Here is a 121,896-nt window from a genome sequence, read left to right on the forward strand (position 1 = left end):
CCTGGGCAGGCATATCCCATACGTAACGTCATTGGCGGTCGTCTTCGAATTGAAAGGGAACTAATAGCGGGCACACACATTACATATATATATATATGCGCAACTTAAATCATGCAAACGATTATAGATATATGCTATTTGAAAGAAAAAAGTCTTACATTCGTGCACAACACGACAATGTATATAAAGTAAGTCATCCATAGTTTGTTATATTAGCACAGCACAATAGCACATTATATTTGAATGGCAAGGTTCTGGAAGCAGATCTCTCTCCGATCACAATGCCTCCAAGCCTTCCAACTCGAGTTGACGTCATATTCCTGTGACAGACGAGGACCAATCAAAACGGGAGACTGTTCCATCCCAAAAAACCGGGCCTGTGTCATACCTCAATACACGTAGTGATTTATTTGAAACGTGTAGCACACGTTTTTGACCCAGATGGCCCTCCATACACTCAGGACACAGAGAAAACACGGAACAGCTTCACAAAACAATACAACACAAAACACTCAGTACAGATCGCTACAATATATCGTTTCTCTTGCGTCTCTATGGTTGATTTATCGCATTTTATTGTCACATGCCTGTTCGAGTACAAAATCCCTATACCATGCGGAAACCCAATGAATTAGTTATATTAAATTACTTATCGTGCTGAAAAGCCTATGGTGTAACTGTAAGTACAGCTACAGCGATAGCATCACATGCCTGTGCTGGTACAGAAAGCATTGACCGAGCTGAAAACACCGCGGCTCACAGTAATACAGCAGCAGGCAGAGGCTGTTTGTCACACAGGTCTGACTTCAAAGGAAATTCAATCGGTCTTGTTGATGCCGCCATGCCGTGTTCATTTTACAAACAAACTCTGGGTCTCCCGCACCCGAGCGTCGCAAACAATTAAACTTAAATTAAAAATGCAACTTACTTTTTTATTGTCAGTTCTTTTTCAGCCGGTTCATCTGATAGTTCAAAACGGACTTCTGGCGTTTGTTGTTGATTTTGAAAGAAAGACGTCACTGAAGCCCTTCTGTCAGCTGACTCTGTCACATGACAAGGTTGCGTTCCGCAGTGAAGCAGCTGTGCGCGCATGGAATCCGTCTCCTTGCTTTACATCTCTATAGACTGGAGGGGGCGCTCTTTCTTTCTCTTTGAGGGAGGGAGCCTCTTCTTTCCTAGTGCTCTGTTAGACACCATTTGAGTTGAATGTGGAGCTCACTGTGCTTGTAAAGAACTATTTCCAGACAATTCACTGTTTGGAAACTGAAGGTTTATATATACTCTCATATTTTCTCTTATTCTCTATTATTTATTTATACCAGTACCACGTCACAAAAAAAAAAAAATAATAATAATAATTGTGTGTGTGTGTGTGTCTGTTTGTCCTTGTAGAGCAGTTCATCAAGTGAGGAATGATGTTAATAAATATTTCTGTATTCGGGCATTTAAAATTTTAATTTGACTCCAATTAAACTTGCTGAAGTGTTGCAATACCCGAGCTGTGTGCTACTAGAGGGGAAGATTAACAACAGGGACTCTATACAGCGTCAAAAAACATGATAAATAAAAAAATAATTAAAAGAGATCATTTATTGTACATTGAATCATTAAAAAAAAAAAAAAAAAAGCATGATAAGTTGTGACTTCATGTTTTTTTTCACTCCCGAAGACGAACAACATACAACTCTCTGCAGATAACCATTTTCTGTCATATTTACGATTAAGATTGTCGTTGTTAGTCAGTGTTTTAGCTGATGGACAGAGAGTACTGTCGCACGACGTCACCAATACATACCTCTCTGCAATAAACAGTGTCTGTCCAGCAAAGCACAGCGCTCTGACAAACTCATTAACAGTCATTTCGGGCTTTCTTTTTTATTAAAGCGTGCGTAAAAGTCGCATCAATGGATTGCTTGTCACGTTATTACTTTAGTTTATTTATTTTTCAGTATGTTCTTTTATTGTCAGTGTGAACATGTACCTCAGTACTGCAGTATTTACAGCGCCGTACATCCTCTGCCTCATCTGACACAATTCTGCAAGTATTTTTCATACTTCGAAACATTTGTTTTCTTTTGAATATTCATAAACTGATTTCCGTTTTCTCCCCATTCCTCATCCACTAAAAATATTATATATATTTTTTTAATTTAGTTTTTGATGAAGCTAGTGGTTACTATGCCCATCAATTGCCACAAAAAATCTGACTTTGATTGGCCAATATAATCAGGTGATAGTGTGTTTGTGAAGTGACAGACAACCGCAATTTAACGTGTTGTGATCCTCTGACGTCTAAACATCTGCTGTATCCTAGGATACAGTGTAGAGCTGCTATTACAATGTCGGAGTCAAAATAAAACAGCATTTTAATCAAATTATTGTGTATTTCCCAAAAAATAGTACCGGGATAATATTGAATAGACAAAAATCTGGGATAAATCAGTAAAAACCGACTTCCAGTTAAAAAAAAATCCTGTAATTTTTCGGTAAAATTCGGAATAAACCGGAAACGCGGAACACTACATAAGGGACATCTAACAGCAAGAGCTGTAATGAGCATGCGCAGAACCAATATGTCAAATCCCTATAACTCATGAAATGAATATTGCTCAACAAACCAGAAAAAGGCACTATTCTGGGCCATTTCCTTTGTACCTGTCAAACAAACCAAAATTCAAACCGTTTTGGAGCTGGAGACTGACCAAAAAAAAAAACAAACCAGCAAAGAACCCAGATTTGATAGATAGATAGATAGATAGATAGATAGATAGATAGATAGATAGATAGATAGATAGATAGATAGATAGATAGATAGATAGATAGATAGATAGATAGATAGATAGATAGATAGATAGATAGATAGATAGATAGATAGATAGATAGATAGATAGATAGATAGCACATTTCACACAGTCTCTTTACAGTTGATACACAGCTGCTCCTTACCTTCGAATGCACTCTGTGATTTCAATGGGACTTGATCACTCTGAAGCCTGGAAGTGTCATCATTCTTTAAAGCTTCTGTTATTGCTGCAGTTAAACTCTGACCCCTCCTTGTGTGTCTCTGACATCTGTCTCAGGAAAACCTCGGATCAGCATCAGGAGCAGTCAGCAGAGGGGATTGAGCTCTCCAGCCGTGCAGCAGACTGGAGTTGAACTGGAATAGTATTGCACTGTCCTGCTAAAGACCAGTCTGACTGGAATAGTATTGCACTGTCCTGCTAAAGACTAGTCTGACTGGAATAGTATTGCACTGTCCTGCTAAAGACCAGTCTGACTGGAATAGTATTGCACTGTCCTGCTAAAGACCAGACTGACTGGAATAGTATTGCACTGTTCTGCTAAAGACCAGTCTGACTGGAATAGTATTGCACTGTCCTGCTAAAGACCAGACTGACTGGAATAGTATTGCACTGTCCTGCTAAAGACCAGACTGACTGGAATAGTATTGCACTGTCCTGCTAAAGACCAGTCTGACTGGAATAGTATTGCACTGTCCTGCTAAAGACCAGTCTGACTGGAATAGTATTGCACTGTCCTGCTAAAGACCAGACTGACTGGAATAGTATTGCACTGTCCTGCTAAAGACCAGACTGACTGGAATAGTGTTGCACTGTCCTGCTAAAGACCAGTCTGACTGGAATAGGTTTGCACTGTCCTATTAAAGACCAGTCTGACAGGAGTAGTATTGCACTGTCCTGCTAAAGACCAGTCTGATGAGAATAGTATTGCACTGTCCTGATAAAGACCAGTCTGTACCATAGACCTACAAATAATTGATTACTCATTGATTCTTTTAATGAATTATTTGATTTATTTCATGGATTGCATTGTGTAGCTCTGCGAAGCACATTACTCAACAATGTCTCTATTCATAAGCTAGTAATCAATAAAGTGCTTTACTCCACCAGTGTTGTTTTATATTATTACTGAAACCCCTTCAGCATGTATTTGAACTTTCAAAGTATTGGGAGTCTGAGGTAGCAAACAGTCACCATTACTGACTTACTGGTAATGAAATGATGTGTGTCCGATCTGTTGGAAGGGGAGTGCTGTATTAAATAAATGAAATCTGTGTTATTTAGGCACAGCATTATATTTTACAGTACCTCTGTAATCCAGCACACTGTATAATCCGGCACAATGTTCCAGTCCCAAGCAGTGCTGGAATGGACAGCTTTACTGTAATATCAATGCATTGGGGTCATGCTGAGCATTCAGTCAGACAGGGCTGGTGTATTTTTTTGCAAATATATTTTTGTCAAATTTGATTTGAAAAATGGTGAATACTTTACACTGAAATTCAAACTCAAATCACTGTCACAATACTGGAGTAATTCAATAGCTGAATAAACTCAAACTCAAATCACCATCACAATACTGCAGTAATTCATTCAAGAAAATTTGGGCTTGTATTTATTATAGTGACAGAACACACAAGAGAGTGTGGGCCTGTATTTATTATAGTGACAGAACACACAAGGGAGTTTGAACCTGTATTTATTATAGTGACAGAACACACAAGAGAGTGTGGGCTTGTATTTATTAGAGTGACAGAACACCCCCCCACCCCCACCCCCACAAGTGCTTTATTAAAAGGTTTAGCACAGTCCACAGGGTAGCACCACAACGATCTCCTCGGGCCCTCTGCTGATGTAACACTTCTAACAGAGGCTGGGGCGGAGCCCGTCAAGTACAGATCACCTACTGCGACAAACTAAACATCTCCAGTGCCTGAACCGGTTCACCTTCCCTGTGAGTGGAATGAAGAGAGAGAGAGACGTATTTTACGCTTGTTAAACAGTGGAAAGGTTCTTGTTTTTCACATTGTATCAATGAAGCTGTATAACAGAGCTCCCATGTTGGCACTCAGTTGTTGATACAATGTGAGATGCTGTTTCTCTCCATTCCTGAAGAATTTTGAGAGCTGAACGGAAGCACACAGACAGAGACAAGGTGAAAGTGAAGGCAGGTAAGCAGTCTGGTTGAACTGGGTTCTTTAAAGTGACTGTAGCTTTTAGGACTGATCTGTTGGGATTTTATAAACACAATATGAATGTGACAGTACAAATGAAATGATCATTTTAATAAAATTTGTTACTATGGGGACAGGTGGTTAAGTGTCTGTGTAGGAGGTTCAGAAAGGACGGTTCATTTGTTCCAGATTTTACACACAAATATCCTCCCCTAACCCTTGAACCAAAATAACCTTTGTTCCACTGTTCAAATTCAGTTTTATAGAAGCAGGACACACCTCTGTTGTCATGAGGGCTGAAAAAGAGAATTATTTCCATTTTAGAGAAAGGGCAAGCAGAGACACAATGACCATCTGGTGTATGTTAAAATAAAGGATAGTAATGCCACCTTGGCATCAATTATAGAAGGGTAGTGTACACCCTGGGTCTCAATACTGCTCTGTTACTGTAGGAGGGTAGTGTACACCCTGTGTCTCAATACTGCTCTGTTACTGTGGAGGGTAGTGTACACCCTGTGTCTCAATACTGCTCTGTTACTGTGGAGGGTAGTGTACACCCTGTGTCTCAATACTGCTCTGTTACTGTAGGAGGGTAGTGTACACCCTGTGTCTCAATACTGCTCTGTTACTGTAGGAGGGTAGTGTACACCCTGTGTCTCAATACTGCTCTGTTACTATAGGAGTGTGGGCCTGTATTTATTATAGTGACAGAACACACAAGGGAGTTTGGGCCTGTATTTATTATAGTGACAGAACACACAAGAGAGTTTGAGCCTGTATTTATTTCCCATGTAAAGAACCCCCTTCACAAGTGCTTTATTAAAAGGTTTAGCACAGTCCACAACGATCTCCTCGTGCCCTCTGCTGATGTAACACTTCTAACAAAGGCTGGGGCGGAGCCCGTCAAGTACAGATCACCTACTGAGACAAACTAAACAGCTTCTACAAACATATCTCCAGTGCCTGAACCAGTTCAACTTCCCTGTGACTGGAATGAAGAGAGAGACGTGTTTTACAGGTGGTGAACCTGGCAGGTAAAGGTCAAATAACAGCAGGAAATGCACTTGTTTGATCGAGTCGAGATACTCTACACTGATGGAAAGCTTGTAGCTCATGTTTGTGTAACAGGAGCAAAGGGAACTGAAATCCCCACGTGGTTTAACCCTGTACTGCATGACTTTCTGTTCCGGAGAATACAATGCTTCCCTGTTGATTCTTGCTATTTAATGAATTTTGAAATCATGGCTGTTTTAATCTATTTTGTTGCCCTGTGGCAACGCTGTGCAGTTCAGGTAGTGAAAACAAAGCGCACACTTAACTAGTTTGAATGTTTTATTTCATAACAAAATTGAGTAGCACTTTACAGTGCACAAATAACCATGTAATTACTGTGTAAGTGTATGGTAATAATCCAGTAATAACCCAGTTTTACTGGGTAAATACCAGTTGTTTTCCATTCTTTCATTGTAACTACTGTTGGAATAGACTGGAATAGTGTAACTGGAATAGTGTAACTGCTCATTTAATTGCTGCCTGTTTCTCATTGCAATCAATAACTGCATCAATGAGAATGCCACTTTAAGATGACAGGCAACAGCACAGTGTAATTATAGCAGCAAACAAGACCGTTTCCATTGAACTCTCTACTTCTTCCAACAGTAGTTACAATGAAAGAACAGAAAACAACTGGTATTTACCCAGTAGAACTGGATTATTACCATACAATTACACAGTGATTACATGGCTATTTGTGCACTGTAATCGAAAGTGCTACCAACATTCAAGCTAAGCAGTTTGTAATAACAGTTCCTTTATAGAAATCAATGGCTTCCATTAAAATATTTATAATCAACATAACTATCAAGAACTGAACAATATTATTTTGTTTGTACAGGTTAGCTAAGTTCTAACAGCTGTAGCGTGATTGTTTCTGTAAATCAAAGCTATTTACTGATACTGTAGCTCTTCGAGGGTAAATGATTCTGATCCCTCCTTATACACGTTGTTTTAGTTGGTGTGGAAGTAAGAAAGCGATTGATGCCTGGTGTGAAGAGATACAGATTGCACTTTGAGCACGTGTCTTTGCAACCTCATTTCTTCTATCGTCCCTTATTTTCTTGTGTTATATTCCTAGAAATGTCATGTCCTTTGTTATTTCCACATAATTCTTTTATTTATTATAAATCATTATGTTTAAGTGCATACTTCTTATAAAAATATTTTATCCAACAGAGAGGAAGTGAGGCGTACAAAGACTGCAGAAGGCTGCGAGACAGGAAGTAAATGAGATGGAGAATCAACAGGCAGACCCAGCATGTCATTATGATGAAGGAATTCAAGTGGTAAGACCCTTTTCTGTAGCAGTCATTACAAAAGCAATCTCCAGTTATTAGAAGATGTATAGTGGATGCTATGAGTGGTTTAGAGTCCAGATCGAGGGGGGTACTGTTAATCCCACAGCTAAAACTCCCATCTGGAGAGTTTAAACAAACTGCACAGAAGACAGAGGAGTGCATTAACTCTACAGTACATTTAAGAATTGTATTTCAGTGTGCAGTGTAACATGATTGTGGGACACTGCAGTTTAAATTGCTTATAATCAGTGGGATTTTTTGATGTTTTTATTTTCCAGAAAATGCCACTGGAAGAGCAAACCTGTCTTCTTGTAGAGCTACAAGTGAAAAGTTCCCAAACAACACCTGCTTTGAAAAGCTCTGCTTTACCCGAGGTCTGCAATGAGCTCCCTGTTCATCGTAACACACAAGGAGCAAAAACGAATAGAGACAGACCTGACCCTAAAGCTCACACAGCTCCGATAGACCGCTCCACTACAGAAAAGGAGAAGACATCGAGGCGCAAAAGTGTCAAGGAAGAGGAAGAGGAGAAACAGAAAAGACAGGTGTGGTCTCGGAGACGTACACCCGCCGAACGAGAAGAGAACAAGACTCAGCCGGGGGTGACAACGCCTCCGAGACACAAGGAAGGGAAGAACGCAAGCATCCCTTCCAGTCTCACACCCATCAAAGAGGAGTGGACCCCAGATTCCTTCCTCCTGCTGATGAAAATCTTACAGATCGACATCCCTGAAGGTGTAATCACCCACGAAGCAATTCGGCTTTCTCAGACAGGAGTCGTTCACGACGTTGCTGAGAAAATCATCGGTCTCTTGATAAATTTCGAGATTGAGTTTCAGAAGCGTCCCAGGTTGTCTGCCAGGGAGGTGAAACAAGGTTTAAAGTTGATGGAAAACAGTGAATTGCTTGAACTAACGAAGCTGCTCTTTTTCAAAACGGCTTCAGACAAAAGCCGCCTCCGGGGCCAATGGCAGAAGAACACTTCCAACACAGGCCGCGGATTCATTCTGAGCCCTGCGTTTAGGTCCACGCCGGTCTCGACGGCGGTCATGCACACCGGCCCGGTGACCAGGTCCTGGAGCAGGCTGACGGTCGGGGAAGACTTGCCTACGATAACCCCGGGAACCCGTAAAACCCTTGGGGTCATCTCGGACCACCGGTACGTCGATGAACAGTCTTTGTGGACCGGTACTCCATCCAAGAAAGGGTTTGGTATGTTTGCAACAAACAAGTACGACGAGTTGGAGTGCCTCAAATGGTTTCACGAAACAGCGAAGGAGAAGAAAGCGTTTGGCGGAGGGGCCGCAGGCTACACTTGTGGGAACCGCGTCCAATATGGGTTTCTCACTGGGAACGTGGATGTGTTTGCAGATTTCAATCAGGACAGACCTCGAGAAACTCAGTGCGACAAGCTGCTGATCGAGTGCAAAGGGACCACGGGAGACATGGTCGGGAATTTCTTCACCAAAACCAAACAGATTAAAGACGGATTCCCTTATGCCGAGGTGAAAACAAACCACAAGTACATCTTTCAGGTGCAAACCTACATGTACGTTTTCAATGCTAGAGCAACAAATACAAACTCCTCTCCCATGAAGAAAGCTGCGATGGTCCTGAGACATTACCACCCTGGCGGACGGCCCCAGCAAGACTTTTGGCTAAGTCTCATCGACATCGACACAAAAGCACAGCGAGACATTGACAAGCTACGACTGTTTTTGCAAAGAAATGTTTTGGGCTGTTATATAGCAGTGTTGCAACAGTTATTTGTGAAAGAGAGCTGATAGAGACCCGCTGCTCCAGAGCTGATAGAGACTCCTGCTCCAGCGCTGATAGAGACTCCTGCTCCAGCAGAGCTGATAGAGATCCCTACTCCAGCTCCAGAGCTGATAGAGATCCCTACTCCAGCGCTGATAGAGACTCCTACTCCAGCAGAGCTGATAGAGACTCCTGCTCCAGAGCTGATAGAGATGCCTGTTGCAGAGCTGAGAGAGATGTTTTTAGGGTTTTTTTTTCCTATTTAGTTAGTTGACCCATTTTATAAGCACAACAAGGCACTTCAGGATGTGGGATATACTCTAAAATGACTTATAACTAGGCTTGCTATTATTTGATTTCTTTTTTTTTTTTTTTTTTGCCAAATCGACGATTAATAAATGTTTATTTTTTAAAGAATTTACCTTTTTTGTCGATCTTTATTTTTCAATTCAAGCAGAGCATGGCTGAAATCGACCTTTATGCTTTAAAAAAAAAACAGACTTTTTACCATTGAGAAACATCTCATGTAGAGAAGCCCCATATTCGACATGCAACAAAACCATGGTTACAATATTCTAATTGAAATAACGTTTGGTCACAGCAAAGCTATACCTAGATATAGATTCTACACAAATTAAAAAAAAATGTCTCAAATAAACCATAGAAAACACAGCATATAAAGTGTATTGCACAGACTTTTATAGCATGCATAGAAGTAAAAACAATATGCACAGTCAGAACAAAACATTAGAGAGTTGAACAGAACTAACCTGCACTTATTCAGAGCTCCGCCCCTCTCCTTAAGCACAGCTGGACTCACTGGAGGCGAGGCAGACTGGAGGAGACTTCTGCCGTTGATCAGGGTACTGTGCACAATACTCATGAAGTGGTTTCCTCTTGAGCCCCATTTCAAATCAGAACTAGTACCGGTCACCGTATATACCTATAATAGCAAATGCTTACCTCCACCTTAACCCGCTAATTTCAAAGTAGGTGCTTTGAATGACAGGTGCATAGTCGGTCTGATGATTGACAGTCATTTAAACGAATGAGAGCATTCTACCACTGCTTCAGCCAATGAGATGTCAGGACAGGATGAAATGCCGGGCGGTGACATTACACTAGCCTATTAAGGAACCACTGATTTGACTGACAGCGACCCCTAGCCATTCAGAGCGGAACGGAGACGGGACAGACAGCAAGTATAAAAACTAAACAGACGAGATGATTTCTTAAATTATTATTTTTGGTAAAAAATAAAAATAAAAGAATAGCGAGTGGTTTTTCCCGACACTTATCCTATATAGATTTATTTCAGTCAAACTTTTTTGAGAATTCGACGTTTAATGAGCTTTACAGATTACAATAGAAAAGTAGCAGGTCCAGTTATAACGCACCCGGGGTGCGGTGATGTTAGCGTGTATCCCACACCCTGCCATGCCGTACTGCTTACATATACTGGCCTGTTTCTAGATGAATCTTCAGATTAATACGAGGAGGACCTTCATGCAGAGACGACGCAGAGAGACTTGCCAGCAGTGGAGAAAGAACAAAGCTCCCCGCTCTGTATGTAAAACTCTGAACAGGATAGAGAAAAATAAAAAGAAAAGAAAAACATGCTCTTTGTTCATTAACACACACATTGTGTTCAGGGGCTGATGTGGGTGCAGTAGATATGAATGCAGTACTAGCAGTAAGCCGTGCCATAGACTCCTCATAATATGAAGGTTTTCACTGATCCCTTAACAGAAACTAAACGTGTTAAAACCACACACTGATCAGCATTAAAACTGAACAGAAATTTAAAACAGGAGTAAAAATCGAGTTTCAGTGTCTACACAGTAGCATTTCCTCAGGATGTTATAAAAGGGGGTTGTGTCAAAACATCTTTTGCACCGGTGTTTATGTATCTATACTAAAAGGTAAAGAACTCCCTTGCAAAATCTATAGTTCATCTGGGTTGATTAGTTCTTATTAAAAATATTTAAATTGACGTCTTACCAGATTGAGGCTTTAATATGAACACACACACACACACACTAGACACAAGGAATGTTTAAATCAATAGTAGTATTTTATTAAGTACACAAATATTAAACAGAAATCAGAAAGGTCAGAAAGTATGGGCAGCAGTGTGGGGTTAGGTCTCTGGACTCTTGACCGGAGGGTCGTGGGTTCAATCCCAGGTGGGGGACACTGCTGCTGTACCCTTGAGCAAGGTACTTTACCTAGATTGCTCCAGTAAAAACCCAACTGTATAAATGGGGAATTGTATGTAAAAATAATGTGATATCTTGTAACAATTCTAAGGGCGCCTGCTAAGAAATTAATAAGTAAGCCCCTTAGTTACTAAGCACAAAACACCAGTGACAGCTTTAACTCTGCCTTCCAGACACCTAGCAGGGCTATTGAAATATGACACTGCCTATATCCTCACACACAAGGCAACAGCTCCTGAACAGCACAAGCAGGCGATGAAGCAGCTAGTAGCTTACTAACACATACACGCCCACACACACACAGCCTAAACTGAAATGATACAGACAAATTTAGAATATATCACACTAAGCTTATTAATGGTATATAGGATATAGCAAGTTTACTATTAACCATTAGGTAGGTTTACTTATAGTTATTTCATCAAGTTTCATTAAAAGTTATTTCACACGCAAAGTGTGCAAACTAAATAACTAACAGTTCAATTCTATGTGAATGTGTTACAATTAATTAATTTAGTTCCATGAAATGAAAATGCAACTGGAACACTGAACGTTTTCTTAAAACTTAGACTTTTGGTCAGCTGGTTTGGAAACTCAATCTGTTGAAGTGTCCAGTACAAAACGCTCTCCTCTCAGCAACAAAGTCTTCAATCCCCAAATCAGATCAAACTCGGCAACAAAGCTTTCAATTCTTGATAGAATCAAACAGCTGCAACAAAGTCTTCAGTCCTCGATATAGGATCCACAACAGCTCCTGTCCGCTCTGTCCTCTTCACTGAATCTTTAGCTAAGCAGGTAGCAGGGCACAGTTTCTTTAGCTTCTGTTGGATACTGTGGCTTAGAAATACAGAAGACCCAGACTTGTTTGTCTGATAGAAGTCTCTAAGTTTTACGGCAGTCCTTCAGCTGGGCCTCAGTCTCTTCACTTGTGGTTGTTCACTCGCTTGCAGCTTGCTTACTTTTCTTGGGTCCGTTTTTAGGCAGAGTCCCGGAGTTGCAGCTTCGCTTGGCAGACTGACAGCTACTTGGTTAGCATTCGATGTGGAGTGCAAAGTGTGTAGTTTTGCTTCAATATTTATAGTCTTTTCACTCTTGCTAAATAGCCACTTTCAGGAGGTCATTGGTGTATCTTGCCTCTTTATAACTCTCAGTTCTTTGATGTTTTGCTGCCCTTCTCCGAGACAACGATGCTTTAGGTCTTCCCCGCATCAAACGCTTGTTGTTGCAGTTGTGAATTATCTGTGTATAATTCACCTGTCCTGTCAGCCTAATCCAGTCCTGATGCCCACTTGTTTAACCATCCAGTTCAGTAAGTCACATAGTTCAATACGTCTGCAGGAAAGGGGCCCTTTTCTTCAGACACAGCAGTTTCATTAAGTCCAGTTTCATTTTTAATACTCATTCAGGTATTAATATCATATTCAAGGAAGATGTCTCACAAGCTTAATCCATCAATAGTCGTAGCTATGCTACATTCTAATTTGTAATCTGCCACTGAGTGTAAACTACTGCAAAAGAGCAAGACAGAGCCAGGGATAAAACCGGTCTGCCTTTCTGTACCTAAGATCCGTACACAAGCTTGCAACACTGCTATTACTCAGGGCAGTTTACAAGAGCAGCACAAATACAAGCATGGACAATGCACATTGCAAAGCGACACGTCACGCAATATTCAGCCATTCATGTCATAATACAGCCATGGGACACTATCATTTTTCATTAGTTTTAGAATCGTGATGAATTTACAAGACAAACCCTCCAGGCGGTTGTCCAGTAAGGACGGTGCAGTCTTGTCTCTGGGATGCTACATACCGGGGTCGGGATACTCGTTCCCATCAATGTATTTATTTTCAAGTCTATGCAGTTTAAATGCTAAACCCTGAAACTCATTCCCCACACTGAGTTATCAATTTCTCCTGACTCGTCCATCAGATGAGTTGCAGAATAGTTTCCTTTCTGCATATTCCCGCTCCCAGGCACTGACTGCATTGACAGCCTGAGTTAAACTGACAGCAGAGAAGCCTCTTGTGACGTGTCCGCGTCTCCGCCCACTTTCTGACACAGTCACAGTGCAAGAGAGCTGAAGTTCATTTTTACCATTTAAAATGCATGCTCACGTGATACACAAAACAGTAATTTTCACAAGGATTCATAATGCAAGGATAACGTTTTTTTCCCTCATGAGTGAATCATCCCATTTAAGGTTTCTCTCCTATGTGAGTTCGCTGGTGTATAACAAGGTGTCCGGACTGACTGAAACTCTTCCCACAGTCAGAGCAGGAATACGGTTTCTCTCCTGTGTGAGTTCGCTGGTGTAAAACAAGGTGTCCGGACTGAATGAAACTCTTCCCACAGTCTGAGCAGCGATACGGTTTCTCTCCTGTGTGAATTCGCTGGTGTTTTTTGAGGTTGCTTGACAGAGCGAAACTCTTCCCGCAGTGCGAGCAGGGATAAGGTTTCTCTCCTGTGTGAGTTCGCTGGTGTAAAACAAGGTGTCCGGACTGACTGAAACTCTTCCCACAGTTTGAGCAGCGATACGGTTTCTCTCCTGTGTGAGTTCGCTTGTGATTTTTCAAGTCTCCTAACTGACTGAAACTCTTCCCACAGTCAGAGCAGCGACATGGTTTCTGTCCTGTGTGAATTCGCTGGTGTCTTATCAGGGCTGCTGAATGACTGAATCTCTTCCCACAGTCTGAGCAGCGATACGGTTTCTCGCCTGTGTGAATTCGCTTGTGATTTTTCATGTCTCCTAACTGACTGAAACTCTTCCCACAGTCAGAGCAGCGATATGGTTTCTCTCCTGTGTGAATTCTCTGGTGTTTTCTTAAGTGTCCTGAAACATTGAAACTCTTCCCACAGTCAGAGCAGCGATACGGTTTCTGTCCTGTGTGAATTCGCAGGTGTGCTTGCAAGGTTCCTGGTTGATTGAAACTCTTCCCACAGTCAGAGCAGCAATATGGTTTCTCTCCTGTGTGAGTTCGCTGGTGTGTCTTCAGGTTTCCCGAGTGACTGAAACTCTTCCCACAGTCAGGGCAGTGACACGGTTTCACTCCTGTGTGAGTTTGCTGGTGGAAAACAAGGTGTCCGGACTGACTGAAACTCTTCCCACAGTCAGAGCAGCGATACGGTTTCACTCCTGTGTGAGTTCGCTGGTGTAAAACAAGGTGTCCGGACTGACTGAAACTCTTCCCACAGTCAGAGCAGCGATACGGTTTCTTTCCTGTGCGAGTTCGCTGGTGTGTTTTCAGGTTTCCTAACTGGATGAACCCTTTCCCACAGTCAGGATATTCTCCAGCGCCCGCCCTCGCTTTAGCTGCTGGACTGGAACCTGGAAAATATGAACAGGAAAGAAAGTAAGAGGGACTGCTTGTAGGCTTGGGGCATGTGGCTGGGTGGAGGAGTGGATTAAAGCATGTGAATTTCAGCTGTGGGGGCTTGCACTGGGTTACATCTGTTAATAAAACGTATAGCCTCTACTTTATTAGAGATGCCAACTTCTGAAAGGAGAAAATAATATTTTTTTGTTGTTTGTTTTTAGGCCAGTGGCTGCTAGCCCCTTGACATTAAAAGGTTCTTCAGCACTGGCAAGCCAATGACCTCATTTTTACCGTTCAATCTAATTTGGTTACTGTAAACACACAGCATTTAGAAAATAATTCAACACTATTTTGTTTTATCATGTTTCCAGGCCCATAGTTTGGCCGCCATATTGGATTGGAAAAAAACAATTTTGCCTAAATATAAAAATGTGTCTTATGAAAAAGACTTATTCCAGAGTGCAGAAAGTTGGTATAGTTGTTGAGGGATAGTCCAAGATGAACTGATAGGCTGTGTGGTATGGCGGCCATGCTGCATGACATCAAAATCGCACAGTACAGACGTCATAATCACAAGCTAGAAAAATCTTCTTCTCCCAAACCGCTAGTCTGATAGAACCAGAAATTGGCACAATTGATCCTAGTATGTTTGTCTTGAAGACTTGGTCAAGGGAAGTTGCTACAAGAGAAAACATGGTGGCCACGTTGGATGACATCATCAACATAAAAAACTGGAAGTGTCTGAGTGAAACAAAAATTGGCACACATGATCCTAGTGTGGCTGTCTTTAAACTAGGGATGCACCGAATTCGGGATTCGGATTCGGCCTGAATACCTACTTTTTAAACAGGGTTCGGATTTGGATTCGAATACTTAGGATTCAGTGAACCGAATCCGAACCCTATATCCACCCAGACGCACATCCATTTTAATACATGCCTTCAAAGTGTTTCAATGGGACACAAATCCGGTACTGAATGGAACTGTTGTATTTAATAACAAGAACACATTTAACAAACTCTGTCGCAGCTCTCAACTCCCTAAATTGACTTACTGGTGGGGCAGGCACTAAACACGTCACGCAGCGGCTGAATGCAAACTGCACACCCCTGCATGCAACAGCACATTCACATCACACTTTCATTTGTGTGGCTTTGTCCGAGACGTGTTCTAAAGATCATACTAAGAGAAAAAAAAAAATAATCGGTGCACAGAAATATATATTTTGTAACTTTACAACTGTCAGATGTGCAAGATGTTGCTGAACAATATGTAAATTAAATGTTATGTTACTGTAATGTGCCAATACAAGTTGAACCATTTGCTAACTGCTGTGTTTTATTGAAATAACTTTAAAACTATTTTGTAGCCTATTGTATATGTGTTACACACATGGTGCATTTAATTTTTTCCTCATTGCTCTCTGATAGGGTTGTCAACAGGCTCCAGAATCTCAGGACACTAAGGCAGGTCAGGTTTTTTAACTCTCCTCTCTAAACTGCAATGTATTCGACATGTAAAGTGAGCAGTTTAGTAGATATACTTAATTTAGGATTCGTAAGTGCTATCAAACCTGGACTGAAATAGTCAACTTCCAAAATATTAAAATAACAAGAGTTTTTTTTTTTTTTTAATACATTTGGAATCTGCAATTATTTTTCATATTTTCTCCTCAATTTGAAATGTCCAATTATTTTCATTTCAACCCGGTAACCCCCGCACTGACTCAGGCGGGACGAAGACGGACACGCGCGTCCTCCGAGACGTCAGCCGTCCGCTTCTTTTCACTCTGCAGGCCCGCTATGCAACCACGTCAAAGCTACAGCACTGGAGGACCATGCAGCTCCTGGTAGCTTACAGGCAGGCCCGCAGACGCCTGGCCAGTCTACAGGGGTCGCTGGTGCGCGGTGAGCCGAGGACATCCTGGCCAACCTAGACCCTCCCCACCCGGGCACCGCCCCCTGTGAATTCCCATCCACGGTCTGCTGTGGAATAGCCTGGACCTGAACCAGCGACCTCCAGGCTACAGGGCGCATCCTGCACTCCACGCGGAGCACCTTTACTGGATGAGTCACTCAGGAGAGCCGTCCCCCAAGAAAGATTTTACAAGGTTTTATTTATTTACATTTTTACTAGTCTGCAACTATCAAAACACAACATGCTGCGTAGCATCCAGTAATTTATATAAAAGCAATAACAAGCCTCATGCCCAGCTATCAGCAAAAAAAGGCCTACATAAAGTGTTCAGATAGGTTATCTAATTCAATTCCAAGATGCTTCCTCATTATTATTATTGATTGGTATTGAGAAAATGCATAAATTGAAAATAAAAGTTAATAGTTAGGAAATATCATGTTGTAATGAACAGGTTCCTATGACGATGTACTCGCCTATTTCAAACTCTACATGGGATTTGTATCAAATTAGCTTCATGCTGGGCTTGTCTGTATCTGAATCTCTCATAGGGAGCTCAAAGCAACCCACGAGTCTCAACGGGGCTGACGGACCACCCTGTGGTGTATGAACTATCCTTAAGAGAGCAGAATATATAAACCGTGTTCACAGCGCTGTATTGGGGCATAACCGCAGAACTGTATAAAAACAATACAGGCCATGTAATCACCGCAGACAGAGGGATGACGTTTCTCACATTTTTTATGGCAGCTCCACAATCAGGAGAATATATATTTTTCCTTCCATAATGAATCGAGAGGAACGGTCGTTCTCACGCCAAGTTACAGTGAAGCGCGAGAACTGCCAGCGACTCTCTACAGAGCACGGATAGTTTATGTGTTTTCAGGGTATTGGCGCAGCAAAAGTAAATCAGCCAAAAGCACCATTTCACTGTTAATTTGTAGATCCCAACACTGACGAAAAAAAAAGGAAATACCTGTCATACAGTAAGAGAAATAAGTCACCAAAGGAAGGTAAAAACGTCCCTCTCCTCCTCCTCTTTCTCCCCGTCGTATTTTTTGGGAGATTTTTGCAGACCCCAGGCACTTATATCCACGCATATTCATGTTACAGCACATTTGATTTTAATGACATGTTTTGTCAACATGGAAATATACTGGGGAAAGCACTTATTTGGACGGCTGTATCATTTCTATGAAATGACTTATTTCTGTTTTAAAATGGAACATTCGCCTGCAAAAAAAAAAAATCTTTATATAATAAAGAAACAAAAAGGTCCGGTATACGTGGGATTTGAACCTATAACCTTCAGTTTGCAAGTGCCTTGTGTTAACTGTTAATGCTACACGATTAGTTCAGACATGCAGTATTTTGAAAGATTAAGTCAGCCAGCTGAAAATTCTCTGAACTTTGTTACATTTTTTAGATTGTTCGAGCCATCATCTACCTTCATCATCCTCATTCTGAGATTCTGAGCTGGAGCTCTGAAAATTGTTTCCTGCGAGTGTAACGCTCATTGTGGTCCCTATTGGCACAAGGGCGTATGATTTCCTGTCTCTATACTGGTCGATGAGAGTAACGCTATTTGTGGTCCCCACTGGACAAAAAAAGGAACATCATTTCTGAGAATTAACTGTGCTGAAGGATAGCCTATATAGTTGGTAAAAGAAACAAATAAATAAATACATTAATATAAATATTGAAATAAATGAATACATAAATTAACAGATATTCATTTATCTTGATATTTATTTATTTTTCACTATCATATAAACAATGACATTTACTACTGTAAGAAACAAATCAATACTCAACAGCTCTTGTTCAATTACACATTAGTGAAGATTTTTGTACATAAAGGTGGTCATGCTTTCATATATTTTTACTTTACAATTTTAAATATATTGTAACAACCCGGACAGTTGCTTTGTTGCAGGACTTGTTGTCTGTTCAGTTTGTCTTGCCTGTCTGTGCTCCATGTATTGTAAGGGGAATGGGTCGGATCACGCTGTTAGTGAATGGGGAGAATGTGTGTTGTTGTTTACGGGGGTTGCACAGCATTTGAGAATTCAACACCGTCTCCTTTTCTTTGACAAATTATTTGTTTAAACGATTTCCACGGTCTTATTTAGTAAAATGTACTGTTTAGTACTGATCTGTACATTCTACTTTGTCCCCAGCATTTGAATAATAAACTAACTTGGCTTGTGTTTTTCAGGCACGATAAAAGCAGATCAAATGCATGAAAAACACAAGCCAAGTTAGTAGAAACAATTGGGGCAACCTTGGCCCCCACCTCTTTGAAAGTTGTGCCTGTTTGCTTGGTGCTGGCTAAGGTGTCCCCAATGGTTTCTTGAAACTTGGCTTGTGTTTTCGATCTCTCTACTTTAAATGGCTGGGCACTTTTGGTAAGGTGGCGTTTTTTCACGTTTCCAATGTGTGTTTGTTTCAGATTTAATAAACGTTCAGGGAGTACCCATCATTTATTTAATACAAGTCACAGTATTATACCCCTTTGATGTAGCGCCGTACCTCCAAAATAGTATCTGCTTCAGCCAAATCGCAGCCGTTGGCATCTCCGCTTTATATGTAAAAGCAGTCAGTAAAGACTGATGCTGGTGAAACCGAGCCCTGGGATCAAAATCTGCCTTCAGAGTTCTCCTGTAATGTTTCAGGTCTATTTCCCCCTAACACACGCTACAATTACATCTTTTTCAATAGCATTACACATTTACAATAATATCCATATATTGTTACACTGAACATGTATAATCATATATCCAGTCCTTTAGTGTTTCTCCCTCTTGGTATAATACCCCCCCAGACCAGAGCAATGGCAACATTCTATCTATATCTCAAGTAGTGAGTCCTATATTGAACTGGTTGGACTTGTCCACGGAAAACAAACAGCTAGTAATGTAACCTACATGCTCCCTCCCTCCCTCTCAACCACACTGTGGATATCACGCAATCTAGAATGACAATGTCACAGCTACTGGGAGTCACTCACCTGCTAGACTGCATTCTGAATGGGAGCGCCCGTCTTCCTTTCCATCTCCTTGCGTGCTGTTGGGAGAGCCTTCCTTTCCAGCGCCTTGCTCTCTCACGCAGATTCTCTTCAGCACCACGCTACACTCCCGCAGGCGTACACGCTCCAGCTCGGATTCTTTCTTCCCTGGTTCCATGTGGTCAAACTCTACTTCAGGAAACTCCTGTTTAATACGATCAGTTTTCAGCACCTCTTGTTTAGCAGTAAGGGGTTCTTCTGTACGAGAGATCTCCAGTTCATTGTGCTCAGCTTTAATCTCAGAGACCTCCATCAGACAGCAGTTGCATTGCACCTCACAGACCTCCTGTTTAATGGGGAGGGAAGCCAGCCCAGAGAACTCCTCTCTGGGGACAGGTTCATCAGGGAGCTCCTTTTTAATCTGGACAGATTCCATCTTCACACCGTCCATGGCAGCACACAGGACTCTGTTTAATAGCTGCCAAAAAAACAAGCATTTATTTATTTAGATACAGGGCTATTAAGGTCATTCAAGAGGCCGACAAAATCTGGCTTTAATAGCAGAGGTGGCCTTACTATTGAAAGGGAAGATAATTTCTTGCAATAATTTTGAATACCATAGGATTACACAATTTATTAATTTCATATATTATTCACTGTGGATTTCTTCTGTGCAACCTCTAATAACATTTGCTTCTGATTTGTAACAGTTATATACAGTGCCGTGAAAAAGTATTTGCCCACCGTCTGATTTTCTGCATTTTTGCATATTTGACACTGAATGTTATCAGATCTTCAACCAAAACCTAATATTAGATAAAAGGGAACCTGAATGAACAAATAACATAAAAATTTGATACGTGCCGCTACCAAGTGTGATTTATTAAATTAAACTCACTTAGAAAAAAAAACACTAAACTCATCGCCTCGCCGAGGTGCACGCAGGTTAGCAGAGTGCGGTTTGGTTTGTTTTGTGAATTGATGGCAGACAGTTACCTCAAGTATGAGAGCTCGATCTACCATCTCCTTAGATATTTTATAAAGTGACCGCTGAGCTGGTAAACCTACACATGTACCGGTTAATCTAATGATTGATCGATTTTACACAGGAACCCTCATTTATTCACGTGTGTGTATAATTTGTAATATTATATATAATTATTCACACACTCTGGTATATCGCCCGCTATTTATTTGCCTGCACATAAGACAAGGAACTCGGCCTCAACTACGTTGTCATTAAAAATAAATAAAAACACATCGTTACCTTAATTTCGATTGATATCCCGGCCCCTTTTTAGTTTAATTGTTATATTTTAAATGGACTCGGTCTTGTTGATGCCGGCTTGCCTGTTCATTTAATAAACAAAGAGCCTGACACCCCCGCGCCGATCCTGCATCGATGACATAACTGCAGGCTCCACTTCATACGTCACTGAAGCTGTTACCACGGGAACGGGTCACATGACAGGGTTGCATTCGCACCTGGCGATCCTGCCTCTATGGCCAACGCTGCTCAGAGCTGCTCTGTGATACTCATGAACTTGGCAGTTTTCAACTCGTTGTACAATTAAATACAAATCAGTTAAGCACCATCTTTCTGTATTTTGTAGAAGTATAAATACTCCGGTAAACATAAATAACATTCATCATACTCATACTTTGACGGTTTTTGTTTTATTTCCCTTTAAAAACTGCCATTTCTGAAAAAAAAAAAAACACAGTCTCAAGCACATTCAAACTGGTAGAAAATGAATAAAAACATTAAATTAAATCTAAAACACACATTTTCAGTATAATATAGTAACTTAAGAAGACATAACATGTGCAATGTAATTTATTTTTGCTCCTAGTACTTTCTCGTAGTGATCTCAAAACCGCATCACGGCCAAACCTGTTTTCCTGATAGTGCAAAATATGCATTTCGAATGTAACAAAATGTCGCAAAGTGGTCATTTGCATATTAATTAAATACTTATTTATTTTAACCATTGTTGTTTTAAACTACTCAACGGCAACAAATACCATGATACCAAATTACATATTATGCTTTAAATATATCAACTTTATAGAAATGACAAAGTTGCAATTGTGTAACAATTTACACAATTGTAAATTAGATTAACATATTAATAAATTAAAAATGCTAAACACTTTATTTATATACAAATAATCACATTACCTGCCTTTTCAGTGGCAAATGCACTCTTTACAAATTCTTAACATGTAACACATTGTTATGATGACTTTTGAACCCTAAACAAACACTATAACACATACTGCAAAACTGGAATAGTTATAATTTCTTAACAGACAAATAAAAACGCTTTTAAACAAGCTATAATATGTTATGTTGCGATACATTATAAACAAAACCCTTGCATTTAAAAATGACCCCTAACCATTTTTTTCAGTACAGATTTACATACAGACACGTGTCTGTAGGTGCCACGCCTTCTGGGCAGTCCTGACACGTGGGAGAGATGCGTTTTTAGGGGCAGGCTGTTGCATTAAAAGGAAAACTAACTTTCAATTTAAAAACACGACCAAGCTCAGCGTAAACTTTTTCTTTAATTTGTTTTTAATTTTTTAATTTTTTTAATTTTATTTTTTTTTAATTCAGAAAGCTAAAGTCAGTAGAGTGCAACACTTAAATCCAAGATGGGCGCCGAGAAGGAAAGGGTAGCAGGATTTGGTGCATAAAAAAGCATTTCTACACGTTTTAAATCATTTTTTATATATTTTAATTTTAGATATGTTTAAGTTAGGTAAAAACTGTTAATAATAACCTATTTTTTTTGTTTGTTGTTGAAATCTCTGCATCCCTTCCTGCATCATTATTATTATTATTATTATTATTATTATTATTAATGTGTTTAGCAGAGACCCTGTATTCATGTTTTGTCCTATACACAGACATGATTAGAGATATGTATGCTTTTATTTCTTAAGATTGTATCCCCCTTGTCTTTTCCCGATTTCATTTTAAATCAATTTAAACATTAGGTAAGGTAACAACGACATCTCTTCAGCAAAACTCGTGCCGCTACCAAGTGTGATTTATTAAATTAAACCCACTTAGAAAAAACCCCACTAAACTCATCGCCTCGCCGAGGTGCACGCAGGTTAGCAGAGTGCGGTTTGGTTTGGTTTTGTGAATTGATGGCAGACAGTTACCTCAAGTATGAGAGCTCGATCTACCATCTCCTTAGATATTTAATAAAGTGACCGCTGAGCTGGTAAACCTACACATGTACCGGTTAATCTAATGATTGATCGATTTTACACAGGAACCCTCATTTATTCACGTGTGTGTATAATTTGTAATATTATATATAATTATTCACACACTCTGGTATATCGCCCGCTATTTATTTGCCTGCACATAAAACAAGGAACTCGGCCTCAACTACGTTGTCATTAAAAATAAATAAAAACACATCGTTACCTTAATTTCGATTGATATCCCGGCCCCTTTTTAGTTTAATTGTTATATTTTAAATGGACTCGGTCTTGTTGATGCCGTCTTGCCTGTTCATTTAATAAACAAAGAGCCTGACACCCCCGCGCCGATCCTGCATCGATGACATAACTGCAGGCTCCACTTCATACGTCACTGAAGCTGTTACCACGGGAACGGGTCACATGACAGGGTTGCATTCGCACCTGGCGATCCTGCCTCTATGGCCAACGCTGCTCAGAGCTGCTCTGTGATACTCATGAACTTGGCAGTTTTCAACTCGTTGTACAATTAAATACAAATCAGTTAAGCACCATCTTTCTGTATTTTGTAGAAGTATAAATACTCCGGTAAACATAAATAACATTCATCATACTCATACTTTGACGGTTTTTGTTTTATTTCCCTTTAAAAACTGCCATTTCTGAAAAAAAAAAACACGGCCTCAAGCACATTCAAACTGGTAGAAAATGAATAAAAACATTAAATTAAATCTAAAACACACATTTTCAGTATAATATAGTAACTTAAGAAGACAGAACATGTGCAATGTACTTTATTTTTTGCTCCTAGTACTTTCTCGTAGTGATCTCAAAACCGCATCACGGCCAAACCTGTTTTCCTGATAGTGCAAAATATGCATTTCGAATGTAACAAAATGTCGCAAAGTGGTCATTTGCATATTAATTAAATACTTATTTATTTTAACCATTGTTGTTTTAAACTACTCAACGGCAACAAATACCATGATACCAAATTACATATTATGCTTTAAATATATCAACTTTATAGAAATGACAAAGTTGCAATTGTGTAACAATTTACACAATTGTAAATTAGATTAACATATTAATAAATTAAAAATGCTAAACACTTTATTTATATACAAATAATCACATTACCTGCCTTTTCAGTGGCAAATGCACTCTTTACAAATTCTTAACATGTAACACATTGTTATGATGACTTTTGAACCCTAAACAAACACTATAACACATACTGCAAAACTGGAATAGTTATAATTTCTTAACAGACAAATAAAAACGCTTTTAAACAAGCTATAATATGTTATGTTGCGATACATTATAAACAAAACCCTTGCATTTAAAAATGACCCCTAACCATTTTTTTCAGTACAGATTTACTGCTCAGACACGTGTCTGTAGGTGCCACGCCTTCTGCGCAGTCCTGACACTTGGGAGAGATGCGTTTTTAGGGGCAGGCTGTTGCATTAAAAGGAAAACTAACTTTCAATTGAAAAACACGACCAAGCTTAGCGTAAACTTTTTCTTTAATTTGTTTTTAATTTTTTAATTTTTTTAATTTTATTTTTTTTAATTCATAAAGCTAAAGTCAGTAGAGTGCAACACTTAAATCCAAGATGGGCGCCGAGAAGGAAAGGGTAGCTGGATTTGGTGCATAAAAAAGCATTTCTACACGTTTTAAATCATTTTTTATATATTTTAATTTTAGATATGTTTAAGTTAGGTAAAAACTGTTAATAATAACCTATTTTTTTGTTTGTTGTTGAAATCTCTGCATCCCTTCCTGCATCATTATTATTATTATTATTATTATTATTATTATTATTATTATCATCAATGTGTTTAGCAGAGACCCTGTATTAATGTTTTGTCCTATACACAGACATGATTAGAGAGATGTATGCTTTTATTTCTTAAGATTGTATCCCCCTTGTCTTTTCCCGATTTCATTTTAAATCAATTTAAACATTAGGTAAGGTAACAACGACATCTCTTCAGCAAAACTCGTGCCGCTACCAAGTGTGATTTATTAAATTAAACCCACTTAGAAACCCCACTAAACTCATCGCCTCGCCGAGGTGCACGCAGGTTAGCAGAGTGCGGTTTGGTTTGGTTTTGTGAATTGATGGCAGACAGTTACCTCAAGTATGAGAGCTCGATCTACCATCTCCTTAGATATTTAATAAAGTGACCGCTGAGCTGGTAAACCTACACATGTACCGGTTAATCTAATGATTGATCGATTTTACACAGGAACCCTCATTTATTCACGTGTGTGTATAATTTGTAATATTATATATAATTATTCACACACTCTGGTATATCGCCCGCTATTTATTTGCCTGCACATAAAACAAGGAACTCGGCCTCAACTACGTTGTCATTAAAAATAAATAAAAACACATCGTTACCTTAATTTCGATTGATATCCCGGCCCCTTTTTAGTTTAATTGTTATATTTTAAATGGACTCGGTCTTGTTGATGCCGGCTTGCCTGTTCATTTAATAAACAAAGAGCCTGACACCCCCGCGCCGATCCTGCATCGATGACATAACTGCAGGCTCCACTTCATACGTCACTGAAGCTGTTACCACGGGAACGGGTCACATGACAGGGTTGCATTCAATACTGGAGGGGGCGAGGGGACATGTGGACAGTTTCTTATAGGAGTAAAGTCATCAAGGAAGAAGAGCTGTCTAAATCAGCAGCGAAGTGTTCTAGGATTTACATGATGATCAGGAAAGCAATGGGTGCAATTCCTCCCAGACAATAATAATAATAATAATAATAATAATAATAATAATAATAGTCAGTTTACAGTTGTCAAGTACGGCAGAAAGGATGAGTTAGACACAATGAAATTGAATTCTGACAGAACGGGCATGATATTGCAATACTTTAAAATGCAGCTCTGCAATACACATTCTAACTAACCCCTTTCATGACTTCAGTGTACATAAATTGATCATTTATAGACATTTCAGTGACCGTTGCTGTTTTGTAATTCGGTATCATTGCCCCCAAAACACCAACGCTAAAAATTACCACACAATAGTTAGATCATTAGTTTTGCTTTCACGAAAGGGGTTAGAATGTGGATGCTTAAAAACAGCATACTGTGTTTGTTTGTTTAGTTTTTTTTTTCCTGAATCGAGTGTCCAGCAATGCACCATGACAAAACTGCATATCCTTAATTGCAACTGTGAATTTCAATAACTGTGAAACTCTATAAAGTCTCTGAAACGTAAACATCTATCATTATGTACATCCAGCTGCTCATCATTGTGATGCACAGCACTCTCCATTGCCTGACAAAGTTACTATTTCGATATTTTTTTTCAAAGCTGTGTTGTTTGTACAGGTTTGGTAACAGCGGTTCAAACTCCACTGCAGACTGAACAACTCATTTGACCTCTATCGTTATTAAACTCTAGCCATGGGAAAATCTTCAGACGGTTTGCCTGAAAATCTGTCTTTTTTTCCCTTTCCCTTCACTGACATCGCTTACAGTGCTGTTGCATCACTGAGGATGTATCTGAGCCTCTAGTCTAAACTATGTATTAGTTAGTGGGGTGTGACTGAGTTTAGTAAGAGTATTTATTCTTTGCAAAATTACCTGTTGAATATTTTCATTATGAAAGTTTCTTAAATTAGATTTTTTATACCATTTGATTTTTACAATGGAAAAATGACCTATACATTATTTTTGTAACAATTAGTGTGCGGCTCACTCAGAAAACATTGATTTGTGGAGTAGTGGTTAGGGCTCTGGACTCTTGACTGGAGGGTCGTGGGTTCAATCCCAGGTGGGGGACACTGCTGCTGTACCCTTGAGCAAGGTACTTTACCTAGATTGCTCCAGTAAAAACCCAACTGTATAAATGGGTAATTGTATGTACAAAATAATATGATATCTTGTAACAATTGTAAGTCGCCCTGGATAAGGGCGTCTGCTAAGAAATAAATAATAAGACTTGTGTTTGTGTGAATTACTATTTCATCAGCATAGTAGGCTCTCTGTATTTCTTTTTTGTTGTTTTATGAATGAGTATGAAATCGCCTTGGCGCCTTTCTGCCCCCTAGAACTGCCTTGGTGCCCCTGAAATGTTCACACCCAACAAAGGCAGCATTGCCTTGCCCTTCATGACCCAACATTATGCCCTTCCTCTGCCGCTCCGAGCCACTGTGCTGCACCTCGGGGTCATAAGGAGCTCCAGCGGGGAACAGAACTAACCTGCAATTAATGCTAATGTACACAAATTATATACAAATGACATGGGCAGCAGTGTGGAGTAGTGGTTAGGGCTCTGGACTCTTGACTGGAGGGTCGTGGGTTCAATCCCAGGTGGGGGACACTGCTGCTGTACCCTTGAGCAAGGTACTTTACCTAGATTGCTCCAGTAAAAACCCAACTGTATAAATGGGTAATTGTAAGTAAAAATAATGTGATATCTTGTAACAATTGTAAGTCAGCCTGGATAAGGGCATCTGCTAATAAATAATAATAATAATGCTAAACAGTATTGTGTATCCCACAATGCTACACTAATCACCCGCCCGCATCAATCATGGCAGAGCCCACGGAGGAGCAGCGATGCACATCTCCAATAGAGGTAGAGCCAGACAGCTCATTGCAAACTGGGTATGAATGAACACATATTGTAAGAGTTTTTCAGATTGAATGTTCTTAATTTACATTAATGTAAAAATGGGGATCTGTGTGCCCTTTGCTACGATTTACCGTTTTCAGAGTTTGGGTGCTTAATGTGTTTTTATGCAGCCATACACCTTTACGGAATCAAATAATGGATTAATTCATATAATACTTATATAATATATTTCATATATAAATATTCATATAATATTTATTATTATTTTTTAACAATAAAAGGAGACAAATGATGGTTATATGTACATTTGTTTGACAGGAGCGAATATGAAGCCAATTGGTTCATTGAATTTAATGAAGTGCAGCTCTATCGAGTGCTTAATTTCAATTGAGTTCGGCACGCCTCTGGAGCACTGTCTGGAACTGGCCTAAAGTTTCTCTGCTCTGTGAATTCGCTGGTGTGAAACAAGTTTGCTTGACCACCTGAAACTCTTCCCACAGTCAGAGCAGTGATACGGTTTCTCTCCTCTGTGAATTTGCTGGTGTGAAATAAGGCTGTCTGACCGACTAAAACTCTTCCCACAGTCGGAGCAGCAATACGGTTTCTCTCCTCTGTGAATTTGCTGGTGTGAAATAAGGCTGTCTGACCGACTAAAACTCTTCCCACAGTCGGAGCAGCAATACGGTTTCTCTCCTGTGTGAGTTCGCCGGTGGACAACAAGGTTGTTTGACTGACTGAAACTCTTTCCACAGTCAGAGCAGCGATACGGTTTCTCTCCTCTGTGAGTTCTCTGGTGTGAAACAAGGTTGTTTGACTGACTGAAACTCTTCCCACAGTCACAGCAGCGATACGGTTTCTCTCCTGTGTGAATTCTCTGGTGTGAAACAAGGTTGTTTGACTGACTGAAACTCTTCCCACAGTCAGAGCAGCGATACGGTTTCTCTCCTCTGTGAATTCTCTGGTGTGAAACAAGGTTGCTTGACTGTCTGAAACTCTTCCCACAGTCAGAGCAGCGATACGGTTTCTCTCCTGTGTGAATTCTCTGGTGTAAAACAAGGCTGGTTGACGACCTGGAACTCTTCTCACACCAAGTGCAGCGATATGGTTTCTTTTCTGCATCAGTTTGCTGGTGTGTTTTAAAATGCTCTAACTGGGTGAAACCTTTCCCACAGTCAGGATATTCTCCAGCGCCCGCCCTCACTTTAGCTGCTGGACTGGAATCTGGAAAACAAGAACAGGAAAGAAAGTAAGAGGGGCTGCTTGTAGGCTTAGGGTTTGTGGGTACATGATCAAACTGAAGTGTTATTCTTGGTCTGTGACCGGGTAAACATGACAAAATTAAAAAAAGAAAAAAAAAAACACTTCATTTCGTTTCTTTGTCTTGCTGGGCCACCGCACTTCAGTACAGCTGGTTAACGCACATCATTGGACAGGGAAGGGACTGGATTTCACTGCCCTGCTTGCTGTCTTTTTTTCGTGTGACATCACTGAGACGGGCATTTCATTTTTAAAGGCCGGAGACATTTTCAGCAGCAGGCAGAAACAAAACATGACACAAGAACTTGTTTACAGCCAAGAAAACGATGGGAACACTAAATCTGAGATATCTGACATCATTATATTAGAACATTTATTCTGCCTCATGTTTTAAAATATATGTTTTTACAACGTTTAATCGGATTTTTTTTTTCCTTATTACGGATAATAATGGAATGAAGAATGATTAGTTTGTTTATAAATATTTATTTTGAGAATATAAAAATCGATAGTGTCCATTATTGCTAATAAAGCCCCTGTGAATAAGCGTGTATGATGTCATTGCAATCACTCAGGTGAAACAATGTCTTGTAATTTGACCAAACATCAATATTTTTCAACATCACTTTCAGGAAGTATTGCAAGGTCCCTCAGGTCATCGAATAACATGTTTTTATACATGTAACTAAGCAGCATACATAATAAAATTACTTAACGTTAAAATACTTCATAGTTTTTTTTAAAGAAAGAGACTTAACTACAGCCAAAAAAACGGGTCCTGGGTCCATGCTTGGTCCTTAAAGGGTTAAAAGCGTGTGAATTTCAGCTGTGGGGCTTAGACCACTTTAAAAAAGCAAGGTTAAACTGAAAGCAGAGTCAGTAAAGACTGATGCTGGTGAAACCGAGCCCTGGGATCAAAATCTGCCTTCAAAGACCTCCTGTAAAGTTTCAGGTCCATTTCCTCCAACACACGCTACAATTATATCAATTATATATTTTTCAATAGCATTACACTGAACATTTAGAATGATATATATAGTGCTTTAGTATTTCTCCCCCTTGGTATAATCCCCCCCCCCCTCCCAGAGCAATGGCAACATTCTATCTGTATCTGAAGTTCACCAGTAGTGAGTCCTATCTTGAACTGGTTGGAGTGGTACAGCAAAAACAAATAGCTAGTAATGTAACCTACATGCTCCCTCCCTCCCTCTCAACCACACTGTGGATATCACGCAATCTAGAATGACAATGTCACAGCTACTGGGAGTCACTCACCTGCTAGACTGCATTCTGAATGGGAGCGCCCGTCTTCCTTTCCACCTCCTTGCATGCTGTTGGGAGAGCCTTCCTCTCCAGCACCTTGCTCTCTCACACAGATTCTCTCCAGCACCACGCTACACTCCCGCAGGCGTACAGGCTCCAGCTCAGGGATGTTTGGTTTGATGTCCTCGGATTCTTCCTTCCCTGGTTCCATGTGCTCAAACTCTACTTCAGGGGGCTCCCATTTAATACGGACAGTTTCCAGCACCTCTCCTTGTTTAACAGGAAGTGGTTCTTCTGTCTGGGGGATCTCCTGTTCATTGTGCTCAGCTTTAATCTCACAGACCTCTGTCTGACTGCTGTCAGATTTCATCTCACAGAGCTCCTGTTTAATGGGGAGGGAAGCCATCCCAAAGGACTCCAGTGTAAAGGGGAGAAGTTCAAGTTCAGGGAGCTCCTCTTTAATCTGGACAGATTCCATCTTCACACTGTCCATGGCAGCACACGGGATTCTGTTTAGTAGCTGCTGGAAAAAACAAGGAATTATTTATTTAAATACAGTGCTACTAATGCCATTCAAGGGGCCGACAAAATCTGGCCTGAACAGCAGGGCTTGCTTTACTATTGAAGGGACACAGAATTTCTTGTAATAACTTTAATACCAGAGGATTTTACTTGTTTACACAATGTAGCCATTCCACACAGTGTGCATTACAGGTGTCCAGTTTTTTTTTTTTTTTTTTAAACGTTGTCTCTGACAGGGAAGAGGCTTTCGAAGGAGGCTGTGGTGAAGCTACACAGTACCCACAGGACAACAATAAAACTAACGTATTTTTTTCGTTGCTGTCAGAGTCAAAGATTTTGTGTCGTTCACTTGGTTGGTGCTGCCATTGGTGAAGGAAGATTGTAAATCTTCACAGAGACAGATTTGTTAAAAGTGCCTACAAACCACGAGAGATTTAAAATGAGACATTTTGTTTGAAAGTGGTCTGGGTCACAGGAGTCAAATATGGGTCAAAGGTCAAGTATAGTCTTCTAGACCAGTGTTTCTCAACCGATGTTCCGCGGAAAAAAATGAAAACATTACTGTTAGCTAGCTAGCTAACGTTAGCCTAGTTAGTTAGCTAACGTTACATTTACATTAAGCCCTCATACATGTTTGAAATACGTAGCTAACGTTAGCTAATACAGTGTTGCTCACAATTAACTCATCACACACACGCATTTGTATTGTATATTTAAAAAAATATTAAAATCAGCGACAAGCAAGTAACGCTACGCTTAGTAGACTGATAGCTCGCGGTGTGTTTCTGTCACGTGAGACGTAACTATAGCGACAATGACATGTGCGAGTTCAGTTTTTCAAGCCTTACTTACATCAAGAACAAACAAAGAGAGCGGCTGCGATCTGTGGAACAAGAACTGCGAGTGTCACTGTCAACGATTCCCCCAAGGATTAAACACCTCTGTGCCACAAAACAAGCACAGATGTCACACTGATTTATTTATTTTTTTTTGCCTTTCATAGCAGCATGCACAACACTTTTGTCAACCAATTGTTTTTAATTTCACTTCAATCTTCAATTACAGTTTGAGCGCATATGCGTATATAGTTGATAAACGTTTTTTCATTTATAGAGCGCATCCTGCACTCCACGCGGAGCGCCTTTACCGGATGCGCCACTAGGGAGCCCGGAGAATGTGAATTTATCCAAAGATATAATCATTTTCATTTTGAAACAGGATAGCCTAATAAAATACCCATAAACAAATTAGTGAACACAGAAATGGTGAAAACATTTCTTAAAAGCTATAATCATTTCCATTTTGAAATCAGGATAAGAAATAACGCATCACAGCCACACCACTATGAACTGCTTGAAGCTTTACTCACTGGGATTTAAGCGCTAGCTTTAAATGAAGCAGGCTTCACACATGCACTGTGCTTTAAATGAAGCAGGCTTCACGCATGCACTGTGCTGTAAATGAAGCAGGCTTCACACATGCACTGTGCTTTAAATGAAGCAGGCTTCACGCATGCACTGTGGTTTAAATGAAGCAGGCTTCACGCATGCACTGTGGTGTAAATGAAGCAGGCTTCACGCATGCACTGTGCTGTAAATGAAGCAGGCTTCACGCATGCACTGTGCTGTAAATGAAGCAGGCTTCACGCATGCACTGTGCTTTAAAAGCAAAAACAACATACACACAGTGACACATACACTGACTGACACACACACACACAGTCTCCAAGGAGGGTTGGATGACGTGCACATTCACAAGCCAATGTGGAGAATTCTGCTGTTTTACGATATTTACACACATTCTCCAAGGCTTCGAGTTAATGCGCATATTCTCCTTTATTCGCGCATGTACCGCACCACACATTACATATACTATATATAGTTAGTATAGTCAGTTTACGCGTCTCTCGTTTATCAGTGTACACCCTGTATGGCATATCGGTAGTTTAATATCACCTCAAAAAATTAACTCGGACACAAGTATGTTAACAATAATATTAAACAGAACACCATGGTCACCTGATTTTGTATTGATTCCCGCGGTACGCGTTTAGTTTGTTACATTTTAAATTGAACTCGGTCTTGTTGATGCCGCCATGCCTTCTTGCGTGTTTACTGAACAAAGTCTGGATCTGCCTCACCCGGGCGTCACCTGACTCGGTCACATGACCGCGCTGCACTCCGCGATGTAATACAGCGGGCGCGCTCACGACACCTTTGCGCCGGCTAGATTGCAGACGGGAGTGCGCGCGTGACGTCACGGTCTCTGGGATGGAACCGCACAACAGTCTCGCGTTTTGATTGGTCCATGTCTGTCACATGAATGTGTCGTCACACGAGTGGAAAAGCGTGCAGGCATTTTTAACATTGTGATCAGAGAGAGAGAGAGAGTGATCTGCTTTCCACAACCTTACCATTAAAATATAATGTGGTATTACACTGCACTGATATAACAAACTATGAGGAATTACTTTATATGAATGATCATGTTATGCACGAATGTAAGAATTGGCTTTCTGTGGTGGTGTACTTTTTTCTTTCAAGTAGCATATATCTATAATCGTTTTTGCGATATATTTTAATATAAAATGTATACACTATTGCAGTTTTGTTAGAGGATACATTAGTTTATCTCTAATGTAATCACAGTTTTACATATACACTGCCCCTGTTTTCATTTACGTCGCAAATTCTGGGCCGCTTTGGTTTTTAGATAACGTCCCAAATTCTGGGCCGCTTTGCATTTTCGAATTCAGCCCAGTTTTGGGGACTCAGCTGACAGCCGAGTTTCTAAGTCATCCATGCAGTTTACCTTAAACTGGATCGTGAATTCATTTGAGAGTAACCCTTAGTACATGAATCAAAGTTAATGTGTTTTTTACTCTCCCCAGAAATCTTTTTTTTTTATGAAAAAACAAATAAAATGTAATTGTTAAAAAAAACCGTATTTCTTATTACGTGAAGAAACTACATTGCACTGAAACAGATACATGAAAATTAATTAAAGCAGTCGTTTTCCTTCTTAAAGGCTAATATTAAAACACATTTTTGGGAAGGAACATGGTATTCCGAAAAAAGGACATCTAATTTTCTTATGTAACGTCCATCAATATATTGTAGTGTTTCAGGTTCGTTTTGGACAGAAATGAGACTGCAACTGTGAGTAGATGAAGGCCGTTTATTTGACAATAATTAAATAATCACAAAATAAAATCATAAAGTGAGGGTAAGGAGGCTGGGAGTCGACAGTGAAAATAAATGATTGTAGTAATTTTTCTTTTACCCTACCCTTCCCAGTCTTTTCCCCGCCCCTCTTTTGCACAAAACCTGAACTCCAATTCTCCTCCACACACGTGTACCACCATGCAACCCCTACACGCATACACCCACCATGCAACCCCTGCACGCACACACCACCATGCAACCCCTGCACGCACACAACACCATGCAACCCCTGCACGCACACACCACCATGCAACCCCTGCACGCACACACCACCATGCAACCCCTGCACGCACACACCACCATGCAACCCCTGCACGCACACACCACCATGCAACCCCTGCACGCACACACCACCATGCAACCCCTGCACGCACACACCACCATGCAACCCCTGCACGCACACACCACCATGCAACCCCTACACGCACACACCACCATGCAACCCCTGCACGCACACACCACCATGCAACCCCTGCACGCACACACCCACCATGCAACCCCTGCACGCACACACCCACCATGCAACCCCTGCACGCACACACCACCATGCAACCCCTGCACTCACACACCACCATGCAACCCCTGCACGCACACACCACCGTGCTACCCCTGCACGCACACACCACCATGCAACCCCTGCACGCACACACCCACCATGCAACCCCTGCACGCACACACCACCGTGCAACCCCTGCACACACACACCACCATGCAACCCCTGCACGCACACACCACCATGCAACCCCTGCACGCACACACCACCATGCAACCCCTACATGCACACACCACCATGCAACCCCTGCACGCACACACCACCATGCAACCCCTACATGCACACACCACCATGCAACCCCTGCACGCACACACCACCATGCAATTCTTTGCAAAATATATTTTCGGGTATTCTGCCCCATTCATGTCTATGGCAGTGTTAAAAAACACATTTTCAGGCATATCTCTCGAACCCGAGCACATAGAACCACCATTCAAAGTGATATAGACTCAGGGGAGCACCCCTGACCACCCCCTAAAACGGTGTGGTGGTTCACCCAAAAACTCATGTCATGACGAAAAAATTCACTTTGCCAAGCCGTCCTGGCATCTGAACCATGATAATGGTGACTCCTTGTGTGGGGTCCCATGGGGCCCCGCCGCAAAAAAAAAATCAAGTTCCTAACCCCCACAGAACCCGAGATACACCCTGTCAAAAATGTCCAAAAACTACCCTTTTCGGGGTCATATCTCCATGACCCTGGGGCCGAGAAACCGGGTTGAACTTCCTAGGGTCATGTCTGGGGGCCCTCTTTCACAGGGAGCCACCCGTTTTCAAATGGTACATTTTCAACAAATTTACACATTTTCAGTCTGAGTTCGTTGGCCCAGGGGTTGTGGAGATACGGGTACGATAAGAGACCACCCCCTTCCCTATGGCAAATCCCATTATAAAAACACCATCGGGGTAAGGCTCGTCCGATGGCGGTCGTGGGTCGTACGAACTCGAAGGACTCCATTTTCTTTAGCTAAGACTGTTGTGTATCCAAAGAGAATACTAGCGAGTTTGTTGGCCCAGGATTTGTGGACTCATGGGGTACGACAGAGTCATCGGAGCGCCTTGTGAATGGGGAGGGCTGAAACAAACAACAGCTCGGTGGTGTGGTAAGACTGTTAGTTATTGTTAAGGACCAATAGATTCAGGACCAGTAATTAATTAAATGTTAACATTTATATTTACAAAATTAATAATTTGTGTAAATAAATACAATAATAAAACAGCATTGGTATTAAGATTAATAAAATAATTAATAAAACACTTTTCCTGTTAAATAAATCAATTGGTTAAAGTCTCCTGTTAACCTGAAGCTTGCTTTGCAGTATTCATGTTTGCCTGGTAATTGAATAAAGGTATTGAAGTGTCTTGAATTCAATAAGCTTTGTTGATAAAGCATGCAGGGAGTTGAGAGGTTGGTAAACAATGCATACATGAAGGTGTGAGCCTCACTAATAACACTGGAGGATTGGAAGCTGTCTGCATCCAGCTGAATCACTGATTTAAGAGTTACTTCATCACCATATCCGAACCCCAGCATTACAGTGTGCTGGTAATGGGGCGTACAACGAAACATTTCTCACCAAATCTAAACCATTTTCAAAAATAATAACCATATCATTTTGGGCAAAGTTACTTATAAAAAACACAAACTGAATAGCTTGCTTTTTTTTTGTTAATGAATCTTTAAGAAACAAACTATTCTAAATACATACTATCCAAAAATGTGTTGAATGTGCATATAGTTCCATCTCCACTGACAACTTCAGTTACAATTGTTTGAATGAAGAGGACTTTTAAAAGATAAATATTTCAATATATACTTTGGTGTGTACTCTTTGTAGTTAAGTCTTTGCGATGTTAAAATGTTATTTGCTTATTTAGGATTTCTTTGCTTAGAAAATACTAACCAGGCCTGTCAGTAATATAAAGTGTGTGTGTGTATAGATGTGGTTTAAATGTTTAAACGTTGACACTGCATAGCATTTAAACGTTCATAAAAATGTACCAAAACCACGTCCCTAGAACACAGTCTTTAAGGTTCCTCTCCTTTGTGAACTCGCTGGTGGTTTTGAAGGCCTTGTTTAATGCGGAAACTCTTCCCACAGTCAGAGCAGCGATACGGTTTCTCTCCTCTGTGAATTCGCTGGTGTGAAACAAGGCTGTTTGACCGACTGAAACTCTTCCCACAGACAGAGCAGAAATACGGTTTCTCTCCTGTGTGAATTCGCTGGTGTGAAACAAGGCTGTCTGACCGACTGAAACTCTTCCCACAGTCAGAGCAGCGATACGGTTTCTCTCCGGTGTGAGTTCGCTGGTGTGAAACAAGCTGTCCGGAATGACTGAAACTCTTCCCACAGTCAGAGCAGCGATACGGTTTCTCTCCTGTGTGAACTCGCTGGTGTGAAATAAGGCTGTCTGACCGACTGAAACTCTTCCCACAGTCAGAGCAGAAATACGGTTTCTCTCCTGTGTGAATTTGCTGGTGTTTTTTCATGTTTCCCGAGTCACTGAAACTCTTCCCACAGTCAGAGCAGCGATACGGTTTCTCTCCTGTGTGAATTCGCTGGTGTGTTTTCAGGTCCCTTGACTGACTGAAACTCTTCCCACAGTAAGAGCAGCAATATGGTTTCTCTCCTGTGTGAATTCGCTGGTGTGAAACAAGGCTGTATGACCTACTGAAACTCTTCCCACAGTCAGAGCAACAATACGGTTTTTCTCCTGTGTGAATTCGCTGGTGTGAAACAAGGCTGTCTGACCGACTGAAACTCTTCCCACAATGAGAACAGCAATACGATTTCTCTCCTGTGTGAGTTTGCTGGTGTGCTTTCAGGTTTCCTAACTGGGTTAAACCTTTCCCACAGTCAGGATATTCTCCACCGCCCGCCCTCGCTTTAGCTGCTGGACTGGAACCTGGAAAATATGAACAGGAAAGAAAGTAAGAGGGACTGCTTGTGGGCTTCAGGCATGTGGCTGGGTGGAGGAGTGGATTAACACTAGAACCGCCACGACAGTCATTTTGACGGTTTTCACTTCATTTAAATTACTCTGCGTATGTGGAAGATACGCGGTTGTCCATTCCTTACTTTTCCTAAATACAGTGCCTTGCGAAAGTATTCGGCCCCCTTGAACTTTGCAACCTTTTGCCACATTTCAGGCTTCAAACATAAAGATATGAAACTGAAATTTTTTGTGAAGAATCAACAACAAGTGGGACACAATCATGAAGTGGAACGAAATTTATTGGATATTTCAAACTTTTTTAACAAATAAAAAACTGAAAAATTGGGCGTGCAAAATTATTCAGCCCCTTTACTTTCAGTGCAGCAAACTCTCTCCAGAAGTTCAGTGAGGATCTCTGAATGATCCAATGTTGACCTAAATGACTAATGATGATAAATAGAATCCACCTGTGTGTAATCAAGTCTCCGTATAAATGCACCTGCACTGTGATAGTCTCAGAGGTCCGTTTAAAGCGCAGAGAGCATCATGAAGAACAAGGAACACACCAGGCAGGTCCGAGATACTGTTGTGGAGAAGTTTAAAGCCGGATTTGGATACAAAAAGATTTCCCAAGCTTTAAACATCCCAAGGAGCACTGTGCAAACGATAATATTGAAATGGAAGGAGTATCAGACCACTGCAAATCTACCAAGACCTGGCCGTCCCTCTAAACTTTCAGCTCATACAAGGAGAAGACTGATCAGAGATGCAGCCAAGAGGCCCATGATCACTCTGGATGAACTGCAGAGATCTACAGCTGAGGTGGGAGACTCTGTCCATAGGACAACAATCAGTCGTATACTGCACAAATCTGGCCTTTATGGAAGAGTGGCAAGAAGAAAGCCATTTCTTAAAGATATCCATAAAAAGTGTCGTTTACAGTTTGCCACAAGCCACCTGGGAGACACACCAAACATGTGGAAGAAGGTGCTCTGGTCAGATGAAACCAAAATCGAACTTTTTGGCAACAATGCAAAACGTTATGTTTGGCGTAAAAGCAACACAGCTCATCACCCTGAACACACCATCCCCACTGTCAAACATGGTGGTGGCAGCATCATGGTTTGGGCCTGCTTTTCTTCAGCAGGGACAGGGAAGATGGTTAAAATTGATGGGAAGATGGATGGAGCCAAATACAGGACCATTCTGGAAGAAAACCTGATGGAGTCTGCAAAAGACCTGAGACTGGGACGGAGATTTGTCTTCCAACAAGACAATGATCCAAAACATAAAGCAAAATCTACAATGGAATGGTTCACAAATAAACATATCCAGGTGTTAGAATGGCCAAGTCAAAGTCCAGACCTGAATCCAATCGAGAATCTGTGGAAAGAACTGAAAACTGCTGTTCACAAATGCTCTCCATCCAACCTCACTGAGCTCGAGCTGTTTTGCAAGGAGGAATGGGCAAAAATTTCAGTCTCTCGATGTGCAAAACTGATAGAGACATACCCCAAGCGACTTATAGCTGTAATCGCAGCAAAAGGTGGCGCTACAAAGTATTAACTTAAGGGGGCTGAATAATTTTGCACCCCAATTTTTCAGTTTTTTATTTGTTAAAGTTTGAAATATCCAATAAAATTCGTTCCACTTCATGATTGTGTCCCACTTGTTGTTGATTCTTCACAAAAAATTACAGTTTCATATCTTTATGTTTGAAGCCTGAAATGTGGCAAAAGGTCGCAAAGTTCAAGGGGGCCGAATACTTTCGCAAGGCACTGTACATGTATTAAATACCTTGATGGCGTTTGAAAGGCAGGGTTGCAAAAATTAAAGTTATAATCCCCTCTACCTAGAACTGCCATTTTGACTGCCTTTTACAAAACATGTTTTTATTTTGAATATAACCTGTAATATTTTTACAGTTTTGTATGTACATATACCTGTTTTCACACTAGTTTCTTTAATTATTTATTATAGTTTTTCATTTTTTGAAGTTGTGCTTTATATGTGGCAAGTTAGAAAAAAAAACCCTTTTATGTTTAATTGTTCATTTAAATATGGTGTAAATACAGACTCTGCTTTTGAAGTTCACCAGTAGCGAGTCCTGCCTTGAACTGGTTGGAGTGGTGCAGGAAAAACAAACAGCTAGTAATGTAACCTACATGCTCCCTCCCTCCCTCTCAACCACACTGTGGATATCACGCAATCTAGAATGACAATGTCACAGCTACTGGGAGTCACTCACCTGCTAGACTGCATTCTGAATGGGAGCGCCCGTCTTCCTTTCCACCTCCTTGCATGCTGTTGGGAGAGCCTTCCTCTCCAGCGCCTTGCTCTCTCACGCAGATTCTCTTCAGCACCACGCTACACTCCCGCAGGCGTACACGCTCCAGCTCAGGGATGTTTGGTTTGAAGTCCTCGGATTCTTCCTTCCCTGGTTCTTGTTTAGCAGGAAGGGGTTCTTCTGTCTGGGGGATCTCCAATTCATTGTGCTCAGCTTTAATCTCAGAGACCTCTGGCTGGCTGCTGTCACATTGCATCTCACAGAGCTCCTGTTTAATGGGGAGGGAAGCCAGCCCAGAGAACTCCACTCTAATGGGGACCAGTTCAATTTCAGGGAGCTCCTCTTTAATCTGGACAGATTCCATCTCCACACTGTCCATGGCAGCACACGGGACTCTGTTTAGTAGCTACTGGAAAGAAAAAGCTCATTTATTAATTTAAATACAGTCAGTGGTTAAAGTGGGGCGGTACACACAGCCTCTCTGGCTGCTTTCATTATACTTTTTTTTTTTTGTACTTTTTTTACCCAGCTCGATTGCATCCGTAGTCTGCAGCTGATGTCACAGATTTTACAGACAGACAGACAGAGCAAACATGGAGGCTGAATTGTGTGAGATCCTTACTGCAGAAGAAGTGGACGCATTACAAGTTCCATTCGTGCTCCACAGACTTGAGCAAGCATAGCACCGTCGGAAAAGGTGCATTACAAACATTTATGGTTGTACAGAACGTACTATATGAATAAGTATGTTGTGCTTTAAGTGTATGCATAGGCAGGTACTGAATTTACAATATCAATCATAAAGTTATGCTGCATTGTCTCAGCCACTTAATGCGCTTGTGATTACTGTAGTCTAGATGTGCACAGATAATGTTCTTGTCTGAGATTGTAATATATATAATGTACACTTGGGCGAAACGCTTCTCTGAGCGCTCCAGTATGCGACTCATCTTTGGTTGTGACGTGGTATGTAGATTGATTAGGCCTACACGTGTATGAGAGAGATATTCCTCATATCTTGGTTGCGATGTAGGCAGTAAGTCAATTAATAATAAATCCACATACATGTATGAAAGAGATATTATACCTATTCAAGTATGGAGACTAAAATGATCAACTGGAGTGGTCGCTGTAGAAGGTTCTGTTGCAGGAAAGGGTAGGCTGCCTCTAATGTTGTATTCACTGAAGACAATGCAAATTGAAGTGGCTATGCAAAGTCATGTAAAGTTCTGATTAAAATACGACAGCAAAAAGTGAACCGCATCTCTGCAGCCGCGACACACTGGCAGGGGCTGCTGCTTTCATTAGCAGAAGCTGGGCCGCGTAATTCATAAACAGCAAATAAACAAATGAGAAATCAAATTATTTCCATGTCAATAGGCCATAATGTTAATGTAGTTTTAAAACCTTTAGGGTTTTTTTTCTGCTTTGGACAGTGGAGTTGATTATTATTGTTATTTTTCTTAATTTACCGTTATGTTTACACTGGAAATTCGTCAGATTTCACACAAATCAAGGCAAAGGCTAGTGAGGGCAGGAATATGAAAATTGGAGGGTGCTATATTTAAATGCCAATGTATTTATCAAACATGTCTTAAAACATCTGATTTGTTTGAATGTTTTTATACCATGCTCTATAAAAAGAGGGTGTTTGTTCCTTTAAACTGTTACTGTGAGGGAAGTTTTTTTTTGTTTGTTAAGCATTTTAACTCGATAATGATCAATAATTAGAATTAGCACGATAATCAATGTCAATGTCAGGGTTACAACACACACACACACACATACATTATATATACACACACATTATATACACACGCACACACACATTATATATACACACATACATTATATACACACACATTATACACACACACATTATATATACACACACACACACACACACATTATATATACACACATACATTATATACACACACATTATACACACACACATTATATATACACACACACACACATACATTATATACACACACACATTATATACACACGCACACACACATTATATATACACACATACATTATATACACACACACACACATACACATTATACACACACACATTATATATACACACACACACACATACACATTATATACACACACATTATGTATACACACACACACAATTATATACACACACACACACACACACACATTATATACACACACACACACATTATATACACACAAACATTATATACACACACATTATATATACACACACACACACATTATATACACACACACTATATACACACACACACACACACATTATATACACACACACATTATATACACACACACACACACACACACATTATATACACACACACATTATATACACACACACACACACATTATATATACACACATACATTATATACACACACATTATATATACACACACACACACATTATATACACACACACTATATACACACACACACACACACATTATATACACACACACATTATATACACACACACACATACACACACATTATATACACACACACATTATATACACACACACATTATATACACACACACACACACACACACACATTATATACACACACACATTATATATACACACACACACACACACACGCACACACACATATATACACACACACACACACATTATATATACACACACACACACACTATACACACTGATGCACAATGAAAACACAACAGTAGGTTTTACATCAATAGCTCATTGGGCACATACATAATGTTATTTACATTATTTACATTTTAAATAAAAACACCAGGTGCTCAGCGTTTGGTATTTGAGTCGAGTTAAAATTGTCAAAATGAGTTGTTTAATAATCTGTATAAATAGCCATTTGAATTAACGCAAGAACAGTGACTACAATTGCACAACAAATGTCGAGGTCTTGCCATGGCCAGCTTTTTCTCCTGACCTGAGTCCAATAGAACATCTGTGGGACCAAATCGCCAGCGCCATCCACAGGAGACAACCGCGACCTGCCAACCTTCACCAGCTGACTGCAGTGGAACATCCCACAGCAGTCTATCCAGAGGCTGAGCAGGTCTATGCGTCAACGCTGCCAGGATTGTGATAATGCTCAGGGAGGTCACACCCGATACTAACTCTGTAATTTTTTCATTTTGACAGTGTGTCACGTTTCATACTGAAAACTTATCTTTCATCTGTATCTTTGTTCACATTTTCTGTGATTTTGTTTGATACCTGTGTTTAAAATATTTGATTAAATCCATTAGACCCGAGTGTTGCATTTATTTTGTGCATCAGTATGTATATATTAGGGCTGTCACTCAATTAAAATTTTTGATCGGCTAATTTATGGGCATTAGTTGATTAATCGATGGATTAATCCATGCACATTTTTAATAAAGGTAATGATCTTATAGCGGTTATCCTGCTAGTAATCCTAAAAAAAAGTCAATAGAATCTAAAAAAATAAAACAAGCCCAATGGGAATTTGGTCTTTTTAAAAGCATTTTTATTCTTATTTTTATTTTAGTACATGTAACACATTTTCACAGAACCGTTCTCTCGGGGCACTGTCGGTCACATACCTGAAAACACAAGACAGCCGAGCTGCATTCCCATCCTCTTAAGGCTGGTTCACACTGGACAAACAATTAACACGATCGCTACGAGCAGAAAGCAGGTGGTAGTTCACACTGAGCCATCAGCTCGCTGCGTTGGTTCATTCTGATTGGTCAAAAAGGAGAGTCATGTGACGTAAGCGCGCCAGATAAAAAATAAACTAACACAACAAAGCCTTCATTTTGTCGTCCGAGTATAATTCTCAATCAAATGAGAAGAATTATTCTTATGATCAGAAGAAATAATAGGAGACTGTGGATGAGACCTATGAACCAGCTTAGCTTTCAGCAGAGAGACTACAGCAGCCTGGTGCAGGAGATGCGTTTGGGGGACATGGAAAGGTTTTTTTCGGGTCTTCAGAATGTCTCCTCAGAGATTTGATGTGCTTCTGAGTTCAGTGGGGCCTCTTCTGAGAAAGGAAACGACTCGACTGAGGGAACCGTTTTCTGAGGGGCAGAGACTTGCTGTTACGTTAAGGTAAATTGATTATGTATTGAATAAAGCAATACGTTTCTTTTATTTTATTTTAGTCATAGTAATATGATTTTTTCAACATAGGCCATCTATGCCATCATTGCCCGGTCAATGTTGTTATTTAGGTCTTTATGATAACAATGAAGTCAGGAGTGTGGAGTAGTGGTCAGGGCTCTGGACTCTTGACCGGAGGGTCGTGGGTTCAATCCCCAGTGGGGGACACTGCTGCTGTACCCTTGAGCAAGGTACTTTACCTAGATTGCTCCAGTAAAAACCTAACTGTATAAATGGGTAATTTTATGTAAAAATAATGTGATATCTTGTAACAATTGTAAGTCGCCCTGGATAAAAGGGTGTCTGCTAATAAATAATAATAATAACACACTCTATGTAAGCGAGACGACATGACAGGGTGATGGAAATGCCCCTAAATGTTATTCTAGTAAACCCAGGAGTGGAGTGCCTTACTGCGCTTATTAAATAGGTTCATATATTTAGAAATAAAATATACACCTTTTTTTATTTCAAATGAAATAGAAATGTATTTTGTTCAATATATTAGTAAGCGAGGGACACTAGTCCCGTTGCATATGATGTAATGACATGAACATATCTGCGTGTGCATTATTACTGTTACTGGAAGCTTTTTCAGAATCTTTTAAAGAAAAACTGTCTAAAGGAAAATGCCTCAGTCTTTCGAGTGGAAGTTTTTTGTGCAATTATTTTTTTTTTTTGCTAGCAATGACGTGTATGTATGTAGTGAGTGTCCATTAAGGGTACTCTTAAAAGTTGGCTCTATCTAAGATGGCATCCCAGATAACATGGTGATAATGGAAGTCATTAGCGGAAAAGCAGGGGTTATTGTTCTGTCATTCACACCCCCTGACCAGGTTTCAGCAGGTGGTCTACACCTCTATCTCTCTCTGTCTGTCAGCACTCCTCTCCTTCATCGCAGCACCTCTCAGAATCTGCAAGATCTGTGCAGCCGCAGAAGCCTACGTCTGCGTGACCTGGTGACGTCTTTTCCGAAGGTTACCTACAATTCAAATATAACGGCTGCTTTTCAGACCGAAGCCATTTTAAGATAAAGTTAGCCAATAATACACAAATATTATATATATATATAAAGCAACATACAGGAGAGCCGACGATACCTTAATAATATTTCTACGTAGAGATTGTTTCGTTATTAAGGAAGTTTGTCAACTGTATATTTTAGGTGAAGACCTTTTTACAATAACGCCTTTAAATCTGCACATGTTCTAGCTTTAGTTGCATGTAAACACAATAAAAGCCAATTATATTATATATATATAAATGGTGCTGAAAAGCCTATGGTGTACCTGTAAGTACAGCTACAGCGATAGCATCACATGCCTGTGCTGGTACAGAAAGCATTGACCGAGCTGAAAACACCGCGGCTCACAGGAATACAGCAGCAGGCAGAGGCTGTTTGTCACACAGGTCTGACTTCAAAGGAAATTCAATCGGTCTTGTTGATGCCGCCATGCCGTGTTCATTTTACAAACAAACTCTGAGTCTGCCGCGTCCGAGCGCCGCAAAAAAAACACTAAACAAAATACAAAATGGAACTTACTTTTTTTTTTAATCGTCAATGGTGCATTGAAGCAGTTTTTTTCTTCTTTTTTTTGCTTTAAAAGAAAGACGACATGTCTTTAAATGACTGCATGTCCCCGTTTAATACGTCACTGAAGCCCTTCTGTCACATGACAAGGTTGCGTTCCGCAGTGAAGCAGCTGTGCGCGCATGGAATCCGTCTCCTTGCTTTACATCTCTATAGACTGGAGGGGGCGCTCTTTCTTTCTCTTTGAGGGAGGGAGCCTCTTCTTTCCTAGTGCTCTGTTAGACACCATTTGAGTTGAATGTGGATCTCACTGTGCTTGTAAAGGAATTCACAGGCAGTCTGACTCGAAGCTGATGAAGCAATGCGAGGCGACGGACTTCAAGACTGTTTCGCATGGAGTAAGGATCTTGCTCATCTTCACTTTCTTTCTCATGCAATCCAAGGACTCTCGATATCAAGTGACCACTTACTCGGATCTAAAATCTGAATTTGGTCAATTAATTAATTCGTCAAATTCAGCTGGATTAATAATAAAAATAATAATAATAATAATAATAATAATAATAATAATTTCTTTGCAGACACCCTTATCCAGGCCGACGGGTCAAGAAGGTGTGTTCTACCTTTCAGCCATCAGCGGAGATGATTCAACCACGAACAGCGACATGGATGAGAATAGGAAAGTGGAGGAGGCTGACGTAGAGGATGAAGACATGGATATTGCAGAGTGATTGTAAATAATGAATACACTGTCAGTTACCTGAATAGGTTTTTCCTGGTATCTGCTGTAATATTGTGAGCTGTGTGTGTGTGTGTGTCGGGTTTACAGTCTACTTCAATTATATTCATCTGTTTTTTTTTCTTTCATGTTTCCAAAGTGCAAAACAAAAACTACAACTGCAAAAGAGAAAAGGGAACCGATTATCAAGTGTAATAAAACTCTAAGATGTTATTTTGTAATGATTTATCAATTGAAATTACAGAGGCATTGATACAGTACTGTGTGTATTACAGCCGTTAAATAAAAAAAAAGCATTCTTGTAGCTTTGAGCAGTGTGGTTGTGTACCCAGCTACCTCCAGACCCTCATCTCTCCCTACACCCCCACTCGACCTCTCCGCTCCGTCTGCACTAGAAGACTGGCTCCACCTCCTCTACGCTCCCCTGCCTCCAGAGCCCGCTCCTTCTCCACCCTCGCTCCGCAGTGGTGGAATGACCTCCCTACAGATGTCAGGACTGCCCAGTCCCTGACCACATTCCGGCGCCTCCTTAAGACTGACCTCTTCAAACAGCACCTGTAGAACTCCTCTGTTGTATCCTGGGACACTATCACCCTTCATGTAAATGTGCTTTATTTTGCTGTTATCTGCCCCCTATTTTACTGCATTTAATCCTATACTTCAGAATATTGTAATCTGCCAAGTGTTTAACCTGTAGTATTTTGTACTTAATCATATCCTGATGTAACTATCACTATTTAATCATATCCTGATGTAACTATCACTATTATCTGCTGTATTATTGAATTGTGGTTTGTCACACTTGAACAAAAATTATTGTATTTCTTGCTCTTATTGTATGACTTGTATTGTAACACTTGAATGTATTTGTATTTGCTTGCGATTGTAAGTCGCCCTGGATAAGGGCGTCTGCTAAGAAATAAATAATAATAATAATAATAATTGTGTGCATGTTCAGAGTTGTTGTGTATACCCGCTGCCCCGGGAATGGACGCTCTGTCTGTGTGGAGCGGCTGAGACTCTGCTTAGGAGCACGCGCACAAAATCCATCCGGGAACTCCGCCCTGCTGAAGACTAAGCCGTGTAGAGAGTGTTTTAATGACCCCTGCACGCACACACCACCATGCAACCCCTGCACGCACACACCACCATGCAACCCCTGCACGCACACACCACCATGCAACCCCTGCACGCACACACCACCATGCAACCCCTGCACGCACACACCACCATGCAACCCCTGCGCGCACACACCACCATGCAACCCCTGCACGCACACACCACCATGCAACCCCAGTTTATGTTCAACTGTGCATGCATGACTTAGAAACTTGGCTGTCAGCTAAGCAGAATATCTCAAAAACTCTGGCCTGAATTCCTGGGGTACCGAGCTGCCTTCCCACATATTACACAATATTCTAGTTAAGGGGGGAAATGAAAGGGCTTGGTGACCACACTTTATACCCTCCTTCTCCAGGCATCATACAAACCTTTGGTGATTAATACTGTTTGGAAAAGGGACCTATCCTATGTAGATAAAGAAATATCTTGGGTCACAGTATGGAATAATTTCAGGACAGCTTCTAAGAATCCTAATCATCAGCTTATCCACTTCAACTTTCTTCATAGAACATACTTAACCCCTCTCAAAAGATGTCATATGAAACTGGCCCCTACTCCCCTCTGCATGCTCTGTCCCCAGTGTACTGTAGGTACATTCTTACATATCGTGTGACGACACATTCATGTGACAGACATGGACCAATCAAAACGCGAGACTGTTGTGCGGTTCCATCCCAGAGAGCGGGTGCGCGTCATCATCCGGGAACTCCGAGCTGCTGACGCTTCAAACAGAGCGCGGCGTTTCTCAAACAGCGCGAGATAAACACCGAGCCGTGAGGAGGCGGGTTAATTATTATCATTATTATTATTTGTGTGTTTAGTTAAACGATATTACATACCCGTTTGTAAGGCGTGGACGAGACTAAAAGGTAAGTTACAGTATTATTCATTTTAATTGAAGGTTATTTGTTTGTGACGCGCGCGCGCGTGTGAGACGCTTTGTTTGTTAAATGAACAGGCGTGACGTCATCAACAACACCGAGTCCATTTAAAATATAACAAATAAACTAAAATATAACAATTTAATCAATAAAAAATAAGGTACCGATGTTTTTATCTCCGTGAAGCTAGCAACAACTTCACTTCCGGCGTATGCTGCTTCCGCATCTCGATGTCGAAACCGGCTGTTTTTTTCCAAAATAAAAGTCCCTCCATCCTGTCACTCTCATATAACGACTGAAAGAGACAGTAAAAGCAGCAGCAAGAAGAGTACATTGCTCATCATGCATTATTCATTTAATTATTAATATTATTAATGACCAAAGTCTCCTGTATTTATTTATATATATATATATATATATATATATATATATATATATATATATATATATATATAGTTGTTTTTGCATATACTGTATAAATTACTGTAACCTATAAATGCAAAAACAAGATGATAAATGATCATTTATTAGGCTTAATATATGTTAACAGAGACCAAGACTTCAACACCAGGTAATTTGTTATTTATTAATTGATTTTGCTCTGTAGGAATTAGAGAGGCTACTTTTGAAATAATAATAATTTGGGAGTCACTGCCTTAAACAATGTAATAATAATCTTGAGTTGTATAGTGCAATCAATGTGTAATACAGTGGCTGAAAGCGCTTTACAAGCAGAATCCAGCAGAGTGAAGTACAGAAACATACAGTACAATTATTAAAAGCAGCCCAAAGCACTTGGTAAGCAGAATACAGAATAAAATACAGAAATAGAAAAAAGTACTATTAATAATAAAAAATATATATAAAAACGCTTTTAAACAAGATTTATTATTATTATTATTATTATTATTATTTATTTCTTAGCAGACACTCTTATCCAGGGCGACTTACAATTGTTACAAGATATCATATTATTTCACATATCCTGTTATTAAAAGTGCATTCACTTAAATAAACTGATTAAAATGAAAATAATGTAGAAGCTTATTGTATTGTAAGCAATGGATTCTCCATTATACGGCAGTGGTTCACACCACAGACCAAGAAAGTGCTCCACATCACTCACTGGGTACCAGCACAAAACCATTTTTGCTGGTGATGCTGGAGCAAATAAAAAGATCATTTTCTTTTTAGTGTTGATGTGTTTTTTTAAACCATCTCATTCAAGTTTGTACCTTTAATGACTGCTGGTGTAGACCCCCATACTAATGGAAATAAGATGTGTCTTATAGGATTCTGTTAACACATACTAAGGTATGCTGTGAATGAGTACAAACATACAGTGTAGCTGTTCAAGTGAAAACACGAAAATAATCTATGTGACTTACATACCTTCAGAAATGCATTGCTAATAATGTATTATCTATGTGTTTAAATCTCTTTTTAGTTTGTGATGGTACTTGGCAACTAGAGGGTTGTGTATTTCAGCCATTCCTGAAAAAATTAAGGATTGTAACTCAGTAAAAGGGGGTTCAAATGTAATGACCAGACTTGTAGTGAATAGAAAATGAGGTTGGTTGTGCCAGATTTACGTCCCTGCTATTGTTGCTGGGGTTTTAGTAATTCCCGGGTGCTGAAAACATTACATTTTGGCTGGTAGGTTGTGTATTTCAGACATTCCTGAAAAAATTAAGGATTGTAACTCAGTAAAAGGCGGGTGAAATGTAATGAACAGACTCATAGTGAATAGAAAATGGGGTTGGTTGTGCCAGATTTACGTCGCTGCTATTGTTGCTGGGGTTTTAGTAGTGCTCGGGTGCTGAAAACATGACATTTTAGCTGGTAGGTTGTGTATTTCAGACAGTCCTAAAAATTGAAATGTGTTTGTTTTTTTTATTGCTTTGATTAACATCATGAATGGCATTTGCAGTTACTGTATAATCTAATGGATTTGCTTTTTTTCCTTTATGTTTTTTGTGTTTGGTTGTGGTTGGACTTCCTCCCTTAAGTTTAGTAATATTCAGTGTAATGTTTAGTGTATTCATCACACCTGCACCTGCAGTCCTACCTCTCTCCTGTAGTCTTACTTCCATGCTTCACACCTGTAGTCTTACCTCCCTCCTTCACCTGAGCTGTAGTCCTACCTACCTCCTTCTCCATCACCTCACCTGTAATCAGCCCTACTTCCTTATTCGACACCTTTTTTTAAGACCGTTCACCCTTCACTTTGTTTTTATATACAATCCACGTTAATGTAATGTAATTCAGCTACACATTGAGGAAATGTAATTCAGATAATAGCACAGAACTGACAATCACTCAGATTGTTTTGCATATTTTATTGTCTAATGCCAAAGAACATCAAATTAAAACAACACAAATGAAGTTTTAATACTTACAGACATCATCGCCAGGAATAGCTCCTCCGCTGCCTTCTCGGTGGTAGCGTGCTTCACCTCGGCCCACTGGAAAGGATCAGCTCTGCTGATTACTGGTGCTGACCCTCTCACAATCACACGTGGAGTGAGGCCAGGTTTACTGCTCTGCAAACCTGCTGATCACTGGTGCTGACCCTCTCACAATCACACGTGGAGTGAGGCCAGGTTTACTGCTCTGCAAACCTGCTGATCACTGGTGCTGACCCTCTCACAACCACACGTGGAGTGAGGCCAGGTTTACTGCTCTGCAAACCTGCTGATCGCTGGTGCTGACCCTCTCACAACCACACGTGGAGTGAGGCCAGGTTTACTGCTCTACAAACCTGCTGATCGCTGGTGCTGACCCTCTCACAACCACACGTGGAGTGAGGCCAGGTTTACTGCTCTGCAAACCTGCTGATCGCTGGTGCTGACCCTCTCACAACCACACGTGGAGTGAGGCCAGGTTTACTGCTCTGCAAACCTGCTGATCGCTGGTGCTGACCCTCTCACAACCACACGTGGAGTGAGGCCAGGTTTACTGCTCTGCAAACCTGCTGATCGCTGGTGCTGACCCTCTCACAACCACACGTGGAGTGAGGCCAGGTTTACTGCTCTGCAAACCTGCTGATCGCTGGTGCTGACCCTCTCACAACCAGACGTGGAGTGAGGCCAGGTTTACTGCTCTGCAAACCTGCTGATCGCTGGTGCTGATCCTCTCACAACCACACGTGGAGCGAGGCCAGGTTTACTGCTCTGCAAACCTGCTGATCGCTGGTGCTGACCCTCTCACAACCACACGTGGAGTGAGGCCAGGTTTACTGCTCTGCAAACCTGTTGTTGCTGGTTTGGTCTCTTGTGCAGTAAACAGTAAGCTGCACACCACATGAGCTGTGCAAGGAGATTCATTCCACAGTCATCACTGAGATGTACACCATCAGTACACCACAGATCTGAGCATGTGACGGGGAAGTGTTCAGATATTGAGAGGTATCGGACCTTCATGCACAGCCATGGTATTCCTGGCACAACAGATCTTAAAGCCCAAGGTCAACGATAAGCTGGGTCAGAAAATCTAATACTTCCACCTACCAACAGGGAGCTTAAACAGGGTTACATTAACATACAAAGAATAAAATATCCCTATTGTTTTAGTTACAATCATTATTTTATTTTTGAGTGAATTAGTTACATTTAACCCCCTTTTATTGAGTTATAATCTTTAATTTTTTCAGGAATGTCTGAAATACACAACCTACCAGTCAAAATGTCGTGTTTTCAGCACCCGAGCACTACTAAAACCCCAGCAACAATAGCAGGGACGTAAATCTGGCACAACCAACCCTATTTTCTATTCACTATGAGTCTCTTCATTACATTTCACCCGCCTTTTACTGAGTTACAATCCTTAATTTTTTCAGGAATGTATGAAATATACACATGACAGATTTTTACATACAAAATATATAATATAATAGAAATACAAACAAATAGAAATACAATAAGCAACATAAACAAAAATAAAGATAAATACAGTAAGGCATTTTTTTAGCAGATTATTTGAGACTTTTATTTTGAAATACGCGTAAACTGACCTATATATATATATATATATAAATATAAATAATTAGTTTAGCAGACGCCTTTATCCAAGGCAACTTACAGAGACTATAGGGTATGTGTGAACTATGCATACACAGCGTCTCACCCGAAATACGGAGCACAAGGAGGTTAATAATAGGGTCCGAGTTATTTTCACATGTTTTTACTGTTAGATTTGTGGCTATAACTCTTTAATTATAAAGGTTACAGGTATACGTCATACGTGAAATTGGAACAAATTGGACACAAAATACAAAAGGGACAAAAAAGCAACCAAAAAAAAAAAAGATTAACTGAAAATGTGCAAAAGAAAAAAACAAAAAACATTCAAATGGTTTGTCCGAGGCACCCTGATTATGTGGCACACGATGGGGCTGCTCACTGTGGCTTGAATAGCCAGCAAGGTAGCAACCAGAGCAACATAACCCTAAACAGCTCCCGGCATCTGAGCCACAAACATGGGAGATATATATATGTGTGTGTGTGTATGTGTGTGTGTATATATATATGTGTGTGTGTGTGTATATATATATGTGTGTGTGTGTGTGTGTGTGTGTGTGTGTGTGTGTGTGTGTGTATATATACAGTGCCTTGCAAAAGTATTCAGACCCCTGACCAATTCTCTCATATTACTGAATTACAAATGGTACATTGACATTTCGTTCTGTTTGATATTTTATTTTAAAACACTGAAACTCAAAATCAATTATTGTAAGGTGAGATTGGGAAATATTTTTAAGAACAATAAAACAAACTGAAATATCTTGCTTGCATAAGTATTCAACCCCCACACATTAATATTTGGTAGAGCCACCTTTTGCTGCAATAACAGCTTTAAGTCTTTTGGGGTAAGTATGTACCAGCTTTGCACACAGTGTCGGCCAAAAAGCTCTATCTTGGTCTCATCTGACCACAAAACCTTTTCCCACATCGCAGCTGGGACACTCTCATGCTTTCTGGCAAACTCCAGACGTGCTTTCAGATGGTACTTTTTGAGTAACGGCTTCTTTCTTGCCACCTTCCCATACAGGCCAGTGTTATACAGAGCTCTTGATATGGTTGACTGGTGCACCATTACTCCACTCCCAGTCACTGAACTCTGTAGCTCCTTCAAAGTGATTGTTGGCCTCTCTGTGGCTTCTCTCACAAGTCTCCTTCTTGTTTGAGCGCTGAGTTTTGAGGGACGGCCTTTTCTTGGCAGTGCCTGGGTGGTGTGATGCAGCTTCCACTTCCTGATTATTGATCCAACTGTGCTCACTGGGATAGCCAAACACTTGGATATTATTTTGTACCCTTTCCCTGATCTATGCATTTGTATTACTTTATATCTATCTTCTATAGAATGCTCTTTGGTCTTCATTTTCCTTCAGATTCACAGCCTGACCAATGATCCTTCAACAGTGGGGTTTTTATGCAGAAAATGTGACAGCAACTTTAATGGTTCACAGGTGGAGGCCAATGGTAAGGTAATTGTGTCCTCGTTAGGGCAATTTCTTTCATCGGTGTAAACTGGGAGCTTCCACAGCACAAGGGTTGAATACTTATGCAAGCAAGATATTTCAGTTTATTTCTTAAAAATATTTCCCAACATAAAACCAATGACATCCTTACAATAATTGATTTTGAGTTTCAGTGTTTTAAAATAAAATATCAAACAGAACGAAATGTCAATGTACCATTTGTAATTCAGTAATATGAGAGAATTGGTCAGGGGTCTGAATACTTTTGCAAAGCACTGTATATGTGTGTATTATATGCACACATTATTATTTCAGCAAAAATAAACTGCCAGTACATTCTGGGACTTTCACATGTCTTCCACTATTCCACTTAGTACGATACTAAAATTCTTAGCAAGAGTTAAACTAAGTTAGTCCCGTACTTTGTATCCTCTAGAGGGCAGCAGCAGTTATTTTTGGCTTCAGTGCAATTGATACCTTTTTTAGTACGCAGCTGGGGACTAACTTCAGCCTCCAAGTTCGTTGCAATTGGTATTTAACTTGCGCACTAGTTTAGTACGGAGCTGCGTACTAACCACGGGATCATCCCCAGTTACTACGCTGCTTTCAGTTCAGTGCAGTTGACCCACTGAGGATAAAGGGAACATTGACTGATTCTGCCAGAAAATGCCACGACAAAGATCCCACGTTGCAAATATATCAGCAAACGAGAGACTAAAAGATTTTCATTGCTTTGCTTTGAACACTGTGAAGGTGACGGCCGATGCGATCCACAGGGGAAATTCGACATTGACTTGTTTTGGTCATCGACAGCTGACCGTCTTCTTCATGTGAAAACATTAGCTTTCAGATACATCGATGCAGTAAATACAGCCGATGCCGAGCGCAGCACCTCGCTGTGGAATCTTGTCCTGTCCGATCGGAGGCGTTCTCTTTCGGAAGACAAACTGAAGGAGCTGGTGTTCCTTTATATCAATCATGGAATTCAGAAAAAAATCCATTGTTTTCTAGTATTTTTTAACTTATGCTAGTATTTTCATATTCAGTATGAGAGTTGAACCCAATACAACTGCACAATAGTTTTGTTACTTTGCACACATTTGTACAGAGATACCGCATCATTTTGGATATTTTTTTTTTCTGTGCATAATTCCCTGGGGTGTAAGAGATTTGAAAGACTTTAAGAGAAGATTCAGGCAGTTGAGAGCATGAGAGTGCATTGTCAGATTGTGTGTGTGCTTTTCTTCTTTATTTAAAAGTGGTTTCTGTGAAGTGGTATGGTTTATATATTGCTTATGCTGCTTTAGTATTGACTTCAATATAATGCATACTGTATGTTTTCTAGGTTTGAAAGTGCTGTTGAAAAAGTTACTGAAGTTTATTGTAGTTTAATTAGAATAAAAAAATAATAATCAGGAACCTTTTTGTGACTTTTTGCCCCTAGAAGGATGTTATTAGAATAGTCGTAACTGATAATTGATAATCAAATTGACTTGTAAAAGTGATAATGTCTCATCACTAATCCATGCCTCCGATATGATACGCTAGTCATTCACAATACAGATGTAGCTTGTAGATTCACAATGTAGATGTAGGAGGCTGTGTGGTCCAGTGGTTAAAGAAAGGGGCTTGGAACCAGAAGATCCCCGGTTCAAATCCCACCTCAGCCACTGACTCACTGTGTGACCCTGAGCAAGTCACTTAACCTCCTTGTGTTACGTCTTTCGGGTGAGTCGTAATTGTAAGTGACTCTGCAGCTGATGCATAGTTCACACACCCTAGTCTCTGTAAGTCGCCTTGGATAACGGCGTCTGCTAAATAAACAAATAATAATAATAATAATAATAAAATAGCAGAGTGAAAAAATAAAAATGAATCTCTGTCAACTTTCCCCTGTGTAGTCAGTCTATATCAAAAAGTGTTCTCTTAGGAGGTATTCCTATATGCAGAGACTACTGGGTATGTTCCAAATCTGAAACAAATGTTAGAACATGTTGCTCGAAAGAAATCTGCAATAAATAATATATGGAATGGATACATTATGTAAACATTTCAACAGATAAAATCCTCTGGTATTATGAAGTCATTACAAGAGATTGTATGTCCTTTCATTAGCAAAGCCACCCCTGCTATTAAGGACAGATGTTGTCGACCCCTTGAATGGCCTTCATAACCCTGTATTTAAATAAATACATGCATTTGTTTTTCAGCTATTAAACAGAATCCCGTGTGCTGCCATGGACAGTGTGAAGATGGAATCTGTCCAGATTAAAGAGGAGTTCCCTGAACTTGAACTGGTCCCCATTAGAGTGGAGTTCTCTGGGCTGGCTTCCCTCCCCATTAAACAGGAGCTCTGTGAGATGCAATGTGACAGCAGTCAGCCAGAGGTCTCTGACATTAAAGCTGAGCACATTGAATTGGAGATCCCCCATACAGAAGAACCCCTTCCTGTTAAACAAGAAGAGGTGCTGGAAACTGTCCGTATTAAATGGGAGCCCCTTGAAGTAGAGTTTGAGCACATGGAACCAGTGAAGGAAGAATCTGAGGACTTCAAACCAAACATCCCTGAGCAGGAGCCTGTACGCCTGCGGGAGTGTAGCGTGGTGCTGGAGAGAATCTGCGTGAGAGAGCAAGGCGCTGGAGAGGAAGGCTCTCCCAACAGCATGCAAGGAGGTGGAAAGGAAGACGGGCGCTCCCATTCAGAATGCAGTCTAGCAGGTGAGTGACTCCCAGTAGCTGTGACATTGTCATTCTAGATTGCGTGATATCCACAGTGTGGTTGAGAGGGAGGGAGGGAGCATGTAGGTTACATTACTAGCTGTTTGTTTTTTGCTGTACCACTCCAACCAGTTCAAGATAGGACTCGCTACTGGTGAACTTCAGATACAGGTAGAATGTAGTCATTGCTCTGGGAGTGGGGAGAATTATACCAAGGATTAGAAACACTAAAGTACTGTATATATCATTATAAATATTCAGTGTAACAGTATATGGATATTTTTGTAAATGCGTAAAGTAATGCTATTTAAAGATATAATTGTAGCATGTGTTGGAGGAAATAGACCTGAAACGTCACAGGAGGTCTTTGAAGGCAGATTTTGATCCCAGGGCTCGGTTTCACCAGCATCAGTCTTTACTGACTGCTTTTACACATAAAGCAGAGATGCCAACAGCTACGATTTGGCTGAAGCAGATACTATTTGGGAGGTTCTGCTGCAGCGCTACGTCAAAGAGGTATAATACTGTAACTTGTATTAAATAAATAGATGATGTGTACTTTACTGACTGCTTTTACACATAAAGTAAAGGCTTTGTTTAGTTGTTTTTTTTAAGCTGTTGTAACCTATTGCAAGCCCCCACAGCTGAAATTCACATGTTTTAATACACTCCCCCACCTGCCCTAAGCCAGGGATGGAAATAAGACTCCTGTTGCATAGCAGATTCACCTGTTCCAGGTTTTAAAATGAGCCTGATTAGCCCCAATGTATAGGTAACAAGCACAGGTGTGTCTTATTAAACTGCTAGTAAAACCAGGAGGGGATCAAACTGCTATGCAAGGGGAGCTTATTTCCATCCCTGCCTAAGCCAGCAAGCAGTCCCTCTTACTTTCCTGTTCGTATTTTCCAGGTTCCAGTCCAGCAGCTAAAGCGAGGGCGGGCGCTGGAGAATATCCTGACTGTGGGAAAGGTTTCACCCAGTTAGAGCATTTTAAAACACACCAGCGAACTCACACAGGAGAGAAACCGTATCACTGTTCTGACTGTGGGAAGAGTTTTAGTAGGTCAGGAAACATGAAAGCACACCAGCGAATTCACACAGGAGAAAAACCGTATTGCTGCTCTGACTGTGGGAAGAGTTTCAGTCAGTCCGGACACCTTGTTTCACACCAGCAAATTCACACAGGTGAGAAACCGTATCGCTGCTTGACTGTGGGAAGAGTTTCATTAGGTCAAGAGACATGAAAACACACCAGCAAATTCACACAGGAGAGAAACCGTATCGCTGCTCTGACTGTGGGAAGAGTTTCAGTTACTCAGGAGACATGAAAAAACACCAGCGAATTCACACAGGAGAGAAACCATATTCCTGCTCTGACTGTGGGAAGAGTTTCAGTCAGTCCGGACACCTTGTTTCGCACCAGCAAATTCACACAGGAGAGAAACCGTATCGCTGCTCTGACTGTGGGAAGAGTTTCAGTTACTCAGGAGACATGAAAAAACACCAGCGAATTCACACAGGAGAGAAACCATATTCCTGCTCTGACTGTGGGAAGAGTTTCAGTCAGTCCGGACACCTTGTTTCACACCAGCGAATTCACACAGGAGAGAAACCGTATCGCTGCTCTGACTGTGGGAAGAGTTTCAGTTACTCAGGAGACATGAAAAAACACCAGCGAATTCACACAGGAGAGAAACCATATCACTGTTCTGACTGTGGGAAGAGTTTCAGTCATTCAAACAACCTTGTTTCGCACCAGCGAATTCACACAGGAGAGAAACCGTATTGCTGCTCCGACTGTGGGAAAAGGTTCCATCTTAAACAAGGACTTCAAAAACACCAGCGAATTCACAGAAGAGAGAAACCTTAAAGACTATGTTAATTGGGACTGTTCTATCATGAAGAAAAAAATGTTAACCTTGCATTATGAATTTGAAACAAAAACACTTTGGAAATGTGAAAAAACGCCAAGTTCTCAAAAGAGCCCAGCCATTTAAAGTAGAGATATCAAAAACACAAGACAAGTTTCATGAAACCATTGGGGCAACCTTGCTCAGCAGAAAGCAAACAGGCACAACTGTAAAACCGATGAGGTCCAAGGTTGCCCCAGTTGTTTCTTCTAACTTGTATCAAAAACACAAGTTAACTTGGAAGAAACAATTGGGGCAACCTTGGCCAGCACCAAGCAAATAGGCACAACTATCAAAGAGGTGGGGGCCAAGGTTGCCCCAATTTCACAACTAACACATTTCTCAGTTTTAATTCAGAAACCAAGTGTTTCTACTAACTTGGCTTGTGTTTTTCAGACACAGTAAAAGCAGATCAAATGCATGAAACAATTGGTTTCTGAATTAAAACTGAGAAATGAGTTAATTGTGAAATTAATTTATAAAGGAGGGACGAAAAGTCAGACGAAAACCAGAAGCCCAAATATTATGTAATGCAATGTAAGGTCTCTCTGAGAATTATTATTTATTTATTTTTTTTAAAGAAAAATAATCTTCCAACTGAATGTGCATTTAAGATTGAGTTCCAGCGCTCTGCCTCTCTGAGTCCTTCTCAGTGCTGGAGATTGAGTTCTAGCGCTCTGCCTCTCTGAGTCCTTCTCAGTGCTGGAGATTGAGTTCTAGCGCTCTGCCTCTCTGAGTCCTTCTCAGTGCTGGAGATTGAGTTCTAGCGCTCTGCCTCTCTGAGTCCTTCTCAGTTCTGGAGATTGAGCTCTAGCGCTCTGCCTCTCTGAGTCCTTCTCAGTGCTGGAGATTGAGTTCCAGCGCTCTGCCTCTCTGAGTCCTTCTCAGCGCTGGAGATTGAGTTCTAGCGCTCTGCCTCTCTGAGTCGTTCTCAGCGCTGGAGATTGAGTTCTAGCGCTCTGCCTCTCTGAGTCCTTCTCAGTGCTGGAGATTGAGTTCTAGCGCTCTGCCTCTCTGAGTCCTTCTCAGTGCTGGAGATTGAGTTCCAGTGCTCTGCCTCTCTGAGTTCAACAAGGATGTTTTAGTATTTTGGAAAAAAAAATATCTTAAAACAACCAATCAGCAAGGAGTAATTTTGTCCTCGGACATTAAATTTACATTTGTTTACAAAACCTGATGTGTGATACAATGCTGCAGGAACTTTCTCAAGCTCTGAATATTTTTTAAAGATTTACACAAACATTGCCAACATATTTGAGGCCTAATTCCTTTTTTGAGGTGCAGGCACCCCAGCACGCAAGCCCCTGCAGGACCAACAGCACCAATTAGGCGGCAAGTCGACAAAACTCCTTCATCGTGCCAAGAATGGAAAGAAAACCAGGGTTTAGAAACAACCGCAACGATAAACAAACAAAAAAAGAAACAACATTCATTTATTACATTCTGGAACGAAAATGATATTCAGACTTTGTTTAATAAAGTTTTTTTCCCCTTTCTGCCTGTTCTCTCTGTCTCTCTCCATTGTTTTCAAATGTACAATCATTTGGGGGAATAAAAACGCTCTTCCCATGGTCTGACACCTCAGTGGCCAATGACAAAGCATTACATCACAGCCAGCCAATGAAATTCAACATTACATTTAGGTTGCTTTTTCAGAGCAGCCAGCGAATCAAATAGCACTAATTTGCTTTCAGTTCAGGCTTCCACTTTGCAGTCATCCACATGTCTTTTATTCGCTCAAAATAAACAGGTGCTGTTATTAACTTCTTATTAAATTATGTACACGGAAAACAAGCTGTAAAAGTATGTGTGGCAGTGAAGCGTTTTGTTAATAATCAGAGGTTTGCTAGTTATATTCCTGGATATTAATAGTTAAGACATTTTATAATTATAATAATAATAATAATAATAATAATAATCTTTATTTTATAAAGCTCCTAGATGCACGCATCTCAAAGCGTAGAAACACAGAAACCACAGAGAAGCATCTATCCATGCAGCATATTAAGAGTATACATAATATAACAAGAAATTACACAAATGAAAAACCAAACCATGATCAAAATGTCTGAACGTACCGATCATTCCCCGGGGCGCATGACGGCTCTCTGCGGCTCTGAGTGGAGGAGGCTGAAGTAGAGATGTTGCAGAGTGATTGTAAATAATGAATAGACTGTCAGTTACCTGAATAGGTTTTTCCTGGTATCTGCTGTAATATTGTGAGCTGTGTGTGTGTGTGTCGGGTTTACAGTCTACTTCAATTATATTCATCTGTGTTTTGCTTTCATGTTTCCAAAGTGCAAAACAAAAACTACAACTGCAAAAGAGAAAAGGGAACCGATTATCAAGTGTAATAAAACTCTAAGATGTTATTTTTGTAATGATTTATCAATGGAAATTACAGAGACATCGATACAGTACTGTGTGTATTACAGCCGTTAAATAAAAAAAAGCATTCTTGTTGTGTTAGTTTTGAACAGTGTGGTTATGTACATGTTCACATGTTCAAAAACGATTATAGATATATGCTAGTTGAAAGAAAAAAGTACACCACCACAGAAAGCCAATTCTTACATTCGTGCATAACATGATCATTCATATAAAGTAATCGCCCATAGTTTATTCTATCAGTACAGTGTAATACCACATTATATTTTAATGGTAAGGTTGTGGAAAGCAGATCACTCTCTCTCTCTCTCTCTCTCTGATCACAATGTTAAAAATGCCTGCACGCTTTTCCACGCGTGTGACGACACATTCATGTGACAGACATGGACCAATCAAAACGCGAGACTGTTGTGCGGTTCCATCCCAGAGAGCGGGTGCGCGTCATCATCCGGGAACTCCGAGCTGCTGACGCTTCAAACAGAGCGCGGCGTTTCTCAAACAGCGCGAGATAAACACCGAGCCGTGAGGAGGCGGGTTAATTATTATCATTATTATTATTTGTGTGTTTAGTTAAACGATATTACATACCCGTTTGTAAGGCGTGGACGAGACTAAAAGGTAAGTTACAGTATTATTCATTTTAATTGAAGGTTATTTGTTTGTGACGCTTTGTTTGTTAAATGAACAGGCGTGACGTCATCAACAACACCGAGTCCATTTAAAATATAACAATTTAATCAATAAAAAATAAGGTACCGACGTTTTTATGTTTAATATTAATGACAACGTGTTTGAGTCTTAGTGTGTTAGCTGGGTATTTACATTGAGGGGCAGGCGAACTACCGCTATACCATAGTGTGTGTACAACACTGATCAACGAGGGACGCGAAAACTGACTCATATATATATATATATATAGAGTTTAGCAGACACCTTTATCCAAGACAACTTACAGAGACTATAGGGTGTGTGTGAACTATGCATAAACAGCGTCTCACCCGAAACACGGAGCACAAGGAGGTTAATAATAGGGTCCGAGTTATTTTCACAGGTTTTTTACTGTTAGATTTGTGACTATAACTCTTTAACTATAAAGGTTACAGGTGCATGTCATACATGAAATGAATGCGCACCCACTAGACTTCCATATAATATAAATTAAATAGCCTGACACACACCCTGCTCAATACAGATAACAAAAACCACAGAAAAAGGAGAGGTGATTTTTAGAAAAACACATTTATTGTTTGTAAAAGATGTTTTAGCGTGGCCAGCTCAAATCTGGCATTGCACAATGAAACTTCATCATGTAGGGACATGGACATTTATTTTGGAACAAATTGGACTCAAAATAAAGCAATTATTGCCATATATACAAAAGGGACAAAAAAGCAACCAAAAAAAAAATTAATTGAAAATGTGCAAAAAAAACCCCAAAAAAACATTCAAATGGTTTGTCCGAGGCACCCTGATTATGTGGCACACGATGGGGCTGCTCACTGTGGCTTGAATAGCCAGCAAGGTGGCAACCAGGGCAACATAATTATATATAATATGTATATACTGCATATATATATATATATATATATATATATATATATATATATATATATATATATATTGTATGTGTATGTGTGTGAAAATAGGTCCTTGTGCCTTCGATGTCGCCATTTCATTTATATTGATTTTGGGTGTTTAAATACATCGCACAGACTCTTACATCTCGATTTGTATTTCATTACTGACAGTTTATCAATTTTCCAAAAACTTGAGGTCATGCTGTTTTACTAAACATTTTAAAACTTAATACATAAACAATTACCATAACACACAGGATCGTAATATAGGGCCAATTGCAATGAACTTGCAGAGTTAGTACGGAGCTGCGTACAAAGTTGCGTACTAGCTAGTCCGGTACTATCTCGGGATCATCCCCAGCTGCGGACTAAGTTAGTACCAATTGCATCGAAAAAACAAGCGGATCAAAGTTGGAGACTAGCTGATCCCCAGATTTAGTACGGTACTGAGGATCAAGCATTGTTGTTGTTCCCAAACAGGATCTGAAGGGGGCTCTGAATCATTCTTTCATTCATTCATTATCAGAACCGCTTCATCCTTTTACAGGGAGCCAGACACGGCGCAAGGCGGGGTGGCTCTGAATCAGATTTATTTAAAAGTGGTTTCTGTGAAGTGGTATGGTTTATATATTGCTAATGCTGCTTTAGTATTGACTTCAATATAATGCATACTGTATGTTTTCTAGGTTTGAAAGTGCTGTTGAAAAAGTTATTGAAGTTTATTGTAGTTTAATTAGAATAAAAAATAAATAATCAGGAGCCTTTTTGTGACTTTCTGCCCCTAGAAGGATGTTATTAGAATAATCGTAACTGATAATCGATAATCAAATTGACTTGTAAAAGTGATAATGTCTCATCACTAATCCATGCCTCCGATATGATACGCTAGTCATTCACAATACAGATGCAGCTTCAAATAGCAGAGTGAAAAAATAAAAATGAATCTCTGTCAACTTTCCCCTGTGTAGTCAGTCTATATCAAAAAGTGTTCTCTTAGGAGGTATTCCTATATGCAGAGACTACTGGGTATGTTCCAAATCTGAAACAAATGTTAGAACATGTTGCTCGAAAGAAATCTGCAATAAATAATATATGGAATGGATACATTATGTAAACATTTCAACAGATAAAATCCTCTGGTATTATGAAGTCATTACAAGAAATTGTATGTCCCTTCATTAGCAAAGCCACCCCTGCTATTAAGGACAGATGTTGTCGGCCCCTTGAATGGCCTTCATAACCCTGTATTTAAATAAATACATGCATCTGTTTTTCAGCTATTAAACAGAATCCCGTGTGCTGCCATGGACAGTGTGAAGATGGAATCTGTCCAGATTAAAGAGGAGTTCCCTGAACTTGAACTTGTCCCCATTAGAGTGGAGTTCTCTGGGCTGGCTTCCCTCCCCATTAAACAGGAGCTCTGTGAGATGCAATGTGACAGCAGTCACCCAGAGGACTCTGAGATTAAAGCTGAGCACAATGAATTGGAGATCCCCCAGACAGAAGAACCCCTTCCTGTTAAACAAGAAGAGGTGCTGGAAACTGTCCGTATTAAATGGGAGCCCCCTGAAGTAGAGTTTGAACACATGGAACCAGGGAAGGAAGAATCGGAGGACTTCAAACCAAACATCCCTGAGCTGGATCCTGTACGCCTGCGGGAGTGTAGCGTGGTGCTGGAGAGAATCTGCGTGAGAGAGCAAGGCGCTGGAGAGGAAGGCTCTCCCAACAGCACGCAAGGAGGTGGAAAGGAAGACGGGCGCTCCCATTCAGAATGCAGTCTAGCAGGTGAGTGACTCCCAGTAGCTGTGACATTGTCATTCTAGATTGCGTGATATCCACAGTGTGGTTGAAAGGGAGGGAGGGAGCATGTAGATTACATTACTAGCTGTTTGTTTTTGTTGTACCACTCCAACCAGTTCAAGATAGGACTCGCTACTGGTGAACTTCAGATACAGATATAATGTAGCCATTGCTCGGGGAGTGGGGGGAATTATACCAAGGATTAGAAACACTAAAGTACTGTATATATCATTATAAATGTTCAGTGTAACAGTATATGGATATTTTTGTAAATGCGTAAAGTAATGCTATTTAAAGATATAATTGTAGCGTGTGTTGGAGGAAATAGACCTGAAACATTACAGGAGGTCTTTGAAGGCAGGTTTTGATCCCAAGGCTCGGTTTCACCAGCATCAGTCTTTACTGACTCTGCTTTTGCACATAAAGTAAAGACTTTGTTTATTTGGTTCTCTTAAGCTGTTGTAACCTATTGCAAGCCCCCACAGCTGAAATTCACATGCTTTAATCCACTCCACCACCTGCCCTAAGCCAGGGATGGAAATAAGACTCCTATTGCATATCAGATTCACCTGTTCAAGGTTTTAAAATGAGCCTGATTAGCCCCAATGTATAGGTAACAAGCACAGGTGTGTCTTATTAAACTGCTAGTAAATCCAGGAAGGGATCAAACTGCTATGCAAAGGGAGGCTTATTTCCATCCCTGCCTAAGCCAGCAAGCAGTCCCTCTTACTTTCCTGTTCATATTTTCCAGGTTCCAGTCCAGCAGCTAAAGCGAGGGCGGGCGCTGGAGAATATCCTGACTGTGGGAAAGGTTTCACCCAGTTAGAGCATTTTAAAACACACCAGCGAATTCACACAGGAGAGAAACCGTATCGCTGCTCTGACTGTGGGAAGAGGTTCAGTCACTCAGTATCCCTGAAAACACACCAGCGAATTCACACAGGAGATAAACCGTATCGCTGCTCTGACTGTGGGAAGAGTTTCAGTTGTTCAGGAAACCTAAAAACACACCAGCGAATTCACACAGGAGAGAAACCGTATCGCTGCTCTGACTGTGGGAAGAGTTTCAGTCACTCAGTATCCCTGAAAACACACCAGCGAATTCACACAGGAGAGAAACCATATCACTGTTCTGACTGTGGGAAGAGTTTCAGTCGGTCAAACAGCCTTGTTGTCCATCAGCGAATTCACACAGGAGAGAATCCTTATTTCTGCTCTGACTGTGGGAAGAGTTTCAGTCGGTCAGACAGCCTTGTTTCACACCAGCAAATTCACACAGGAGAGAAACCATATTGCTGCTCTGTCTGTGGGAAGAGTTTCAGTTATTCAAGAAACCTGAGAACACACCAGCGAATTCACACAGGAGAGAAACCGTATCACTGCTCTGACTGTGGGAAGAGTTTCAGTCAGTCCGGACACCTGAGAACACACCAGCGAATTCACACAGGAGAGAAACCGTATCGCTGCTCTGACTGTGGGAAGAGTTTCAGCCATTCAAACAGCCTTGTTTCACACCAGAGAATTCACACAGGAGAGAAACCATATTCCTGGTCTGACTGGGAAGAGTTTCAGTCAGTCAAACAGGCTTGTTTCACACCAGAGAATTCACACAGGAGAGAAACCGTATTCCTGCTCTGACTGTGGGAAGAGTTTCAGCCATTCAAACAGCCTTGTTTCACACCAGAGAATTCACACAGGAGAGAAACCATATTCCTGGTCTGACTGGGAAGAGTTTCAGTCAGTCAAACAGGCTTGTTTCACACCAGAGAATTCACACAGGAGAGAAACCGTATCACTGCTCTGACTGTGGGAAGAGTTTCTGTCTTAAACAAGGCCTTCAGAAACACCAGCAAATTCACAGAAGAGAGAAACCTTAAAGGCTATGTTAATTGGGACTGTTCTATCATGAAGAAAAAACTGTTAACCTTGCATTATGAATTTGAAACAAAAACACTTTGGAAATGTGAAAAAACGCCAAGTTATCAAAAGTGCCCAGCCATTTAAAGTAGAGATATCAAAAACAGAAGACAAATTTCAAGAAACCATTGGGGACACCTTGCTCAGCACCAAGCAAATAGGCACAGCTGTCAAATAGGTGAGGGCCAAGGTTGCCCCAATTTCACAATTAACACATTTCTCAGTTTTAATTCAGAAATCAATTGTTTCTACTAACTTGGCTTGTGTTTTTCATGCATTTGATCCGCTTTTACTGTGTCTGAAAAACAGAAGCCAAGTTAGTAGAAACAATTGATTTCTGAATTAAAAATGAGAAATGTGTTAATTGTGAAATTAATTGATTTATTATACAACACAATAGTAAGCAACGCTAAAACAACACCTATGTCTAACTTGTATTTAAATGAGCAAAATGTACTTTTTATAGGTTGTTGTATCAAATTGAGTTCTATCGCTCTGCCTCTCTGAGTCGTTGTCAGTGCTGGAGCCTTCATCATGTGATGCAGCACCCAGGCAGACTCTGCATTCAGAGGATATAGAGGACTGCTGGGAAAGAGCCTTTTAGGTAGTGAAAAAAACATGAAAATAAAAAGTCACAACTAATCATGCATTTTTAAAATGATCCAATGTGCAATAAATTTTATTTTTTAAGATGTTTATTATTTTTATTTGTCATGATTTGTGTATTTTAATGCTCCACAGAATTCCTGTTGTTTAGCAAGATACTGGTTAATCTTCCCCTCTAGTTCCAGCTAGCACACAGCTCTCCTGGGTATTGCAACACTTCAGCATGTTTAGAGCTCGAATGCAGTACAGGGAGCTCCTCTTTAACTCTCTGAGGCTCCAGCCAAAACAACCACATGCAGAGTGCAGGCTTCTCTTAATATAAGCTTATCCTCACCGCTCATTGGTCGGGCTAGAGTAGGTGATTTGCATAACTTTCCACCACTCGCACAGCACAGCGAGCCCGCAGGGGGCGGTGCACACACACACACACACACACACACACACACACACACACACAAGAAAACAACAGGCAGCAGCTCATACACAGACGTTAGATGTAATTTTTTGTTCGTTTGAACATTTTTTAATTAATTTTAACAATAAAAAGTGAGCTGAGGAAACAGAATGTGAAATCGCTGCATTATATGTAGGAAGAGTTTCAGTCGGTCAGGACACCTTGTTTCACACCAGCGAACCCACACAGGAGAGAAACCGTATCGCTGCTCTGACTGTGGGAAGAGTTTCTGTGTTAAACACGACCTGAAAAAACACCAAAGAATTCACAAAGACGAGAAACCGTAAAGATTATGTTCAATAGAAAAACAAATGTTGACATTGCATTATGAATCCCTGTGTAACTACTGTTTTGTGTATCTGTTTTGTTTAAGAGCATGCATTTGTGACCCTGAGCAAGTCACTTAACCTCCTTGTGACTCTGCAGCTGATGCATAGTTCACACAACCTAGTCTCTGTAAGTCGCCTTGGATAAAAGCGTCTGCTAAATAAACTAATAATAATAATTAATTTTAAATGGCAAAAATGCTCTTCAGCTCTCTTGCACTCTGATTGTGTCGAAGTGGGCGGTGACGTGGGCACGTCACAAGAGGCACATGTTGCAAATCAGATGCACTGTCCTTAGATGTCTTTTTAAAATAAATACAAATAAAATACATTAATCTTCGGCAATAAAATGCTTTCTTTCCATTCGACACGTTTAATAGGTCTGTTCACACATTGTAAATGGTGCTGGTCTCTAACGCAACACAGATCAGACTTGAAAACATGTTACAGACACCCATGCTAACGGGCAAAGTTCCGCCTTTCGTACATTCGCTGTGAAGACGCATTGGGAAAGAAAGCTACAGTTTTAAAGGCAGTGCACTACTGCTTGGCATTTGGTAGCAGCTGTTACTTATTAATATAGGGTTGGTAGATTTTTACATTTATTTCTGTTCGCTCTACCTGTCTTTAAAGCTGTAGTTAGCATCCTTTAATCATGGGCTGGATTAAATCAAGCTCAAATATTTTGTAGCTCTACATTCCTTAATGACAACTGGTGGCTTTCCTCTCCCTGTGAGGAGGACGTAGTCACTACACTACACAACGCTGATTTGGTAAATACACACGGCTTGTAAACTTAACAAATAGCAAAATGTAGAATTAACAAAGAAACGACTTGAAGGATGAATTATTTTATGTGTTCACATTGAAAGGGGCGCTATTTAAATTGCGATCCGGTGATACAGAGCAATAAACCTGTTAACAATGGAGCTAGCCGCGTTGCTTTTATCTGTGAGTAATTATTTACAGTGAATGAAAGACTGAAGTCAGTATCATTGTAAACTGATTTGTTTAGATTTAGTTTTTATTTGACTCGTTTTATCTCTTAGTAGTTTCACCCGCTCCCTCCTTTATAAACGTCTTGCATCCCTCCCTGCCTTCCTTTTCTCTTGCGTTTCTTTCTTTACATTTTAGAACTCCCTCATTACATTGCGGTCAATTACAAAATATTCAGCTCAAAATGTAACAATAAACAATGGTCAATGGAAAAAATATTTTCTACTGGAAGCGAAAAATGAAAATGTCAGTTTGTCATGCCGTGGCAAGAAACACAGTTATACATCCATTAAAGCAGACGTAAGATCACCTTGTTAATCTGCCTTCCTGAGCGATTGAACGTCTCTTCTGAGTTCTTACCGAAAACATAAAATGTCACTTTCTACTTGAATCCATACTAAAAAAAATCTCAAATTTCAAGTACAGTACTGATATGATTAGCCTACTAATGGAAATAATCGTGCCTCACTGGCCTGGGCTGTTGCAGTAACAGTTAAAAAAGGGGCATAGTGAATAATAAAAAAAAAAAAACAGGATACTGAAGACAGAACCACTAAAAATACATTTTAGAGTTTTTACGATTTCTTTGGTTTTATTTAAATTAAAATAAGTGGCATCCAGCACGTGGACTGGTTCTTTCTACCAGTAAAAAGAAACGCAGGAAGGTTATGATTTGTTTATTGAGAAATATAATGACACGTTAACATTTAAATATCCTTTCTTCTCGACTGTTTTAATGTGGTTCTGGAAGTTAGATATTAATTTGCAATGTTCTGCCGTCCCACACAGTTAAACACGCAGTTATCACAGCGAAACCAGCTGCTCGGTCAGGACGCATTTGGAAGTAAACGCGGTCAGTGATAGGCTGGAACAATGAACGCCCGCCCTCGCATAGCAATGCTTAGTGCTAATTGGTTGAAACACTGAATGACAGCACGCACACAGCAATGCTAATTGGTTTAAACGTTGACTCGTGACTTTCTTGCAGACAGTGCAAACATTCATTCATAAACTAAAGTTAACAAGAAAGCACCCCCACTTCCCGCGTCCCTGTGAATGACTGAATACTGCGTGACGTGTAGCTTTGCAATGTGTATTGTCCATGCTTGTATTTGTGCTGCTCTTGTAAACTGCCCTGAGTAATAGCAGTGTTGCAAGCATGTGTACGGATCTTAGGTACAGAAAGTCAAATTGTGTAACCTGAGTTCTAATGAGACATTACTGTTCAATTAAACCTTGTGTGTGCTGATTAATGACTGATTAATTATACAACACAATAGTAAGCAACGCTAAAAACAACACCTATGTCTAACTTGTACTTAAATTAGCTAAATGTACTTTTTAAAGCTTGTTGTATCAAATTGAGTTCTAGTTCTAGAGTATCCACACGACAAAATAATAATAGAAAATATCGTGGCTGCACAGGACTGTATAGCCTCAAAAATAGTCCAGAAAACTCTCAAGGACTGTCAGTTGCCAATCACAAAATGTTTCTTTCTCAAATAAACAAAAAATGTATTTGCGCGTCTCCTTCTATCATCCTCTCTCCTCACACACGGCGTGCGAGTGAGCTGTCGAAGCCCCGCCTCTCTCCTCACACACGGTGTGCGAGTGAGCTGTCGAAGCCCCGCCTCTCTCCTCACACACGGCGTCCGAGTGAGCTGTCGAAGCCCCGCCTCTCTCCTCACACACAGCGTGCGAGTGAGCTGTCGAAGCCCCGCCTCTCTCCTCACACACGGCGTCCGAGTGAGCTGTCGAAGCCCCGCCTCTCTCCTCACACACAGCGTGCGAGTGAGCTGTCGAAGCCCCGCCTCTCTCCTCACACACGACGTCCGAGTGAGCTGTCGAAGCCCCGCCTCTCTCCTCACACACGGTGTGCGAGTGAGCTGTCGAAGCCCCGCCTCTCTCCTCACACACGGCGTCCGAGTGAGCTGTCGAAGCCCCGCCTCTCTCCTCACACACAGCGTCCGAGTGAGCTGTCGAAGCCCCGCCTCTCTCCTCACACACAGCGTGCGAGTGAGCTGTCGAAGCCCCGCCTCTCTCCTCACACACGGTGTGCGAGTGAGCTGTCGAAGCCCCGCCTCTCTCCTCACACACGGCGTCCGAGTGAGCTGTCGAAGCCCCGCCTCTCTCCTCACACACAGCGTCCGAGTGAGCTGTCGAAGCCCCGCCTCTCTCCTCACACACAGCGTGCGAGTGAGCTGTCGAAGCCCCGCCTCTCTCCTCACACACGGTGTGCGAGTGAGCTGTCGAAGCCCCGCCTCTCTCCTCACACACGGCGTCCGAGTGAGCTGTCGAAGCCCTGCCTCTCTCCTCACACACAGCGTGCGAGTGAGCTGTCGAAGCCCCGCCTCTCTCCTCACACACGACGTCCGAGTGAGCTGTCGAAGCCCCGCCTCTCTCCTCACACACGGCGTCCGAGTGAGCTGTCGAAGCCCCGCCTCTCTCCTCACACACGGTGTGCGAGTGAGCTGTCGAAGCCCCGCCTCTCTCCTCACACACGGCGTCCGAGTGAGCTGTCGAAGCCACGCCTCTCTCCTCACACACGACCTCTGAGTGAGCTGTCGAAGCCCCGCCTCTCTCCTCACACACGGCGTCCGAGTGAGCTGTCGAAGCCCCGCCTCTCTCCTCACACACAGCGTCCGAGTGAGCTGTCGAAGCCCCGCCTCTCTCCTCACACACAGCGTGCGAGTGAGCTGTCGAAGCCCCGCCTCTCTCCTCACACACGGTGTGCGAGTGAGCTGTCGAAGCCCCGCCTCTCTCCTCACACACGGCGTCCGAGTGAGCTGTCGAAGCCCTGCCTCTCTCCTCACACACGGCGTGCGAGTGAGCTGTCGAAGCCCCGCCTCTCTCCTCACACACGGTGTGCGAGTGAGCTGTCGAAGCCCCGCCTCTCTCCTCACACACGGCGTCCGAGTGAGCTGTCGAAGCCCTGCCTCTCTCCTCACACACGGCGTGCGAGTGAGCTGTCGAAGCCCCGCCTCTCTCCTCACACACGACGTCCGAGTGAGCTGTCGAAGCCCCGCCTCTCTCCTCACACACAGCGTCCGAGTGAGCTGTCGAAGCCCCGCCTCTCTCCTCACACACAGCGTGCGAGTGAGCTGTCGAAGCCCCGCCTCTCTCCTCACACACGACGTCCGAGTGAGCTGTCGAAGCCCCGCCTCTCTCCTCACACACGGCGTGCGAGTGAGCTGTCGAAGCCCCGCCTCTCTCCTCACACACGGCGTCCGAGTGAGCTGTCGAAGCCTCGCCTCTCAGCTCGAGCTGCTCGGATTCTCTGATCTAGGAGGCTCGTTCTGCCGCTCGAGCTCACCTACAATTCAAATATAACGGCTGCTTTACAGCCCAAACGCATTTTAAAAGATCAATTATACTTAGGGCTTCTGTTTTTCGTTTTTTATTAATTGTATTTTTCGGTGCTTATTTGTAACTATTTTTGAAGTTTTATGTAAATCGTTTTTTTTTTTTTGGAGGGGGAGGGCTTTCGTTTTTGATATACTGTATGAAATTATTGTTTTCGGTTACTTTCAAAATGCGTTTTTTTTTTGTTTATTTTTTTCTAGTAGTAACTGGACAGTACTTGCACACTTAAGTTGTCCCTTCTTTCCTTTGCTGTCTCCACAGTGAAATCCCTCTGGTCACGGCACATTCTTCTGGGGTTCTTGTGTGGAGGCATTTTTGTACATTTCGCCACAATTCTGTTTTTAATCTTCCATATCTTAATTGTAATATATCTTTAAATCCCGCTACAAGCCTCCATCCTGATTGTAATCTCGTTTTAAATCTCGCAAGCGGAGTCTCCAATAGAAATGTAGGAGTGTGCTGTCACTCAGTAGTTGGGGCGGGTTTAAAGTATTGAGAACGAATCAATGATAGATACGAGTCAGGAAGGCGGGACATTGCCCAGCAGCACTGGGAAATGTATTTATTATTATTTTTGTAGTAGGTTTTATTTTCTAATGGTTAAAGGGTAAAGTCAACGTGAATTGATCAACCATTTCCACAGTTTTTCCCGTGTTTTCCCTGTTTATTGGCTAGCCACCGATTTCATTTTTTTTCGGGTGTGTTTTATCGGGTTTTATCTATTAAAACCGAAAATCACATTCCGATAATTACACTAAATCGTACATTTATAAAAATGTATTTTATACCCTCAGCTCTGCCATAAAAAACACGTAATTAACCAGATCACATGAAAAGAAATGGCTTGTTTACGATATTTATCTTTTTGTTCAACAAGGATGTTTTAGTATTTTGGATAAAAAAAATATCTTAAAACAACCAATCAGCAAGGAGTAATTTTGTCCTCGGACATTAAATTTACATTTGTTTACAAAACCTGATGTGTGATACAATGCTGCAGGAACTTTCTCAAGCTCTGAATATTTTTTAAAGATTTACACAAACATTGCCAACATATTTGAGGCCTAATTCCTTTTTTGAGGTGCAGGCACCCCAGCACGCAAGCCCCTGCAGGACCAACAGCACCAATTAGGCTTCAAATCGACAAAACTCCTTTATCGTGCCAAGAATGGAAAGAAAACCAGGGTTTAGAAACAACCGCAACGATAAACAAACAAAAAAAGAAACAACATTCATTTATTACATTCTGGAATGAAAATGATATTCAGACTTTGTTTAATAAAGTTTTTTTCCCTTTCTGCCTGTTCTCTCTGTCTCTCTCCATTGTTTTCAAATGTACAATCATTTGGGGGAATAAAAACGCTCTTCCCATGGGCTGACACCTCAGTGGCCAATGACAAAGCATTACATCACAGCCAGCCAATGAAATTCAACATTACATTTAGGTTGCTTTTTCAGAGCAGCCGGCGAATCAAATAGCACTAATTTGCCTTCAGTTCAGGCTTCCACTTTGCAGTCATCCACATGTCTTTTATTCGCTCAAAATAAACAGGTGCTGTTATTAACTTCTTATTAAATTATGTACACAGAAAACAAGCTGTAAAAGTATGTGTGGCAGTGAAGCGTTTTGTTAATAATCAGAGGTTTGCTAGTTATATTCCTGCATATTAATAGTTAAGACATTTTATAATTGTAATAATAATAATAATAATAATAATAATCTTTATTTTATAAAGCTCCTAGATGCACGCATCTCAAAGCGTAGAAACACAGAAACCACAGAGAAGCATCTATCCATGCAGCATATTAAGAGTATACATAATATAACAAGAAATTACACAAATGAAAAACCAAACCATGATCAAAATGTCTGAACGTACCCATCATTCCCCGGGGCGCATGACGGCTCTCTGCGGCTCTGAGTGGAGGAGGCTGAAGTAGAGATATTGCAGAGTGATTGTAAATAATGAATAGACTGTCAGTTACCTGAATAGGTTTTTCATGATATCTGCTGTAATATTTTGAGCTGTGTGTGTGTGTCGGGTTTAGTCTACTTCAATTAAATTCATCTGTGTTTTTTTTTTCTTTCATGTTTCCAAAGTGCAAAACAAAAACTACAACTGCAAAAGAGAAAAGGGAACCGATTATCAAGTGTAATAAAACTCTAAGATGTTATTTTGTAATGCTTTGTCAATGGAAATTACAGAGGCATCGATACAGTACTGTGTGTATTACAAGCGTTAAATAAAAAAAAAAAGCATTCTTGTTGTGTTAGTTTTGAACAGTGTGGTTATGTACATGTTCACATGCTCAAAAACGATTATAGATATATGCTACTTGAAAGAAAAAAGTACACCACCACAGAAAGCCAATTCTTACATTCGTGCATAACATGATCATTCATATAAAGTGATCACCCATAGTTTGTTCTATCAGTACAGTGTAATACCACATTATATTTTAATGGTAAGGTTGTGGAAAGCAGATCACTCTCTCTCTCTCTCTCTGATCACAATGTTAAAAATGCCTGCACGCTTTTCCACGCGTGTGACGACACATTCATGTGACAGACATGGACCAATCAAAACGCGAGACTGTTGTGCGGTTCCATCCCAGAGAGCGGGTGTGCGTCATCATCCGGGAACTCCGAGCTGCTGACGCTTCAAACAGAGCGCGGCGTTTCTCAAACAGCGCGAGATAAACACCGAGCCGTGAGGAGGCGGGTTAATTATTATCATTATTATTATTTGTGTGTTTAGTTAAACGATATTACATACCCGTTTGTAAGGCGTGGACGAGACTAAAAGGTAAGTTACAGTATTATTCATTTTAATTGAAGGTTATTTGTTTGTGACGCTTTGTTTGTTAAATGAACAGGCGTGACGTCATCAACAACACCGAGTCCATTTAAAATATAACAATTTAATCAATAAAAAATAAGGTACCGACGTTTTTATGTTTAATATTAATGACAACGTGTTTGAGTCTTAGTGTGTTAGCTGGGTATTTACATTGAGGGGCAGGCGAACTACCGCTATACCATAGTGTGTGTACAACACTGATCAACGAGGGACGCGAAAACTGACTCATATATATATATATATATAGAGAGTTTAGCAGACACCTTTATCCAAGGCAACTTACAGAGACTATAGGGTGTGTGTGAACTATGCATAAACAGCGTCTCACCCGAAACACGGAGCACAAGGAGGTTAATAATAGGGTCCGAGTTATTTTCGCAGGTTTTCTTTGAGTTTCAGTAATGTATGTATTTTACAATTTTATGAGCTAATAATCATTTTTACAATGTTACAAATAGGCCGACAGTTACACATGAATATTAAGTCGTCTCTAACATATATTTATATGTCTGCACGTAATATATATATATTTTTTTTGATTTAAGATATATATGCATGGTAAAGTACTCCATATCAGGGCACACAGACTTCCTATAAAATACTCAACCAAGTGCAATGTCATGAAATAAACCAAGCTGGTTTAATGTTGACACTCCACACACACAGGCTGTTTCAACACCGTTGTCATTGGACCACAGGTAGTACAAAACAGGGAAGGGGTGGTATTCCGAAGACGTATCCTAGATAATCACTTCTAAAAACACCCTGAGAAGAGCATTGATTATTTTATTTTTCGATGTGCCCCCAGGTCCTACTACATAAAATAACACTTAAATCCCATTCTACCCACTGTGTCCCTACTCCTCAATATCTCTACTCACCCCTAAGAACCACCAGTGTCGAGTCCCCTCAACTTAAAGGGAATGAAAAGACTTGCTGCCCAACCCCCCCCCCCCACCCCCACCCTAAAAATAAAGTCTCTCAAATGTTAAAGCTACTATCGCATCCTACAGGCTCTACATGCATGTCTGTAATGCTGCCCACACCTTCTTTCATTATTAGTAGTTAACAGTATTGTAGTCATAGTGAAATTTTATGTTGCTATTACAATATCCATACAGGCAGCAGATGCTTCAAATAAAGTGACTGCATGTGTGTATTATAAGCACACATTATTATTTCAGCAAAAAGAAACTGCCAGTACATTCTGGGACTTTCACATGTCTTCCACTATTCCACTTAGTACAATACTAAAATTCTTAGTCCATAGCAAGAGTTAAATTAAGTTAGTCCCGTACTTGGTATCCCCTAGAGGGCAGCAGCAGTTATTTTTGGCGTCAGTGCAATTGATACCTTTTTTAGTACGCAGCTGGGGACTAACTTCAGCCTCCAAGTTCGTTGCAATTGGTATTTAACTTGCGCACTAGTTTAGTACAGAGCTGCGTACTAACCACGGGATCATCCCCAGTTAGTACGCTGCTCTCAGTTCAGTGCAGTTGACCCACTGAGGATAAAGGGAACATTGACTGATTCTGCCAGAAAATGCCACGACAAAGATCCCACGTTGCCAATATATCAGCAAACGAGAGACTAAAAGATTTTCATTGCTTTGCTTTGAACACTGTGAAGGTGACGGCCGATGCGATCCACAGGGGAAATTCGACATTGACTTGTTTTGGTCATCGACAGCTGGCCGTCTTCTTAATGTGAAAACATTAGCTTTCAGATACATCGATGCAGTAAATACAGCCGATGCCGAGCGCAGCACCTCGCTGTGGAATCTTGTCCTGTCCGATCGGAGGCGTTCTCTTTCGGAAGACAAACTGAAGGAGCTGGTGTTCCTTTATATCAATCATGGAATTTAGAAAAAAATCCATTGTTTTCTAGTTATTATTTTTCAACTTATGCTAGTATTTTCATATCCAGTATGAGAGTTGAACCCAATACAACTGCACAATAGTTTTGTTACTTTGCACACACTTGTTCAGAGATAACGCATCATTTTGAATTTTTTTTTTCTGTGCATAATTCCCTGGGGTGTAAGAGATTCGAAAGACTTTAAGAGAAGATTCAGGCAGTTGAGAGCATGAGAGTGCATTGTCAGATTGTGTGTGTGCTTTTCTTCTTTATTTAAAAGTGGTTTCTGTGAAGTGGTATGGTTTATATATTGCTTATGCTGCTTTAGTATTGACTTCAATATAATGCATACTGTATGTTTTCTAGGTTTGAAAGTGCTGTTGAAAAAGTTACTGAAGTTTATTGTAGTTTAGAATAAAAAAAAAAATAATCAGGAACCTTTTTGTGACTTTTTGCCCCTAGAAGGATGTTATTAGAATAGTCATAACTGATAATTGATAATCAAATTGACTTGTAAAAGTGATAATGTCTCATCACTAATCCATGCCTCCGATATGATACGCTAGTCATTCACAATACAGATGTAGCTTGTAGATTCACAATGTAGATGTAGGAGGCTGTGTGGTCCAGTGGTTAAAGAAAGGGGCTTGGAACCAGAAGATCCCCGGTTCAAATCCCACCTCAGCCACTGACTCACTGTGTGACCCTGAGCAAGTCACTTAACCTCCTTGTGTTCCGTCTTTCGGGTGAGATGTAGTTGTAAGTGACTCTGCAGCTGATGCATAGTTCACACACCCTAGTCTCTGTAAGTCGCCTTGGATAAAGGCGTCTGCTAAATAAACAAATAATAATAATAATAATAATAATAAAATAGCAGAGTGAAAAAATAAAAATGAATCTCTGTCAACTTTCCCCTGTGTAGTCAGTCTATATCAAAAAGTGTTCTCTTAGGAGGTATTCCTACATGCAGAGATTACTGGGTATGTTCCAAATCTGTAACAAATGTTAGAACATGTTGCTCGAAAGAAATCTGCAATAAATAATATATGGAATGGATACATTATGTAAACATTTCAACAGATAAAATTCTCTGGTATTATGAAGTTATTACAAGAAATTGTATGTCCTTTCATTAGCAAAGCCACCCCTGCTATTAAGGACAGATGTTGTCGACCCCTTGAATGGCCTTCATAACCCTGTATTTAAATAAATACATGCATTTGTTTTTCAGCTATTAAACAGAATCCCGTGTGCTGCCATGGACAGTGTGAAGATGGAATCTGTCCAGATTAAAGAGGAGTTCCCTGAACTTGAACTGGTCCCCATTAGAGTGGAGTTCTCTGGGCTGGCTTCCCTCCCCATTAAACAGGAGCTCTGTGAGATGCAATGTGACAGCAGTCAGCCAGAGGTCTCTGACATTAAAGCTGAGCACATTGAATTGGAGATCCCCCATACAGAAGAACCCCTTCCTGTTAAACAAGAAGAGGTGCTGGAAACTGTCCGTATTAAATGGGAGCCCCTTGAAGTAGAGTTTGAGCACATGGAACCAGTGAAGGAAGAATCTGAGGACTTCAAACCAAACATCCCTGAGCAGGAGCCTGTACGCCTGCGGGAGTGTAGCGTGGTGCTGGAGAGAATCTGCGTGAGAGAGCAAGGCGCTGGAGAGGAAGGCTCTCCCAACAGCATGCAAGGAGGTGGAAAGGAAGACGGACGCTCCCATTCAGAATGCAGTCTAGCAGGTGAGTGACTCCCAGTAGCTGTGACATTGTCATTCTAGATTGCGTGATATCCACAGTGTGGTTGAGAGGGAGGGAGGGAGCATGTAGGTTACATTACTAGCTGTTTGTTTTTTGCTGTACCACTCCAACCAGTTCAAGATAGGACTCGCTACTGGTGAACTTCAGATACAGGTAGAATGTAGTCATTGCTCTGGGAGTGGGGAGAATTATACCAAGGATTAGAAACACTAAAGTACTGTATATATCATTATAAATATTCAGTGTAACAGTATATGGATATTTTTGTAAATGCGTAAAGTAATGCTATTTAAAGATATAATTGTAGCATGTGTTGGAGGAAATAGACCTGAAACGTCACAGGAGGTCTTTGAAGGCAGATTTTGATCCCAGGGCTCGGTTTCACCAGCATCAGTCTTTACTGACTGCTTTTACACATAAAGCAGAGATGCCAACAGTTACGATTTGGCTGAAGCAGATACTATTTGGGAGGTTCTGCTGCAGCGCTACGTCAAAGAGGTATAATACTGTAACTTGTATTAAATAAATAGGTGATGTGTACTTTACTGACTGCTTTTACACATAAAGTAAAGGCTTTGTTTAGTTGTTTTTTTTAAGCTGTTGTAACCTATTGCAAGCCCCCACAGCTGAAATTCACATGTTTTAATACACTCCCCCACCTGCCCTAAGCCAGGGATGGAAATAAGACTCCTGTTGCATAGCAGATTCACCTGTTCCAGGTTTTAAAATGAGCCTGATTAGCCCCAATGTATAGGTAACAAGCACAGGTGTGTCTTATTAAACTGCTAGTAAAACCAGGAGGTGATCAAACTGCTATGCAAGGGGAGCTTATTTCCATCCCTGCCTAAGCCAGCAAGCAGTCCCTCTTACTTTCCTGTTCGTATTTTCCAGGTTCCAGTCCAGCAGCTAAAGCGAGGGCGGGCGCTGGAGAATATCCTGACTGTGGGAAAGGTTTCACCCAGTTAGAGCATTTTAAAACACACCAGCGAACTCACACAGGAGAGAAACCGTATCACTGTTCTGACTGTGGGAAGAGTTTTAGTAGGTCAGGAAACATGAAAGCACACCAGCGAATTCACACAGGAGAAAAACCGTATTGCTGCTCTGACTGTGGGAAGAGTTTCAGTCAGTCCGGACACCTTGTTTCACACCAGCAAATTCACACAGGTGAGAAACCGTATCGCTGCTCTGACTGTGGGAAGAGTTTCATTAGGTCAAGAGACATGAAAACACACCAGCAAATTCACACAGGAGAGAAACCGTATCGCTGCTCTGACTGTGGGAAGAGTTTCAGTTACTCAGGAGACATGAAAAAACACCAGCGAATTCACACAGGAGAGAAACCATATTCCTGCTCTGACTGTGGGAAGAGTTTCAGTCAGTCCGGACACCTTGTTTCGCACCAGCAAATTCACACAGGAGAGAAACCGTATCGCTGCTCTGACTGTGGGAAGAGTTTCAGTTACTCAGGAGACATGAAAAAACACCAGCGAATTCACACAGGAGAGAAACCATATTCCTGCTCTGACTGTGGGAAGAGTTTCAGTCAGTCCGGACACCTTGTTTCACACCAGCGAATTCACACAGGAGAGAAACCGTATCGCTGCTCTGACTGTGGGAAGAGTTTCAGTTACTCAGGAGACATGAAAAAACACCAGCGAATTCACACAGGAGAGAAACCATATCACTGTTCTGACTGTGGGAAGAGTTTCAGTCATTCAAACAACCTTGTTTCGCACCAGCGAATTCACACAGGAGAGAAACCGTATCACTGCTCTGACTGTGGGAAGAGTTTCAGTTACTCAGGAGACATGAAAAAACACCAGCGAATTCACACAGGAGAGAAACCATATTCCTGCTCTGACTGTGGGAAGAGTTTCAGTCATTCAAACAACCTTGTTTCGCACCAGCGAATTCACACAGGAGAGAAACCGTATCGCTGCTCTGACTGTGGGAAAAGGTTCCATCTTAAACAAGGACTTCAAAAACACCAGCGAATTCACAGAAGAGAGAAACCTTAAAGACTATGTTAATTGGGACTGTTCTATCATGAAGAAAAAAATGTTAACCTTGCATTATGAATTTGAAACAAAAACACTTTGGAAATGTGAAAAAACGCCAAGTTCTCAAAAGAGCCCAGCCATTTAAAGTAGAGATATCAAAAACACAAGACAAGTTTCATGAAACCATTGGGGCAACCTTGCTCAGCAGAAAGCAAACAGGCACAACTGTAAAACCGATGAGGTCCAAGGTTGCCCCAGTTGTTTCTTCTAACTTGTATCAAAAACACAAGTTAACTTGGGAGAAACAATTGGGGCAACCTTGGCCAGCACCAAGCAAATAGGCACAACTATCAAAGAGGTGGGGGCCAAGGTTGCCCCAATTTCACAACTAACACATTTCTCAATTTTAATTCAGAAACCAAGTGTTTCTACTAACTTGGCTTGTGTTTTTCAGACACAGTAAAAGCAGATCAAATGCATGAAACAATTGGTTTCTGAATTAAAACTGAGAAATGTGTTAATTGTGAAATTAATTTATAAAGGAGGGACGAAAAGTCAGACGAAAACCAGAAGCCCAAATATTATGTAATGCAATGTAAGGTCTCTCTGAGAATTATTATTTATTTATTTTTTTTAAAGAAAAATAATCTTCCAACTGAATGTGCATTTAAGATTGAGTTCTAGCGCTCTGCCTCTCTGAGTCCTTCTCAGTGCTGGAGATTGAGTTCCAGCGCTCTGCCTCTCTGAGTCCTTCTCGGCGCTGGAGATTGAGTTCTAGTGCTCTGCCTCTCTGAGTCCTTCTCAGTGCTGGAGATTGAGTTCTAGCGCTCTGCCTCTCTGAGTCCTTCTCAGTGCTGGAGATTGAGTTCTAGCGCTCTGCCTCTCTGAGTCGTTCTCAGTGCTGGAGATTGAGTTCCAGCGCTCTGCCTCTCTGAGTCCTTCTCAGTGCTGGAGATTGAGTTCTAGCGCTCTGCCTCTCTGAGTCCTTCTCAGTGCTGGAGATTGAGTTCTAGCGCTCTGCCTCTCTGAGTCGTTCTCAGCGCTGGAGATTGAGTTCTAGCGCTCTGCCTCTCTGAGTCCTTCTCAGTGCTGGAGATTGAGTTCCAGTGCTCTGCCTCTCTGAGTTCAACAAGGATGTTTTAGTATTTTGGAAAAAAAAATATCTTAAAACAACCAATCAGCAAGGAGTAATTTTGTCCTCGGACATTAAATTTACATTTGTTTACAAAACCTGATGTGTGATACAATGCTGCAGGAACTTTCTCAAGCTCTGAATATTTTTTAAAGATTTACACAAACATTGCCAACATATTTGAGGCCTAATTCCTTTTTTGAGGTGCAGGCACCCCAGCACGCAAGCCCCTGCAGGACCAACAGCACCAATTAGGCTTCAAATCGACAAAACTCCTTCATCGTGCCAAGAATGGAAAGAAAACCAGGGTTTAGAAACAACCGCAACGATAAACAAACAAAAAAAGAAACAACATTCATTTATTACATTCTGGAATGAAAATGATATTCAGACTTTGTTTAATAAAGTTTTTTTCCCTTTCTGCCTGTTCTTTGTTTCTCTTTCCATTGTTTTCAAATGTACAATCTGGGGGAATAAAAACGCTCTTCCCATGGGCTGACACCTCAGTGGCCAATGACAAAGCATTACATCACAGCCAGCCAATGAAATTCAACATTACATTTAGGTTGCTTTTTCAGAGCAGCCAGCGAATCAAATAGCACTAATTTGCTTTCAGTTCAGGCTTCCACTTTGCAGTCATCCACATGTCTTTTATTCGCTCAAAATAAACAGGTGCTGTTATTAACTTCTTATTAAATTATGTACACAGAAAACAAGCTGTAAAAGTATGTGTGGCAGTGAAGCGTTTTGTTAATAATCAGAGGTTTGCTAGTTATATTCCTGGATATTAATAGTGAAGACATTTTATAATAATAATAATCTTTATTTTATAAAGCTCCTAGATGCACGCATCTCAAAGCGTAGAAACACAGAAACCACAGAGAAGCATCTATCCATGCAGCATATTAAGAGTATACATAATATAACAAGAAATTACACAAATGAAAAACCAAACCATGATCAAAATGTCTGAACGTACCCATCATTCCCCGGGGTGCATGACGGCTCTCTGCGGCTCTGAGTGGAGGAGGCTGAAGTAGAGATATTGCAGAGTGATTGTAAATAGTGAATAGACTGTCAGTTACCTGAATAGGTTTTTCCTGGTATCTGCTGTAATATTGTGAGCTGTGTGTGTGTGTGTGTCGGGTTTACAGTCTACTTCAATTATATTCATCTGTTTTTTTTTTCGTTCATGTTTCCAAAGTGCAAAACAAAAACTACAACTGCAAAAGAGAAAAGGGAACCGATTATCAAGTGTAATAAAACTCTAAGATGTTATTTTTGTAATGATTTATCAATGGAAATTACAGAGGCATCGATACAGTACTGTGTGTATTACAACCGTTAAATAAAAAAAAAGCATTCTTGTTGTGTTAGTTTTGAACAGTGTGGTTATGTACATGTTCACATGTTCAAAAACGATTATAGATATATGCTACTTGAAAGAAAAAAGTACACCCCCACAGAAAGCCAATTCTTACATTCGTGCATAACATGATCATTCATATAAAGTAATCTCCCATAGTTTGTTATATCAGTGCAGTGTAATACCACATTATATTTTAATGGTAAGGTTGTGGAAAGCAGATCACTCTCTCTCTCTCTCTCTGATCACAATGTTAAAAATGCCTGCACGCTTTTCCACTCGTGTGACGACACATTCATGTGACAGACATGGACCAATCAAAACGCGAGGCTGTTGTGCGGTTCCATCCCAGAGAGCGGGTGCGCGTCATCATCCGGGAACTCCGAGCTGCTGACGCTTCAAACAGAGCGCGGCGTTTCTCAAACAGCGCGAGATAAACACCGAGCCGTGAGGAGGCGGGTTAATTATTATCATTATTATTATTTGTGTGTTTAGTTAAACGATATTACATACCCGTTTGTAAGGCGTGGACGAGACTAAAAGGTAAGTTACAGTATTATTCATTTTAATTGAAGGTTATTTGTTTGTGACGCTTTGTTTGTTAAATGAACAGGCGTGACGTCATCAACAACACCGAGTCCATTTAAAATATAACAATTTAATCAATAAAAAATAAGGTACCGACGTTTTTATGTTTAATATTAATGACAACATGTTTGAGGCTTAGTGTGTTAGCTGGGTATTTACATTTTTGAGGGGCAGGCGAACTACCGCTAATATCCCATAGTGTGTGTAAACAACACTGATCAACGAGGGACACGAAAACTGATATATATATATATATATATATATATATATATATATATATATATATATATATATATATATATATATATATATATATATAATAATATATATATATATATATATATATATATATAATATATATAGTTTAGCAGACACCTTTATCCAAGACAACTTACAGAGACTATAGGGTGTGTGTGAACTATGCATAAACAGCGTCTCACCCGAAATACGGAGCACAAGGAGGTTAATAGTAGGGTCCGAGTTATTTTCGCATGTTTTTTACTGTTAGATTTGTGGCTATATCTCTTTAACTATAAAGGTTACAGGTATATGTCATACATGAAATGAATGCGCACACACTAGACTTCCATAAAATCAATTAAATAGCCTGAGACGCACCCTGCTCAATACAGATAACAAAAACCACATAAAAAGGAGAGGTGATTTTTAGAAAAACACATTTATTGTTTGTAAAAGATGTTTTAGCATGGCCAGCTCAAATCTGGCATTGCGCAATGAAACTTCAACATGTAGGGACATGGACATTTATTTTGGAACAAATTGGACACAAAATAAAGTAATTATGGCCATATATACAAAAGGGACAAAAAAGCAACCACAAAAGAAAAGATTAATTGAAAATGTGCAAAAGAAAAAAAAAAACATTCAAATGGTTTGTCCGAGGCACCCTGATTATGTGGCACACGATGGGGCTGCTCACTGTGGCTTGAATAGCCAGCAAGGTGGCAATCAGGACAACATAACCCTAAACAGCTCCCGGCATCTGAGCCACAAACATGGGAGATTTATATATGTGTGTGTGTGTGTGTGTGTGTGTGTGTGTCTATATATATATATATATATATATATATATATATATATATATACAGTGCCTTGCAAAAGTATTCAGACCCCTGACCAATTCTCTCATATTACTGAATTACAAATGGTACATTGACATTTCGTTCTGTTTGATATTTTATTTTAACACTGAAACTCAAAATCAATTATTGTAAGGTGAGATTGGGAAATATTTTTAAGAAAAATAAAACAAACTGAAATATCTTGCTTGCATAAGTATTCAACCCCCACACATTAATATTTGGTAGAGCCACCTTTCTCTGCAATAACAGCTTTAAGTCTTTTGGGGTAAGTATGTACCAGCTTTGCACACAGTGTCGGAGTGATTTTGGCCCATTCTTCTTGGCAGATTTGCTCCAGGTTGTTCAGGTTGGTTGGACGACGCTTGTGGACCGCAATTTTCAAATAGTGCCACAGATTCTCAATGGGATTGAGATCAGGACCTTGACTGGGCCACTGTAGGACATTCACCTTTTTGTTCTTGAGCCACTCCAATGTTGCTTTGGCCTTGTGCTTGGGATCATTATCCTGCTGAAAGGTGAATTTCCTCCCAAGCTTCAGTTTTTAAGTGGACTGAAGCAGGTTCTCTTGCAGTATTTCCCTGTATTTTGCTCCATCCATTCTTCCTTCAATTTTAACAAGATGCCCAGTCCCTGCTCATGAGAAGCATCCCCACAGCATGATGCTGCCACCACCATACTTCTCTGTAAGGATGGTGTGTCTTGAGGCATGGGCAGTGTTAGGTTTGCGCCACACATAGCGCTTTGAGATTTGGCCAAAAAGCTCTATCTTGGTCTCGTCTGACCACAAAACCTTTTCCCACATCGCAGCTGGGTCACTCTCATGCTTTCTGGCAAACTCCAGACGTGCTTTCAGATGGTACTTTTTGAGTAACGGCTTCTTTCTTGCCACCTTCCCATACAGGCCAGTGTTATACAGAGCTCTTGATATGGTTGACTGGTGCACCATTACTCCACTCCCAGCCACTGAACTCTGTAGCTCCTTCAAAGTGATTGTTGGCCTCTCTGTGGCTTCTCTCACAAGTCTCCTTCTTGTCTGAGCGCTGAGTTTTGAGGGGCGGCCTTTTCTTGGCAGTGCCTGGGTGGTGTGATGCAGCTTCCACTTCCTGATTATTGATCCAACTGTGCTCACTGGGATATCCAAACACTTGGATATTATTTTGTACCCTTTCCCTGATCTATGCATTTGTATTAATTTATCTCTAACTTCTATAGAATGCTCTTTGGTCTTCATTTTCCTTCAGATTCACAGCCTGACCAATGATCCTTCAACAGTGGGGTTTTTATCCAGAAAATGTGACAGCAACTTTAATGGTTCACAGGTGGAGGCCAATGGTAAGGTAATTGTGTCCTCGTTAGGGCAATTTCTTTCATCGGTGTAAACTGGGAGCTTCCACAGCACAGGGGTTGAATACTTATGCAAGCAAGATATTTCAGTTTTTTATTTCTTAAAAATATTTCCCAACATAAAACCAATGTCACCTTACAATAATTGATTTTGAGTTTCAGTGTTTTAAAATAAAATATCAAACAGAACGAAATTTCAATGTACCATTTGTAATTCAGTAATATGAGAGAATTGGTCAGGGGTCTGAATACTTTTGCAAGGCACTGTATATGTGTGTATATTATATGCACACATTATTATTTCAGCAAAAATAAACTGCCAGTACATTCTGGGACTTTCACATGTCTTCCACTATTCCACTTAGTACGATACTAAAATTCTTAGTCCATAGCAAGAGTTAAATTAAGTTAGTCCCATACTTTGTATCCTCTAGAGGGCAGCAGCAGTTATTTTTGGCGTCAGTGCAATTGATACCTTTTTTAGTACGCAGCTGGGGACTAACTTCAGCCTCCAAGTTCGTTGCAATTAGTATTTAACTTGCGCACTAGTTTAGTACAGAGCTGTGTACTAACCACGGGATCATCCGCAGTTAGTACGCTGCTTTCAGTTCGTTGCAGTTGACCCACTGAGGATAAAGGGAACATTGACTGATTCTGCCAGAAAATGCCACGACAAAGATCCCACGTTGCAAATATATCAGCAAACGAGAGACTAAAAGATTTTCATTGCTTTGCTTTGAACACTGTGAAGGTGACGCCCGATGTGATCCACAGCGCTCTACCGCCAGGGGAAATTCACATTGACTTGTTTTGGTCATCGACAGCTGACCGTCTTCTTAATTTAAAAACATTAGCTTTCAGATACATCGATGCAGTAAATACAGCCGATGCCGAGCGCAGCACCTCGCTGTGGAATCTTGTCCTGTCCGATCGGAGGCGTTCTCTTTCGGAAGACAAACTGAAGGAGCTGGTGTTCCTTTATATCAATCATGGAATTTAGAAAAAAATCCATTGTTTTCTAGTTATTATTTTTCAACTTATGCTAGTATTTTCATATCCAGTATGAGAGAAGAACCCAGTACAACTGCACAATAGTTTTGTTACTTTGCACACACTTGTTCAGAGATACTGCATCATTTTGAATATTTTTTTTTTCAGTGCATAATTCCCTGGGGTGTAAAAGATTTGAAAGACTTTAAGAGAAGATTCAGGCAGTTGAGAGCATGAGAGTGCATTGTCAGATTGTGTGTGCTTTTCTTCTTTATTTAAAAGTGGTTTCTGTGAAGTGGTATGGTTTATATATTGCTTATGCTGCTTTAGTATTGACTTCAATATAATGCATCCTGTATGTTTTCTAGGTTTGAAAGTGCTGTTGAAAAAGTTACTGAAGTTTATTGTAGTTTAATTAGAATAAAAAAAAAACATTTAATCAGGAACCTTTTTGTGACTTTCTGCCCCTAGAAGGATGTTATTAGAATAATCGTAACTGATAATCGATAATCAAATTGACTTGTAAAAGTGATAATGTCTCATCACTAATCCATGCCTCCGATATGATACGCTAGTCATTCACAATACAGATGCAGCTTCAAATAGCAGAGTGAAAAAATAAAAATGAATCTCTGTCAACTTTCCCCTGTGTAGTCAGTCTATATCAAAAAGTGTTCTCTTGGGAGGTATTCCTATATGCAGAGACTACTGGGTATGTTCGAAATCTGAAACAAATGTTAGAACATGTTGCTTGAAAGAAATCTGCAATAAATAATATATGGAATGGATACATTATGTAAACATTTCAACAGATAAAATCCTCTGGTAATATGAAGTTATTACAAGAAATTGTAAAGTCCCTTCATTAGCAAAGCCACCCCTGCTATTAAGGACAGATGTTGTCGGCCCCTTGAATGGCCTTCATAACCCTGTATTTAAATAAATACATGCATTTGTTTTTCAGCTATTAAACAGAATCCCGTGTGCTGCCATGGACAGTGTGAAGATGGAATCTGTCCAGATTAAAGAGGAGTTCCTTGAACTTGTCCCCATTAGAGTGGAGTTCTCTGGGCTGGCTTCCCTCCCCATTAAACAGGAGCTCTGTGAGATGCAATGTGACAGCAGCCAGCCAGAGGTCTCTGATATTAAAGCTGAGCACAATGACCTGGAGAGCCCCCAGACAGAAGAACCCCTTCCTGTTAAACAAGAAGAGGTGCTGGAAACTGTCCGTATTAAATGGGAGCCCCTTGAAGTAGAGTTTGACCACATGGAACCAGGGAAGGAAGAATCTGAGGACTTCAAACCAAACATCCCTGAGCTGGAGCCTGTATGCCTGCGGGAGTGTAGTGTGGTGCTGGAGAGAATCTGTGTGAGAGAGCAAGGCGCTGGAGAGGAAGGCTCTCCCAACAGCACGCAAGGAGGTGGAAAGGAAGACGGGCGCTCCCATTCAGAATGCAGTCTAGCAGGTGAGTGACTCCCAGTAGCTGTGACATTGTCATTCTAGATTGGGTGATATCCACAGTGTGGTTGAGAGGGAGGGAGGGAGCATGTAGGCTAGATTACTAGCTGTTTGTTTTTGCTGTACCACTCCAACCAGTTCAAGATAGGACTCACTACTGGTGAACTTCAGATACAGATATAATGTAGTCATTGCTGGGGGGGGGGGTATTATACCAAGGGGGAGAAACACTAAAGTACTGTATATCATTATAAATGTTCAGTGTAACAGTATATGGATATTTCTGTAAATGCGTAAAATAATGCTATTTAAAGATATAATTGTAGCATGTGTTAGAGGAAATAGACCTGAAACGTCACAGGAGGTCTTTGAAGGCAGATTTTGATCCCAGGGCTCGGTTTCACCAGCATCAGTCTTTACTGACTGCTTTTACACATAAAGTAAAGGCTTTGTTTATTTGGTTTTTTTAAGCTGTTGTAACCTATTGCAAGCCCCCACAGCTAAAATTCACATGTTTTAATACACTCCACCACCTGCCCTAAGCCAGGAATGCAAATAATACTCCTAACTGCATAGCAGATTCGCCTGTTCCAGGTTTTAAAATGAGCCTGATTAGCCCCAATGTATAGTTAACAAGCACAGGTGTGTCTTATTAAACTGCTAGTAAATCCAGGAAGGGATCAAACTGCTATGCAAAGGAGGGGCTTATTTCCATCCCTGCCTAAGCCAGCAAGCAGTCCCTCTTACTTTTCTGTTCGTATTTTCCAGGTTCCAGTCCAGCAGCTAAAGCGAGGGCGGGCGCTGGAGAATATCCTGACTGTGGGAAAGGTTTCACCCAGTTAGAGCATTTTAAAACACACCAGCGAATTCACACAGGAGAGAAACCGTATCGCTGCTCTGACTGTGGGAAGAGTTTCAGTAGGTCACAAAACATGAAAAAACACCAGCGAATTCACACAGGAGAGAAACCGTATTCCTGCTCTGACTGTGGGAAGAGTTTCAGTCGGTCAGACAGCCTTGTTTCACACCAGCGAACTCACACAGGAGAGAAACCGTATCGCTGCTCTGACTGTGGGAAGAGTTTCATTAGGTCAAGAGACATGAAAACACACCAGCAAATTCACACAGGAGAAAAACCGTATTGCTGCTCTGACTGTGGGAAGAGTTTCAGTCAGTCATACAACCTTGTTTCACACCAGCGAATTCACACAGGAGAGAAACCGTATCACTGCTCTGACTGTGGGAAGTGTTTCATTAGGTCAAAAGACATGAAAACACACCAGCAAATTCACACAGGAGAAAAACCGTATTCCTGCTCTGACTGTGGGAAGAGTTTCAGTCGGTCAGACAGCCTTGTTTCACACCAGCGAATTCACACAGGAGAGAAACCGTATTCCTGCACTCACTGTATGATGTGTTTCCGTAGGTCAGGAGACATGAAAAAACACCAGCGAATTCACACAGGAGAGAAACCGTATTCCTGCTCTGACTGTGGGAAGAGTTTCAGTCAGTCCGGACACCTTGTTTCACACCAGCGAATTCACACAGGAGAGAAACCGTATCGCTGCTCTGACTGTGGGAAGAGTTTCAGTTACTCAGGAGACATGAAAAAACACCAGCGAATTCACACAGGAGAGAAACCATATTCCTGCTCTGACTTTGGGAAGAGTTTCAGTCATTCAAACAACCTTGTTTCGCACCAGCGAATTCACACAGGAGAGAAACCGTATCACTGCTCTGACTGTGGGAAGTGCTTCCGTCTTAAACAAGGCTTTCAAAATCACCAGAGAATTCACAGAAGAGAGAAACCTTAAAGACTATGTTAATTGGGACTGTTCTATCATGAAGAAAAAAATGTTAACCTTGCATCATGAATTTGAAACAAAAACACTTTGGAAATGTGAAAAATCGCCAAGTTATCAAAAGTGCCCAGCCATTTAAAGTAGAGATATCAAAAACACAAGCCAAGTTTCATGAAACCTTTGGGGCAACCTTGCTCAGCACCAAGGAAATGGGCACAACTATCAAAGAGGTGGGGGCCAAGGTTGCCCCAATTTTACAACTAACACATTTCTCAGTTTTAATTCAGAAATCAATTGTTTCTACTAACTGGGCTTGTGTTTTTCATGCATTTGATCTGCTTTTACTGTGTCTGAAAAACACAAGCCAAGTTAGTAGAAACAACTGATTTCTGAATTAAAAATGAGAAATGTGTTAATTGTGAAATTAATTGATTAATTATACAACACAATAGTAAGCAACGCTAAAACAACACCTATGTCTAACTTGTATTTAAATTAGCAAAATGTACTTTTTAAAGGTTGTTGTATCAAATTGAGTTCTGTCGCTTTGCCTTTCTGAGTCGTTGTCAGTGCTGGAGCCTTCATCATGTGACGCAGCACCCAGGCAGACTCTGCATTCAGAGGATATAGAGGACTGCTGGGAAAGAGCCTTTTAGGTAGTGAAAAAAACATGAAAATAAAAAGTCACAACTAATCATGCATTTTTTTAAATGATCTAATGTTCAATAAATTTTATTTTTTAGATGTGTTTATTATTTTTATTTGTCATGATTTGTGTGTTTTAATGCTGCACAGAATTCCTGTTGATTTCTATAATGCTGGTTAATCTTCCCCTCTAGTTCCAGCTAGCACACAGCTCCTGGGTATTGCAACACTTCAGCATGTTTAGAGCTTGAATACAGTACAGGGAGCTCCTCTTTAACTCTCTGAGTCCCCAGCAAAATCAACCACATGCAGAGCGCAGGCTTCTCTTAATATAAGCTTATCCTCACCGCTCATTGGTCAGGCTAGAGTAGGTGATTTGCATAACTTTCCACCACCCGCACAGCTCAGCGAGCCCACAGGGGGCGGTGCACACACACACACACACAGGAAAACAACAGGCAGCAGCTCATACACAGACGTTAGATGTAAGTTTTAGTTTGTTTGAAAATGTTTAATTAATTTTAACAATAAAAAGTGAGCTGAGGAAACAGTGTGAAACCAGCAAGTTATTTTATTAGCTGCATGTTCAGCATTTCTGCTTCTGTGCTTATGGCAGCATTTACAAGTGCTGGAACCAGGCAGGAGCAGAGAAGGAGAAGGGAGTGACGTCACATCCGCAGACTGAAGTCCGAACGGGGCTGGCCACGAACAACACAAGGAGAACACGTGTAAGAAAGCATCCAGGGACACAAGAGACAAGCAAACACAACACACGTGTGCATCCGCACACACACACAAAACAACAACACAATAAACAACAAACAATTCAAAAAATAAATTGTACAAGTCCCGCAAGGGCTGATGGGAATCCAGTCCCCTGGTTCTACATCATCTATTTACGTTTGAACAACTAAAGTCAATTTGAATGTTAAACTAACTTAAAATGGATGAATGCAATTTGAATTTTTAAGTGAATGTAATTTGATTTAATTTATTTAGAATGACTGGGGATTACAGTGTGTATATACACTACCGGTCAAAAGTTTTAGAACACCCCCATTTTTCCAGTTTTATTGAAATTTAAGCAGTTCAAGTCCAGTGAATAACCTGAAATGGTACAAAGGTAAGCTGTTACCTGCCAGAGGTTTAAAAAAAAAAGTTTAGGTTACCAAAAACTGAAAAATAATGTACATTTCAGAGTTATACAAAAAGGCCTTTTTCAGGGAACAAGTAATAGGTTAACAACTTACAGCTGTTCTGCAGCAATGGAAGTAAATTAAGCCTTGAAAGTTGATGCTAACAATTTCTACAGGTGTCAACTTTTGTTGATTTCTTACAAACCCTCTGTCTGTATAAAAGCAGTGTTGGAACAGACTGTGTTACTACACCCTCTTAAGCATTATTTGGACAGTATTGTACTGCAGGAAGTAGTATATTGCTCTCATAATGGCGAGAAAATGGTTCCTCGGTGTGTGGCACCAACTGTCAAACATGGAGGTGGAAGCGTGATGGTCTGGGGCTCTTTTGCTGGATCCAGAGTCGGCGACTTGCACAGAGTGAGTGGCACCCTGAACCAAAACTGCTACCACAGCATTTTGCAGCGCCATGCAATACCCTCTGGTATACGCCTAGTTGGTCAGGGGTTCATCCTACAGCAAGGTAATGACCCAAAACATACCTCCAGGCTATGTCAGAACTACCTTAGAAGAAAAGAACAAGACGGTAGGCTTCAAATCATGGAATGGCCAGCACAGTCTCCAGACTTAAACCCCATCGAGCTGGTTTGGGATGAACTGGACAGAAGGGTGAAAGCAAAGCAACCTACAAGTGCAACACATTTGTGGGAACTTCTGCAACAGTGTTGGGAAGAACTTTCCGAACAATATTTGATTTCCATTGTAGAAAGAATGCCATGAGTGTGTTCGGCTGTTATATCTGCAAAAGGTGGCTACTTTGATGAGTCAAAAATTTAGATTAAATTTTGTTGAACAAAATGATTCCATGATTTCTTTTTTATCTCCAATTGTTTATTTGTTCTATGCTTTAATTTCAGAGTACATTGAGACATTAAACTGCGTAAATTTCAGTAAAAACTGGAAATATGGAGGTGTTCTAAAACTTTTGACCGGTAGTGTATATATATATATATATATATATATATATATATATATATATATATATATATATATATATATATATATACACACACACACACATACTAGGGGTGTCAGGTTAACCCGAAAACTGAAATCGATAATTGAACCCACAATATCAAATCGATCGATAAAAAAATCGATATTTAGAGTTATTTTTGTTTTACCTACAATACAAAATAAGACATCTCTATATTATACTCTTACAATGTTTTATTATCTCGCAACACTCTGTTTAGAAAAACATCTAATGGCAACACCGGATTACGGTCAAATGTCAAACTAAAAAAAAAAAGCGTTATAAAAGTGTGTATATATTATTATTACCCAGGTACACAAAATATAAACTTTCAAATGAAAAAAATATATAAGTTAATGTACAGTCAGTTACTTACTGTGTGTTGTCCTTAAGAAATATCCAACTAGATCACAGAATTGTAACAGTTCAAAAAGAAACAAAAACTATGTATATCCAATCTGTCCATTCAAACGTGTGTATTTTAAATGTTGTTTGCAAGGAACACAAGCCTGTCGACTTGCTCTGGATCCAGGGCTGCTCGCTTTTTATTTACAATGTTTCCTGCTGTCGAAAAGACACGTTCAGAGCGCACAGATGTGCCTGGCACACACAGGTATTTTTTGGCCAGTTGAGCAAGGTGTGGATATTTCAGGCCTGATTTTTTCCACCATTCCAGTGGATTGCTATCTGCTGAGAGTGGTGTCTCTTTGACATAGCACGCCATCTCCTGCATCAGTTGTATTTCGCAATTCTTTGTTTCTTCTTGCCCACAGGTGTATGTGTCCCCAAACAGGTCACCCATTGCAGACAGCGCAGTTTTTCTGCTAGCGTCTTTATTTTCAGAACTGCCATGTTCATTTACCAAATCAGTTTCATTTACAAAACGCTGTATCACTGTTTGAATGTTTGAATTTCTTCCTGTACCTGACGCTTTTCTTGTTCAGATAAATGTATCAATCGGTGAAAGCGTGGGTCAAAGAATGACGTTTTGTTCAAAAGCATGAATGTTGATTGTCGTTCTTCTTTGTCGTACCTCAAACTCAGATCACTGTAGATTTTGTTTTTCATCTCCTTTATTACAGGAATTTCAGGATATGCTGAAGAGGTAAAACAGCTGAAGCTGTGGGGTATTTGTCTGTTGATAATGCAGCGGTTGCCGTTTTGAATGGTTTCAGAGTTTCACGGATATTTTCAACAACCATCCATTCGTTAGTTGTTAACTCCAGATGCGAGAGCTTTTTTTCAAAGATTACAGCGGCCACTGCAGCCTGTTGTTCTGATGCTCGGCAAATCATGTCGTAGGTGCTGTTCCAGCGTGTAACACAGTCATTGATTAAATTGTCATTTTTTAATCCGAGCAACTTTTGCTTATCCTCCAGAAGACATTTGTCAGTTGGTGACCTATTGAAATGTGCAGCCGAACTTTTAAGTCGGGTAAGTGTTCTTTCGATCGGTCCAGTATTCAGTCCCTTCCGTACAGCAAGGTTAATTGTGTGAGCCACACACGGGATGTTGATCAAATTGAGATATCTTTCTACTGCGTTGACGTAGTTCAGTGCATTATCAGTAGTGACAGCAATTACTGACTCGCGTATATTAAAATCATCCAGAATTTCTGAAATACACTCTGCAACATTTTCTGCTGTGTGACTTCCTCGAAGCTCTTTGGTTTGCAGAACAAAATCTCGCAGTTCCCAAGAATCAGTAATGCAATGCGCTGTTACGGTAACACAAGCATCGGTGGCTAAGGAGGTCCAACCATCTGTAGTTAAAGCAATGTCCTTACAATCATGCAGTATTTGTTTTACATTTGCACGAGTGGTATCATACAGTTTAATTATGTTCTTTGAAATTGTTGTGCGACTCGGAATTTTGTATCTCGACTCCATTTCACTGCAAAATTCCCTGAAACCATCACCCTCGACAATGCTGATGGGTCTCATATCTTTGCAGATGAATTTTACAAGAGATTTTGTAATTGCTTCACTTCGTTGACCGGGTAATGCAGCAGCAGAAGTTTGTTGAAGAAACGCTGTCATTCGTGGCTGTTTAGGACATGAAGGCCCAGCCGTTTCTGATCTCTCCTCCTTACCCTGTATTTCGCTGCACTCAAGTGGGTGGTGTTTTTCCAAATGGCTTCTCATGTTCGTTGTATTTGAATTATAGGGGAGTTCGCGTTTGCATAATTTACATACAACATTTTTTTTTATTTTCAATCTGTCCTCCAATCGTCCAAAATCCGAAATGACGCCAGTATTTGCTTTTCATACTGGGTGGTGTAACAATTGTGCGCTCAGGAGCACTTCTACCCGCCGTGTTATCACTTTTGTCAGACATCTTTCATTTATGAAAACGAACCGGAAGAGAATTAATCAGTTTCGCGCTGCACTTGAAGAGATACATTTGAACCTTAGTGCCGGGTATTTGTGTCGGTATTTCAAGTAGACATAATGGTGGCGTCCTGTAATTTAAATGCCAATATAGGAAGTTTGGTGCAACATTTAGTTTATAAATTCCAGAAATTAATAAACTTTGCCATTATCGATGATCCAGTTTTATTATCGATGATCGTAATAAGGAGGAAAATCGATAAAAATATCGATTTTCGATTTTATCGTTGCAGCCCTAACACATACATACACACACACACAGTGGTTAATTTGTGCCAGGGCTGGCTGGGACTCAGCCCGGCACCTCTGGTCTTGACAAGGCATAGCGCTGGCACCTCTTCAGCTATGAGATTTAAACATGTCATAAAATGTTTTGCTCTCAAATGCGTTGTCTTCCAATTCTCAACAGAGTTCCATCCATTCTGCACGTTCTTGCGTGCGCTAAACAGAGACAGCGCTGTCACGTTACCATTTCAGCTGCGTGCTATAAACATGACACTGGCTGTGATAGAAGGGCTGCCACGCTCGTGTGTCGTTTGTTAAACACAAAGAAGCTTACCTGATTTGAAAAACGTCTTGAACGATTAAAGCAAATTCCACACTACTGGGTTTGATTGAATGAGTCGCCCACAACAAGCTTCAATATGAAAGCTGAACATTAATTTCAATAAACACGTTTTTAATGAAAAACAAATTGTAGCCTACTTCACTATAGTAAAAACCTGCTTCTGTTATTTTCAATTTACCACTGCTTCCCATTATACCACTGCTTAATAACAGGAAGAACATTTTATTAAGGGTTAGTGTTGAACTTAAACGTGTTGGTGCTGCCTGTCTCCCTATCCCCACGCAGGAACATTACCCTGCTGACCTCCACTATTCAGCCATCAGCGGAGATGATTCAACCACGAACAGCGACATGGATGAGAATAGGAAAGTGGAGGAGGCTGACGTAGAGGATGAAGACATGGATATTGCAGAGTGATTGTAAATAATGAATAGACTGTCAGTTACCTGAATAGGTTTTTCCTGGTATTTGCTGTAATATTGTGAGCTGTGTGTGTGTGTGTCGGGTTTACAGTCTACTTCAATTATATTCATCTGTGTTTTTTTCGTTCATGTTTCCAAAGTGCAAAACAAAAACTACAACTGCAAAAGAGAAAAGAGAACCGATTATCAAGTGTAATAAAACTCTAAGATGTTATTTTGTAATGATTTATCAATGGAAATTACAGAGGCATTGATACAGTACTGTATGTATTACAGCCGTTAAAAAAAAAAAAAAAGCATTCTTGTTGTGTTAGTTTTGAACAGTGTGGTTATGTACATGTTCACATGTTCAAAAACGATTATAGATATATGCAACTTGAAAGAAAAAAGTACACCACCACAGAAAGCCAATTCTTACATTCGTGCATAACATGATCATTCATATAAAGTAATCTCCCATAGTTTGTTCTATCAGTGCAGTGTAATACCACATTATATTTTAATGGTAAGGTTGTGGAAAGCAGATCACTCTCTCTCTCTCTCTGATCACAATGTTAAAAATGCCTGCATTGTATGTATTATAGCCGTTAAATAAAAAAAGGATGTGAACTCTTTCTTGTGTTAGTTTTGAATGGACGCTGCGCCTCGATGGAGCTCGATGGAGCAGCTGAGACTCAGCTTAAAAGCATAAAGGGAAGGTTTTATCATAATATCCAGAAAGAGGTGAATAAAGAGTTGTGAAGGAAAGAGGAAAGAGCATTGGATAGGTTAAGGATTGGGCAGAGTTCTTTAAATGAACACCTTTTAAGACTGGAGAAACATGAAGATGGAAAGTGTGAAAAATGTAAAGTAGCTGAAACAGTAGAACATTATTTATTAAAGTGTGAGAAATATGAGGAGCAGAGAAGGAAAGTGGAGAGCAGGCTGAGAGAAATGGAGGTATAGGAAGTCAATATAAAGAACTTGCTGGGGAAAGAGGACGGGAGACTGAATAGAGAAAGGATACTGACGAAATATATAAAGGAAACAGGAAAAGAAGGGAAGTTATAATAAATAAAGATGACAGAAAAATAAAGTAAAACAAAGACACACAAAGGAGTACAGATGGAGGGCGCTCATCATCTAATATAATAGATGGGATGCGTCCTATAGATTAACCAGAAGAAGAGCCTCCGCCTCGGAGCATGCGCACAAACTGCATCCGGGAACGCGGCGCTGCTGGCGTTTCAAACACACAGCAGGAGGTAAACACGGAGCCCTGCGGAGGATTTTATATTTGTGTGTTTAGTTAAACGATATTACATACCCGTTTGTAAGGCGTGGACGAGACTAAAAGGTAAGTTACAGTATTATTCATTTTAATTGAAGGTTATTTGTTTGTGACGCTTTGTTTGTTAAATGAACAGGCGTGACGTCATCAACAACACCGAGTCCATTTAAAATATAACAATTTAATCAATAAAAAATAAGGTACCGACGTTTTTATGTTTAATATTAATGACAACGTGTTTGAGTCTTAGTGTGTTAGCTGGGTATTTACATTGAGGGGCAGGCGAACTACCGCTATACCATAGTGTGTGTACAACACTGATCAACGAGGGACGCGAAAACTGACTCATATATATATATATATATATATATATATATATATATATATATATATATAGTTATATATATATATAGTTATAGCTAAGCCCTTTATTCAGTACCGCTTTTTGGGATGTGGTTAAAGTTTTACTTGATAAATTGAATACTATGTCTTCTGTCTTCTCTTTTGTGTATTTGGTACCATGTCTATTTCTGGGTCTCCTATCTTTCTGTTTTGAATTCTCTGTCCTAGTCATGTTTAACTCTCTATTTTTCATTTTATTAATTACTTTAACCTGGTTTATTTTTACTGTTTTAGATTTAAATACAATAACTGAGAAATGGTTATTGTTGTATAAAAGATTAATTGGATCGTTCTTATTTTTAATATATTCTATTGTGCCTTCGTATTTAAAACAGTCCTTATTCTTTAAGTCTATGTATACGTGTATGGGCCTATTCAGGAGGTCTACAGCTGCCATAACTTCTGCCTCTGTAGCCCAAGAATCTACACTCCCATCACTTAATTTCATTTTTTCAATATGGGTCACTGAGTCGATGTACATTTCATATTGTTTTATATTGCTTTCCGTTAGTTCTATTACATTATGTCTAATTGTTCGATGGTCATTTTGTGAACCGTATAAAACTACACCTAAACATCTACAGAAACAGTTCCCGTCCTTCTCTATTTGAACTATGTTGTAGTCGTCATAACTCTTACACTCGCATTGCTTAAGCATTCTATTAGAAAGTGTTTCAGCAGTGTTTTCCTTATTCTCTGATTTGTTATGATTTGAAATTTTAATTTTTTCTACACCTATTTTATTTTGTAATCCCGGTTGACCTCTTAATTTGCGTAATTTCATTATCTTTTTGTTGTTCAAATGTTCTAGTGTTTTGTTCTCAAAGCTGTCTACTTTACGAAGTAACTGTCTCATTTCTGATGGAGGGAACATGCAATTTGTCATTTATTACTATCTCTATTTCATTACTTATTTCTCTAATTCGTCTTGCCGATGTTATTATTATTATTATTATTTATTTCTTAGCAGACGCCCTTATCCAGGGCGACTTACAATTGTTACAAGATATCACATTATACATTATTTCACATTATACAGATATCACATTATTTTACATACAGTTACCCATTTATACAGTTGTTTTTTTACTGGAGCAATCTAGGTAAAGTACCTTGCTCAAGGGTACAACAGCAGTGTCCCCCACTGGGGATTGAACCCACAACCCTCCGGTCAAGAGTCCAGAGCCCTAACCACTACTCCACACTGCTGCCCGTTAATGTTAATTTAGCCTCCTGCATTACCTTAAACGAAGTCTCTTTTAATATCTGATTTACATTTAATCTTTCTGCTTCACTAGTCTTCATGTTTACGCTTAGTTTTATTTTAAAGCCAGTTGGAACTACTGCATTATCTATACAAGTATCTATAAAGCTTTGATGAGAATGATACTTAGCTCTCTGTGCCGTCAGTCTCTTAAGTTTATAATCCGCCTGTCTTGCCCTCCTGGATTGGTGTAATACTCCAGTCCGCCTCTCACTTCCTCCATTCATTTCCTTTGTAGGATGATATTATGTATAAAACACAATAATATATTTTAGCTCAAAGAGCCAGCTGCCCAACGTTTCGATATGTTGTACATATCTTTCTCAAGGGAGCCTGTGTTTAAATCCAAACATTGGAGGTATTTATAGGTTTTTGACGACATGACCACTACTTGTTATTGTTTACATTCAAACTCATGATTTATTCTTACATGATGTAATGGTGTTCTATATATTGTGACATCATTTTTACTTCTATCTTTGAATCTGTATTAATTCTAATTAACACTACTTTATATAAACTTATATTTTTATTATATCATGCAATGCTGGCTCTGAGGATCGGTCTAGATTTGGCCTCCCCAGCGCATCAGCATGCACAACTTTTAAATGAATTTTGTTTATTTATTTAAATGTTATTTATTTAAGTTAATTATTTCATTCTTTTCTGTTGAGTCCCGCTGGCATAATCGTGTTCAGTCTATTTATCCATTTACTTTCTTTTATTCCTCTATATGTCGCATTGTCTAATTTGAGCTGTTCTAATACTACAAACTTTACATCATTTATGTCATGTCCCTGACTGGTGAAGTGCTGTACTATTGGTTCATTGATTTTTTTATTTCTAATTAATGAAAGGTGGTTCTGAATTCTTTTATATAAAGTAGTTCCAGTCTCTCCAACATATTTGATTTCATCACATTTTTCACAGGCTATTCCATAAACAACATTGCTATTTTTACAGTAGGTATTAGTTTTTAGTGGATATGTGGTGTTCTTTATATATATATATATATATATATATATATATATATATATATATTAGTTTAGCAGACACCTTTATCCAAGGCAGCTTACAGAGACTATAGGGTGTGTGTGAACTATGCATAAACAGCGTCTCACCCGATAGACGGAGCACAAGGAGGTTAATAATAGGGTCCGAGTTATTTTCGCATGTTTTTTACTGTTAGATTTGTGGCTATAACTCTATTTATTTTTCTATTTACTTTATTTTTCTTAAAAATATTTCCCAACATAAAACCAATGTCACCTTACAATAATTGATTTTGAGTTTCAGTGTTTTAAAATAAAATATCAAACAGAACGAAATTTCAATGTACCATTTGTAATTCAGTAATATGAGAGAATTGGACAGGGGTCTGAATACTTTTGCAAGGCACTGTATGTATGTATGTGTGTGTATATATATATATATATATATATATATATATATATATATATATATATATATATATATATATATATATATATATATATATATGTGTGTGTATTGTATATATTGTGGCAGAGCAGTGCTCTGCCCTTGGAAATACTGGCAGGAATGGAGTTTAATTCTCCTCCCTGCCCAGGATGATTGCATCAGGTGGGAGCAATCCACCAATTAATTATTCAATTACTATTCAACCACCTGGCATAAAAGGAGGCCTCAGCCTGCCAGCAGGGGGAGAGTTCTGGAAGGAGAAGCGTTTTTCTGTGTGTGCTGTTTTGTTAGTTTTTGAAACCAGTGAAGGCAATGCCCAGCCTGGAAGCCGTATTTGTGTTGTAAGTTTTGTTTTGTGTTGATTGTTTGTGTTTGAAATCTTTTTGTTTTGGTGCTCGTGCCTGTTTATTTGGTGTATTTTGTTTAAATAAAAACTTTATTTTTGAACTTTTAAACTGTCTCTGAGCCTCACCCTCTGCCAATCTTGTCATATATATATATATAATTATATTATATAGTATGTGTATGTATGTGTGTTAAAATAGGTCCTTGTGCCTTCGATGTTGCCATTTCATTTATATTGATTTTGGGTGTTTAAATACATCGCACAGACTCTTGCATCTCGATTTGTATTTCATTACTGACAGTTTATCAATTTTCCAAAAACTTGAGGTCATGCTGTTTTACAAACATTTTTAAACTTAATACATAAACAATAACACACAGCATCGTAATATAGGGCCAATTGCAATGAACTTGCAGAGTTAGTACGGAGCTGTGTACAAAGTTGCGTACTAGCTAGTACGGTACTATCTCGGGATCATCCCCAGCTGCGGACTAAGTTAGTACCAATTGCATCGAAAAAACAAGCGGATCAAAGTTGGAGACTAGCTGATCCCCAGATTTAGTACGGTACTGAGGATCAAGCATTGTTGTTGTTCCCAAACAGGATCTGAAGGGGGCTCTGAATCATTCTTTCATTCATTCATTATCAGGACCGCTTCATCCTTTTACAGGGAGCCAGACACGGCGCAAGGCGGGGTGGCTCTGAATCAGAACATTTGAAATATTTGTAACAGTAATGTATGTATTTTACAATATTATGAGCTAATAATCATTTTTACAATGTTACAAATAGGCCGACAGTTACACATAGATATTAAGTCGTCTCTAACATATATTGATATGTCTGCAAGTAATAATTATTTTTTTTGATTTAAGATATATATGCATGGTAAAGTACTCAATATCAGGGCACACGGACTTCCTATAAAATAATCAACCAAGTGCAATGCCATGAAATAAACTAAGCTGGTTTAATGTTGACACTCAACACACACGGGCTGTTTCGACACCGTTGTCATTGGACCACAGGTAGAACAAAACAGGGAAGGGGTGGTATTGCGAAGACGTATCCTAGATAATCACTTCTAAAAACACCCTGAGAAGAGCACTGATTATTTTATTTTTTCAATGTGCCCCCAGGTCCTACTACATAAAATAACACTTAAATCACATTCTACCCACTGTGTCCCTACTCCTCAATATCTCTGCTCACCCCTAAGAACCACCAGTGTCGAGTCCCCTCAACTTAAAGGGAATGAAAAGACTTGCTGCCCCCCCGCCCCCCCAAAAAACCTACTATCGCATACTACAGGCTCTACATGCATGACTGTAATGCTGCCCACACCTTCCTTCATTATTAGTAGTTAACAGTATTGTAGTCATAGTGAAATTTTATGTTACTATTACAATATCCGTACAGGCAGCAGATGCTTCAAATATAGTGATGGCATATATATATATATATGTGTGTATTATATGCACACATTATTATTTCAGCAAAAATAAACTGCCAGTACATTCTGGGACTTTCACATGTCTTCCACTATTCCTCTTAGTATGATATTAAAATTCTTAGTCCATAGCAAGAGTTAAACTAAGTTAGTCCCATACTTAGTGTCCTCTAGAGGACAGCAGCAGTTATTTTTGGCTTCGGTGCAATTGAGACCATTTTTAGTACGCAGTTGCGTACTAACCACGGGATCATCCCCAGTAGTCACTTCAATATAATGCATACTGTATGTTTTCTAGGTTTGAAAGTGCTGTTGAAAAAGTTATTGAAGTTTATTGTAGTTTAATTAGAATAAAAAAAAAATAATCAGAAACCTTTTTGTGACTTTCTGCCTCTAGAAGGATGTTATTAGAATAATCGTAACTGATAATCGATAATCAAATTGACTTGTAAAAGTGATAATGTCTCATCACTAATCCATGCCTCCGATATGATACGCTAGTCATTCACAATACAGATGCAGCTTCAAATAGCAGAGTGAAAAAATAAAAATGAATCTCTGTCAACTTTCCCCTGTGTAGTCAGTCTATATCAAAAAGTGTTCTCTTAGGAGGTATTCCTATATGCAGAGACTACTGGGTATGTTCCAAATCTGAAACAAATGTTAGAACATGTTGCTCGAAAGAAATCTGCAATAAATAATATATGGAATGGATACATTATGTAAACATTTCAACAGATAAAATCCTCTGGTATTATGAAGTTATTACAAAAAATTGTATGTCCCTTCATTAGCAAAGCCACCCTTGCTATTAAAGACAGATGTTGTCGGCCCCTTGAATGGCCTTCATAACCCTGTATTTAAATAAATACATGCATTTGTTTTTCAGCCGCTACTAAACAGAATCCCGTGTGCTGCCATGGACAGTGTGAAGATGGAATCTGTCCAGATTAAAGAGGAGTTTCCTGAACTTGAACTTGTCCCCATTAGAGTGGAGTTCTCTGGGCTGGCTTCCCTCCCCATTAAACAGGAGCTCTGTGAGATGCAATGTGACAGCAGTCAGCCAGAGGTCTCTGACATTAAAGCTGAGCACAATGAATTGGAGATCCCCCAGACAGAAGAACCCCTTCCTGTTAAACAAGAAGAGGTGCTGGAAACTGTCCGTATTAAATGGGAGCCCCCTGAAGTAGAGTTTGACCACATGGAACCAGTGAAGGAAGAATCTGAGGACTTCAAACCAAACATCCCTAACGTGGAGCCTGTACGCCTGCAGGAGTGTAGCGTGGTGCTGGAGAGAATCTGCGTGAGAGAGCAAGGCGCTGGAGAGGAAGGCTCTCCCAACAGCATGCAAGGAGGTGGAAAGGAAGACGGGCGCTCCCATTCAGAATGCAGTCTAGCAGGTGAGTGACTCCCAGTATCTGTGACATTGTCATTCTAGATTGCGTGATATCCACAGTGTGGTTGAGAGGGAGGGAGGGAGGGAGCATGTAGGTTACATTACTAGCTGTTTGTTTTTTGTTGTACCACTCCAACCAGTTCAAGATAGGACTCAATACTGGTGAACTTCAGATACAGATATAATGTAGTCATTGCTCAGGGAGTGGGGGGAATTATACCAAGGATTAGAAACACTAAAGTACTGTATATATCATTATAAATGTTCAGTGTAACAGTATATGGATATTTTTGTAAATGTGTAAAGTAATGCTAATTAAAGATATAATTGTAGCATGTGTTAGAGGAAATAGACCTGAAACATTACAGGAGGTCTTTGCATATTAATATAATATTAATATAAATAGCGGATTCACCTATTCCAGGTTTTAAAATGAGCCTGATTAGCCCCAATGTAGAAGGTAACAAGCACAGGTGTGTCTTATTAAACTGCTAGTAAAACCAGGAAGGGATCAAACTGCTGTGCAAAGGAGAGCTTATTTCCATCCCTACCTAAGCCTACAAGCAGTCCCTCTTACTTTCTTTCCTGTTCATATTTTCCAGGTTCCAGTCCAGCAGCTAAAGCGAGGGCGGGCGGTGGAGAATATCCTGACTGTGGGAAAGGTTTCACCCAGTTAGAGCATTTTAAAATACACCAGCGAACTGACACAGGAGAGAAACCGTATTCCTGCTCTGACTGTGGGAAGAGTTTCAGTCTGTTAGGCAACCTTAAAACACACCAGCGAATTCACACAGGAGAGAAACCGTATCGCTGCTCTGACTGTGGGAAGAGTTTCAGTCAGTCAGGAGACATGAAAAAACACCAGCGAATTCACACAGGAGAGAAACCGTATCGCTGCTCTGACTGTGGGAAGAGTTTCAGTTATTCAGGAAACCTGAGAATACACCAGCGAATTCACACAGGAGAGAAACAGTACCACTGCTTTGACTGTGGGAAGAGTTTCCGTCTTAAACAAGGCCTTCAGAATCACCAGCTAATTCACACAGGAGAGAAACCGTATCGCTGCTCTGACTGTGGGAAGAGTTTCTGTTTTAAACAAGGCCTTCAAAAACACCAGCGAATTCACAGAAGAGAGAAACCTTAAAGACTATGTTAATTGGGACTGTTCTATCATGAAGAAAAAACTGTTAACCTTGCATTATGAATTTGAAACAAAAACACTTTGGAAATGTGAAAAAAGTTCTCAAAAGTACCCAGCCATTTAAAGTAGAGATATCAAAAAGACAAGACAAGCTTCATGAAACCTTTGGGGCAACCTTGCTCAGCAGAAAGCAAACAGGCACAACTGTAAAACCGATGAGGTCCAAGGTTGCCCCAGTTGTTTCTTCTAACTTGTATCAAAAACACAAGTTAACTTGGAAGAAACAATTGGGGCAACCTTGGCCAGCACCAAGCAAACAGGCACAACTATCAAAGAGGTGGGGGCCAAGGTTGCCCCAATTTCACAACTAACACATTTCTCAGTTTTAATTCAGAAACCAAGTGTTTCTACTAACTTGGCTTGTGTTTTTCAGACACAGTAAAAGCAGATCAAATGCATGAAACAATTGGTTTCTGAATTAAAACTGAGAAATGTGTTAATTGTGAAATTAATTTATAAAGGAGGGACGAAAAGTCAGACGAAAACCAGAAGCCCAAATATTATGTAATGCAATGTAAGGTCTCTCTGAGAATTATTATTATTTTTTTTTTTTAAAGAAAAATAATCTTCCAACTGAATGTGCATTTAAGATTGAGTTCCAGCGCTCTGCCTCTCTGAGTCCTTCTCAGTGCTGGAGATTGAATTCTAGCGCTCTGCCTCTCTGAGTCCTTCTCAGTGCTGGAGATTGAGTTCTAGCGCTCTGCCTCTCTGAGTCGTTCTCAGTGCTGGAGATTGAGTTCCAGCGCTCTGCCTCTCTGAGTCCTTCTCAGTGCTGGAGATTGAGTTCCAGCGCTCTGCCTCTCTGAGTCCTTCTCAGTGCTGGAGATTGAGTTCTAGCGCTCTGCCTCTATGAGTCGTTCTCAGCGCTGGAGATTGAGTTCTAGCGCTCAGCCTCTCGGAGTCCTTCTCAGTGCTGGAGATTGAGTTCCAGCGCTCTGCCTCTCTGAGTCCTTCTCAGTGCTGGAGATTGAGTTCTAGCGCTCAGCCTCTCGGAGTCCTTCTCAGTGCTGGAGATTGAGTTCTAGCGCTCTGCCTCTCTGAGTCGTTCTCAGTGCTGGAGATTGAGTTCCAGTGCTCTGCCTCTCTGAGTTCAACAAGGATGTTTTAGTATTTTGGAAAAAAAAATATCTTAAAACAACCAATCAGCAAGGAGTAATTTTGTCCTCGGACATTAAATTTACATTTGTTTACAAAACCTGATGTGTGATACAATGCTGCAGGAACTTTCTCAAGCTCTGAATATTTTTTAAAGATTTACACAAACATTGCCAACATATTTGAGGCCTAATTCCTTTTTTGAGGTGCAGGCACCCCAGCACGCAAGCCCCTGCAGGACCAACAGCACCAATTAGGCTTCAAATCGACAAAACTCCTTTATCGTGCCAAGAATGGAAAGAAAACCAGGGTTTAGAAACAACCGCAACGATAAACAAACAAAAAAAGAAACAACATTCATTTATTACATTCTGGAATGAAAATGATATTCAGACTTTGTTTAATAAAGTTTTTTTCCCTTTCTGTCTGTTCTCTCTGTCTCTCTCCATTGTTTTCAAATGTACAATCATCTGGGGGAATAAAAACGCTCTTCCCATGGTCTGACACCTCAGTGGCCAATGACAAAGCATTACATCACAGCCAGCCAATGAAATTCAACATTACATTTAGGTTGCTTTTTCAGAGCAGCCAGCGAATCAAATAGCACTAATTTGCCTTCAGTTCAGGCTTCCACTTTGCAGTCATCCACATGTCTTTTATTCGCTCAAAATAAACAGGTGCTGTTATTAACTTCTTATTAAATTATCTACACAGAAAACAAGCTGTAAAAGTATGTGTGGCAGTGAAGCGTTTTGTTAATAATCAGAGGTTTGCTAGTTATATTCCTGGATATTAATAGTTAAGACATTTTATAATAATAATAATAATAATAATAATAATAATCTTTATTTTATAAAGCTCCTAGATGCACGCATCTCAAAGCGTACAAACACAGAAACCACAGAGAAGCATCTATCCATGCAGCATATTAAGAGTATACATAATATAACAAGAAATTACACAAATGAAAAACCAAACCATGATCAAAATGTCTGAACGTACCCATCATTCCCCGGGGCGCATGACGGCTCTCTGCGGCTCTGAGTGGAGGAGGCTGAAGTAGAGATGTTGCAGAGTGATTGTAAATAATGAATAGACTGTCAGTTACCTGAATAGGTTTTTCCTGGTTTCTGCTGTAATATTGTGAGCTGTGTGTGTGTGTGTCGGGTTTACAGTCTACTTCAATTATATTCATCTGTGTTTTTTACTTTCATGTTTCCAAAGTGCAAAACATAAACTTCAACTGCAAAAGAGAAAAGAGAACCGATTATCAAGTGTAATAAAACTCTAAGATGTTATTTTTGTAATGATTTATCAATGGAAATTACAGAGGCATTGATACAGTACTGTATGTATTACAGCCGTTAAATAATAAAAAAAAGCATTCTTGTTGTGTTAGTTTTGAACAGTGTGGTTATGTACATGTTCACATGTTCAAAAACGATTATAGATATATGCTACTTGAAAGAAAAAAGTACACCACCACAGAAAGCCAATTCTTACATTCGTGCATAACATGATCATTCATATAAAGTAATCACCCATAGTTTGTTGTATCAGTACAGTGTAATACCACATTATATTTTAATGGTAAGGTTGTGGAAAGCAGATCACTCTCTCTCTCTCTCTGATCACAATGTTAAAAATGCCTGCACGCTTTTCCACTCGTGTGACGACACATTCATGTGACAGACATGGACCAATCAAAACGCGAGACTGTTGTGCGGTTCCATCCCAGAGAGCGGGTGCGCGTCATCATCCGGGAACTCCGAGCTGCTGACGCTTCAAACAGAGCGCGGCGTTTCTCAAACAGCGCGAGATAAACACCGAGCCGTGAGGAGGCGGGTTAATTATTATCATTATTATTATTTGTGTGTTTAGTTAAACGATATTACATACCCGTTTGTAAGGCGTGGACGAGACTAAAAGGTAAGTTACAGTATTATTCATTTTAATTGAAGGTTATTTGTTTGTGACGCTTTGTTTGTTAAATGAACAGGCGTGACGTCATCAACAACACCGAGTCCATTTAAAATATAACAATTTAATCAATAAAAAATAAGGTACCGACGTTTTTATGTTTAATATTAATGACAACGTGTTTGAGTCTTAGTGTGTTAGCTGGGTATTTACATTGAGGGGCAGGCGAACTACCGCTATACCATAGTGTGTGTACAACACTGATCAACGAGGGGCGCGAAAACTGAAAGAGGATACAAAGAAAGAATTATAGAGACGGAGTTAAGAAAAGTGGATAAACTAAAAAGAGATGATCTACTAGATTATAAAAAGAGAGATAAAAAGGTCAAAAGAGTCCCATTAATAATGACTTGCTCTAAAGTTTTGCCCAATATTTCTAAGATAGTTTGGAAACACTTGCGGATTCTACATAATTCAGAAAAATTAAAAAAAAGTATTTCTTCAGGCCCCAGTTGTAGCATTCAAAAGAGAAGCTAATTTAGGTGAAATTTTAGTTCACAGTAAACATAAAAGAATAATTGACAAAATAGGTTCTACGAACATGTGCACTAGTAGATGTAAAGTGTGTAAATACATAGACAAACGTAAAAATATAATTAAACATAAGAACACCACATATCCACTAAAAACTAATACCTACTGTAAAAATAGCAATGTTGTTTATGGAATATCCTGTGAAAAATGTGATGAAATCAAATATGTTGGAGAGACTGGAACTACTTTATATAAAAGAATTCAGAACCACCTTTCATTAATTAGAAATAAAAAAATGAATGAACCAATAGTACAGCACTTCACCAGTCAGGGACATGACATAAATGATGTAAGGTTTGTAGTATTAGAACAGCTAAAATTAGACAATGCGACATATAGAAGAATAAAAGAAAGTAAATGGATAAATAGACTGAACACGATTATGCCAGCGGGACTCAACAGAAAAGAATGAAATAATTAACTTCAATAAATAACATTTAAATAAATAAACAAAATTCATTCAAAAGTTGTGCATGCTGATGCGCTGGGGAGGCCAAATCTAGAATGATCCTCAGAGCCAGCATTGCATGATATAATAAAAATATAAGTTTATATAAAGTAGTGTTAATTAGAATTAATACAGATTCAAAGATAGAAGTAAGAATGATGTCACAATATATAGAACACCATTACATCATGTAAGAATAAATCATGAGTTTGAATGTAAACAATAACAAGTAGTTGTCATGCCGTCAAACACCTATAAATACCTCCAATGTTTTGATTCAAACACAGGCTCCCTTGAGAAAGATATGTACAACATATCGAAACGTTGGGCAGCTGGCTCTTTGAGCTAATATATATATATATGTTTAGCAGACACCTTTATCCAAGACAACTTACAGAGACTATAGGGTGTGTGTGAACTATGCATAAACAGCGTCTCACCCGAAATACGGAGCACAAGGAGGTTAATAATAAGGTTTGAGTTATTTTCGCATGCTTTTACTGTTAGATTTGTGGCTATAACTCTTTAACTATAAAGGTTACAGGTATATGTCATACATGAAATCAATGCGCACACACTAGACTTCCATAAAGTCCAGGGCAGCAGTGTGGAGTATTAGGGCAGCAGTGTGGAGTAGTGGTGAGGGCTCTGGACTCTTGACCGGAGGGTCGTGGGTTCAATCCCCGGTGGGGACACTGCTGCTGTACCCTTGAGCAAGGTACTTTACCTAGATTGCTCCAATAAAAACCCAACTGTATAAACGGGTAATTGTATGTAAAAATAATGTGATATCTTCTGACAATTGTGAGTCGCCCTGGATAAGGGCGTCTGCTAAGAAATAAATAATAATAATAAAATCAATTAAATAGCCTGAGACGCACCCTGTTCAATACAGATAACAAAAACCACAGAAAAAAGGAGAGGTGATTTTTAGAAAAACACATTTATTGTTTGTAAAAGATGTTTTAGCATGGCCAGCTCAAATTAAACTTTGCACAATGAAACTTCAACATGTAGGGATATGGACATTTATTTTGGAACAAATTGGACACAAAATAAAGCAATTATTGCCATATATACAAAAGGGACAAAAAAGCAACCAAAAAAAAAGATTAATTGAAAATGTGCAAAAGAAAAACAAAAAAAAAACATTCAAATGATTTGTCCGAGGCACCCTGATTATGTGGCACACGATGGGGCTGCTCACTGTGGCTTGAATAGCCAGCAAGGTGGCAACCAGGGCAACATAACCCTAAACAGCTCCCGGTATCTGAGCCACAAACATTGGATATATTGATTTTGAGTTTCAGTGTTTTAAAATAAAATATCAAACAGAACGAAATTTCAATGTACCATTTGTAATTCAGTAATATGAGAGAATTGGTCAGGGGTCTGAATACTTTTGCAAGGCACTGTATATGTGTGTATTATATGCACACATTATTATTTCAGCAATAATAAACTGCCAGTACATTCTGGGACTTTCACATGTCTTCCACTATTCTTAGTCCATAGCAAGAGTTAAACTAAGTTAGTCCCATACTTTGTATCCTCTGGAGGGCAGCAGCAGTTATTTTTGGCTTCAGTGCAATTGATACCTTTTTTAGTACGCAGCTGAGGACTAACTTCAGCCTCAAGTTCGTTGCAATTGGTATTTAACTTGCGCACTAGTTTAGTACGGAGCTGCGTACTAACCACGGGATCATCCCCAGTTACTACGCTGCTCTCAGTTCAGTGCAGTTGACCCACTGAGGATAAAGGGAACATTGACTGATTCTGCCAGAAAATGCCACGACAAAGATCCCACGTTGCAAATATATCAGCAAACGAGAGACTAAAAGATTTTCATTGCTTTGCTTTGAACACTGTGAAGGTGACGGCCGATGCGATCCACAGGGGAAATTCGACATTGCCTTGTTTTGGTCATCGACAGCTGACCGTCTTCTTAATGTGAAAACATTAGCTTTCAGATACATCGATGCAGTAAATACAGCCGATGCCGAGCGCAGCACCTCGCTGTGGAATCTTGTCCTGTCCGATCGGAGGCGTTCTCTTTCGGAAGACAAACTGAAGGAGCTGGTGTTCCTTTATATCAATCATGGAATTCAGAAAAAAATCCATTGTTTTCTAGTATTTTTTAACTTATGCTAGTATTTTCATATTCAGTATGAGAGTTGAACCCAATACAACTGCACAATAGTTTTGTTACTTTGCACACACTTGTTCAGAGATACCGCATCATTTTGGATAATTTTTTTTTTCTGTGCATAATTCCCTGGGGTGTAAGAGATTTGAAAGACTTTAAGAGAAGATTCAGGCAGTTGAGAGCATGAGAGTGCATTGTCAGATTGTGTGTGCTTTTCTTCTTTATTTAAAAGTGGTTTCTGTGAAGTGGTATGGTTTATATATTGCTAATGCTGCTTTAGTATTGACTTCAATATAATGCATACTGTATGTTTTCTAGGTTTGAAAGTGCTGTTGGAAAAGTTACTGAAGTTTATTGTAGTTTAATTAGAATAAAAAAACATTTAATCAGGAACCTTTTTGTGACTTTCTGCCCTAGAAGGATGTTATTAGAATAATCGTAACTGATAATCGATAATCAAATTGACTTGTAAAAGTGATAATGTCTCATCACTAATCCATGCCTCCGATATGATACGCTAGTCATTCACAATACAGATGCAGCTTCAAATAGCAGAGTGAAAAAATAAAAATGAATCTCTGTCAACTTTCCCCTGTGTAGTCAGTCTATATCAAAAAGTGTTCTCTTAGGAGGTATTCCTACATGCAGAGACTACTGGGTATGTTCCAAATCTGAAACAAATGTTAGAACATGTTGCTCGAAAGAAATCTGCAATAAATAATATATGGAATGGATACATTATGTAAACATTTCAACAGATAAAATCCTCTGGTATTATGAAGTTATTACAAGAAATTGTATGTCCCTTCATTAGCAAAGCCACCCTTGCTATTAAAGACAGATGTTGTCGGCCCCTTGAATGGCCTTCATAACCCTGTATTTAAATAAATACATGCATCTGTTTTTCAGCCGCTACTAAACAGAATCCCGCGTGCTGCCATGGACAGTGTGAAGATGGAATTTGTCCAGATTAAAGAGGAGTTCCTTGAACTTGTCCCCATTAGAGTGGCTTCCCTCCCCATTAAACAGGAGCTCTGTGAGATGCAATGTGACAGCAGTCAGCCAGAGGTCTCTGACATTAAAGCTGAGCACAATGAACAGGAGATCCCACAGACAGAAGAACCCCTTCCTGTGAAACAAGAAGAGGTGCTGGAAACTGTCCGTATTAAATGGGAGCCCCCTGAAGTAGAGTTTGACCACATGGAACCAGTGAAGGAAGAATCTGAAGACTTCAAACCAAACATCCCTAACGTGGAGCCTGTACGCCTGCAGGAGTGTAGCGTGGTGCTGGAGAGAATCTGCGTGAGAGAGCAAGGCGCTGGAGAGTAAGGCTCTCCCAACAGCATGCAAGGAGGTGGAAAGGAAGACGGGCGCTCCCATTCAGAATGCAGTCTAGCAGGTGAGTGACTCCCAGTATCTGTGACATTGTCATTCTAGATTGCGTGATATCCACAGTGTGGTTGAGAGGGAGGGAGGGAGGGAGCATGTAGGTTACATTACTAGCTGTTTGTTTTTTGTTGTACCACTCCAACCAGTTCAAGATAGGACTCAATACTGGTGAACTTCAGATACAGATATAATGTAGTCATTGCTCTGGGAGTGGGGGGAATTATACCAAGGATTAGAAACACTAAAGTACTGTATATATCATTATAAATGTTCAGTGTAACAGTATATGGATATTTTTGTAAATGTGTAAAGTAATGCTAATTAAAGATATAATTGTAGCATGTGTTAGAGGAAATAGACCTGAAACATTACAGGAGGTCTTTGCATATTAATATAATATTAATATAAATAGCGGATTCACCTATTCCAGGTTTTAAAATGAGCCTGATTAGCCCCAATGTAGAAGGTAACAAGCACAGGTGTGTCTTATTAAACTGCTAGTAAAACCAGGAAGGGATCAAACTGCTGTGCAAAGGAGAGCTTATTTCCATCCCTACCTAAGCCTACAAGCAGTCCCTCTTACTTTCTTTCCTGTTCATATTTTCCAGGTTCCAGTCCAGCAGCTAAAGCGAGGGCGGGCGGTGGAGAATATCCTGACTGTGGGAAAGGTTTCACCCAGTTAGAGCATTTTAAAATACACCAGCGAACTGACACAGGAGAGAAACCGTATTCCTGCTCTGACTGTGGGAAGAGTTTCAGTCTGTTAGGCAACCTTAAAACACACCAGCGAATTCACACAGGAGAGAAACCGTATCGCTGCTCTGACTGTGGGAAGAGTTTCAGTCAGTCAGGAGACATGAAAAAACACCAGCGAATTCACACAGGAGAGAAACCGTATCGCTGCTCTGACTGTGGGAAGAGTTTCAGTTATTCAGGAAACCTGAGAATACACCAGCTAATTCACACAGGAGAGAAACAGTACCACTGCTTTGACTGTGGGAAGAGTTTCCGTCTTAAACAAGGCCTTCAGAATCACCAGCTAATTCACACAGGAGAGAAACCGTATCGCTGCTCTGACTGTGGGAAGAGTTTCTGTTTTAAACAAGGCCTTCAAAAACACCAGCGAATTCACAGAAGAGAGAAACCTTAAAGACTATGTTAATTGGGACTGTTCTATCATGAAGAAAAAACTGTTAACCTTGCATTATGAATTTGAAACAAAAACACTTTGGAAATGTGAAAAAAGTTCTCAAAAGTACCCAGCCATTTAAAGTAGAGATATCAAAAAGACAAGACAAGCTTCATGAAACCTTTGGGGCAACCTTGCTCAGCAGAAAACAAACAGGCACAACTGTAAAACCGATGAGGTCCAAGGTTGCCCCAGTTGTTTCTTCTAACTTGTATCAAAAACACAAGTTAACTTGGAAGAAACAATTGGGGCAACCTTGGCCAGCACCAAGCAAACAGGCACAACTATCAAAGAGGTGGGGGCCAAGGTTGCCCCAATTTCACAACTAACACATTTCTCAGTTTTAATTCAGAAACCAATTGTTTCTACTAACTTGGCTTGTGTTTTTCAGACACAGTAAAAGCAGATCAAATGCATGAAACAATTGGTTTCTGAATTAAAACTGAGAAATGTGTTAATTGTGAAATTAATTTATAAAGGAGGGACGAAAAGTCAGACGAAAACCAGAAGCCCAAATATTATGTAATGCAATGTAAGGTCTCTCTGAGAATTATTATTATTTTTTTTTTTTAAAGAAAAATAATCTTCCAACTGAATGTGCATTTAAGATTGAGTTCTAGCGCTCTGCCTCTCTGAGTCCTTCTCAGTGCTGGAGATTGAGTTCTAGCGCTCTGCCTCTCTGAGTCCTTCTCAGTGCTGGAGATTGAGTTCTAGCGCTCTGCCTCTCTGAGTCGTTCTCAGCGCTGGAGATTGAGTTCTAGTGCTCAGCCTCTCGGAGTCCTTCTCAGTGCTGGAGATTGAGTTCTAGCGCTCAGCCTCTCGGAGTCCTTCTCAGTGCTGGAGATTGAGTTCTAGCGCTCTGCCTCTCTGAGTCGTTCTCAGTGCTGGAGATTGAGTTCCAGTGCTCTGCCTCTCTGAGTTCAACAAGGATGTTTTAGTATTTTGGAAAAAAAAATATCTTAAAACAACCAATCAGCAAGGAGTAATTTTGTCCTCGGACATTAAATTTACATTTGTTTACAAAACCTGATGTGTGATACAATGCTGCAGGAACTTTCTCAAGCTCTGAATATTTTTGAAGGATTTACACAAACATTGCCAACATATTTGAGGCCTAATTCCTTTTTTGAGGTGCAGGCACCCCAGCACGCAAGCCCCTGCAGGACCAACAGCACCAATTAGGCTTCAAATCGACAAAACTCCTTTATCGTGCCAAGAATGGAAAGAAAACCAGGGTTTAGAAACAACCGCAACGATAAACAAACAAAAAAAGAAACAACATTCATTTATTACATTCTGGAATGAAAATGATATTCAGACTTTGTTTAATAAAGTTTTTTTCCCTTTCTGTCTGTTCTCTCTGTCTCTCTCCATTGTTTTCAAATGTACAATCATCTGGGGGAATAAAAACGCTCTTCCCATGGTCTGACACCTCAGTGGCCAATGACAAAGCATTACATCACAGCCAGCCAATGAAATTCAACATTACATTTAGGTTGCTTTTTCAGAGCAGCCAGCGAATCAAATAGCACTAATTTGCCTTCAGTTCAGGCTTCCACTTTGCAGTCATCCACATGTCTTTTATTCGCTCAAAATAAACAGGTGCTGTTATTAACTTCTTATTAAATTATCTACACAGAAAACAAGCTGTAAAAGTATGTGTGGCAGTGAAGCGTTTTGTTAATAATCAGAGGTTTGCTAGTTATATTCCTGGATATTAATAGTTAAGACATATTATTATTATTATTATTATTATTTATTTCTTAGCAGACGCCCTTATCCAGGGCGACTTACAATCGTAAGCAAATACATTTCAAGTGTTACAATACAAGTAATACAATAAGAGCAAGAAATACAATAACTTTTGTTCAAGTGTGACAAACCACAATTCAATAATACAGCAGATAATAGTGATAGTTACATCAGGATATGATTAAATAGTGATAGTTACATCAGGATATGATTAAGTACAAAATACTACAGGTTAAACACTTGGCAGATTACAGTATTCTGAAGTACAGGATTAAATGCAGTAAAATAGGGGGCAGATAAGAGCAAAATAAAGCACATTTACATGAAGGGTTATAGTGTCCCAGGATACAAACAGAGGACTTCTACAGGTGCTGTTTGAAGAGGTGAGTCTTAAGGAGGCGCCGGAATGTGGTCAGGGACTGGGCAGTCCTGACATCTGTAGGAAGGTCATTCCACCACTGCGGAGCAAGGGTGGAGAAGGAGCGGGCTCTGGAGACAGGGGAGCGTAGCGGAGGTAGAGCTAGTCTGCTAGTGCAGGCGGAGCGGAGAGGTCGAATGGGGGTGTAGGGAGAGATGAGGGTCTGGAGGTAGCTGGGTGCAGTCTGGTCAAGGCATCTGTAGGCTAGTACAAGAGTCTTGAACTGGATGCGAGCGGTGATCGGGAGCCAGTGGAGCGAGCGGAGTAGTGGAGTAGCGTGGGAGAAGCGAGGCAGAGAGAACACCAGGCGGGCAGCAGAGTTCTGGATGAGCTGGAGCGGACGGTTGGCGGACGCAGGGAGGCCAGCCAGGAGGGAGTTGCAGTAGTCTAGGCGGGAGAGTACCAGGGGCTGGTACAATCTATATTTTATAAAGCTCCTAGATGCACGCATCTCAAAGCGTAGAAACACAAAAACCACAGAGAACCATCTATCCATGCAGCATATTAAAAGTATACATAATATAACAAGAAATTACACAAATGAAAAACCAAACCATGATCAAAATGTCTGAACGTACCCATCATTCCCCGGGGCGCATGACGGCTCTCTGCGGCTCTGAGTGGAGGAGGCTGAAGTAGAGATATTGAGAGTGATTGTAAATAATGAATACACTGTCAGTTACCTGAATAGGTTTTTCCTGGTATCTGCTGTAATATTGTGAGCTGTGTGTGTGTGTGTGTCGGGTTTACAGTCTACTTCAATTATATTCATCTGTTTTTTTTACTTTCATGTTTCCAAAGTGCAAAACAAAAACTACAACTGCAAAAGAGAAAAGAGAACCGATTATCAAGTGTAATAAAACTCTAAGATGTTATTTTTGTAATGATTTATCAATGGAAATTACAGAGGCATCGATACAGTACTGTGTGTATTACAAGCGTTAAATAAAAAAAAAAAAAGCATTCTTGTTGTGTTAGTTTTGAACAGTGTGGTTATGTACATGTTCACATGTTCAAAAACGATTATAGATATATGCTAGTTGAAAGAAAAAAGTACACCACCACAGAAAGCCAATTCTTACATTCGTGCATAACATGATAATTCATATAAAGTAATCGTCTATAGTTTGTTATATCAGTGCAGTGTAATACCACATTATATTTTAATGGTAAGGTTGTGGAAAGCAGATCACTCTCTCTCTCTCTCTCTGATCACAATGTTAAAAATGCCTGCACGCTTTTCCACGCGTGTGACGACACATTCATGTGACAGACATGGACCAATCAAAACGCGAGACTGTTGTGCGGTTCCATCCCAGAGAGCGGGTGCGCGTCATCATCCGGGAACTCCGAGCTGCTGACGCTTCAAACAGAGCGCGGCGTTTCTCAAACAGCGCGAGATAAACACCGAGCCGTGAGGAGGCGGGTTAATTATTATCATTATTATTATTTGTGTGTTTAGTTAAACGATATTACATACCCGTTTGTAAGGCGTGGACGAGACTAAAAGGTAAGTTACAGTATTATTCATTTTAATTGAAGGTTATTTGTTTGTGACGCTTTGTTTGTTAAATGAACAGGCGTGACGTCATCAACAACACCGAGTCCATTTAAAATATAACAATTTAATCAATAAAAAATAAGGTACCGACGTTTTTATGTTTAATATTAATGACAACGTGTTTGAGTCTTAGTGTGTTAGCTGGGTATTTACATTGAGGGGCAGGCCAACTACCGCTATACCATAGTGTGTGTACAACACTGATCAACGAGGGGCGCGAAAACTGACTCATATATATATATATATATATAGAGTTTAGCAGACACCTTTATCCAAGACAACTTACAGAGACTATAGGGTGTGTGTGAACTATGCATAAACAGCGTCTCACCCGAAACACGGAGCACAAGGAGGTTAATAATAGGGTCCGAGTTATTTTCACATGTTTTTACTGTTAGATTTGTGGCTATAACTCTTTAACTATAAAGGATACAGGTATATGTCATACATGAAATGAATGTGCACACACTAGACTTCCATAAAATCAATTAAATAGCCTGAGACGCACCCAGTTCAATACAGATAACAAAAACCACAGAAAAAGGAGAGGTGATTTTTAGAAAAACGCATTTATTGTTTGTAAAAAATCCATTCTTTTCTAGTTATTATTTTTTAACTTATGCAAATATTTTATAAATAAAAATTTGCAAAATATGCAAATATTTTGCAAATATCCAGTATGAGAGAAGAACCCAGTACAACTGCACAATAGTTTTGTTAATTTGCACACACTTGTTCAGAGATACCGCATCATTTTGGATATTTTTTTTTTCTGTGCATAATTCCCTGGGGTGTAAGAGATTCGAAAGACTTTAAGAGAAGATTCAGGCAGTTGCGAGCATGAGAGTGCATTGTCAGATTGTGTGTGCTTTTCTTTATTTAAAAGTGGTTTCTGTGAAGTGGTATGGTTTATATATTGCTTATGCTGCTTTAGTATTGACTTCAATATAATGCATACTGTATGTTTTCTAGGTTTGAAAGTGCTGTTGAAAAAGTTATTGAAGTTTATTGTAGTTTAATTAGAATAAAAAAACATTTAATCAGGAACCTTTTTGTGACTTTCTGCCTCTAGAAGGATGTTATTAGAATAATCGTAACTGATAATCGATAATCAAATTGACTTGTAAAAGTGATAATGTCTCATCACTAATCCATGCCTCCGATATGATACGCTAGTCATTCACAATACAGATGCAGCTTCAAATAGCAGAGTGAAAAAATAAAAATGAATCTCTGTCAACTTTCCCCTGTGTAGTCAGTCTATATCAAAAAGTGTTCTCTTAGGAGGTATTCCTATATGCAGAGACTACTGGGTATGTTCCAAATCTGAAACAAATGTTAGAACATGTTGCTCGAAAGAAATCTGCAATAAATAATATATGGAATGGATACATTATGTAAACATTTCAACAGATAAAATCCTCTGGATTTATGAAATTATTACAAGAAATTGTATGTCCCTTCATTAACAAAGCCACCCCTGCTATTAAGGACAGATGTTGTCGGCCCCTTGAATGGCCTTCATAATCCTGTATTTAAATAAATACATGCATTTGTTTTTCAGCTATTAAACAGAATCCCGTGTGCTGCCATGGACAGTGTGAAGATGGAATCTGTCCAGATTAAAGAGGAGTTCCCTGAACTTGAACTTGTACCCATTAGAGTGGAGTTCTCTGGGCTGGCTTCCCTCCCCATTAAACAGGAGCTCTGTGAGATGCAATGTGACAGCAGCCAGCCAGAGGTCTCTGAGGTTAAAGCTGAGCACAATAAATGGGAGATCCCCCAGACAGAAGAACCCCTTCCTGTTAAACAAGAAGAGGTGCTGGAAACTGTCCGTATTAAACAGGAGCCCCCTGAAGTAGAGTTTGACCACATGGAACCAGTGAAGGAAGAATCCGAGGACTTCAAACCAAACATCTCTGAGCTGGAGCCTGTACGCCTGCGGGAGTGTAGCGTGGTGCTGGAGAGAATCTGCGTGAGAGAGCAAGGCGCTGGAGAGGAAGGCTCTCCCAACAGCACGCAAGGAGGTGGAAAGGAAGACGGGCGCTCCCATTCAGAATGCAGTCTAGCAGGTGAGTGACTCCCAGTAGCTGTGACATTGTCATTCTCGATTGCGTGATATCCACAGTGTGGTTGAGAGGGAGGGAGCATGTAGATTACATTACTAGCTATTTGTTTTTCCTGTACCACTCCAATCAGTTCAAGATAAGACTCAATACTGGTGAACTTCAGATACAGATATAATGTTGCCATTGCTCTGGGAGGGGGAGGGGATTATACCAAGGGGGAGAAACTCTAAAGTACTGTATAGATCATTATAAATGTAAAGGCTTTAAGTTTATTTGCTTTTTTAAGCTGTTGTAATGTATTGCAAGCCCCCACAGCTGAAATTCACATGCTTTAATCCACTCCACCACCTGCTGTAAGCCAGGGATGGAAATAAGACTCCCATTGCATAGCAGATTCACCTGTTCCAGGTTTTAAAATGAGCCTGATTAGCCCCAATGTATAGGTAACAAGCACAGGTGTGTCTTATTAAACTGCTAGTAAAACTAGGAAGGGATCAAACTGCTATGCAAAGGGGGGCTTATTTCAATCCCTACCTAAGCCTACAAGCAGTCCCTCTTATTTTCTTTCCTGTTCATATTTTCCAGGTTCCAGTCCAGCAGCTAAAGTGAGGGCGGGAGCTGGAGAATATCCTGATTGTGGGAAAGGTTTCACCCAGTTTGGGCATTTTAAAACACACCAGCGAACTGACGCAGAAAAGAAACCGTATCGTTGCTCTGACTGTGGAAAGAGTTTCAGTCAGTCAGGTACCCTGAAAACACACCAGCGAATTCACACAGGAGAGAAACCGTATTCCTGCACTCACTGTGGGAAGAGTTTCAGTCAGTCAAACAACCTTGTATCACACCAGCGAATTCACACAGGAGAGAAACCGTATCGCTGCTCTGACTGTGGAAAGAGTTTCAGTCAGTCAAACAACCTTGTTTCACACCAGCAAATTCACAGAGGAGAGAAACTGTATTGCTGCTCTGATTGTGGGAAGAGTTTCAGTTACTCAGGAACCCTGAAAGCACACCAGCAAATTCACACAGGAGGGAAAACATATTGTTGCTCTGACTGTGGGAAGAGTTTCAGTCATTCAAACAGCCTTGTTTTCCACCAGCGAATTCACACGGGAGAGAAACCGTATCGCTGCTCTGACTGCGGGAAGAGTTTCAGTTACTCAGGAGACATGAAAGCACACCAGCGAATTCACACAGGAGAAAAACCGTATTGCTGCTCTGACTGTGGGAAGAGTTTCAGTCGGTCAAACAGCCTTGTTTCACACCAGCGAATTCACACAGGAGAGAAACCATATCGCTGCTCCGACTGTGGGAAGAGTTTCAGTTATTCAGGAAACCTGAAAACACACCAGCGCATTCACACAGGAGAGAAACCGTATTACTGCTCTGACTGTGGGAAGAGTTTCAGTCAGTCAGCCAGCCTTAAAACACACCAGCGAATCCACATAAGAGAGAAACCTTAAAGACTATGTTAATTGGGACTGTTTTATCATGAAGAAAAAAATGTTAACCTTGCATTATGAATTTGAAACAAAAACACTTTGGAAATGTGAAAAAACGCCAAGTTCTCAAAAGTGCCCAGCCATTTAACGTAGAGATATCAAAAACACAAGACAAGCTTCAAGAAACAAGTGGGGCAACCTTGCTCAGCACCAAGCAAATGGGCACAACTGTAAAACCGATGAGGGCCAAGGTTGCCCCAATTTCACAACTAACACATTTCTCAGTTTTAATTCAGAAATCAATTGTTTCTACTAACTTGGCTTGTGTTTTTCATGCATTTGATCCGCTTTTACTGTGTCTGAAAAACACAAGCCAAGTTAGTAGAAACAATTGATTTCTGAATTAAAACTGAGAAATGTGTTAATTGTGAAATTAATTGATTAATTATTTAACAATAGTAAGCAACACTAAAACAACACCTATGTCTAACTTGTATTTAAATTAGCAAAATGTACTTTTTAAAGGTTGTTGTATCAAATTGAGTTCTATCGCTCTGCCTCTCTGAGTCGTTGTCAGTGCTGGAGCCTTCATCATGTGACGCAGCACCCAGGCAGACTCTGCATTCAGAGGATATAGAGGACTGCTGGGAAAGAGCCTTTTTGGTAGTGAAAAAAACATGAAAATAAAAAGTCACAACTAATCATGCATTTTTTAAAATGATCCAATGTGCAATAAATTTTATTTTTTAGATGTGTTTATTATTTTTATTTGTCATGATTTGTGTATTTTAATGCTGCACAGAATTCATGTTGTTTAGCAAGATGCTGGTTAATCTTCCCCTCTAGTTCCAGCTAGCACACAGCTCCTGGGTATTGCAACACTTCAGCATGTTTAGAGCTTGGCTGCAGTACAGGGAGCTCCTCTTTAACTCTCTCAGGCCCCAGCCAAAACAACCACATGCAGAGCGCAGGCTGCTCTTAATATAAGCTTATCCTCACTGCTCATTGGTCGGGCTTGAGTAGGTGATTTGCATAACTTTCCACCACTCGCACAGCATAGCGAGCCCGCAGGGGGCGGTGCACACACACACACACACACACACACACACACACACACACACACACACACAGGAAAACAACAGGCAGCAGCTCATACAGAGAAGTTAGATGTAATTTTTAGTTAGTTTTAAAATGTTTAATTAATTTTAGCAATAAAAAGTGAGCTGAGGAAACAGTGTGAAACCAGCAAGTTATTTTAT

General features: G+C 40.2%; 7 protein-coding genes, 1 long non-coding RNA gene and 2 pseudogenes across 11 annotated transcripts in view; 7 read left to right on the forward strand and 3 right to left on the reverse strand.

The window, feature by feature from the left end:
- Positions 1–1,237, reverse strand: part of LOC117434246 (zinc finger protein 501-like) — a 12,133-nt gene extending 10,896 nt beyond the window's left edge. The window contains exon 1 of one of the 2 annotated variants that reach the window (XM_059008985.1): positions 929–1,237. The gene's annotated coding sequence lies outside the window, so the exon portion shown is untranslated. The remainder of the gene's footprint in view (positions 1–928) is intronic. The other variant, XM_059008984.1, reaches the window with a different exon arrangement.
- Positions 1–32,599, reverse strand: part of LOC131706988 (zinc finger protein 79-like) — a 168,854-nt gene extending 136,255 nt beyond the window's left edge. For both annotated transcript variants that reach the window (XM_059008992.1, XM_059008994.1), the window contains exon 1: positions 32,441–32,599. The gene's annotated coding sequence lies outside the window, so the exon portion shown is untranslated. The remainder of the gene's footprint in view (positions 1–32,440) is intronic.
- On the forward strand, positions 4,398–9,182 carry LOC117434187 (uncharacterized). Of its 2 annotated transcripts, XM_059008964.1 has the most exons (3): positions 4,399–4,972; positions 7,208–7,317; positions 7,608–9,182. In XM_059008964.1, exons 2-3 carry the CDS (start codon positions 7,264–7,266, stop codon positions 9,111–9,113), a joined length of 1,560 nt encoding a protein of 519 aa, XP_058864947.1. In that variant the 5' UTR covers positions 4,399–4,972; positions 7,208–7,263; the 3' UTR covers positions 9,114–9,182. The 2 variants fall into 2 exon arrangements, with proteins under 2 accessions (XP_058864948.1, XP_058864947.1); XM_059008965.1 differs by lacking the exon at positions 7,208–7,317 and having other exon boundaries at positions 4,398–4,972.
- LOC117968191 (zinc finger protein 850-like) lies at positions 11,144–41,310 on the reverse strand. Its single transcript, XM_059008870.1, has 6 exons — positions 39,385–41,310; positions 36,232–37,106; positions 29,913–30,420; positions 27,811–28,601; positions 19,548–20,022; positions 11,144–14,634 (listed from the first exon to the last, which is right to left on the reverse strand). The coding sequence occupies exons 1-6, from the start codon at positions 39,800–39,802 to the stop codon at positions 13,505–13,507; spliced, it is 4,197 nt and encodes a 1,398-aa protein (XP_058864853.1). The 5' UTR covers positions 39,803–41,310; the 3' UTR covers positions 11,144–13,504.
- A 4,073-nt stretch (positions 41,311–45,383) lies between these two features.
- LOC131707006 (uncharacterized) lies at positions 45,384–46,769 on the forward strand. The gene is made up of 2 exons (XR_009310914.1): positions 45,384–45,508; positions 45,692–46,769. It is a non-coding gene; the product is annotated as an uncharacterized LOC131707006 (long non-coding RNA).
- Positions 46,770–55,545: 8,776 nt separating this feature from the next.
- LOC131706980 (zinc finger protein 501-like) lies at positions 55,546–59,455 on the forward strand (annotated as a pseudogene).
- Positions 59,456–60,784: 1,329 nt separating this feature from the next.
- LOC131696702 (zinc finger protein 721-like) lies at positions 60,785–90,580 on the forward strand (annotated as a pseudogene).
- A 6,392-nt stretch (positions 90,581–96,972) lies between these two features.
- On the forward strand, positions 96,973–106,132 carry LOC131706989 (zinc finger and SCAN domain-containing protein 21-like). Its single transcript, XM_059008995.1, has 3 exons — positions 96,973–97,181; positions 102,907–103,417; positions 104,016–106,132. Exons 2-3 carry the CDS (start codon positions 102,937–102,939, stop codon positions 104,555–104,557), a joined length of 1,023 nt encoding a protein of 340 aa, XP_058864978.1. The 5' UTR covers positions 96,973–97,181; positions 102,907–102,936; the 3' UTR covers positions 104,558–106,132.
- A 6,414-nt stretch (positions 106,133–112,546) lies between these two features.
- LOC131706926 (zinc finger protein 239-like) lies at positions 112,547–114,743 on the forward strand. The gene is made up of 2 exons (XM_059008871.1): positions 112,547–112,550; positions 112,818–114,743. The coding sequence occupies exons 1-2, from the start codon at positions 112,547–112,549 to the stop codon at positions 113,354–113,356; spliced, it is 543 nt and encodes a 180-aa protein (XP_058864854.1). The 3' UTR covers positions 113,357–114,743.
- Positions 114,744–116,897: 2,154 nt separating this feature from the next.
- Positions 116,898–121,386, forward strand: LOC131706981 (zinc finger protein 660-like). Its single transcript, XM_059008981.1, has 3 exons — positions 116,898–117,075; positions 118,691–119,198; positions 119,781–121,386. Exons 2-3 carry the CDS (start codon positions 118,718–118,720, stop codon positions 120,656–120,658), a joined length of 1,359 nt encoding a protein of 452 aa, XP_058864964.1. The 5' UTR covers positions 116,898–117,075; positions 118,691–118,717; the 3' UTR covers positions 120,659–121,386.
- The last annotated feature ends 510 nt before the right edge of the window (positions 121,387–121,896 follow it).

Source organism: Acipenser ruthenus, chromosome 38 (genome assembly GCF_902713425.1).
Source record: "Acipenser ruthenus chromosome 38, fAciRut3.2 maternal haplotype, whole genome shotgun sequence".
Lineage (NCBI taxonomy): Eukaryota > Metazoa > Chordata > Actinopteri > Acipenseriformes > Acipenseridae > Acipenser > Acipenser ruthenus.

Coding starts and splice junctions, on each gene's coding strand:
- LOC117434187 (XM_059008964.1), top strand. CDS start 7,264: ATGGAGAATCAACAGGCAGACCCAGCATGTCATTATGATGAAGGAATT. Junction 7,318..7,607: donor ATGATGAAGGAATTCAAGTG/GTAAGACCCTTT, acceptor TTTATTTTCCAG/AAAATGCCACTGGAAGAGCA.
- LOC117968191 (XM_059008870.1), bottom strand. CDS start 39,802: ATGGACAGTGTGGAGATGGAATCTGTCCAGATTAAAGAGGAGCTCCCT. Junction 37,107..39,384: donor TTCAGAATGCAGTCTAGCAG/GTGAGTGACTCC, acceptor CATATTTTCCAG/GTTCCAGTCCAGCAGCTAAA. Junction 28,602..29,912: donor TTCAGAATGCAGTCTAGCAG/GTGAGTGACTCC, acceptor CTTGTTTTCCAG/ATTCCAGTCCAGCAGCTAAA.
- LOC131706989 (XM_059008995.1), top strand. CDS start 102,937: ATGGACAGTGTGAAGATGGAATCTGTCCAGATTAAAGAGGAGTTTCCT. Junction 103,418..104,015: donor TTCAGAATGCAGTCTAGCAG/GTGAGTGACTCC, acceptor CATATTTTCCAG/GTTCCAGTCCAGCAGCTAAA.
- LOC131706981 (XM_059008981.1), top strand. CDS start 118,718: ATGGACAGTGTGAAGATGGAATCTGTCCAGATTAAAGAGGAGTTCCCT. Junction 119,199..119,780: donor TTCAGAATGCAGTCTAGCAG/GTGAGTGACTCC, acceptor CATATTTTCCAG/GTTCCAGTCCAGCAGCTAAA.